At 43.7% G+C, this 144,179-nt stretch overlaps 2 protein-coding genes across 7 annotated transcripts; one reads left to right on the forward strand and one right to left on the reverse strand.

Moving 5' to 3' along the window:
* Positions 1–11,635: 11,635 nt before the first annotated feature.
* Positions 11,636–73,941, reverse strand: APLP2 (amyloid beta precursor like protein 2). Of its 6 annotated transcripts, XM_068977019.1 has the most exons (18): positions 73,780–73,941; positions 40,379–40,552; positions 39,412–39,535; positions 34,478–34,590; positions 33,494–33,690; positions 32,701–32,909; positions 31,516–31,683; positions 28,529–28,659; positions 27,581–27,655; positions 26,101–26,259; positions 25,312–25,440; positions 22,056–22,155; positions 20,536–20,688; positions 19,122–19,157; positions 16,525–16,610; positions 15,542–15,616; positions 14,900–15,055; positions 11,636–13,052 (listed from the first exon to the last, which is right to left on the reverse strand). In XM_068977019.1, exons 1-18 carry the CDS (start codon positions 73,882–73,884, stop codon positions 12,951–12,953), a joined length of 2,292 nt encoding a protein of 763 aa, XP_068833120.1. In that variant the 5' UTR covers positions 73,885–73,941; the 3' UTR covers positions 11,636–12,950. The 6 variants fall into 6 exon arrangements, with proteins under 6 accessions (XP_068833120.1, XP_068833124.1, XP_068833121.1 ...); XM_068977023.1 differs by lacking the exon at positions 31,516–31,683; XM_068977020.1 differs by lacking the exon at positions 19,122–19,157.
* On the forward strand, positions 13,292–13,720 carry LOC138084091 (translation machinery-associated protein 7-like). Its single transcript, XM_068978196.1, has 2 exons — positions 13,292–13,400; positions 13,503–13,720. Exons 1-2 carry the CDS (start codon positions 13,292–13,294, stop codon positions 13,718–13,720), a joined length of 327 nt encoding a protein of 108 aa, XP_068834297.1.
* Positions 73,942–144,179: the final 70,238 nt, after the last annotated feature.

The following is a 144,179-nucleotide window of genomic DNA, read 5'->3' on the forward strand; positions in this document are numbered from 1 at the left end:
TGTTGTCTTTCCATTGAGTTAGACAAGGCTGTGGTCCATGTGATCAGTTTAATTAGTTTTCTGTGGTTGTGGTTTTCATTCTCTCCACCCTCTGAGGAATAAGGATAAGAAGCTTATGGAAGCTTCCTGATAACAGTCTTGTTCTGATGGGCGGGGCCATGCTCAGTAAATCTTTAATCCAGTTTTCTGTTGATGGGCAGGGCTGCGTTCCCTCCCTGTTGTTTGACCTGAGCCCAATTATGGTGGAGGTGATGAAGATAATGGCAACCTCCTTCAAAAGGTCCCCTGCACGAACTGCCACACTCAGTGCCCCCAGCCCTGCAGCAGGCCACCACCAACCCACGCCTCTGCTGGAGACTCCTGGACACACACAGGCAAGTCTGGGTCAGTCTCTTGTGGGATCACTGCTCTTTTCTCCTTTCTCACTATGACCAAAGCTAATGAAGGTGATGGAATTCCAGTTGAGCTATTTCAAATCCTATAAGATGATGCTGTTAGAGTGCCACACTCAATATGCCAGCAAATTTGGAAAACTAAGCAGTGGCCACAGGACCAGAAAAGGTCAGTTTTCATTCTAATCCCAAAGAAAGGCAATGCCAAAGAACGTTCAAACTACCACATAACTGAATTCATCTCATACTCTAGCAAAGAAAGAAAGTGAAGTCGACTCTTTGCGACCCCATAGACTGTAGCCTACCAGGCTCCTCCGTCCATGGGATTTTCCAGGCAAGAGTAATTCTCCAAGCCAGGCTTCAACAGTACCTGAACCATGAACTTCTAGATGTTCAAGCTGGATTTAGAAAAACCAGAGGAACCAGAGATCAAATTGCCAACATCCGCTGGATCATCAAAAAAGCAAGAGAGTTCCAGAAAAACATCTACTTCTGCTTTATTGACTATGCCAAAGCTTTTGACTGTGTGGATCACAATAAACTGTGGAAAATTGTTCAAGAGATGGGAATACCAGACCACCTTACCTGCCTCCTGAGAAACCTGTATGCAGGTCAAGAAGCAACAGTTAGAACCAGACATGGAACAACATACTTGTTCCAGATCAGGAAAGGAGTACGTCAAGGCTATATATGGTCACCCTGCTGCTTATGTAACTTATATGCAGAGTACATCATGCAAAATGCCAGGCTGGAAGAAGCACAAGCTGGAATCAAGATTGCCAGGAGAAATATCAATAACCTCAGAAGTGCAGATGACACCACCCTTATGGCAGAAAGAAAAGAAGAGCTAAAGAGCCTCTTGATGAAAGTGAAACAGGAGAGTGAAAAAGTTGGCTTAAAACTCAATATTCAGAAAACTAAGATCATGGAATCTGGTCCCATCACTTCATGGCAAATAGATGGAGAAACAATGAAAACAGTGAGAGACTATTTTTTGGGCTCCATAATCACTGAAGATGATGACTGCAGCCATGAAATTAAAAGACACTTGCTCCTTGGAAGAAAAGTTATTATCTACCTAGACAGCATATTAAAAGGCAGAGATATTACTTTGCTGACAAAGGTCCATCTAGTCAAAGCTCTGGTTTTTCCAGTAGTCATGTATGGATGTGAGAGTTGGACTATAAAGAAAGCTGAGCACCAAAGAATTGATGCTTTTGAACTATGGTGTTGGAGAAGACTCTTGAGAGTCCCTTGGACTGCAAGGAGATCCAACCAGTCAATCCTAAAGCAAATCAGTCCTGAATATTCATTGGAAGGACTGATGCTGAAGCTGAAACTCCAATACTTTGGTCACCTGATGCGAAGAATTAACTTATTGGAAAAGACAGTGATGCTGGGCAAGATTGAAGGCAGGAGGAGAAGGGGACGACAGAGGATAAGATGGTTGGATGGCATCACCGACTCGATGGACATGAGTTTGAGTAAGCTCCGGGAGTTGGCGATGGACAGGAAAGCCTGGTGTGCTACAGTTCATGGGGTCGCAGAGTCGGACACGACTGAGCGACTCAACTGAACTGTTATCTTTTAGGGAAAAACAGCATTTCAAGACAATCGTCGGGCCACCAGCAATGTTTATCACTACTGAGGTAGTAACTGTTTCTGGGGCTTTTGGAGGACAAAGCTAGGAAATTTTTAAAAGAGATAAAACACCCAACAAATTCACATTGATATTTCTGATTCAAATTTAGGACCAGTGTAGTATTGACTATAGCATCTTATGTCTGTATTTTCCTTTTTCCTACACTCAGAGTCCTTCTCATGTTACTTTTTGCTTTTGTTTTTTGTGATACCTCCTTTATTTTCTTTTTGAAAAAGATTTATTTGTTTATCGATGGCTGTACTGGGTCTTCACTGCTGTGGGCAGGCTTTCTCTAGTTGCAGAGAGCGGGGGCTACTCTCTCATTGTGGTCCAGGGGCTTCTCATTGCAGTGGCTTCTCTTGCCGCAGAGCATGGGCTCTCGATGCTCGGGCTTTGGTAGTCGTGGAGCACAGGCTTAGTCGCTCTGTGGCATGTGGGATTTTCCCAGACCAGGAATCGAACCCCTGTCCCTGCATTAGCAGGCAGATTCTTTACTGCTGGGCCACCAGGGAAGTCCTGCACTATCTGCTTTGTTTAGGGAAGGCAACAAGGTACCATTTTCTCACTAGAGTTCAGTGAGTTTGCCCTTAATGCAGTTTTTGTCAACTTGCCAGCTCACGAACAGAATGCTCTAGCTAATTTGAGCAAAAAAGAAGAGAGAGAGTTATCTGAAAGATTCTTAGGAGGCTCATAGAATCTCTGGGCAGGTAAGAGAGGCAAGAAGGGAGGAGACACAGCCAGAAACGTGGCCGGACACACCACAGGGGAGCCTGGGGAGCCCCACTGCCCCTGACATCGGGAGACGGCTTGCCCCACTAACCATGGAGGCCCATCATGCCGCCCTGCTGCCCGGAAGCTGCGTGTTCTGTGGTCAGTGTAACCAGAGAGTGGTCTCCGGGCTCTCCTTGTTCCCTCTTGAGTAAGCCTCCTGTAAGTGCCTCTCTGGTAAGTGACACCTGTGCCCTCCCCAAGCTAGCTGATAAGTCGAGTTCTGTTCCTGCTTTGGGTAGACAGGATGTGTAATACAGAAATTCTGCCAACATAGAAGAGCTGCTCCAAAAACACCCTGTGGTGTCCCTGGATGGGGCGGATGCAGGCACTCTGAGCTGGCAGTCTCGGAGCCTCCCTAGACGCGTGTTTAATTACCTGCTACTCTGGTGAGCACCACTGTGAATTTCTGCCTTGTCCACATGGTCAACATGTCAAGGTTCATCCTTTACTTCACCTGATATTTGTGGCTGCCCCCTGACCCGTGGTGCTGCATGGGGCCTACATTGGTTTGGTTGTTTTTTTCCTAATCAAAGTACCCAATGCATTTGCTTGCATTCTGAGTCCAGGGCTCATTCACTAGGTTAAAGGAACTCTATGTTTTAAGCAAATAATGTAAATAAATATAAATAAATGTGCACGTGGCTTTACAAGATTCTTGCAGCATATTATCTTCACTGCAAAGAACAAAAAAATGATACGATTGATGTTTCTACTCCTAGTATAAACCCTTCACTGGCCACACTATCAGGTTACAAATATTATCATCTGATAAGAAGTTGGTAAAAATTTTTTTTTTGGTCAGGTGGCATTCAGAATCCTTGTTCCCCGACCAGGGATTGAACCCAGGCCATCAGCAGTGAAAGCGAGGAGTCCTAACCACTGGGAAGTGCCAAAACGTTCTAAATTATCAAGACTGTGGATTTATTTGCACATTAATAATGTCCACTTACAACATACATTTAACAATGACGTTCCTCATTCTAAGTGTATGTTGAGTCAGGTGGCACTGACGAATATTTCAAGACCTGCATGATTAATGTCATTTAAAAATTTAATATCCAGAACATGAAGACAAGCCACTACAATTTTTTCAATGCTTAAAGTCATGCAATATTCAATTACGTAATTTACAAAATTTCATTAAGGAATGATAAATACACACCTTGAGTTCTTAATTAAATGGCAAAGACAGGAAGCCATAAACCAGTATAGAATCATTTTGTCCTGCTGCAGTAATAAAAAGGCTGAAATAAAACACGGAAGTGACATGGTGGCAGTATAATCCACGGTCCTGTCAGCAAGTGCTGTTGGAGGAAGGTGGATTTGAAGAAACAAGCAGAAAGCCATGTTAGACTATGTTTGGAAGAAGTACAACCCAATTTATGGTATGTTGTTGTTTAGGCACTTAAGTCGTGTCCAACTCTTGTGTGACCCCATGGACTATAGGTCACCAGGCTCCTCTGTCCATGGGATTTCTCAGTCCAGAATACTGGAGTTGGTTGTCATTTCCTTCTCCAGGGGCTCTTCCTGACCCAGGGATTGAACCTGTGACTCCTGTATTGCTCAGACGGCAGGAGACCTGGGTTTGATCCCTGGGTTGGGAAGGTTTCCTGGAGGAAGGCACAGCAACCCACTCGAGTGTTCTTGTCTGGAGAATCTCATGGACAAAGGAGGCTGCAGGGCTATAGTCCATGGGGTTGCAAAGAGTCGGACACGGCTGAACGACTAACACTCCTAAGTTGCAGGCAGATTCTTTACCACTAAGCCATATTCAGTTCAGTTCAGTCGCTCAGTCGTGTCTGACTCTTTGAGACCTGAGCCATATAGTATTTGCCAATTGTTTTAATCAGGAAGTACACAACTCCTTTTTTTTTTTCCAATCAATCCCTGTGTTCTGGGAAAAGATGTTTTCAACAAATAACACTAACTCACATTCACTGAGCTCATCTGTACTGGGCATTGGTGTAGCTTTAGCATCTTTCCCTGTGGTCACTCACTCCTAACCCAACAGGCTAGTGCTGCCTCCACCCCATTTCTTCAGATGGAGAAACTAAGACACAGAGCAGTTATGCAGCATCCTGAAGGTCACCAGTCAGTAGGTGGCCAAATTAGAAAAAGCATCAGGAGGTTTGGCTTCAAAATTCCCACTTGTAACATGATAGCTACCTCTTCAATTTTATTTGTATTTTATGGGAAAGAATGTAGTATGCAAAATCTGGGAAATGTAATGCTTTGACTGGGGAAATGAAGTCAGTCCGTTCAGTCGCTCAGTTGTGTCCGACTCCTTGCGACCCCATGGACTGCAGCACGCCAGGCTTCCCTGTCCGTCACCAACTCCCAGAGCTTACTCAAACTCATGTCCATCGAGTCCGTGATGCCATCCAACCCTCTCATCCTCTGTGGTCCCCTTCTCCTCCTGTCTTCAATCTTTCCCATTTATCAGGGTCTTTCTCAGTGAGTCAGTTCCTCGCATCACGTGGCCAAAGTATTGGAATTTCAGCTTCAGTATCAGTCCTTCCAATGAATATTCAGGACTGATTTCCTTTAGGACTGATTTCCTTTAGGGAAATGAAGTATCCCCAGATAAAGTTTGGTGCTAGAAATCATTAAGTGCAATGCTACCAAATGTCTCCAACCAACAGAGTTATTCTGGTTAGAATCAAGAACATTTAAATATAAATCTTCACCATATTTTTTAATAAGGCAGGAAGTACCCAAGAAAACATTCTGTACCTCAGAGATTCATCCTGTGACAAAGTATTTAGAGTTGTATTTAATGATGCTAAACTGTTTTCTGGTTTTCATTTTATTTAATTGATCTGTTTTTGGCTGTGTTGGGTGCTCCTGGCTATGCTGGCTTTCCTCTGGTTGCGGTTAGCGGAGGCTGCTCTCTAGTTGAGGTGTGTGGGCTGCTCACTGCAGCGGCCTCTCTGCACGCATGGGCTTCAGTGGGTGTTGGCTCCCGGGCTCTAGAGCGCAGGCTCGTTGGTTGCGGTGTGTGGGCTCTGCTGCTCGCTGCATGTGAGATCTTCCCAGACCACAGATCAAACTGGCGTCTCCCGCACTGGAAAGCAGATTCTTTACCACTGAGCCACCAGCGAAGCCTTTTTGTTTGCTTTTTAAGCTAAAAAAACGCCTGTTCCAATTTGCTTTCTCTAAAGAGAACTATGCTGTGGAGAAATTTGAAAACCAGCATCTGGAAAGTTTTCCCCTAGTATATAATTCTGCTATCAAAAGTGGTGTCTCACCTGAAAGACCCATTTGTATACTTAAACTCGGGAGTGGAATCAGTAGATAGGATTGGAAATTAAGTATTGTGCTGTTAACAGGCACGGCCAAAGATAATTTCTCCCATCCCAGCCTGTTTCGGCAAGGTCTCTCTTTCAGCTTAAAAAAACCAACAAAACAAAACACTTTATTGAGGTATAATTGACATAATAAACTGAACATATTAGAAATGTACACTCTGATAAGTCTGATACATGTCAGGCTTACACAACCCTGAAACCATCACCACACTCAAGAACTCTTTCAGCTTTGATAGCCATGAGATACAATAATGAAACAAGCAGACTTTAGAACTAGACTTTCTAATTGCTCTGTTGCAAAGTGTTAGGACATGACTTGAAAATAAGAAGGTGTGGCCCAGCATAACGCCCTACTTCTTAAGCACATAACTATGTCCTTGCAGGGAGGGGAGAGGAGAGCGACTCCACGGGACAAACCAACAAATGTACCTACAGGCGAGTTATTAAGGCCAAGACAGACAGTGGCGATCATGGGGATAGCTCATACCCTTGACAAGCATGGCATTTGGCTGTGGTCTTCCTCCCCAGTAACACGCAACCCTAGGGTCTTATCATGATAAAAAAAGGTGTAACCAATCCTGGTAGAAGAGCATCGACAGTATGCTGACCTGTACTCCTCAAAGCCATCCAAAAAGAGGAAAGTGTGAGAAAATTTCTAGAGTCAAGAGGAGCTTAAATAGACATATTTTCCTGAAGGTTTTACTTTTGTTTTAGGTTCGAAGGATTCATTAACAAATCAAACCACTTGTGGCACATATAAACAATTTTTTATGGAAGATTATTGGACCTAATTTCAATATAGTCATTAAAAGAAAAGAAACAATAGAGAAAAGTAACAGCATACACATCACCAAATTGGGCTGACCAAAATCCAGAATTAAGCAGCAATGGGAAGTACCTTGTTAACAGTAATCTGGAGTCCCATTTGGGAAAGCCCCCTGGGCAGTGCATTCACCCTTCGGTGAGACTTCAAATTGCAGTTTGGGGGGCCCCTGTTTATAATCCCAGGCTGAAAACTGATATCAGCATCAGATGGTGTACAAAAAAATGCAGCTTTACAAAGCTGTTTCACAATTTTTGTGAGTCACAAGAATTCTTAGACCTTGGGGGATTGGTGAGAACTCCAGGGGCTCAAGAATCCCAAGACCCACCCCCTTTCTTATCTAAAGGGCTGCCTGATTGCTGCGCTTGCAAGTGAGCAGGTAGGTACAGAATCTGAGCAGAGTCGGAAGCAAAGTTGGAGGCCTGCTCTCCTGCCTCTGAAGCCTGAACAAGACTTCCTCCATTTTGATTTCCCTAACAAGACACATCTAAAAATGTGATATCTTGGGACAGAGAAAGGACATTGGGTAAAAACTAAAGAAATGTGAATCATCTATGGACGTTAGGTGGAAAAAGAATGAAAACAATCACTTTGCTTCCACTGAAACTAGTAACATTTCACTAGACCTGAAAGGCTTTATTCCTTTAGTAAATAAAATTTTGTGGGGAAATTTCATCTTTTTTATGCTTTCCAAATTTCCATTTATAAGTGCATATATATACTTTTTAAATGACTATCTAAGACACAAATTTTAAAGGTTTTGGAGTGCTGGTAAGGAACAAGGAAGCTTTGTGCACTGTTGGTGGGAATGTAAATAGTGGTGGTGCAACTGCTATGGAATACTGTATGGACATTCCTCAAAATAGTAAAAATAGAAATACCATTACAAAAAGGTTTTATTGATGGAGATTGCTGCTGTAAAGAAAGAGCCACTGCCTTCAGTTCAGTCAGACCTGGGTTAAGTCGGCCGAGAACTTCTGGAGATTGATCAAGAAGCCAAGCTTCATCCATTTCAAGGATGCTAGAAAAATGCTTTCTGTTTGGTCAAGTTCTGTCCCCTCCTCCGGATACCTGGACCACGCCCCTCAGGAAGGCACAGCTGTGCTCTTTGTAAAGGTCTGCTGGACCCAGTGCCCAGAGGTCAGGAGAGACACCATTTCCCCTTGTTCACTGCAGCTAAGAGGGCATGGCGCCAGCGGGCCCTGTTTTACAAGGACCACTTCACCCTTTGTCCCAGAAAATTACTGCATACCCCACAGACTTTGGCTCTGTGCAGGAGCGTGTGAGCTGGTGGCCATGTGTTAGCTGTGAAACGAGGGTGGGACGGGGAAGCCACGGGGCCTTCTGGTTCCTTCTCTCAAGTGTCCACTTCTAACAGTCATGTAAGGCCGTATGTTCCTTTGGAGGGTACCCCGGGGCCTCCCCAAATTTGAGCAACTCATCTCGTCCCAACCTCTCTCATGTCAGAGAAATCAGTGTCGCGGCAACTGATACCAGAGTTACTAGGACACCTGGGCTGGCTCAGACCTGACTGCCAGGTTCCGATTGTCACTGAGAGCAGACACAGGAGGTAGGAGGGCCTTGCGCCAAAGCCCGCAGCAGCTTCGGGCACCGGAGGCCACCAGGAGGAGGTGGGGCCCCATTCCCCGGAGGCCAGGCTGAGTCACCTGCAGAAGCCGGGAGGGGAGCGAGTTTCTCCTAGGACAGCGTCGGGGAAGGTGCCGCCAGGGAGCGGAGTGGAGCTGGCTTAGATATGGCTGCCTTACATATGCTTCCTTTTTTTTTTTTTTTAAATTTACTTACTTATTCCACCGTACCAGGTCTTAGTCACACCAGGTGGGATCTGGTTTCCTGACCAGGGATTGAACCCAGGCCCAGCATTGGGAGCACTGGACCACCAGGGACGTCCACATTTCCTTTCAAAATTAAAAAACTTAAATCTCCACAGAGCTTCTACACATCTAGAGTTCTCCATCATTCCAGGGTGAGGGGGACACGGGAGCCTCGTTGCCAGAACATTCAGATCCACCCTCGGCTCCCTCTGCACCGACGCCCTCGGGGGTTCGGAACCCACTGCTGTTTCACCAGCACCCCCCGCCGCGTGTCTCTGGAGTCGCACTGTCAACAGGGGCGTGGGTGATGGACCCTGGGGCTAAGAGCTGGTGAGCTGGACGAGCCCTGGCTGACAAGCGCTGCGTGTGGGATGACTCCGGCCCCTGTTTCCCAGGACCGACATCCCCTGGGCAGGGGGTGTCATTCCTCACCTCTCTGTGTAAGACAATAGCCCCCTGTGAAGTCCAGACAATAAAATGAAGCAACGCATTCAAAGCAGCTGGCAGATGGCAGGCGCTGACCCAAGCAAAGCTGGTCTGTTAGATTTGGGAGGGAATCCTAATGAATGCAGACCCACACATCCCCACTGGTATTGCAGAGGGCCAACTGAAGACACCCTTCAGAACTCGGAGACACTGGCTTCAAAGAAATGAAGTTTCTATTTTCCCAACTTCCTGGCAGCGAGTTGTGAGGTCAGTGCAGGAGGGAGGGGCAGATGGGGAGCTGCTGATGGCAACAAAGAACCAGCCGGTTCAACTGGTTTGCCCCAAGGCATTTCCTGGCCCAAGGCTCATAAAACGCACGCCCCCAATTCCAGTATCTAAAGAACATGCATACACCATGTCTGTGCACACATGGACACGCAGTGGGATCGCGACAGCACCATATATGTAAGCTGCATCACACTCCACTAGGGTGAGGACTGCTGAGATCAGCCCCTTAAGTTACTCACAAGTAGAAAGACTTTCATCACAGTGAAAATCACCCCGGGGCACAACGCACTGAAAGCAGGTGTTGAGTAAACAAATCTCCTTCAATGAGAAAACAGTGCCAGCTAGTGGCAGGTTATTTAAGAAACTCAGAAATGAAGGCTGCAAACCTTTCTTAAAAATTCAGCCCCAAGCTCTACTTACTGTCACCAGGATCGAGAAAAGTCTCATGTTAATGAACAATTGTATTTTGTTGCACCAAACCCTTCACTTTCTTATTTATTTCTTTTAGCTAATCATGTAGTTCTCATGTTTGATCAAATGAATGATCACTACACATTTATGGGAATTCAGATGGTAAAGAATCTACCTGCAATACGGGAGACCTGGGTTCCATGCCAGGATTAGGGAAGATCCCCTGAAGAAAGGAACGGCAACCCACCCCAGTATTCTTGCCTGGAGAATTCCATGGACAGAGAAGTCTGGTGGGCTACAGTCCATGGGGCCACAAAGAGTTGGACATGACTGAGCGACTAACACTTTCACTTTCAAAGGCAGTCAAGAGGAAATAGGCATATGCAGGACAGTATGAGATCCCTTAGAACACTGGGAATAAATCTACCATATGACCCAGAAACCCCACTACTGGGTACATACCCTGAGAACACCACAATTTTAAAAGACACATATCCCCACACTCATTGCAGCACCATTTACAATAGCCAGAGGGAAGCAAGCTAGATGTTCACTGATGAATTGATAAAGAAATTGGGGTACATATATACAACGGAGTATTACTCTGACATAAAAAACAGAATGAATTTGAGTCTTGGTTCTAGTGAGGCGGATGAACCTCGAGCCTGTTACAGAGCGAAGTAAGTCAGATAAATACGGTATATTAACGCATATGTATGGAATCTAGATAAGTGGTACTGATGAACCTTTTGCAGGCAAGGAATGGAGGCACAGATGCAGAGGATGGACTTGCGGACGCAGTGCGGGAGTGAATGAAGAAAGTACCATCAACATACACTATCATGTGTCAGACAGACAGCTGGGGGGAAGTTGCTATGTAACACTGGAGCCCGGCCTGCCGCTCTGTGATGATCTAGAGGGGTGGGATTGGGGGGAAGGCAGGAAGCCTCAAGAGGGAGGGAGTACGTGTGTAATTAACGGCTGATTCGCATCGTAATATGGCCGAAACCAAAACAACATTGTAAAAATTAAAAAACAAACAAAAAATAATAATAAAAAAGGAAACAGGCAAGTTAGAGAAGGAAGAATACTTTAAAAATCCTACTGCACAAACTCAGATGGATTTGTCCTCATAAAAAGAAGATATGTTATAAGAACTATTAAGATAAAGCCAGCAGGGAATTCGCAGGCTGTCTGGTGGTTGAGACACTGCAAGGGGCACAGGTTCTGACCCCTGACAGGGAGACTAAGATCCCACATGCCACCAGGGATCAAACATCCCTCATGTAGCGCAGCAAGGAAGAAAGGGAGACAGAGCAATGACACAAGTTCTTACGAATTTAAAAACATAATTACAAAACTCACTAGAAAGGTGAAGATACGCAAAGGAATCACCCAGATTACAGACTGTAAAGAAAAAGGAGCAATTAGAGGTTTAACCAGTTAACAGTTTTAGAAAACATAAAATACAGTGGAGGAAATCATTACAGAAATGAAAGACTATTTCTCTGAGATCAAAAATGTCGTAAGCTTTGAGGTTGAAGGAACTTTTCCTCTTTTTAAAATGAAAAATGCAATTCAAGCGCAGGAGTCCAGCCTGCTGGACCAATTCCTGCCTCTGCCGAGTGGTCAGTGACCCTCCAGAAAAGGAAGCCACCCACTCTCCGGGATGGAGGGTTGAAGCCGTCACCACGAGTAACGCCAGGCCAATGACACACGGAGTCCTGGTGGAAGTTAAAGTATTTATTGATGTGTTTAAACTCTGTACATTCTCCACAGATCAGATTAAGGAGTTTTTAGGTGAAGCTTATCTGTGCATAGTGGGAGGAGACATGGATGGGTAAAGGGGAGGAAGAAGAAAAAAAACATCACAGGGAAATAGAAAAAAAGATACACCACAGGTTACCAGAACCTTCTGAATTTAAAAAAAAAAAGGAAAAGAATCAGCTGTGAGCAGCAACATCAACTACACAAGCATCACAGAGACTCATGTGAACGAAACAAAACTTTCGGAGCTTCCATGGGGTCTACAGGTCATTTCGTGTACAGCTTGAAACATCCACCTTCCACAGAAAAGCACACCTCCCTGGTTCTCCCCGGGCTGCTGGCTGTCTCCTCCTGCCGTCTTCTCCCAGTGGATGGTGCGGACCAGTGCCTTGGCCAGGGAGGAGGGCCAGGAATTACCCAAAGAGGAAAACTGCACATCTAGACATCACTTGGGAAGGACGTGCGTGGTCAGAAGCTACGGTGAGTCAACAGGAGACAGAGGAAGGTCGCCAGGTACCAACGACAGGCTAATTTCTGTGGAAGAACTGGATTGAGAAGGAGCGCAGCAGTGGGCCTGCTCTGCACACATAGGCTCACTGAGAGATGCTGAAGCGCAAATGCTTGCTCTGAGCACCTCTCTGGTGACAGGACTTGTGTGAAGACACCCTGGTACCCAGCGGTGGGAGCACCAGATCTCCGAGAAAGGGTCCTTCAAAGGCATTTTCAGAGGGGATGGTGATGTACTTTAAGGACCAATAATTACAGCTCCTGATTCGGCTTTCTCAGCAACTTTCTGAAAGCCCATTTAAAGGTAATACTGCCTCCTCTTCTTCCTTTTTTTTTTTTTTTTTTTAAATAAAAACCAGGACAGTGAGCCTTAAAGAGTTGGTTTACACAGTGCAGCTGGAACAAACAGCCCGCATGTAGCATGTTCAGTCTATCGTTGACAATCAACATTTTCCATTTCAATAGAGAACATGTGTGAGACAATACAATAGAAGTGAGATTCCTGATTAATTTAAAAAAGAAAACTACATCCGTCAAATATCTGCAATAGATCATTTGTTCATTTAAGGTTTATATATCATATATTGTTATATTAACATTTTTTTGCCCATTTAAAAGAATGGAAATTGCGACTCTACAGTAGTACTTTATAGTCTTAATGCTCCAGGAGATCTGAGTGTCGAGGAACTCCTCTGGAAGTCACTGTCGGTCCATCGCCCATCCAGACCTCTGGACGTCTGCTGCCCGCCCAACCTCCCTCCACTGGCGCTGCGCTTCCCCCGCTTAAATCTGCATCTGCTCCAGGTATTTGTAGGTTGGGTTTTCGTAGCCATGGTTCTGCATCTTGCTCAGGTGACGCTCTTCTGGGGTGAGCATCGGGTCAACCTGGAGGAACAAAGACAGCGATCACTGTGTGAACGTAGGAGAATATGCCAGAAGACATGAACTGTGCGATCCCCAGGGACCACGGGGGCGGACCAGCCAAGAGCAGGCGGTGAGGACCCAGGAGGAGAAGAAAGAAGAGAAGAGGGTCAGGGGGCCTCCCTGGTGGTCCAGCGGTTAAGAATCCGCCTTGCAACACGGGGATACAGGTTTGATCCCTGGTTGGGGAATTAAGATCCCACATGCCGTGGAGCAATGACGCCCACGGGATGCAACTACTGAGCCCTCGCGCCCCAGTGAGAGCCCTTATGTTGCAACGACAGATCCCGCACGCCCCAGTGAAGACCCCAGGTTTTGCAATTAAGATCTGACGAAGCTAAAGAAATAAAAAAAGAAAACCAGGGGAGGTATCGACGCAGGAGCTGGGACAGAGAATTCCGTTTCCAGTGGTAGGGTCTGGGGAAGGGGCGGCAGGCGCCACATCGGGCTGCAAAGGTGGCAAGAAGCCCCTGAAGCCGCCCACGAAGCAAGCCAAGGAGATGGACGAGAAGGGTAAGGCATTCAAGCATAAACAGAAGGAGGAGCAGAAGACATTCGAAGGGCTAAAAGGGAAGGGCATGGGGAAAGGACCCCTGACCACAGGTGGAATTAAGGAATCTGGCAAACAGTAAGCTGTTCCTTGTGTCCAAGGTGGTGATGACCTTTAGTTCCATTCCTGTGCAGACATCCATGTTCCCTACCGTAGCAGCTGCTACACCTCTAGGTAGGATGAAGTACTGTCCTGGAACTTTTTGTACATTTAAAAGTTTTTTTTTCTATTTATTTATTTATTTGTTTTTTTATATTTTCCTTTACAATACTGTATTGGTTTTGCCAGACATCAGCATGAATCCACCACGGGTGTACGTGAGTTCCCAATCCTGAAACCCCCTTCCACCTCCCTCCCCCAAAACTTTTTATAAAAAATAATAATAATAAAAGAAAAGAGGGTCAGAGAGGCCAGCCTCCTGAAACCTAGAGTCCATGTTGGAGGGAACGGTGAGCTGAATCTATAGCAAGTCTCTGCTCTGTCGTGTCTACGAGGGGCGGCCTGGGCCAGGGTGAGCCAGGGCGAGCCAGGCCAGCAGCAAGACCGGATGGCCTCAGGTCTCCTCCAGCTCCGGAATCCTACCACCTGATCAGTGTCCAAGAGGAGGTGAAACCAGATAACTAAGTGCATTTGGACGAATTTTCCCAAGCACATTCTATTCCTTACCATATTCATTTTCTGGAATCAAGACACCGTGGGCATTCCCACCGCCCACTAAAAACTAGTGCTAAGTAAACATTTCTGAATACAAATGAGCAAAAGATGGGTCAGAAAACAATCTGGTCTGGCTCTTTCTGAATTTTCTGCTACTTCTTTTCCCCTATTGAAAAATAAGAGTGCTATTCCTCTTTCATATTTTTAAGACTCAGTTCACTCACATAGCCATTGTTACCTGATTTGTTGTATACCTACCTGGTTTGCTCCTTAGAAAGCAAGTCAAAAGAACCCAACTACTAATAGATATTAAAAAGTTAAAAAAAACCAAACAGTATTAGCAGTCCTTCATTCTCAAACATCTAACACACCTGAAAAAAAAAAGGGAAACACTAAGGAAACAATTTGAGAAAACCATTTTCTCAGCATAAAATGCTCTTACGACTTCCTCACATTCACAGTCAAAGCCCAAATTAATGTTAAATGTTGGTGGCAGCCCTTGTGACTGGATCAGCTTAATTCAGCGGGGGCTGACTTCCAAGACGGGAGCCAATAACACAGCGATTAAGCTGATGCTCGGGTCCTGTCCAGCTCGTGGACGGCTCACCTCCACGATGCCATGGCTGATGCTGCCGTACTGCCGCCTCCTCAGCATCACTAGGCTGATGACGATGATGGTGGCGATGGCCACCGCGACGACCAGCAGGCCGATGAGGGCACTGCTGCTCAGGCTGAAGTCTTCCCGCAGTGGCCCTACAGACTCCTGAAGCAACAGAACAGACAGGCCACAGGGTGTGAGAGACGACAGGCCCGTGGGGGCGCCAGGACCCTGCTGCCCAAGTGGTTATCCAGGTGGGGAGGGCCCCCATCCTTTCCCTCCAGGGACAAACGCAGGTCTCCCGCTTTGCAGGCTGATTCTTTACCAGCTGAGCAACAAGAGCAGCTCAAGAATATTGGAGTGGGTAGCCTATCCCTTCTCCAGCAGATCTCCCTGACCCAGGAACTGAACCGGGGTCTCCTGCATTGCAGGTGGATTCTTTACCAACTGAGCTATCAGGGAAACCCTTCCTTTCCCTTCATGGGGATGCTAATCTTTCTTATCTGAAAGTACAGGAAAATAGGGGACGAGGGACCTTGCTAACTAGATAGCAGGTGCTGCTCCATCTTCCCCCTGAACTGAGAGGGCGGGAGAGAAAACAGCCAAGGCTGACCTGAGACCTGCCATCAGGCTTTGGAGCAAAACACATACCGGTTCTTCCTCGAGGCCTCCAACTCTCTCAGAGTTGAAAATCATTTCCTTCACGTCCAGGGTCTCATCAATGACCTGGAACAGTGGGAAAATGTCACTAAATGAGTCGGAGGCAAAGTTTAGCACATAGATAACTACTTTGCTGCTCCACATACCATTTGGTGGAGGGAAACAGACACTGGATGGACACCCAGTAACCCATCAGTTCTGCCACGTTCGCCTAGGTCCACTCACCAAACCCCTTAACAAAGGGGCAGGTGTGCGTGCAAAATTCCTGTACAGCCGTTGGCCTTTTAAGGGCTGTCACCTGCCTTCTCCTTTAAGTGACCATCGTGGAGATATTTCAGGACAGATTATCCAGTAGCCATGTTTAAATACCAAACTCAGTTAAGGATAATCTAGAAACATTAAGTGATAAACATGCTAGAAAAATAATTAGCAGGAGGTATAAACCTCAGGCAGCTTAAGAACCAAATGTGACTCTATTCCACTTCAAGTTATTATATCTACGCATTAGAAACAGCCTCTCACATTTGTTCATACCCTTAGTTGCATCCCTGGTGGCTCAGAGGTTAAAGCGTCTGCCTGCAATGCAGGAGACCTGGGTTCGATTCCTGGGTCGGGAAGATCCCCTGGAGAAGGAAATGGCAACCCACTCCAGTATCCTTGCCTGGAGAATCCCATGGACAGAAGAGCCTGGTGGGCTACAGTCCACGGGATCGCAAAGAGTCGGACACGACTGAGTGACTTCACTCACTCACTTAGTTGCAAATATTATTTTCCACTGTATAGCAAGAGATGAGCTACTGCTGAAAGAATTGCTCCGTCTCATACTCAGATGCCGAAGAACAGAGCCCGACTGCGGGGGCAGTGGGAGCCCACCCTGTGCTCCCCTGTGGGCACAGACATGTCGGGGTCCAGTGAGGGAGCGTCCGATCGTTCTCAAAGTTAACTCGGAGACGGAGGAGGGAGAAGCGGCTCACCATGTTTTCATCCACTTTCTTCTTGCTGTTGATCACTTTCTCCTCGGCCCCGATCAGTCCTCCGTCCTGCTCTCCCAATGCAGATCCTGCGTGCAGAGAGCGCAGCTGTCTCCCAAGGTGGGCTGAGCGCATGCCCGCCTCACAGAAGTGGCAGACTCCCTCCTGAGGGTCAGGAGCCCCCAGGGCATGCCCCCACCCCCGGCTCTCGATGTGCTACTTCCTCCCATCCTGGAGGATGCGCCATACTCCACAGGGATGAGGGACACAGGACCGATGGGTGTCATGGGACAGGAAGAGGATGCGGTGCTCACTGTGTAAGCCTTCGGGAGAGAACGCGGCTTGAACTACCAATACAAACTGGGTCTAAAGGCCTTCCAGCACCGAAAAACCGTCGACCCCTCTGTGATATCACCAAGCACCTACTACCCCCACTTGCTCCTTTGTCATCGGGGCTCCGAATGGAAGAACTGTCACCCCTGCACGCCTACCTCGAGCACCATCTTTCTGCTGAAATGCCCTCCCTTCCCTTGTACCTGCCCATCTGTCCTTCAAGCTGCAGATCTTTTGGGGAGACATTCCCAGGTCATGGTACTTAAAAGTCACTGTGTGTGATGACTGGCCTTGTTCTGTCTCTCACTACGCTGTAACCCTCCCAGGCCTGGATCAGACCATCACACCCTGAACAGGAAGGAGGCATTCCCTACACAGGGATAATTCTAACACCAGGCTGGACAGCACCTCTCCAGAAACAGAGCAAGAATGTCAACTGTCCTCTTGTTAAGGTCACGCATCGCCTGAGCCAGCGTCGCCTGTGCGTGGCACTCCGAACGACAGCGAGAGGAAGAGTGAGATGCAATCTTCTAGTTTTCGCTCCGAAGCATGTGACTTCCAGCATTGAGGGTCTTGTTAACAATAACAAACACAGTGCTGTATAGATGCCTGTGACCTGAACCTTTTACAAATAGGTCAACCTGGCAACACACTTGGCATTCTAAGGCCACCATGGCAGGTGAGTCAGATGCCAATATGGGTATCCACAAAGCTCTGCTGTCCATGGGCTGCTAGAGGCCCGGCCGTGGCAAAGCTCTCCAGCTCACAGCCAGACTTGGGCTGGACTCAGAGCCTCCAGTCACTACACTGCAGCTTTTGAACCCCCGGCCAGCTGACACTTCACTCATTCGAGTGCAGCCAGAAACCAGGCAGCTTTCCCCCCAAAGCTTTCATTTTAAAAGAGCCTCACAACATGATTCGAGGGCAAGTTAAAGCAGGGCTGGCTTCTGTAGCCTCAGAACGTCAATGGAATAGTAAGGCTGTATTTCAGCGTACAGATGCTCATGACCAAGCCCAATCAATTCAAACTGCTCCTCCCATCCCTCTCTCTCTCGTCAGAATTTCAAAGGTCCTAAGGGCAGGATCCTATTTGAAAAGCATGGCACTGAACCAATGGACTCAAAGCCCTACTGCCAGTGTGCAGACCGTCCTAACACTTTTTTTGGTGGTACAAGCCATGTGTTTCTTAAATGCCGACCAAAACCACTTTGGTTAGATAGAATGAATAATCAGGAGACGTTAAGAGACCAAAAGTTAACGTTTAAACTATTCCAATGAATAACAGCTGAAGCATAAAGGTGAAAGCCAGTTAGACTTTTAGAAAATTCATCATCTAAACATGCGCTGCTCAGAAGAATGTCCTCCAGTGATGGAGAAGAATATCCAAGGGAATCAAACCAAGCTCACACACCCTTGTATTCTGAAAAACAACACATACACCACACCTCCAATCCTTCAGCCAGGGCACAGCATATAGCAGTCAGTTTGTGTGTCCTTGTTCACAGAGACTCTGGAGGCTGGGCCACCCACCCACCCAGAAATGCCACAGCCACACTGCATTCTAGGAAATAGAAGCACCATGGGCTTGGAAGACTGAGGAAGCCAGGTTCAAATTCTGGCGGCTCTACTTCTTAAGCTCACGACTTAACTCATGGAAGTTGAGGCTTCTTCAACTGCCTTATCTAGAAAAGAAAGTTAAGACCGCTGCCTCCAGGGTGTGCAGTGGGTTACACAGGGTCAAGGTTGCAAGCACGCAACGGGTCAACTTTGAAAACTGGACACTTATTACATCAGGAGTTCACTTGTCTCCACCTGTTCCATCCATCAGCTTCTACTATGTCCTAAGGGACGCTACATCTCAGGGGACATGAGACAGCTGCAAACAGACACACCTGGGCATGGACAAAAAGCAAGGGACAGTTAAGAAGAAAGGGAACAGATGGAAGCGGGAGCGGCAGAGAAAGAGAGGGAAAATAAAATGACTCTCCACCTGGCCACAAGTGTGTTTTTACTTATGCCAGCAACTGGCAACCAACCCGTTTAAACTGGATATACTTTCAAAGTCCACCCAGATTAAGAGGGTTCATGAAGAATCTGCTTTGGTTGCTCAGTACTCAGGTGCCGGAGGTCTGGCGGCACCGGCTCCCCTCACAGCCGCATCTGAAGGGACGAGGTGGGAGAAGCTAATGATGGGATGAAGCAGAGCATGAAACTTCCGGGCAAATGAAGGGAATGCTCCTTCGAGGGAACATCTATGGCAAACCAACCTTTCTTCATTGGGTGGTACAACTCCGGCTGAGAGTCTAGCAGAAAGGAAAGCAACAAAAACAAAACAGCACAAGAGGAGATTAAGGAAAAAAAAATGCCTTCTTTCAAAATTCCTACCTTAGACCTGCTCTGTAACACAAACGAAAATCATGCTTCCTTACAAAAAGGGCCTGCACCTCCCCATAAGCAAGCAGCATCCTGAGAGCTACAGCAGGACTGGAGGGGAGGGGAAAAAGGCAGGCGGTCTTGGGTCTCTCGGGAGGGCTTCTGTGAGATTCCTAAATCATTTAGCTTAGCCCCAAGTTATCTTCCCGAGAAAGTAACAGAAACACAAGTTGTTCCTCGTCATGGTTTTCCAAGGAGACAAGGTCCTAGTTCACAAACATCTAAGATGCCCCCGCCAGTAACAAGCTATGAAGCAGGGACCCTCACAGTCCTGCAAGGGTGCAAGGGTGGGGGTCTGCGAGGGAACGGCTGGGGAGGGCGGTGGCACCTCTTTGTCCAGCTCCTTCCTTGGATTCTCTTGTACTATCAGAGGCTGAGCGGTTCTGAGTCGGCACCTCTGAGACAGTTGGTTTAGAAGGAAGACACCTGTGTTGGGGTCTGGAGGTCGAGCTGGATGCCCTCTTTCTTGGGCCTCTGTGGCGGCATCACGGGATCTGGGCCAAGGACTCAAGGCTGCCTCAACTCAGGCTCCAGTCCTTCCTTCCCACCTATAAGCTATGTGACCCCAGGCAGACACTGACCCTCTTTAAACCCTGGATACCCAGACAGGAACACTCCCAGTCCCTTCCTGAGAGCGTTATGTTGGGGAAGACAAAATATAGGAAAGCATCCACATTCAGAGGCTGGAGTGTGTGGAGGCCTGGACAGCGGTGGCCACTGTTTCTATCATCACCGCCATCAGCCGCGACAGCAGCAGACAAATAAATGGAAGCTGACTGCACACCCTGGCCTCGGGGCCTGGGACCAGCAGCCTGTTTATTTCTGGTACAGACTCATGGCTCTGAGAGCACAGTACAGACCCAGGAAACAGCAGGGAGCCTCCCATCGCCTACTTCCCAAGACCGTGAGGAAAAGGCAAGGACAGCCTAGGACACCAGAGCGCTATTTAAGCTGCAAAGGGGCCTCCACATCTAGGCCTCACACGCTGGACGCAGCTGGTAGCCAAGGATAAACAGAGGGCTTTAGGCTTTGGTCTATACAAGGGAGAAACACCCCAAACTTCCGAGGTTCTGAAGGCGCCCCACTTGGAAGGTGCCTGGCGGACCCCATCCCCTGGCCTGCCCGAGCCGCACAGGGAACACAGCCCCCCGACACCCCCACCCCTCCCTTCATCTAACTTCCATTTGCTAACCGTGTCCCTCCCTGCCCTTGGTCCCGCTGCCGGGCTGGCCTGTTGCGCATACGCACCTTCGTTCTCAGGCACGGATGGGAAGGGATGGAGAGAGTGGAACGGCGGGATCTCGTCGCTCTCTTCCGAGCTCACCCGCACGTCCACGGGGGTTTCTGAGAAGGAGGAGCTGAACTGGTCCATGTCGGCTCGCTGTTCTTGAAGCAGTTCATCTGACAAAGACAGACGCCCAGGAGCCATGTTTTCAGAAGGATACTGTTTCCTGGCACAGGACAGCCCGAAAGGGACTAATCTGGTTGGATAGGAGCTCTGCTTAATGGAGTCTCAGCAGTTCACAATTCAGGCCTCTCACCTGAGGGTACACCTCTGTAGACTGCAGAACCCCAACACGGGGGACCCCAGGGCTCGTTCCTAAGCACCCCTCTCTCCTCTAGCAATTCACTCTGGTTTCCTCCAATAACACAACGTAAATACCATCCATGGATCATGACCCCCGTATCTGTGTCTTGCACCTATAGCCCGGAGACCTGGCTCATCTACCTGATAGCCGACCACTTCCTGTCCAAGGGCAGTTTCCATTCGAACAAGTGAAGACTACGCTGTACCTCGGCACTATTTGGCCCCACCACCCACTTAGCTGCTCACAATGAGAACCAGGGCATATCCAGTGCTTTTCTTCCCCTCACCCCCTGCCCCACCCACCCCATCAGCACATCCTGTTCACCCTTCCTCTGAAAGGCACCCTCCAAGTCCACCCACCCCTCCAGCTCCTCCCATTCCTATCTCAGGGCACTCAGCCAGCCCCTCTCCTTTGGATTTTTACAACTACTTTCTGGTGACTTCCAATTTTCATCAATCCTCGACACAGCAACCTGTAATTTTTTAAAAATTCACATTGTTTTAAAAAAGCATAATCCAGATACAGTCACTCGCTTGTTTAAAACCCTTGAGTGACTTTCTGTTATCCCAGAATAAAATCCAAACTCCTTGATTTTGCTAAAATCTCTCAACTTCAGGCTCTGCGGTCGTCACTTCCTGTGCTTGGTGTGTTCCTGCTGGGGGTCTCTGCAGGGAGGGCTCCTCCTCATCACTTGACCACCCCCTCCTCACTCCACCCACCCCTGCCCCAAGGCAGCCTGACCACCAGGCACCTCCCCAGCCCACTCTTCCACCTCCAGCACAGGACACACCCCCCACGGACACTCATCTTCCCGTCCTCTCCTCCTACAATGTGAGCTCCCGGAGGTCTGTCTCTGTGACACACAGGAGACACGACAAACGTTTGTTGAATAAATGGAGGAAAAGACCCGAGGAGGGAGAGGAAGTGAGAATGGTATGAACAGGTGCCTTGAAATACACCAGCAATTACAGAGGGGAGGGTTAAGAGGGTGCATGTCCAGTCCCTTGCAATTTCACACCCTAGATTTCTCTTCCGGTAACAAGAGTCAAGGTCAGTGAAACTCAAGGCTCTGTGGCTGCCAGCCCAGGACTTGACCATGGGAGCCTGTGCGCACCAACGCCCAGCCTCCTTTCTCTAATCCGGCACGGTCTGACCTTGACGCCCACAGCTGGCACCCACCGATTTCCTCTTGGATCTCCTGGGCCACATACGGGACCTTGTAGAGCAGGGAGAGGCTCTGGTTCCGCCGTTCTTCAATCACGTGGAGATGCGTCATCACCTGGGAGAAAGCACGAGGTTGGGGAGAGGCTTTGTCACCAGAACAGCCGGGCCTGTCGGACACCCACACGCTCTACAAAGGCCTGTGTTCTCCAGCAAAGCAGCTGGTCAGAGGGGCAGTAGGACTTGCTCCCCCCATATTCATTGACCACTGTGGTGCAAGAACGTGTGGTATTGACCCTCAGTGACTTAAGGATTCACCCACACAGAGTGCTCCAAGTTAAGGGAAACTTTTAAAAATGTCATTACCCAACAGTATTGTTTAAAAAAAAAAAGAACCCTAATTTGCACAATATCAGACACTCAGGAAGGTTTTTCTGAGTGAAAGAGGAAACCAGTTGGTCAGTTTTTACCACTGGCCAGACTAAATGAAGTAATGAAAGAATGAAATCACTGCTTAAAAAGTAGATTTGCAGGGTGGGACCATTCATGGATTGTGCTTAGTGAAGCAGCTGCTTGAAATGATTCTCACTGTAAGCAAGAGAACAGGTGATTCCTGTTTAACTAAACAGGGCTTCCCTGGTGGCTCAGATGGTAAAGAATCCGCCTACCATGCAGGAGACAGGCTCGATCCCTGGGTCAGGAAAATCCCCCTGGAGGAGGAAACAGCAACCCACTCCAATATTCTTGCCTGGGAAATCCCATGGATAGAGGAGCCTGGTAGGCTAGAGTCCATGGGGTCACAAAGAGTCAGACATGACTGAGTGACTAAAACTTCACTTTAACTAAACAAGCTATGCCTCCAAACCTTCACACTGAGGTATAAACAAACCTGATTTAATGGGTGATAAGAAAGACATATCTACCATGTCTTCCATGCTCATTTCTTTTCTGAATGCAAAAGTTCCAAAGTAGTTCATCCAAAAAAAAGAGGGGAAAAAGGTCATTAAAGTGGTCCCTGAATTTCAGAGCTTTTTATGGTGGAATTGGAGAAGGAAATGGCAGCCCACTCCAGTACTCTTGCCTGGAAAATCTCATGGACAGAGGAGCCTAGTAGGCTACAGTTCATGGGGTCATGAAGAGTCGGACATGACTGAGCTACTTTACTGTGGTGGAAAAAAGATTTGGGCTACCTCCGCCCCTATGACACAGTGAGTGTGAGGCAGGTGGCCACAGACCACACAAGGTCCTCAAGAAGGCTAATCCCACCAGTTACACCTGCAGCCACCAAGCTGCTCCTCAAGAGGGCGCTCTGGGCCAATGGATTAATTATGTGGGCTTGAAGCCATTAACATGAAGGGTCAAAATGCAAACTGAAGTTAAATGGAAAGAGGCTTTTATTGTAGATTGATGTCTCTCTGACCTTTAAAAGCAAGGATGAAAGCAATTTAATTTTACACTTGCCATTCTTTCAATCAAGTAAATTGATGGGAAAGCACCAGAGTTGAATTGAGTGCCTTAGAGAAAAAAATGCAAACGGAAGGGGAACCGTCAGCTGCCTGGTCTGGTCTCAGCAGTGGTGACACTGTCACAGTCAGAGGATGGTTTCCACGAGGACAAGACCAACCGCAGGCCGGGACACTGGGCGTCAGGGTTTTTGGAGGACCCCCTGGAGCTGCAGAGTGAGGGGGCGGCAGCCCATCAGCTATGCCTCAAACCAACGTGCACATGATCTAAGAGGCTCAGTGTGTTCAGGGTTTTCTAGAGTTTACATAATATGACAGGAACAGGCAAAGGCTGGTGTAATCTGGGGGCTGAGCTGCCCTAGAATTAAGGGCTTTGAGCAGACAGTAAACAGCACGCAGCAGAGATGCTCTAAGAAGATGCTCCGCCTCCCGGGGCCCTCACTCGTGTGGCACCTGCCTCCTGGCTCGAAGGTTTACTGACCACACTGAGCGAGGTCTCATCTGTCCTGCTACTCTAACCACACGAAACAGGCTGTTTCTCTGTAAAATATTTCACAATAGTCTAGTTTTCTTAAAAAAAAAAAAAAGAGAAAAAATGTGATTACACTTAAAAAAAAAACAAAAAAAAAAACGAGTAGACCTGAAAAATTCTAACCTCTTGTCAGGATGCAAGTTCCCCCGCCTGAGCTTTCTGGAAGCCGCCCAAGGTCTGCTGGCCTTCCCTCCTCCCCTTCTACCCCGTCCAGCTTCAAACGCAGCCTCAGCTCCAGGCCCAGCAGAGGCCCCAGGTCCACCAGTCCCTCCCACTCTTTAGGAGCCCCATTTCTTTCACTGGCTGAACACTCAGCTGCCAGGGTGGGCTCGTATGTTAAAGGACAATTCTTCTCCATCTTTACAGCTCACATAACTAACACCACACAACTGTGAGCTGCTCAAGGGCACACAAAGATTCAACTGTGCAGTCAGACACGGGAGCAGAACCAGGCAGCAAATGGGGCTGGGGGGAACCACCCAGGGCCTCTGGGAAGTTCCCCCACAGTTACACCACACAAGCAACAGGAGGCGGGAGGGGACAGGTCCCCAGCCTGTGTACGCCATGTCCCCACAGCCTGCAGAGCACTGGATTTAGAATACGGAAAGTAATAGAGGAAGACCACTTATATCATTTCAAGGCCCTCTAGGAAAACTAACAGGCTAACTGTTTTAAAGGAAGCTAGTGGTCTTGTAGGCAACTTCATTTCTATGAACACAAGAGAGTAAAACTCAAGTTCATATACAGACAAACCCAGAACGAGAAAGCAGGTCCAGAAACAACCTGCTTTCAACCTACAGACAAGTGCACAGACTGGCGGGACACAGCAGGGGACAAGACAAGGGACCTAACGGCATCCAAACAACAGCGAAACTGTACAAGACAGTGTCGTTTTTAAGACGTGCTTGGTATATAAAGTCGGCCAAAATATTCGTTCAGGTTTTTGTACCATCTTATGGAAAAACCCAAATGAACTTTCTGGACAACTCAATATTTGCCTAGAAAGAGATTTTAAATGTTAATTCTGGTGGTACCCTTAACCAGTAATAAACTGAAAGAAATTGACTTATCTTGTCAATAAAATATCCATTTCTAAACTTCCAGAAACAATTTAAATAGAACATACTTAATATTAAAAAGTATGGGATACATATGTTTAAATTTGTACCTTTGCAAAACCCAGCTTTTGTACCTACTGTCTCTGGAAATAAAAGGTCACTCTCCGAGGACTAATTACAACCAGCACTGGCCAGAGCAGTCTCCCCACTGTCTGCTGTACCTGGGACCTCATCTGGGCCGCCTTCTCGGGGTCGACAGCCAGCACGTGCTGGTAGTGACGGAGGGTGTGGAGGCGGTCTTTGTTCTCAGCGCGGACATAGCGCCGCAAGGCCTGCAGGATGCGATGGGGCTGCAAGACAGAACGGGAGTTTTCACATCCAGAGACTATAGAACTAAAAACAGGCAGGAAAATGAAGCTTTAAGAACTCACTGAGAATGTCAACCTCAGCAAGGCACAGGAATGAAACCTGTACTTTTAAAAGCTTTCAGTTACCAAGTAGTAAGAAGCTACCTTTCTAAGTAAGGTACCAAAAGCTAAGTTGCACAGTTACAGAGGCTCCTCTACAGACAGTATTTCCCAGAACCTCTAGCCCACTTCCTCTTCTAGCCCAATCTATGCTGTTTCCTGAGCTCAGCATCTGATGCTGTAAATACTCAGGACAGACCTCACTTGCTTAAGGAGGATACAGACAAACACCCTGTCCTCCCAGAGCAAGGCAAGTCAGAGCTGAGGGATCAAGTCTAACAGCACTGGCAGAGAAGAGCTGTGATATAAACTTGATCATTGTCTGATTTAAAATAGAATTGGTTCAAAAGTCTTCATCCATGGGAGGCATGTTTTTATTCTTTGGAAGTAAGGCTACTATAAAAATGCAAAAGTTGGGGAACTGCTGACTAGCACCCCGAGGTTCTGCTTTGCCAGGGGAAGCTGTATCGGCACCGCCAGCGGCCCCGAGCCCGAAGTGGTCCCACACAGGCCACCCTGGGCTCCAGGGCTGGGCGCACTCACCCGCGGAGGGTCGGACTGCAGGGCTGCCAGGTAGTTCTCCAGCGCCACCCGGCGGCGGTCGTTGAGCATGGCCTCCACACGCGCCAGGTGCGTCTCCACTAGCTGCTGCTTCTCGCTGGCTGCCTCCTTCTCCAGCGCCTTCACCATGGCCTGGAAGTGCTGAAAGAAAGAAGGAACCACATGGGATCCATGCCCCTGCGGGCGTGCATGCACACAGGGGCGGACCCCATTCTGCCTCTCTGTGCCCAGTGCCCCTGCAAGAGGCACAGACTCAGCGGGGAGCAGGGGTCGGGTCTGAGGGTTCTTAAGAGGTGACCTTGAACATCACAGGGGTTGAGGGCACCAATCCTCCTTGGTCAAAGATCCCATGTAACTAACTTACAGTCGGCCCTCCCTATGTGCAGTCCCGCATCCACAGATCAGCCAGTCATGGATGGAGCATTACTGTGATGTCTACCACTGAAAACATCCACGTGTGGGGGGGATCCTCTGTTCAAGGGCTGACTGTACTTCTCCATCTAACCAGAGCACATAAATCTGGGTGTCATGCAGGCTCCTCGGAACCTCTAGGGATGGAAATCCCAGCACGCAGAGCCCAGGCCTGGCCTCTCCATGTGTGCTGTGAGAAACGGAAGGCTGTCTTTCCCACACCATAACAAGGTGCCCCAAACCACAGACCAATGGGGAACAGGCTGCGACACACAGTCCAGCCCCAGGGCAGGCGATGCTGACCATTCATACCATGTGGTGAAGGGCAAGCTCCCTGCAGGTGCCAGGCCTGGTCTGCAGACAGAATTTAAGGCTGGGGAGCTGAGACCCACCCCGCCCCCCCCCCCCCAAGAGTACATTAGCTATGCATAAAGGCATACTCGTGGGTTTTCTAGGTTACTGGTGAAAAAGCAAAGGTGATTCAACATCACGAGCAGAGAGATTTTGGCAAAACATAAACATAAGCTGACTTAAACAGCAACCAGTGTCATGAGTCCCAAATCGGTCCTGTCAATTCCTGTCGACGCCCTCCTCTAGTCAAGGGGAAGGCAGCTGCTGAGGTTCTAAGATTACATTCTTACATCCAAAGTTAGAGATGAACTGGTATCAGAGAGCTCTATTTTCTGCCTTGGACTTTAATTAAGTCTGCCAAAGGAAAAAAAAAAAAAAGCATTCACTACTGCAGAAAATAAGGCGCAGCCTAAGGACGATGCCAGAGGACTTGCCAGGAGAGGAGAGTAAACACAGCTGAGCAGAGGTTACATCTGCGCGTGAAAGGTGTGTGTGCTCTGCCCTGGGTTTGGGTTTCCCTCCACGGCAGGTGAGCAACTCCAGAGAACACCACTGGGAGGGAAAACGAAGCGGCGAAGACCTCCTTGTGACATGAGCTCTCAACGAAGAGGGGGTGTCGACGTCTGCCTTGTGGGGAGTCTGGCTCTGACCGTATCCTGAAGGGTCTGCCTGGGGCCCCTCCCTGGAGGACACATCTCACCTGAATGAGAGTCTGCCTCTCTGCTTTGGGGAGGTTCTTCGCTTGAAGTTCAGCCTCTTCCCATTCCTTCTTCACCTGGAACAAAGGTCAAAGCCACTATGACCAGATAATCTCTGGAACAATGGTCCCATTTTCTAAAAATACTGTGGGGCCCTGAACATGATGTGGGAACGCACACAAGGAGCGCACGGCCCACGTGCCCACGAGCTCAAGGTCTGTCCCAGGGCGGCTGCTTCAGGCTGGCGCCAGTGCCCCCCCACCAGGGGAGCCCCATCTCACAGCTGCCTCGTCCATAACCTCGGGTGCGTTATTTGCCGGACTCTGTGCCTCAGTCTCCTGACAAGAAAGGGGAGGAGGGCTAACGCCTGCTTCTCAGAACAGTCACAGGTTTCTCCCAGCACACAAGCCGGCACAGGAGACGTGAGGCTGCTGCCCAGATCTGGCAAAGAGTCCCTTTTCAGTTTTCTTTCAACCCTTCTGAGTAAGTCTAGGAGAAAGCGGCACTCGCGTGGTGCTCCTGGCGCTCTGACCCTTCCAACGCCTTTAAGGAAAAGAAAGCCAGAGACTCAGACCTTCAGCAGGCAACAGTATCTAGCCGGAATGTTCTAACACTGCTTTCATTCAATGTATGTTAGTATCGTTACCCTCTTCTAATGGTAAAGGATACTAGCTTTCTACTTACAATATTGATATAGAGTTCCCTTCTTCAAAAATAAAAAACTTTAAAAGACAAGCAGAACGTAATGGTGACAGGAAGTGCCCCCTGGCAGAGTGGAACAGTGAAGCCCTGGGAGGGGGGACTCCACCATCATGGGGCTGGGGGAGGGGCGGGCACCGGTCCCATCCAGGGGACAGTCTCACTCACACACGCCTCACCTGAGGAGGTGGTGTCCCTTTGCTTCAACTACGAAGCCCTGATACCAACAAAGATAAGGGGCCGAGGTTTACCCTGTCCATCCGGTTGCGGTGGCGGATTTCCAGCTGCTCCTTGGCCTTCTGGAAGCGCGCGTGCTCATTGTCGTCTGCGGACGTCTCAAAATACACGTCGACGTCATTGGTTGGCAGAGGAGTTGGGGGAACTGAAACAGAAGGACTGGACAGTTCTCTCCGGGGCCCAGCCCAATGATGAAACTGCACGGTGCTTGGGGACGAAGCCCAGCTGGGCCTCCTGGAGGGACCAGTGTGAACGGCACCACCTCGGCAGGGGGTGCGCCCATCTGGCGGGACTCCGCCCTGTCTTCCTTACCCAAAATCCAGCCGCCAGGCCCATCTGCACCCCCTGTACCTTCAGAACCAGCGAGGTACCTACTTGGGACTTCAGGGGCAGAGAAGGGAACACTTCTTACCCTCCCTCAGTTCTTGAAACACTAAAACCTAAAACTAACTACCCAACCGACCCTTCTGGTCCCTGAGTGCATCCAACCAGAGACAGGGCTGACGGCAGGCGCGCAAAGGCACTGCAGGGCTCAGGTGCCTTTTCTCCAGGTATTTTCAGGTCACAACTCACGCTGGGCCACTGATTCGACTGTGTATTCTCTGCACACAGACTAGGCAGAGAAAGTCCAAACGCCCCAGCTGCCTCTGCTTAGGTTTCAGTCCCACTGGAGGACCCTCAGCCCAGGCCCCCAGCAGGGACAACACGTCTCACAAGGACTCGCCGTGGAAGTGAAGCCACTCAGGGCTTTTCCATCCATGATGCTCGAGGGCCTCACCCGGCCACCACCCAGAGAACAGCCCATTAGAACAAACACTCTGCACACCTAATCCAAGTTCCTGGTGGCCCCGGGCAAGCGAGTGTCTGCACGAAGGAGCTTATCTGCATCCAGGAGGTGGAGGCGACAGGTTTACTTAGCCTCTTAAGGAATACCTGTGGAGACCCTGAACACCCCAGTCACTGGGGATTTCCCAGGGCAGGGAGGAATGTCAGGCAGCCTGCTCACACAACTTGTTCTGTCGGTCACACTCGAGAGCCAGGTGGACAGCAAAAGCCAAATTCAATGAATTCTGATTCGGAGACAAACTCACCCGATTTCCAGAACCACGTAACTTTAACACAATGTGAGAGCAACTGGCAAACTGACGAGCGTGAGCACAAGCCAGCCTGCCACTCCACGTCCTTCTGTCTGGGCGTCTCCCATTCACCCTCTTACTGAGTTTTAAACCGAAAAGCTATGGCTCAAAGTCTTGTCAAGAATACCTGGTTCCTACATTAAGTTTAAATAAGGTCTCAACAGCCAATTTGCAGACTGTCACTGAGTCAGAATCTATATAGATTGCTTCAGAAACCACGTTCCCCACGACACTCAGGAGAGTTTCAAAGCGCTGAAGTCCATCTGTGCCAACAAGCATGTCGCTCAGTGATGTAGGCCCGCAGCTTAAAGGCTTACGTGTTGGAGACAGCCTTTGGTTCATATCATTGGGCCGGATAAAGATAATATAAGCACAAGCTGTGTCCGCCCCGGAATGAAAGGGCACAGGAGCAGCACACCTGGAGGTCTGCTTCTGAAGACAATGGACTCGGACCCAGAACCAGATGCCCTCTGCACGCAAGCGAACGGCCCAGGAAGCTGGCACACTCACAGGCGCGGGTCCCTTTCAAGTGACAATGACGCTACCAGGTTCCAAAGCGCTCAAGTCAGGGGCCCTGCAAGTGCACGGACACACTGCTTCTCCTTCCACAGTAACAGGAGACGCCGGTTCTGCAGACTTCAAAACCGTTCGTGCTCTGCCCACCTGCCGTCGCCTGGTGTCTCTTACTGCCCGTCAACACTTGACCCTTTGGGTAAAGACTGCGCCTCACGTTCAACATGATCTTCAATGACCCCGATTCCTCAGGCTTCTGCCACAAACAACGCTTTCTTGCCCCTTAGTTTAAGGAGTTTAACAAAGCAGGAAGAATCACTGTAATTTCTAGCTCTGTCTTTCCACTGATGTTCCCTAAGGGCTCCTTTTTTTTTTTTCATCTTTTCAATGATTTCAAATAAAAACTCCACAGAGCAGCAGCTGCAGTGGACGCACTAACAGTATACCGTATCATATTACGAGGGAACAAAAGGGTCTGAAGGAAACCTTTGAATGAAAAGTCATCAGACGCTAGAGCCAAAAATCTTTAGAGCAAATGACCAGGACCGGCAATGAGTGTCAGAATCAGAAGGCAGAAGGGTCTGTCCAGCCAAAGGGTTTTCCTACACACGGGTCAGAACTGCTCCAGATGAGAATCTTCAACAGGAAAAGGGCTAACTATGAAGAAAAGCAACCTATTGACGTCTGAGTGAACCAGACTCCACTGAACGTGGAATTTCCTTTGTGACCAAAGAAAATAAACCAAAACTTCCTTGCTTCCTAAAGCTCTGTGTGACCCAGGGCCCCCCAGAATACTGGGGAAACAGTCACCACCGCCTGTCTGCAGAGCAGGCTCCCTGGAGTGCATAAGGATGTTCCAGTGCTCTCAGCGTCCCAAAGCGTTCTTACTGTCACCTCCTTGGAGAGCAGACATTGTGGGGGGTGGCGACAGGGCTGCTCAAGACCAGAATGAGGGACAAAGCCTGGACACAAGCATGTGCAGAACTCATGGCCTATCCAAGTGCCCTGAATGCCTTTCAGCGTCTGACAGCAGAGGGCAGGGCCTCCTTCCCAACCAACGCAGGCGCTCCCGATGAGAAAGGGCAGGCCCCAGGCTCTCCCCTCGGGCAGGGAGGGAGCACCACCCCTCCGCCATCACCATCACCTCCTCCTTCACCACCACCACCACCACCTCCACCACCAGGCCCACAGCGAGCACAGGACACAGAAAACTGAGCTGACAACTGCCGACAGGGAAGCACAGCTAGATCTAGAAAGCACAGAGAGGAGGGCAGACGGCCGACAGTGACACCGAGTGGGCGGGGAGCACCACGCAGACGCGGCCACGAGGACGCACGCCGGACGGGACTTACTCATCGCTTTACACACAGCCATACAGTAATCCTCAGACTCAAAATTGTTCCTGTTACCGCCGCAGCCGCCATATATAAAGCGCACGCACTTCCCCTTGGAGAGGTCGAAGTACCAGCGGGGCACCACGGCCCGGCACGGCCCCGTCAGCGCCTCCTGGGAGCAGACAGCTGTGTGGAAACGGTCAGAAGGTCAGCGGGGCAGGGCAGCGGCTTCGGGGGCTCACAAAGCTACAGACCAGCAAGGGAAAAGGGCCGAGTGACACTGGACCTCAGCGAAGGCGAGGATAGGGTGGGACCCGGGGGTCCCGGCCAGCTGTCACCGAGCATGCAGTCCTCTTCCTTCCCGAGGCAAGGGAGAGCTCTGGGGCTGGAACACTGAGTGGTGCTGTCTGCACTGTCTGGAGCTTAGAGTGGGAAGGGGCTGATGTGGAGGAACTCCACAGCGCACAGCTCGGGAGCCTCACATTTCTGGTCTGTGTAGTGGGGACAGCTGCCTGCCGTGGCGTCTCGGGGGCGCCCAGGGCAGAGGGAGGCAGCGCGGGTGCAGAGGCAGTTTCAGTGGCGGTCACCATCGTCAACACTACTCAGGCCCCTTGAAAGGGCCAGTGTACATTTTCTGTTCTCCAAGGTTAATCACAAACTTCTAGACTCGGTAAGTCATCGGCTCCTGGCTGAACCCTAAACAATTCTTCAGCTCCTAAGTGGCTTCAAATACACAGTCAGCAGGGGGCTGCACAGAAGTGGTCTGGAACGTTCACTTTTTATTTAACGGTGAAATTGAAAGGGCCCTGATCCCTTACCAGCAGGCCATCAAATTCCAGATGCCCCGATGGCCAATCAGGGCAGCCTACAGATTGGAACACACTCGGGAAAAGAGCTAAAGAAGTGAGGTCCACTCTGAAACCTGGGACTTCGGCCTCACTGAGGAAGGGGCTCTAGTCGGGAACACCTCCAGCTGGATGTGGGAGAATCCTGCCGGGGGGCAGACCACATGGTCTCTCTGATTCTCTAAGTCCTCACAATGCACATCACAGTTTCCTGACTCCATCTGTCTGCTGCCAGACCCGGGAGCACCCAGAGCTGACCTCACTTTTGGGGCGTGAAGCTGCCCGCCTGGGAGGCAAGCAGCCTGTAAGTGAATGAAAGAATGTTAACATATTGTAAGTAAATGACTGCCAGGTCTACCTCTGACGTCATGAGTGATCTCCTCCTCCGCGGCGGCCCTGTAGCTGCTGGGCTCGGTGGGGCTCTCCTCATTGTAGTCATCTCCCTTGAAGGTGTCGTAGTAGTAGTCGCGGTCTTCCACCACCTCCTCCCCCTCCTCCTCCTCGTCGTCGTCCTCGTCTGCAGTTGCCTCTGTGAAGTCTTCCAGATCTGCTTCGGTAGGAAACTCACTAAAGGTCACAACAAGAAACGAAGGTCACCACCAACTGCTGCACACAGAGAACCACTGACTCCCTTCCCTGCTCTGAGACTCGGAGCCCAGAGGCAGGGAGTAATAAGTTCAGCCCATCCCTGGTGGCTCAGACGGTGGGAAAGAATCCTGCAATGCAGGAGACCCAGGTTCGATCACTGGGTTGGGAAGATCCCCTGGAGGAGGGAATGACAACCCACTCCAGAATTCTTGCCTGGGAAATCCCACGGACAGAGGAGCCAGGTGGGCTACAGTCCAGGGGCTCGCAAGGAGTCAGACACGACTGAGTGACTAACACTTTCACTTTTTCACTTTCACAGTGAGCTATGCTGCTAAAAGCCCTGAGCCCAGCCACCTCATCAGAAGCTGACCGCCAGGGAGCAGGGGCCTCGTGATTGTGCAGGAAGGCGCGTCCCAGGAGGACAGGTGGATGAAGGCCACTGGTGCACCTAGGCTCAGCCACAGTCAAGTGAGATGTGCTGGCCCGTCTCTGGAGGAACAGGCTTCACCCAGAAGCCTGGGTGTAGCAGCCACAGCCGCCCGGAGGCTCAGGACAGAACTCACCTTTTATAAACGTCATAGTCTTCCTCTTCGTCCTCGTCCTCGTCATCATCGTCATCCTCCTCGTCCTCTTTGGACACCGCAGTTTGGACCACCTTTGTCTGCGGGCAGCACACGTACTCGGTGCCGTGGAACTGGTCCACCCCGCAGGGCAGCAGCATGCCGTAGCTGTACAGGGTCATTCCCTGAGTGAGGCAGGCCTGGGGGCCCGGGATCACGGTCAGGAGACAGCAGTGCGCTCAGAGACCCCTACCCCTAGCTCACTCCAGAAGAAGCCCTCACCAAATCATAGTGTTAAGCCTTTCTCACGGACACATTAATTTTTTGCCAAAAAGTTGTGATGCTACTACTTTACAGATTTACAGATTTCACTTAACCTGCAATGGGAAAATGTCATCTGGCCCAAAACAATGAAAGCCCAAAGGTGGAAAAAATTAAGGCTGGGGGGGTGGTGGTGGTGGCTTCTTTGAGTAATTATCAACACTGGTTAACAGTGGTCAGTAATAGCACACATTCTTCAGTGGTGAGGAATTCAAATTACTTCATAATTAGACAAAATAAAGGCAACTGACTGGAAAAACCAACTAAACTTGGAGGACAAGCTAAGGAAGCTCATTCTCCTCAGAGGAAGAATGAAATGACTTCTAGTCTTGTCAGCATGCATGCCCACACAGATTTTCTGTAACTGGATATTTCCACACAGGCCTTGAGGTCTGGGGCAGCCTTACTGGATGCCCTGCCGAGAGCTTCTTAACAATCCTTTTAACGTCTTTGACTCCAGGCGCTGGACTGTTAATACTGTACTTCCTTACCAAAATATCTATTCTTCTTCCAAGTATTTTTAAGTTAGAAGATACAAGTAACTGTAAACTTTGATGAGATAAAGGGGAAAAAACTGAGTTAAGAAGACTATTATTTTTCTGGAGAAACATACTACTCTCTCTCCCGACAGGAGCAGCAGCCCGACTGCTGCCGTCCAGCCTTTACCTCTTTGACCACGGTGTGCCAGCGCTGGTGATTCTCGCACACCTCCATCCGCTCCTTGTGGAAAAACAGGCACTTCTCTGGAACTAGCAGAACATCACTGACAAATTCACCCACTAGAAAAGAGAAGCTTTGTCAGGAGCAAACCTGATCACAATTCAAGGTGAAAACGACCCGACTGCAGGTTACTGGGATGGTCACGCAGCCACGTGCAGACAGGAGCAGTCTCTGACGCGCGTGAGCTGAGCGGCAGCTCATCTGCAGGAGCCAACTGGACGTTTCGGCTCCAGGCAGGAGTCACAGCCGTGACGCCCGGGATTTCCTCCCTCCTCCCCGCTCTCCATCCCTTACTCCCGGCAGGCCTGCGGCATCCAGCAGGCAAAACAGGAAGAGGAGCCCATCAAGACCTCAAACACACATGATGACTCCCCACCACCTCTGACTTCACACCAACAATAGTCCCAGCCTCTCACTTCTCTATTTCTGCCCACATTGGGTTGAGTAACAAAATGTCCAGGACACTGAGACTGCCTGTTCTCCCAAAGTACAGGTGAACTTTACTTTAGCCCTCTGTGTACCTATAGACACCTCGCTCTAAGACAAACCACCACTGTGATGACTGATCCGGGTACAGACCGTCAGTGGAGAGTGAATGACGAAGGGGGAGAGATGTCTTTGCAGAGGGAAGGTCTGGCAGACATGACTTTACCCGGGTGAGTGATAAGCTGACGGAAGTCATGTTCTGAGAACACATCACCTAGGCCGTCTTTCTGCTACAAACAGTCATCTGGCTCTAATTATACACAACAATGAGAGGATGAGATAGTTGGACGGGATCACCAACTCGATGGACGTGAGTTTGAGCAAGCTTCGGGAGTTGGTGATGGACAGGGAAGCCTGGTGTGCTGCAGTCCATGGGGTCGCAAAGAGTTGGACACGACTGAGGGACAGAACTGAACTGATACACAACAATGTGACAGCATCATATTCAGAGATACTGTGTTAAACAAAGGGCTTAGGCTGTCAAAAATATTGTCATAAAAGATTCAGGAACGTCCTTAGCGGTCCAGAGGTTAAGACTCTACTCTTCCACTGCAGGGGGCACAGGTTCGATACCTGATTGGGGAACTAAGACCCCCACATGCAGCCAAAAGAATAAATAAAAGATTCAAAAGAAAAAGCTCAGGAACTGTCTAGATTAAATATAATACATCGCCCTTTTTGCAAGGGAGCTGCAAAGGACATTATTTGAACACTAAGGACAGTTGTCCCAAGTGTGACTGCTATATCACTGTCATAACCCGAGAATGCCCTTGCTCTTAAGAAGCTGAAAGCTACGTGGAGGTGAACTATCATAAAGTCCCAACTCACTTTCAAATGGTTTAACGATGTAAAGTAAGTAAAGGACACAAAATAGACAGAGTAAGATGGATAAGGCAAAACTGGAAGCCCAGGTAAGAGGTATAGAGTTCACAACTGCACTTACTACAGGTCTGAAACTTCTCAAAAATAAAAGCTGGGGGGAAATTACACATAGCTGCTTAGAAAATAGAGCCCTTATCTTTTAGAAATATGTGCTGAAATATTAAAAAAAAAAAAGGTATCTGTGATTTGTTTCCAAATAATGAGGGGTTGGTGGGAGTGGGCCACAGACGGGGTAAGGTGGGTCCATGAACCGATGCCCGTTTGATTGGGCAATGGGCACATGGCGGGTAAGGCGATGATTCTCTCTGTGTCTGGGTATGTTTGTAATGTCTGTAATAAAAGGCTAGACACTCTGGGTCAGTAGATCCAAAGTAGGCCTCAGTGATCCACACTCAACGAACATCCCAGGGGGCCCACAGGGCCCAAGTACAGGACACTGAGGTGGTGCTGGGCTCAGGGGAGACGCGATAAGTAGGGAGGGGAAAGGAGGCGGGCAGGGTCAGCTCTGACATTTTACAACAGCAACAACAACAAAACAGAAAACCTAATCAGGAAATTGTCTGGCAAGAAAGGTATTGGGGGAATTCCCTGGTGGTCCAGAGGTTAGGACTTGGTGTGCTCACTGCCAGGGTCCGGGTTCAAGCCCTAGCAGGGAAACTAAGATCCCAGAAGTCAAGTGGCAAGGTCAGAAAAAAAAAAAAGAAAAGTTATAGGCCTGAACTGGTGTGAAGACTACACATAGACCAGCTTCCCAGCCTCACCACAGCCTCAGGCCTCAGTCTCTGGGAGGCCAGGGGCAGCCCCTGACCTGCTGTGAAGGGGAATACACACTCTTGTCGTCACAAGCGTCACAAGCAGCGTCACAAGCAGCGTCACAAGCAGCTGCCCCGTATCGACAGCCCTCCACAGGGCAGTGAGGTTTCACTCGCTATTAGCACAGGGATTTTGGGGGCCCAATAGCTCAGTCTGACACTAATACAGGAATACAAAGGTGAATTACACACAGTGCTGCTCTCGAGGGCCTCAAAGGCCCCGGGGAGGTAGAAACAAAAGTTTACCATCAACCAGGCTTACAGTTGGAGCTTAGTACAGGCAAAGCCCGGTGGCAAACTAGGATTCAGCTCCACTGGAGAAGCAATCTGAGGCTCAATCTAAGTAGAAATCACTTGAATTCTGACATCCAAGTACCAGCTCTCATTGTTGACACTAAGTGTATTTACTTGGCAATATATTTATTTTTGGTTTTTATTTTGGCCCCGCCTCGAGGCTTCTGAGAACAAGACATCATGGCAACCATCCCCATCCAAAAATCCTTCCAGAAATAAACAAGGACAGAAACAGCCGCAGGCTCACAGAGCTCCCTTCTTTAGGTGCAGGAGTCCGTCTGTATATAAACGTCAGAGATTAGTAACTACCTCCCCAAAATACCAGCACCTTTGCCTCTTCACACTTTACCAACTCTGTCCCGCTCAGACCAACCTATTTAGATAAAACTTTATGGATAACGAGGCAACTAGTAGTAACGTAAGCTATAAGATTCAGTTTGAGGGGGAACATCAAAGTGTAACTTCTCACTGAATACACTAAGTACCAGTGAAAAAGAGCCACACCGGGAAAGATCGAGTTGCACAGGCTTATGGACAAGGATGCAAAAGGAAGAAATGATTGCTAGGTATCATCTATCTATTGAGTATTCAAGAATGCTCTTTCATTTCCTTAAGCTTGAGAGTTTTACAGAGAATGAATGAAACCTCATACCCAGAGATTCCTTACAGCCAAATGCAATGAAAAAACACCTTCCAAACCACGTCACACACAACTTTTCAAAAGCCTCTCACCACTGCAGGGTGCTCAATTTTAAATAAACCCTGTTAAACACACACAGTGTCCTTTCCCCCACTCAACATGTTTAAAACAAAGTAATTACTATGTATTTTAAATACTGTTACTCAGGTGCTGCCTCTGTTAGTTTGCTATATGTGAGAATGAGAAAAGCAATGAATCCCATGTTAGGAAAGGTTTTAATGAAGGGAGGGAGGGGAACAGGTTAAGTTAATGGTTAACAGAAACAGCCACACACAGAGAACAAAGCAATGGATACTGAGAGGGAAGGGGGGGTGGGAGGAATTGGAAGGCTGGGACTGACATACTATTATGTATAAAACAGGTGACCAGTGAGAGTGGACTGTACCGCACAGGGAGCTCTACTCAGTGCTCTACGGGGACCTGAACGGGGAGGAAATTCAAAAAAGATTTGGAAACACGGCTGATTCACTTTGCTGTACAACAGAAACTAACACAATATTATAAAGCAACTATACTCTAATAAATATTAATTTAAAAATAAACACATCCACAGAACTCCAGAGGCTATCTACTTTTTGCTAAACTTTTTGTTTTATATTGGGATATAGCTGATTAACAAAGTAGTGATAGTTTCAGGTGGACAGCAAAAGGGACTCAGCCATACATATACCTGTATCCATTCTCCCCCAACCTCCTCTCCCATCCAGGCTGCCACAGAACACTGCAGGCTATCTACGCTTAATACTCTGTGTTAGTCCTATTATAGATCATCAAAAATTGATCATTTTGCCCCATTAAGCTTTTATGACCAAATCTCCCCAAGTCACCCAGGTTACAGATGTGTGAACATAATTCAGGTGTGTTGATGATGAGTGGTCAGCATGAACACACTCACTACATAAACATTTGGAATAGCCCTACTTCTGGGTGATAAAATGTTACAGCGGTCCCCAAGTTCGCTCTGACTGTTCATACAAATGCATGGAGTCAGGAACACCCTTATCAGCTGAGCCTTCAGACGGGCAGGTGGCACAGGGCCTGGCTGAGGCCGCCCTGATGTCTACAGCAGCTATGACTCACTCCTTCAGCTCCTGAACACTAACACGGAGTCTGATCTGGCCGGCGATACAGGACTTCAGCAAAATGTGTGGGCGAATTAAGGGGACCAGAAGACCACCCCTCTGGCTGCTGCAGTCCTACGCATGCTAGGGCTGTTAACAGTCGTTTCAGACTCTCGACGTGAACAAAGCTGGGCCGCTCTGAGGGCAGCGCGCTCACTCAGGGCTGTAGAGAAGGCTCATTCTGTGAAGTCAGAGGATGCCCACAATGGGAGAGGCAGAGTGAGTGACCAGACGAGTCACCTATCAATGCCAGAAAGCTGCGAGTGTTCAAAGGTCCCCGATGAATTCCTACAGCCCTTGGCTTCTTAGCAGATGAAGCTATTTCACTGTGAGCCGAGAGAAAATGAAATCTAAGGGACTTCCAAGGCGGCCCAGTGGTTAAAACTTCACCTTCCAATGCAGGGGGACACGGGTTCAATCCCTGGTCAGGGAGATAAGGTCCCATTATGCTACCCAACATGGCCAAAAAATAAAAATTAAAAATATTTTTATAGTTTTAAAAAAATTTTTTTCAAAAAGAAAAGAAAATGTGAGACCGGGGACCCTGACTCGCTGAGCGGCACCCAGAGGCCCCAGGAGGCTCACCGAGACACTTGAAGGGGATCACGACGTGGCTCTTGCACTGCTTCTCGCCCCTCCGGCACCAGTTGTCCACACTGACCGGCTGGTTTGCCTCCATCACATTTGTGATCTGTAGTTCTGGATACATCTGCAAGGAACAGGGAACATGCACGGTAAACGGACTTTGTCCATCACAGACGGGCACTGGCCGGGCAAGTGAGGGCGAGGGTCTGTGTGCTCCGCTTCGCCATCGTCCTCTGTAAATGTGAAGACCCCTCGCTGCCCGGTTCCAGCTGAACTCCTCCTCAAGTACAGACATTCTGTGACCATTAGCTTTCTTTCGACAGGCAGACTTCGGAGCATTTCTAACACATCTTCTCTTTAAAAGGACCTACAGAAGCAACAAGCGTTCACCCCAAAACGAGTCTTATTAGGTATTGAGTCCACTTACAGGACATGTGTAAATAGCCAAGTTCATGAACTAAAACATTTGAAAGGCAAGTCTATGGAAGTGTCTGTTAATGAAACTATACAATAATATTCCAGCCCTGACCCCAAAGGCTAGTTTTGGTAAGAAGTTAAAACATCTCATATCCTTTTCTACATCAAGTGTTGACCTGAAAGGTCTGTTCAATCAGACCTGAGAGAATCCCTTACGATACTCGTGGCTCCTGGCTACAGCCTACAAGTGCAAAACACAAGTGCACACCTGACAAGGGGCCTGCTTCACGTCTTCCTGCGACACGTGGGAAGCCAAGGCTGCATCTCTATGGCTCTGGTCAAGCTCCTGCAGTATTCCTTCTGGAAAGGCCAAGAGCTTGCAGCACGCCTGGGCCAGGCACACAAGCAGAACAAAAGCTTACTGCCTGGTCATTACAAGCTTGGTCTTAGGTCAAATGAGGAAAACGATGGAGCACCTGTTGCTAAGGTTAATAGGCTCACACATGACCCAGAAAGAAAAGCATCTTTAAGCTTCAGGCAGCACGCTCACCTCCTGACAGTACTGGAGAACTTCTTCTTTTGTGCCAAAGCAGCTCTGGGTGCCCGCTGGGTCAGGCTCCCACCTCCCAGTCTGGATGTTCACATGCATGTTTAACTTCCCACAGAACATTGCGATCTGAGGCTCAGCGACAGCGAATCCTGTTCCAGCGCTGGCTGCGAGGGCCTACAGAGGGAAAACAATTCCAGGGTCACTCCCAGGAGGCAGGCGCGGAGGCGGCAGAGACAACTGACCTTTAAAAACTCTTCATTAGTTACTATTCCTTCTTCATAAACAAATCTTTTTCCCAGGAACAAAGCCAGAATAAAGACCTTTGGACGTCTACGGTGGAGAGAAAGGTGGGTGAGAAACATAACCCCCTCTCCACATCTGGATAGTTCTGACCTGGGAACAGATCATCCGCCTGCAGTCCCCTCCAACACAAGCAAATCCACTTCCTAGCCCGGAACACACCAAGCCACAGAGTACAGAATGGCAGAAGTTCCAGGGATTCTATTCAATTCACTCACACGACAAAATTTTATTGAGCAGCTACTATCTTTGCACAGCAGCATGCTAAATGCTTAACACACAAAGTGAAGTCGCTCAGCTGTATCCAGCTCTTTGTGACCCCATGGACTGTAGCCTACCATGTTCCTCCATCCATGGGATTTTCCAATGGCAACCCCTGGAGTGGGTTGCCATTGACTTCTCCAGGGGATCCTCCCGACCCAGGGATCGAACCCAGGTCTCCCGCACTGTAGGCAAACGCTTTACCGTCTGAGCCACCAGGGAAGTCAACACACAAGGATGAGCCAAAGATTATGCTCCCTGCCTGCAAGGGCTTACGGTCTAGTCCACAGTCGACTCTCACACAGGAAGTGTGATCCCACCCCAGACATCCTGAGGAGGAAGAGAACGCAGAGCTGGAGGAGCCTATGGTACAAAACAGGGATGTGACGTAGGCCTGGGTAGGAGGTGGACTGGGGAAACGTCCCAAAGAGTGACACTGGAACAGCTCTGGGCATCTGTGTGGGGACTGTCGACTGAGAGTCTGCCGAGGCCCTAAGGGAGGTGGGTAGCACGCAGGGTCCAGACTGGACAATCCTTAGACCAAGGAAGGATGGAGTGCTGAGCATTTTAAGTACAGCCTTAATATTTCCAAATGCAGCTCTGATGCTCTCTGTATGCAAGGGAATGGCTCAGGAGCTGGAGAAATAACAGTAGCTCAGGTAAGACACCCCTGGGAGACAGGAAAGGCCTGGTGACGATGGTGAGGGGTGCGATACGTCGAAAGGGAACAGTAAAAGGGACTTCAAGAACAACTTCATCTCGTGTTAGGAAAAAAACCCCAGCTGTTTGTAGCCGTTAATCGCTCACAAATTACAGGTGACAAAAACATCTAGGTATGATGAAGCTCCTGCAGTCTCGTGCACCAGAAAAAAACACAGGCATCTCTGCGTCTGCAGATATACCAATATTCACAGTGACATCCACAATAAAGTTTTGTTGTCTCTCCTAATATAAAGGTTCTTTAAAACAGAAATTAAACATCTTTTAAAAAACGTGAAAACTTGAGGGTCGGGTTAGATTATATGGTCTATTATGATCTTTTCAAAAAGAGCAAAGAGCATTAATATGAAATGGGTCTTCCTATTAACAGGAGAAAGCAGATTTGGCTTTTAAAATATACAGAAAGTCGTGTTTTCCAGGCAAGTCTCATTGATCTGTGCTGATGGACTGATTACAGACATGAATGGTCCTTCCAATCAGAAGCCTATGTTAGATTCTGAAATACCACATTTTCCAGGACCAACTTACCACCTGTGCAAGTTTTGCTTTGCAGCTTATTAAGATTAGCCTGCTTTCCACTAGCATGAGACAAGGAAGCACGAACACTTGCTCGATAGTGGGGGGAAAGCTAATCTGGATCTAAAATGTTGCCAAGATCAATCAGGGCCAAGAAACACCTCAATGAAATCCAATGAGGAGAACAGTCAGCAACTTTATTAAGTAGAATAGATCGTTGCCCTACTGTGAGGAATAATCATTTATTAAAGTAGAAGACAGATACTACACCTTCAGAATAACTGATTGTGAAGCTACATACTGGAGTTAAGTCTTGTCTACTCAAAAGAAAGAAAAAAAAACTTAAGGTACCTGTGGAAAGAATGCACAGGTAGTACCCTAACGCAGGGGTCCCCAGCCTTAGGGATCTAATGCCTGCTTACCTGAGGTGGAGCTGATGTCATTACAGAAACAAAGTGCACAGTAAATGTGCTCGGATCATCTCAGAAGCAGCCCCTCACCCTGGTTTCTGGTGTCAAAAAGGCTGGGGACCACGGCCCTAGTGGCATTCAATTCAAATAGATCATTAAAAGGTATAAAGAGGCATAAGATAAAGATGCTTAATTCTCACACTGGGCTGGAGATATGCACAAAAAATGCCTCTTGTACTGGTCATTCTTCTTCTGGGAGCCATACTGAGGATCAGGGCTAGTAACCTGGGTTAAGATGCTCAGGGAAATGAGCATACAGCACACAAGGGGGCACACACAGAGACAGAGGGGAGCGAACCCCAGGATGCACTCTGCACTGAAACCAGTATTCTCAGCCAATTCCTTCCTTCCAATTCGTCAAAAGCTTAGACAGATATAAACAATCAACGGGTCAGGAAATACTATTTCCTAGTAGCTTAGATGCTCAGCCGTGTCTAACTCTTTGTGACCGCATGGACAGTAGCCCACTAGGCTCCTCTGTCCATGGAATTCTCCAGGCAAGAATACTATAGTGGGTTGCCCTGGCCTCCTCCAGGGGATCTTTCCAACCCAGTGATCAAACTTGCATCTCTTATGTCTCCTGCACTGTAGGCAGATTCTTTACTACTGTGCCACCTGGGAAGCCCAGTATTTCCTAAACCTGCTACAGATGAACTGAAAGATGCTGAGCCACAGTTTCTAAATTCTGGACTAGACTTATGGATATATACAACAACAGGGCTAAATCTGAAATCAGATTCGTGGTTATCCATAAAAGAGTTAACGACTGGGAAAGAGGACAAGAATATTTTTGAACAATAAAAATTTTTTACAAGTTTTAGTCTGGTAATAATTGCATGCATATAAACATTTTTCACAACTCAAAAAATGGTACATTCTAATATTAAACAAGTGGAATGCCAGGGTGGGATCTCAGGGGTGGGATCTTATCTTTCAGAAGTACAGGGGCAAGGGAGGGAAGCCATTTGCCTCTTATATTCCAAAAATGAATGTAGGTAAGAAGCAGCGTCAGCTACGTGAGCTCGCCCAGGCCACAGAGTGGGCGTGGTCAAGATCATGCAGGCAAATGCCCATCTCACAGCAGATGATGGCCCATGCGTGGCTGTTGGCTGAAAGACCACAAAGGCTCTGACTGTAAGAATGCTCAGTTTACGGGTCAGCCACGGAGGTCAGCACACTGGTGCTAAGTGCACTTGATCTTTGTGTAGAGATAGTCGACATCATCTTCCCCAAAGAGGATCCCAAACACCCAAGGGTAAAGCAGCGGGAAGCAGCAGCCTGCAGCCACAGCTCCTCACATCAGTTACCACGAAGGGAAAGGAGGGCAACTGGAATCGGTCCAGACAGCTCATATGCTGCTGTGATTCACTTCTGAGTTCAGAAAGATTAATCTTTGTGGTCATCAGAGACTCTCAAGAAGGTATCATTTGGAATATAAACAGCCTCTGCGGACCGTGTCCAGGAATCAACTAATCAAACATACCCTAACCTTACCTAGAGTACAATAGGATTTTTTGTTGTTGTTTTTTGTTTTTCCTGTAATGCTTGTGCTTCTTTCCTTTGAAAATGCTCTTATTTAATGTGCTCTCCATTTTCTGAAGCACACACTGTGCTTTGATCCATTACATCAACATATAAATCAATCTGCTTCTTAAATCTAACATGTTACAAATGGGATTTTGCTGCCAAGTCAGCACTTCTGACATCCTGTGAACCTGGAATCCTCCACCAGAGAAAATGAATGCCCCATGCCAGGGCACTGTGGCCAGCCCTCGATCTGTGCGTGCTGCAGCACTTTCCAGGCTTTGAGTACAAATTGCATCAACCGCTTTCCTAGCCCAGCACTTCCACTTTACTTAATAATTCATTCTTAATAAGAAATCCCATTCTATTAATTTGGCTCAGGAAAAGAGTTTAGCTACCTGAGGATGGCAATTCAACTTGGTTAAAAGTGCTTCTAGTCACTTGGTTGAAAACCTGAAATGGCTTAAAGCAACAAATAAATAGGAATAAACAGAAATCTCATCCTAACGCCGATCAAGGGTCTTCAGTCATCACCGCAGGAGAAGCATCTCCTGGGCCCGCCTCAGCCCCATCTCCCTTCACGAAACTGCTCCCCCATCCAAAGCAAACAGGCAACCCATTACTTCCCCACTAAAGCTACTGCCCCAGGATCTGATTTGGCTCCAGGCTCTGTTGAGAGTGCCTGCCATGGAGGGAGCATCCTTCAGAGAGGAGAGCTTTATCTCGTTCCTGAGGGAGTCTGCTTCCTGGCACAGGAAGTGCCCCCGTGGTCTGGTCCAGAGCCTCACAGCTTCAGCTCCCATCATAGCACTGAGCAAGCAGCGCCTACTTACCACGGCACAGGAGTGACATCGAGACGGACTCTTACTCAAAGACGCTTTTAAAAAAACGAAGTCAGTGAATGACAATCTACTCGTGGATGTGAAGATCCTGTATTCATTTCTGTCTGCTCAAGTTCTGAATGGCACCTCCTAAATTAAAATGACTTGTCTGTGTCCACACACCTGCGGCTAAGATTTACTTAATCGAGCAAAGTTTAACAAAATCCATAGTCTCAAGGTTATTGCCCCAATATATTAACTACAAAAAGGAAGACAAATGACTTCACAAGTGGAGACACTGCCGTGTCTCCAGCAATAATTCACGTTAAGAGGACAGATGAGCAAAGACGCACCGATCGCTGTCCCTGACTGGAGGCTACGGACAAAAAAAAAACAGATGCAACGTGGGAGCCCAGACAGCATCCTAGAACAGGAAAAGGACGCTGGAGGAAACCTGGAGCCGGATGTGAGCAAGGCCTGTGAGTCAGTTAACAGCACGGTACCAGTGTCCGCCTCCCATCTTTGATAACCGCACGAGGGCTGTGTCAGATGTTAACATGAAGAGAAACACCGTGTTAATGTATGGGGGAACCCCTCTAGTATTTCTGCAACTTTTAAAATATTCTAAAATTAGTTCAGAATAAAACAGCTTTGGTGTTTTAAATCCTGATCCTCACTTGCCTGAATGTGACTGTGACTGCAAGGTTTCAATCTGTCAAAAGGAAATGAAACATTTCGGCAGGACAACTAGCGAGTGAATCAAGCAGGCCCAATACCTGAAAAACTGTTTATTCCGAACATACCATAATGTAGTAGAACCCCCATGTGTGTATAGATTATATCTGATTTCTCTCCAGTGGGGGGACTACTACAATCCTGCCCAGAACCTACCGTGTAAGAGACCCCACTTCTATTACTGTCCAAAGGGTGACCATAGTCTGATGCCCCAATTACGTCTTCCCAAGCTTTCAATTGAAGCTCCAGGGACTTCCCTGGGGGTCCAATGGTTAAGAACCTGCCTTGCAATGCAGGGGACACAGATTCAATCCCTGGTCTGGGAACTGGGATCCTACATGAAATGGGACAACTAAACCCATCATGGACAACTGTCGAGCCTGCACTCCAGAGCCTGCCAGCTGCAACTGGAGAGTAGCCTCTGCTCGCTGCAGCCAGAGAAAGCCTGAGCACAGCAACCGACAGCCTGTGCGCCGCGACAAAAAGCCAGTGGGGCCAAAACGAAATAAATAAAAACAAAAAAGCTCCGGGCTTCAAACATTGTAACCTACTATTTAATAAGACAGCAGAATTCTTGTTGAGCATTTTCCAGCTTTGGAAGCAAACAGAGAAGCCTGTGCTTAAAAGGGAGTTTACACCACACCAGCTAAAAATCCTCGGCCTCCCTTTTCTTTTTTTCTTAACATTTGGACTTAATTCTAATTAGAAACTGGTGAATTAGGTTAGGCGGAAGAACTCTAAATGTAAAAGGCCATTTTTCTTCCAGCGACATATGCCAGCTGTCAGGTATCATTTTCGTAGGCAGTAATTTATACAAATGATCCTGCTTTTATTAGAGCTTTAAATATTCAAGTATGGATAAGGTATCAATTCCAAGACTGAAAGCAGTTTAGAGTGTCTCCAAGGCTTTTGACAGGAACATGGTGGTCTGTCCATCTGGGCTATACTGGGAAGGCTGCAAGCATTAAGGTTTAAGAGCGGTCTGTCTTTAAGTGTTTCAGAGATGAGAGCTAATAGTCTTTTATAAAGTTACTGAAATACAGAAAACACTTTCATATATCAAAAAAAAAAAAGGAGTAGAACAGTGTTCATGGATCTAGAATTCTCAAATGAACAAATTCTCTACAGGTTCCTGTGTTTCTTTCCAATTGCCCATAATAAAATAGGAATTCTACAAAACTGACGTCCTTGGGTACAGAGATCCTAGGGACGATGGGCTTTTCCAACCATCATCTCCTAACCCCAGAGCAAGTGCATGACATGACGGCTAAGAGCACCGGCTATACGGGGCGGACGAAGCGTGGCTGAGTTCTGGCCCTACCACTGACGAACTGTGCCACATTTGGGAGGTTACCTAAGTAACCTCCTGGACCCCAGTCTCCTGTCTATAAAATGAGGACAATAATAACTAGACACCATAGTGATGTTTTGAGGTTTAATGAGTTTCACACACATGAAGTGCTTGAAATAGTGCTTGTTACATAGGAGTTCTTCAAGTGTTGGTGGCTAATATCATCAGGCTTTAAACTTTATCTGTAAAATAGGGCTACTGACACACTACTCCTCTCAGGCCTGTTGTGGGATTAAATTAAGAGAATGCAAGTAAGCACTAAGCAAAACTCCTGACTCAAACATCAGCATTGTTATCATCGGCTGGCTCTTGAAGGCATCATTCTCTCAGGCTGCCAGAACAGGGGCTTAAGTCATGGGTGTACCACATGAGCAGTCACGTCCCCACAAATCCATGAAACAGAGTGAAGATGGCACCTTCCTTCTCTAGATTTGAAATCTGGATGCACCAGAGTGGGCTGCATCCACACTCCATGCTTTACTTTGAGGGAATTCAGTCATCAAAGGTTCACACGACGATTCAGTACCAGGTTCTGGTTTGGCTTCCTGCTGAAAGTGAGGTCAAGATTAATCTGTGTTTCCTATCAAAAGGACACTATGTTATTTCCCTAAATCTTGAGGGCTGTTCTCTTTGACCTAACTGGGTAAGTAGTCTTGTGGAGGTTATTCTCTCTTGACCCCAGTTATCCCTTTCAGGGGATGTAAATATAGCGTTACCCAAATGTTAGGTGTTTCAATAAATGACACCCATGGTATCAGCTCTGGCTCCCATTACAGCAGACAGAAGCCCACGCTCCTGTAACTCTTGACACATGAGACACACAGCTTGCAAAAGACAGCCTCCTTACTACATAAAAATCTGCCCGATTCCCAAGCAAAGCAGTGACCTGTCATTTTTGAAGGCTGTGACCTGCAGAGGTCAGAAAGCTGGGACAGTGGAGTGTGAATAGTAACATTAGACAATCTCCATGGTGTGAACTTGGCCTTCCCCTTGGCAATCACTGGCCAGTATTACCCAGGCAGCAACCAAGGGCCTGAGAAACAAACAGCTCAGGCAGGCTTGGCGGAGGTGGGGGAATAGGCATGTTTCCTAAACCTTAAAAGACTGAAATGATTTCAAGTTACTAACACCAAGAAGTACAAAGATTAAATATTATTCATTAAATATGTTCACTCCAAACCATTCTTATGGACTCACAGATGACAGAAACAACACAAACAATGGAGCACTTTCTGCGGCATAGGCGAGCACAAACCTGGCAATATTCTCAGAAGTTAGAAGCATACTTCTAACTGATCTGATGCTCTCTAGTATTTTGTGTATTTCAAATGCATTAGGTCAATCATTAAAAATTAGGTAATTTGGAGGCATATTTCGAGTATTTTATATACTTGAAACACAATAAATCATACCTCTTTTAGTAAATTCTATTCTTTAGATAGACTTAATTCACTAAAATAAGTACTTAGTGATTTTACCAAGGTTAAAATGGGTAACTATCCAACATGTCAGCTCTGGCTGCGATGCTCTGACTTCAAGATGTTCTAACCACAAACGGGATTGGTCAGTGTCAGATACTGGAATTGATTTCACTGGATCTTTTTTCCTTTAAGTATTTGGGAAAAGATAACAAACAAATCCATGCAGCAGCAAACATCCCCACGTAAATATTCAGGACAGTTTTTCCTGGTGTTTGAAAGCAGGGGGTTCAAAAACACGTGCTGGGGTCTGCTGCAGTCTGTAACACAGGCCTCATGGAAGTAAGAGACGCCTGGCGAGCAGGTGCACAGTGGATGCGGACGGTGCTAGCTACTCACTGCCCTACTTGAGAAGTGACTGTCCTGAGTTCTACGGCGCTCTTCTTTCTACCTTCTGTTTTAAAACATTTTTCATAGGATGACAGCAGTAGGAAATGGGTAGTCTGTTTTTAAAAGCATATTCCTTCTTTAATATTAAGAACTGATAACCTTACCAAAATTTTTTTTTCTTAGCTTTACTATCCCATGAAAAACAAAGCATTAGCTCTTTATTTCTAAGGTTCTGTGATGCTGAATGGGAAGGGCAGAAATTCTTTACAAATAGAAAATAAGACAATTTGCCAGGATGACTTGCACAAGGCAGGGAGAGGAAACACACATTTGAAAATACAAAAAATGCCAATTTCCACGTGCGATTCTGTGAAACATGTTAGTGTTTACAGGTCAAGCAACAACCACACACTAATCTTCATGTAATAAATCACTGTAACTTCTAAAGTCCATTAAAACAGCTGAGAAAATAACACAAATATGAGAGTGATCCGTCCTCTCCAAGTTCAAAGCAAGTCAGAAAACCATCTCCTCCCATGATTTATGTAGCATTATCAGCTCACACCAGGTCTGCCTGCAGACAGTAATTCTTCCTGTCTGGGACCCATGCCCATGAGCACTATTGTAATTATCAGCAATTTTAAAAAATAAAGTAATAAAGCGAGTATGAGCGGCTAGTCAGTATGTTCACTGCTTGCTGTCTCTGCCCATTAATTAGCCTTCCTGGGTGCCAGCCACCTAACCACTAAATAAACGCAGGAAGGAGAGCAGGAAAAGCTACACATGAGTAAAAAGAATAAATAAAAAGGGCATCAACATCTGTGTGAATGCTCCCCACCAGGAAAAGCACAAAAGCACTCGTGTTCCAGTGGTCAGGTGGGCCCTGGGGACACTGTGTCCATGCTGCCCTCTGCAATCCACTCCACCCACAGCATCTGAACCAGCTCCAGGCAGAACACAGCACACACTCTCACATTCCCAGAGATTCCATCTCTTGATGACCCCAGCTATCTGCCCCCTCCTCCCTCCATCACCCCACCAGGCACGGGGTGCCACCCTCCTGGGCACAGGCCAGGGTCTCTCCTGCCTCAAGGCACCTAGAACTCACATCTCACCTCTCAGGACCCAGTTCAAATGTGCCTCCTTCTGGGGACCCTTCCCAAGGACAGGCCCCAACCTGTTGGTTGTTTTATTTTCCCATCAAGCAATCCAAAACCACCCTCCAATAGAATGCAGGTTTCTGGGGGCAAGAAGCGGGGCTCTCCGGGTGCTCTAACTGCATCTGCAAACAGCACCTAGAACCTAGTAGGTAATCATTGACACCCAAGGAGGTGACTGACTGATTCTAAAACCTGTGCTCTTGTTTTTTTTCCCATTTAGTTAAACTAATAAGAATTAGCAGATACCGCTCAGTGGCGATTTCTAAATGATGAACACTGTGCTGGTCTTCACATCAGTACATATATAATCAATGAACAAGTAAAATGAAAAACAAAAAACCCAGGCAGTGTAACAAGGCTTCATTTTCAAAATTTTATTGTCACGTGAGTCCAGCTGCCTGGCCCAAAAGCCACCACCACCCAGCTCCTAGTGGAGTCCTCCACCCCAAGGCGGGTCCTCCTCGGGGGCGCCCCTCACAGCCCTTTCTCTCACTATTTGCCGCCTTGATCCTAAATGACAAGTGTCCCTCTGCACCTTTTCAGTCCAGACATTCTCCATCAACTATTAAAAAGGACTGAATTCAAACAACCAGACTCTCTGTTCAGCCACCCTCTTCCCTGTGCCCTGTTGGTTAAATCACTCTCCTGTTTATACGATTATAACATAAGCAGGTACTATGGTTATAGCTCCCTCCATAGGCATCTACCCTCCTCAGTCTCAGCAAGGCCACCTCTTCCTTTACTTCCCTGTACCAACGGTTGGTGGGCTTCCCCGGTGACTCAGCAATAAAGAACCCGCCTGCCAATACAGGAGGCACAAGTTCAACGCCTGGGTCAGGAAGATCCCCTGGAGGAGGGCATGACTACCCACTCCAGTCTTCCTGCCTGGAGAATCCCATAGATAGAGGAGCCTGATGGGCTACAGTCCACAGGGTCGCAAAGAGTCAAACATGACAGTGTGTACACAGTGATGGCTGGCACTCCGTCTGTCAGGAAGATCGGAGGAAGACAGCACACCATCCTCCCGCGTCACCCGTGCAGATGACTCTCCAGGAGAGACCCAGCACAGCCACCGCTCCTGGGGCTCCGATCAAAACCGTCCTGAAGACTCCTCCCTTCTCTCCTGTTCCCCACTCAGTCCTCTCTCCTTCCTGACTAACCCACTGTGTAAGTGGCTCACAGCTTCCCCCGGGCTCCTGGGAAAAGGTGTGTGGTTGCTGAGTTTCAAACGTGATGGGTCTCAAAAGAAGCTTTTATTTTACGCACACACTTTGTTGGCCATTTGGACAAGCTCTAAATTGTAATGACACAACTTTCCCTCAGAATTTAACGGGTAGGACTACTTTCTTCTAGATTCCAGCATTGCTGCTCGTACATCTAGCCAGTTTGATCCCTAGTTTGCTGTGCAGGTTTGGTTTTTCCTACATGGAAGTAAAATTTTACCAATCTCTGGTGTCCTGAAATTTGACTATAAGGAGCTTTGGTCTGGTTTTTGTCACTCACTTGCCTGACCTTTCACTGGGGTCACATCAGTGTGAAACACTCAATCCTGGGTTTCTTCTCTCTTTCTGAAATTCTCATCAGGTGTATCTTACCTTTATCTTTTCTAGTTTTTGTTCTTTCTTTCATAAAGATTTCTAACCAGATTTTTAAATGTCTGATATCACATTTCTAATAACCAACAACTCTTCCTTTTTCTCTGAAAGTCTTTTTTTTGTTGCAAAACTATTTCACAGAGCCAATACCCTCTCCTTTCTGAGATAAGCATCAAGAGCCTACTAAAGTGATCTGTCTGCTCCCTGCACAGTCTTCAAGTTGCTTTCTCCCCATCATTTTGGCTCTGGTTCATGGTGTCCCTGAAGTAGCTGTGACCCTAAGTCATCTAACTCAGTATTAAAGAAGGGGACGCTGCAAAGCTGGCTGGATGTCTTCAGCACACGGAAAGAACTTGTCCAGAGAGGAATTCTACAGCTCCCCAACTTGGGCCCTGAGCCTGGCTGTCGTGGGTCTGGGGGGCTTGACTTTCCCCTCTCAGTGCCTCGTGCTCTGCTGGGCCTGGGGTCCCAGAGTAACCTGTGGTCTTCTCCTGGGGTGCAGAGTGGGGTGGTATTCAGGGACTAATTACTCATAATGGCAACCCACTCCACTATTCTTGCCTGGAGAATCCCATGGACAGAGGAGCCTGTTGGGCTACAGTCCACGGGGTTGCAAAGAGTCGGACACAACTGAGTAAGTGAGCACACACACACACACAGATATACTGAATTAAACAAAATGTATTGTCAAAGCTCTTTTCGTCTATTTTTGCTTTTTAAAAAATGTCAACTGGAAAAAGTTACATTTCATATGAGGCTTGCCTTTCTTTCTAGCGACAGGGCTGTGTTAAGTGTTCAGCTAACACTGTGCTAGGAATGACTTTTTTTCATTCACCTGTAGACTCTGTTTAACTTTATTTTCCTTTCTTTCATTATGAAGGAAGTTTCTGGCCATTACAAGAATGGGGTGCTTGGACAACTAAGTAGGTGAGAGCCGCAAAGCTTCTCTGAAGAGGCCAGGCTAGACAAGTGGTTACAAGTAAAATAACGAACAGGAATTAAGACAGGAAAAAGGACCTTGAGACATTTCTTCCTAAAAGGGGAATTTGGTGTAAGTTATATAAGTGGGTGAAGTAGGGCCAGGAGCCAGTGCTCTTATTTTATCCAACTGCTGGAGGGTGGGGGAGAGGAGGATGATTCGCCTTCATCTCCCAGCTCTTTAGATCTACAAACGGTAAAAGAAGCCTGATTGAGACATTAACAAAACTAGAGTAGACAAAACAGAAACAAACAAAAACCCCACTCTCCTAGGCTTTGGACAACCACAGAATCAAATGCACGGTGCTGACATCACCCAGGAGTTGATTCAATTATTTCTGTTTTGAGTCAACACACATTTCCAACAACCTTAGAAGAGCAGGCTCCAGAGGAATCAAAATGAAAGAGTCACAAGTTCTCACCCACAAGGACACCTGGCTGGTAAGGAAGACATCATGCAAATAGAATAATCCTAATAGAAAAGGAAAGAGTCGCAAACTCCATCACATAGGAGATGCCCAGGTTACTGTCCAACTGGTTCCTAAGTGGCAGTTAAAAGTGAAGCCACAGTAAAAGGTACATGACAGGACCCCTATTTAATGTAGGTATAATACTATAAATTGGGAGTCTATTCCTGACCAAATAGGAAAAGAAAGAGAAATAAGGACAGACGCAAGTGTTGTTATAAACCTAAGTATCTTGATCGTAAAAGTTCTTTTGGAGTTCTTTATCTTTTATGGGATGGAGTGGCTGAGGCTTCTTAAAATATTTAAACCTAGGGAAGAACAGAGAAGATGGCATCTCTTTCCCTTCAAAACATCCCTAGGGCAGGCAAGGGCATCCTCTGTTGCTCTGACAACCATACTACCTCCTTCCAGTGTATATGCCTGGATGGTGCTCACTGCTGGTTCACTGCACGTGAATGCCTCAACCACGTCCAGCAGGGATGCGGGCATCTTCCTCAAGATGCGTTCAGTGATCTTTTACTCCCAATCTCAACTAACTTTTTTAGAAACCTCTGTGATGTCTCCATGTCAGTGTTTATAACCTTCCCCTGAGCATTAACTTTCTTAAAAATCCACCCAATCATTTTTTTTTCTGGAGCAATTAAATCATCCTTTCCTTGTGCTAAAAGCTCCATTCGCTGATGATTTACAGACACTGCCCAATCAAGCTTAATCAATTACTCTGTACAATAACACGCCTTTTTAATTTAAATTCAGACACTCTACAAAAGTAATTCAATAAAAGGCAGATGAGAGCATGGCAACTATCAGCAAACTCCAACTACACTTTGAATGAAAAAAATGACAACCACCTTGCTAAATCATCTTATGCATTCCCAAACAATTAAAAAGTACCAAATAGGAAGCAACAGTCAGAACTGGACATGGAACAACAGACTGGTTCCAAAAAGGAAAAGGAGTACGTCAGGGCTGTATACTGTTACCCTGCTTATTTAACTTATATGCAGAGTACATCATGAGAAACGCTGGGCTGGAGGAAGCACAAGCTGGAATCAAAATTGCAGGGAGAAATATCAATAATCTCAGATATGCAGATGACACCACTCTTATGGCAGAAAGTGAAGAGGAACTAAAAAGCCTCTTGATGAAAGTGAAAGTGGAGAGTAAAAAAGTTGGCTTAAAGCTCAACATTCAGAAAACGAAGATCATGGCATCTGGTCCCATCACTTCATGGCAAATAGATGGGGAAACAGTGGAAACAGTGGCTGACTTTATTTTGGGGGGCCCCAAAATCACTGCAGATGATGACCACAGCCATGAAATTAAAAGATGCTTACTCCTTGGAAGGAAAGTTATGACCAATCTAGACAGCATATTAAAAAGCAGAGACATTACTTTGTCAACAAAGGTCCATCTAGTCAAGGCTATGGTTTTTCCAGTAGTCATGTATGGATGTGAGAGCTGGACTATAAAGAAAGCTGAGTGCCGAAGAATTGATGCTTTTGAACTGTGGTGTTGGAGAAGACTCTTGAGAGTCCCTTGAACTGCAAGGAGATCCAACCAGTCTATTCCAAAGAAGATCAGTCCTGGGTGTTCATTGGAAGGATTGATGTTAAAGCTGAAGCTCCAACACTTTGGCCACCTGATGCAAAGGGCTGACTCATTTGAAAAGACCCTGATGCTGGGAAAGATTGAGGGCAGGAGGAGAAGGGGATGACAGAGGATGAGATGGTTGGATGGCATCACCAACTCAATGGACATGGGTTTGGGTAGACTCTGGGAGTTGGTGGTGGACAGGTAGGCCTGGCATGCTGCGGTTCATGGGGTCGCAAAGAGTCGGACACGAACAACTGAGCGGCTGAACTGAACTGAAATAGTCTTTATTTTTTTATTTTAATATATCTTTAAAAGCCACAACCATATCTATATGTATCTATATGCCTATATACACATATGTGTATTTACACACATACAAATTCAACAATTCTTAAAAATTCACCCAATAAGAATTGATATAGCTTGGGTGCATCAACAACCAAACCACTTTATAAAAAACTAACTCTACTAAAAGTAAAGAGTATACATGTCCTTAGTTAGACCAGCCTCCAAATGACAGCAACTCAAGCAATGAAGGAAGAAAATTATTTCTTCCAACAAACATAGTGTCCTTAACTAAAGAAAACGTCTCTGACGTATTCAAGCACTGGGAGAAAATAAAGTATTTAAGAACTGAAGTAATTTTCAACAGATAGGAAAACATGTACAGAACACACACTGTCTAAAAAAGTCCCTTATTTTTTCCTTCTAAATAGTCCTACAGTCATCAGAACTAGTTCATCTTGAAACCTTCAAAAACTGGCAGGCCAGCAGCTATTTGATAACTTAATGCGTGAGTGACCCAATGAGTGCCCGACTCTTTGCAACCCTAAGAACCGTGGCCTGCCATGCTCCTCTGTCCATGGGATGCTCTAGGCAAGAATACTGGAGTGGGCTGCCATGCCCTCCTCCTTGGGATCTTCCTGAGCCAGGGTTTGAACCGGTGTCTTTTATGTTTCCTGCATTGGCTGGTGGTTCTTTACTACTAGCACCACCTGGGAAGCCTCTTGGCAACTTAGTACCCAAGTCCAATCTGGGCAATCCATGTTGGCTACTAGAATAGTAGCCTTCCTTGGGAACAGCTACTAAGTAGTTCAATGGAAGAATTTTCACAATGCATTTCTAACGCTTTATGCTAGGATGAAAACAAGTGTTCCTGTTAGGTTAAAGTGAATTCTTTGGCCTTAGGAAAAAAAACTGGTTTCAAATGTTTCCAAACATACGTAAGACTAATAGTAACCCACATAACATCACAAAGCCACACCTTAGTCTCAGTAATATTTAACATGATAATATTTTACTTGGCCAACAGCGAACTTTACCTACGCTGGTACAAAATGATGTAATCGAGGTCCTGTATTTCTTCCAAACATTTTGTCCCATAAAACTCTAAAATGTTCCAAACAGTGATGTGATATCCAAAAGAAATTTATCTTCACAAATTACCAAGGAAAAAGGATGCTAGAAGTGGTATAGCTATAACATTATCTTAATATTTACTGCAACAAACATTGCTACCATGAATCAACTGAAGAGTCTCAGAGTCTAGAGCTTTTCAGAGACAAACACAGAAGCTGCTCGCCTGATATCAGATCTCTGTGGGGATGTTTCAGTGAGGATCCATTTGTCCAGCAGGAACTGGCACTGGGCTTACAATTTGCCTGAACCCCCACCAGCCAGTGACAAGTTTGCTTCTTCACCAACACACACAAACACAGACACAAAACCACATGTAATGGCTCAGCCTGGTTGGGAGTTTATCAGCTTTGAGTCCGTGCTTTGCATTTAATCCTTTAAAATCAATACTTAAAACATTTCAATCCAATATTAATCTGTCCTGACTACTATTTCCACTGTTTAAAAACAACACTAACAACACTTAGTCTCAATGACTTGCATCAATTCACAAGATTAATCTTTCAAAATACTAGCCCAGTAGTATATTTTATTAATGTAGTCCCAAGAATCTAATCAAGCCTCAAATAATCATTTTTCTTAAAGAGCTGCTATGAGAGAGAGAGGGAAAAAAGAGTTGCTGAAAAGAAAAACATTCATAGAGCATTAAGTGGAAGTCCTCTTCAAAGGGGCGTGGGGCAGGGCATTGGCGAATTGGCTGGTTTGCCAGCCAATCAGGGGAGATTCTGCTATGAAATGTGGTTTGCAATTCACTTGAAAATGAGTAATACATAGTTATTGCAAGGGGCAGTTTCAAGCCAACTTTCTCTACTTTACAACAAGGGTTGAAAACTCTGTGCCTCTGAATGACAGAGAGCAGATGGGGGTATAAGACAAAATGATAACCCACACCCAGCCTATGGTGGGGAGACCAGAGGCTCTTACAAATAAAGGGGGCCTGCTCCTGCCAGATTTCCAATTTCTTCAAACACCGGAAAGGAATGTTTAAGACAAAAGTCCACAGTATTTGGAAATGGTGATGTTTAATTTGAACATAAAATACAATGATGCCCAAGACAGTGAGAGCCAAATAAAACTTGGGAGTTTGAGTAGGTCCTATTTTGTCTTCAAGCATCAAGTGTTCGGTCCCTATGGGAAGGAATGTACTGGGAGGCTTCCTAAGAGGGGCCGCAGTTAATCTGTAAAGCATACAATTTATTAAACAGCTAACACCCAGAAGTCATAGTATAAACTAAAATTAATTATATTCTGTCGATTATAATAAATTTGAGGGTAATCATCTACCTTAAAGACCCTTGGCACCTAAGGATTGGAAGACCTAATATTATTAACATGACAGTACTACTCAAAGCAATCTATTAAGCAATGCAATCCCCATAAACGTCTCAACAGCATATTTTGCAGAGGAAAAAAACTTCTAAAATTCATATGGAACCGCACAATCTTGAAAAAGACTCTCACGTCCTGACTTCAGAACCAAGCAACAGTAAACAAAACTATGCGGTACTGGCATAAAACAACAGACGTACAGAATGGAGAGCTCAGAAATAAACTCTTGAATATACACTCAAATGACTTTTTACAAGGGCGCCAAGACCATTCAACCGAGAAAGTCTTTTCAACAAACACTGCTGGGAAAACTGGATAGTCACCTGCAAAAGAATGAAGCTGGACTCTTATCTTAAGTCATATATAAAAATTAACTCAAAATGGATAAACGATCTAAACATAAGGGCAAAAAAGATAAAACTCTCAGAAGAAAATATAAGGAAAAGCTTTCACAACATTGATTTGGCAATGATTTCAATTACATATGATAACAAAAGTACAGTCAATACAAGAAAAAATAGCTAAACCACACTTCAAGGAAAAAAAACCAAACCTTTAGTTTTAAAATCACAGATCTGGTAAGGGATTGAGAGCCAGAAAATACTGCGAGCTCCTACAACTCAACAACCACCATCACAAAAACCCAATTCAAAAATGAGTAAAAGAGTTGAATAGAAATTTTTCCAAAGAAGATGCAAACAGCCAACAAGAAAAGGCTTTCAACATCACTAATCATTAGGGAAATACAAATTAAAACCACAGTAATATACCACTTCACACCCACATTAAGATGGCTTAATATTAAAAAAAAAAAAAAAGGCATCAAGTGTTGGCCAAGATATAGAGAAATTGGAACCCTTGGCACTGATGGTGGGAAAGCAAAATGGAGCAGCGTTTCTCAAGAAGTTAAAAAACACAGAAATTACTGTATGATCTAGCAAGTCTATCTTCCAGTACATATCCAAAAGAACTGAAAGCAGGAACTTACTGGAGGATAATGTAAAAATACCTGGAAGTAAACCCTATAAATATTTCTTTAAAAAAGATAAGCTAAATTAAAATAATCTATTTTTTAAAGACTGGAGAAGTGCTATCATTTTTTTAACCACTTAAAAGGCTTCTTTCATTCATCATCACAGCAACTGTATGTGGCCCTTAGCTGTGTGTTATACGCTTGCACAGTGCTCTGCATACAGCATTTTAATAAATGTCTCCCAACAACAAGGACCATGAGGAACTTCCAATGAACCAGTTACCAGGCAAAGTCTTCAATTTTTTAACAAGTTACATACAATAGTTCTTTTAAGTGTCAATTTGAGATACAGCTAAAAGGATTTTTTTAAGTTATTTATTGCATACTGTTTACATTAGCAAAAAATTAGAAATGTAAATTATAAAAAAATTACAGAGAAGACTCTTGCTTTTACATATAATCCTGAAAAGACAGGCAAAGTTCAAAGACATATATGTGATTTGGGGGGATTCAACCACTAGAAAGCTAATGATTTATACAAATCCCAATTACTTCCATTGTTTTAGGAAAAAAAAATATTCTCAAAAACTTAATTCTAGCATTTTATAAACATTCCTTAGCTCTTTCTACATAATTGAGCCCACTGTTTGTTCATCTCAATTCAAAGACTCTCAGCCTAAAAAGCACCAAATAAGCACCAACTGCATCAAACCGTACGCTATGCATCAATAAAATACGGGCAAAAATGCAGGAAAATACTCAAATTATAGTTCCAATAGTGCTACAAACATCCAACCACTGGCTGGTAAGTAGTATTCTCATGTAGTAACTTATCTGTGCATCAACTTTTACAGCCCAAATTCAGAATATGGAAGGCAACTAAAAGTAGTGGATAGTGCACATTTTCTTTTTTTGGAAGGAGTTCAAATGTCCCAAACCATGAAAGATGATTCAATTTAAAGCAATCCTATAAATATTTAATGGGTTGGAAAGTTATTCAATAAGTCAAAAGGAAGGAAAACAGACTATAAACATATTAAGAGGGAATCCATTCTTTCAAAAAAACACAGACTGGGAAAATTTTAAAGTTTTTTAATCTGGCAAATTACAATTAATTTGTTTCTGTTTTTGTTTTAGCTTTACCTATATTTTCTAGAGTTTTCACAATGACCATGTATTTTTTCTTTAACATGGGATACACAGTCACTATTACAAACAATCATTTGTAAAGAATCAATTTATAATCTGTCATTTTTAATGAAAGATATTAAGATGTAGCAAATAGGTTCCTGAGATGATACATACCCAAGTCATAATGCACAATGACTGTAAGCCTAAATTCTATGATCTGATAGTGACTTGGTGGTAGAGAGAAAGTTCAAGAAATAACCTCAAAATGGTTTTCTTTACATTCTGATTACTAAGAATCACGTACTGCAAATTTCTGCCTGAATGGGACTGTTGTTAGGTAACCTCCACAAACCCCTGGTGGTCCCATGCTGACCTGAGATATCCCTTTCCTGGGCCTCTACCCAGGCTACCTTTCTACCACTAAGCAAAAACTTGAGAGCCAGTTCATCACTTACGGATTATAACCAAGATCAAGTCACTTTATCTGTGTGTGCTTTAGTTCCTGTATCTGTAAAACAGGAATAACCATAGTAAGGGTAGTTCAAAGGTTTCAATCAGTTCAGTTCAGTCGCTCAGTCGTGTCTGACTCTTTGCGACCCATGAATTGCAGCACGCCAGGTCTCCCTGTCGATCACCAACTCCCAGAGTTCACTCAGACCCACGTCCATCGAGTCGGTGATGCCATCTAGCCATCTCATCCTCTGTCGTCCCCTTTTCCTCCTGCCCCCAATGCCTCCCAGCATCAGAGTCTTTTCCAATGAGTCAGCTCTTCGCATGAGGTGGCCAAAGTACTGGAGCTTCAGCTTTAGCATCACTCCCTCCAAAGAACACCCAGGGCTGAGCTCCTTCAGTGTGTGTAAAACACTATACACAGTGACTGCACCATAAATGCAACTGTCACTATTCTGACCACTTCAACCACCACCAGAATCTGCCGCTCTACTCTCGCTTCTCTACTCTTTTCCCCTAACTACTTAAAATAACATAGGTTCTCTCTATAAACTCCCAGCAGACATCTAATTTCAAGGGAATTAATTTCCAGTCATGGTCAACCAAGTAATTCAGACCAATTCTCCTGAGAAGGACAGGTAGAAAAGCAACATATTTTTTTTAAAAAAGCATTTAGTTAAAGGCAGTAGGAACCTGAAAAGACTGAAGATTTCCCAAGTCAGTAACCAGGGGAGGATGAAAGCCCAAGGAAATGAATAAAGCACAGAGGGCTTTGTTCCTCTGGGGATGCTGAAAAATCCTGAAAGATGCAGCTAAGCAGTACTTTTAACAGCCTGAAGGATCAAATAGAGAGGGTTGGAGTCCAGGGCAGGAGGCAGAGGGGAAACAACGCTAGTGGTTTGGATTGAGACCCCAACACATGCTTAATCTAGAAGGGTAATCCAGAAATCGACAGGACTTCATAGAGACTGCAGCTCAGCTTCTATTCCTCTCAATTTGTGAAACAAAAGTGAGAGCCTAGATTGCCAGTTCATCACACCCCAGGTAGAAACAAATCACTCACTGGAGTATAACAGCCCCAAGCCTCAAACTCATCTATAAGCATTTGTATCAATAAAATATATGGCACATTATCAAAAATAATCTGACAAATGAGGTAAAGGAACATGAATAAATAACCAGCAGAAACAGATAACAGAAAAGACACACAGGGATCCCAGACACAAGAATTACCAGACACAGACTTTAAGTATACTTTTCATTTTCAAAGACACAAATTAAGAATTTCAGCTGTGGTTAGGAAACAATTGAAAAAAAAAAAAAAAACAACCAACCAAGTTTGAATTATAAAACTGAAAACTACAATAATTAAATTTAATTCAATGGATGGGACTTCATGGTAGCTTAGCTACAGCTGAAGAAATCCTTAGTAAACAGAAAGATGGGTCAAAAGAAAAGCTATCAGATGAGGCATGAAAAAACACATAGGCTAGGGCAACAGTGTCTGCGATGTCTGTTTCTGGAGTCCCAAAGAAAAGGAGAGAAGTAGGCAGAAGCAGTATTTACAGACTTAAATACTTAGATGGTGGTTGAGGATTTTCTAAAACTGATAAAAGACATCAAACCACAGATTTGAAGAGCTCTACAAGCAAAAGATAGTTAGCCTCTTATAACTTCAGATTCTGTATCCATGGATTGAAGATACACAGGGAAAAAAAATTCCATAGGCCAATAACTATCTACAGAGACTTACACTGTATTTACAACTATCTACATAGTATTCAAAAAACAAAGGTCATGACACTCGGTCCCATCACTTCACGGCAAATAGACAGGGGAACAATGATAGATTTTATTTTCTTGAACTCCAAAATCACTGCAGACGGTGACTGCAGTCATGAAATTAAAAGACCCTTGCTCCTTGGAAGAAAATTTGTGACAAACCAAAACAGGATATTAAAAGTGAAAGTCACTCAGTCATGTTAGACTCTTTGCAACCCCACCATTGCATATAGTCCATGGAATTCTCCGGGCCAGAATACTGGAGTGGGTAGTCTATCCTTTCTCCGTGGATGTTCCCCATCCCAGGAATCAAAACAGGGTCTCCTGCATTGCAGGCAAATTCTTTACCAACCGAGCTATCAGGGAAGCATATTAAAAAGCAGAGACATTACTTTGCCAACAAAGTCCATAAAGTCAAAGCTAGTCATGTATGGATGTGAGAGTTGGGCCATAAAGAAAGCTGAACACCAAAGAATTGATGCTTTTGAACTGTGGTGTTGAAGACTCTTGACAGTCCCTTGGACAACAAGCAGATCAAACCAGTCAATCCTAAAGGAAATCAGTTCTGAATATTCACTGGAAGGACTGATGCTGAAGCTGACGCTCCAGTACTTTGGCCACCTCTTGCGAAGAGCCAACTCATTGGAAAAGACCCTGATGTGGGGAAAGATTGAAGGCAGGAGGAGAAGGGGACGCCAGAGGATGAGATGGTTGGATGGCATCACTGACTCGATGGACAAGAGTTTAAGCAAGCTCCAGGAGATAGCGAAGGACAGGGAAGCCTGGCATGCTACAGTCCATGGAGTCACAAAAAGTAGGACGTGGGTGAGTGACTGAACAACAACAACGTTTACAACTATCTACATAGCATACACACTGCATTAGGTATTATAAGCAATCTAGAGGTTACTGCAGCTATACAGGAGAATATTCACAGGTTACACGCAAGTACGACATCACTTTATACAACAGTCGTGAGCATCACAGATTTTGGTACCGGCGGAAGGGGAATCCTGGAACCAATTCTCCAAAGATACCAAGGGGCTACACATTTTTAAAAAATCCACACCTAGATACATAGTAAAATTGCTGAAAATCAGATTCAAAGAGAAGGTCTAGAAAGTAGTCAGAGACAAGGGACACATTACCTTCAAAGGAACACCAATCTGACAATTAATTCCAGGAAGCTACTGATAATATTCAACCTCAGGATAGACATTAAATATCAAGGAACAGAATAAAGAATAAGATCTTCAAAATGATGAAAGAAATTCTATCCCCAATGAACCTGTCTTGCAAGGAAGACACTAAAAACAGATATCTGGTGAAAGAATATATGTCACTAGCCAACCTTAAGAAAATTCTAAAGTGTGTCTTGGAAGACAAAAAATTACCTGATAAAAAGAAGCTTAGAGATAAAAAAATGCATGAAGAATAACAAAGAGAATATATAAATCTAAATCAGGGGCTCTCAATCTCACTGTAAATTTGAATCACTGGGAAGAGTTTTTAAGAAATACTAATGGCTCACACCTTCTCTCAAGAGACCGTGATGTAATTTGTCTGAATTGGAGTGTAGGCAATGTGTGCTTTGTAAACATTTCCCCAGATGATACCAGTGTGCCCCCAGAGTTGATAACCACTGATGCTAAGTTCATTTGACTGTGTAAAACGTGGCTTGTATGAGGTCTTCCAGGGTTTACATGAAATTAACAACAATGGCAAAAATGTTGAGGGGAGGTTAAAGTGTTCTGATCTTCTATTCCTGGAAGAGGGTAAAAGTACCAATTAATATAAAACATTGATAAGTGAAAGATATTTAAATGTCTAAAGCAACCACTAAAGGGAGAACAAAAGATTATGAAATACGTTCCAAAGTAATATGAGAAAGAAGTAAAATAATAACCACTTTCAAAGGAGTTGAGTAAGGGGATAAACATAGCAACCTGAACGTCCATTGAGAGGTGAAGGGATAAAGGAAATACGGTGAACACACACACAGTGGAAAGCTATTCGGCCATAAAGAGGATATCCTACCATTTGCAACAACATGGACGGACCTTGAGAGCATTATATAAAGTGAAGTAAGTCAGACAGAGAAACATAAACACTGCATAGTCTCCCTTACATGTGGACTCTAAAAACACTAGTTTCATAAATATAGAGAAAAGATCACTTGTCAGACATGTGCAGTGAAGGTTGAGGGGTGGAGAGTGAGCAAAATGTGTGAAAGCAGTCAAAAGGTACAAATTTTTATAAGGTATAAGGTACTAGTTATAATAGAAGTAAGTCTGGGGAAGCAACATACCGCACGGTGATATATTTGAGAGTTGCTAAAAGCGTAAATCTTAAATGTTCTTGTCTCTCTCTCTCTCACAAACACACACACACACACACACACACACACAAGGCAAGTCACCATGAGGTGGTGGGTGACAACTAGACTTAGTGTGGTGATCATCTCACAAAACGTGAGCGTGCGTGTTCGTTGCTCAGTTGTGTCCAACTCTGTGCGACCCCATGGACCACAGGCTCCTGTATACCCACAAATATTAAATCATTATGTTGTGCACCTGAAACTAATATAAAGTTATATACCACTTATACTTCAGTTAAAAAAACAAAAAAACATAGAATTAGCAGAACAAAACAAAAAGCACTAAATAAGACAGTAGATGAAACCCCAAATACCTCAGCAATTATGTTAAACGTAAAAGACACTGTTTCCTACGTCTGCAAAAGAAGAAACAACCATAAACACATCTAAAACATAAAGATGGAAATACTAGATAAAGTACTGATAAAGGCAAAAATTTTACTAGCGATAACACGGGAGAATACAGCTATGAGAGGTTCAATTCCTTAGGAAGAGATAGCAATTTTAAACCTATATACTCCTAATGACAGCCTCTAACTAACCAAAGCAAACAGAATGACAAGTAGAAACACTTTTCCAAAATCACCGTGGCAGATATATTTTTTTGGCCAATCCACACAGCACATGGGATCTCTGACTAGAGATTACGTCCAAGCCCCCTGCATTGGAAGCGCAGTCTTAACCCCTGGACTGCCACGGAAGTCCATAGTGGGAGATTTCTAAGATACCTTTCTCAGTAAAAGAAAAAAGATTTAAAAAATAATTAGGGATAAATACCTGAACAACAATGAAAACAGTATGATCAGAAGACATATAAAATACTGTCAGTAATAACTTACAGAATAAACATTTTCTTTATGCACACAACAAAATTTTATCATAAACTGGGTCATGAAGCAAGTCTCACCAAGTTTCAAAAAACTGAAATCATACAGACTAATTCTCTGACAACAAAGTAGTTAACTCAGAAATGGACAGCCTGAAAGACAGCCAGATAACCTCCACATCTCTGGAAATTAAGAAACGTACTTCTAAATTACCTGTAAAAAAAAAAAAGTCACAATGGAAAAATCTATTGTTTTACTTGAATGATAATGAAAATATTATATATCCAAACTTGTATCTTATTTAAGGGTACAAATTTGTAAACAACAGTTAAAGACCAGAGGCCTAACTCTCAGCACAGTGATTATAGTCCATAATACTGTTTTGTAAACAGCAAAGTTGTTAAAAGACTAGATCATAATTGCTCTCACTACCAAAAAGAAATTTTAATTATGGATGAGAGGTGGTAGCAGCAGCAGTGATACAGTGGTAAACATACTACAATATATAAATGTATCAAATCAGAACACCATACAGCTTAATCTTACACAATGTTATACACAATGGGCTTCCTTGGTGGCTCTGATGGTAAAGTGTCCACCTGCAATGTAGGAGAGAGTCTGCCTGCAATGCAGGAGACCAGGGTGCAATCCCTGGCTCGGGAAGATTCCCCGGAGATGGTAACCCACTCCAGCAGTACTCCTGCCTGGAGAATTCCACGAACAGAGGAACCTGGCAGGCTACAGTACACGGGGCTGCAAACAATCAGACGTGACTGAGCAACTAACACACACATATCTCCTTTGTTCAAAATATTAAATAGAAAGCTAAAAAGAGTTATGAATTGCAGCTAAAGCCCTGTTCAGAGGAAAATATATAGCTTTAAACAAATCAGAAGAGAAGAAAAAGCTGAAAAAAATAAAGCAGTCATCTCAAAGTGCTAGGGGGAAAAAAATTAAACCTGTGAAAAGTAGGAAAGAATTCTAATGGACATAAAGTAATAAAATAGAAAATAAACCTACAGAAAATAGGGAAGAGGCAATGAAAGTATCAACTTTACTTCTACAACCACAACAAATGATAACCAAAATTTTAAGATGCCATTATAATAGCACTCAAAAAAAGAAGATATCTATAAATAAATCTAACATACTATATATAAGATTTCTATGCAAAAAGCTTTAAAACACTGAGGTTGATTAGTGAGGACCTAAACAAAGGCATATATCATGTTTCTGGGTTGGAAGACTCAATATTAGAAAAAAGTCCAGTTTTCCTAATTGAACTATAGACTCAATGCAACCTGAATCTAAATTCCAACAACGCTGTTTTTGGTTAAATGTAGCCAATGTATATGCAATCAAGACACTATTGAAGACAATCCAAGTAGAAGGGCTTGCTCCAGTAGGTATAAAACCTCATTACTAAGCAGAGTCATTAAGACAGCGTGGGCTTGGTACACGGATACAGTAGATTAGGAGAGCCCAGAAAGAGTCTCACACATACAGAGAGATAAATTAACAGAGCTGGCAGGGGAGAGCAGGAGGGAAAGGAGACCTTGACATTAAATGGTACAAGCTGGGTAACTATGTGAAAAACAATAAATAAGGAAAAAGACCAATACTTCGTACCTACACAACAAGGAGTTTCAGGGAAACTGTGGCTCCAAATGTGACAGGCAAACAGAAGGCCCTTGGTAGGCAACACAGGAGATTAACTATGTCCTCTGGGGGGCAAATTTCTCACACGTGACACAAAAAGTACCTATCATAATTTTTAAAAAAGTAAAACTGATAAATTAGACAGTAAAATGAAGGACTTCTAAAGGTATCATGAAGAAGAGGATAAAAAGGCAAGTAGCAGAAGGGGTAGTGTTATCTCAATAACCTCAAACTGGAGACATTCCAAATGTCCGTCAACAGCAAAACAAATTGTGCTTTCTTCAGATATGGGAGTACTATACAGCTGTGGAAACAGGTGAACCACAGCTACAATCAGTAATCCAAGTGATCCTCAAAAACACGTCCAATGAAAGAAGCCAGAAACTCAAGAAAACAAACTGAGAGATTATTTACTTAAAGACTAGAAAACAAGAAAAGTTAAATTACAGTGTTTAGGGATGAATGCCTGGATAGTAAAACTATAAAGAAAAGCAAGACATAAAGTCAGGCTGACAGTTACCAGGTGCAGTGGGGAATGGGAAGGCTCTATTTCTGGACCTTGGCAGTGGTTACACAAGAGAAGTGGTTACACTTCTCTATCCACAGTGTTTAGTTCTTTCAAAAAAAAATAAAAAAATTTAAAGCAAAGATGGGAAGTGCTAAAATTTAACAAAACTGGATGGTGGATAAGTGGATATGAATACCTTTTATATACTTACCATGCTATTCCTAATAAAAGGGAATAAAAGGTCCTATTTTATGAAAATACACTGTTATACTTTTTTTACCCTTTGTGAATTTAAGTTGTAAAAAGCTCAAAAAGACTCCAGGCTTTACATGTCAGTGTGCAGGGCTGCGATGGGGCCGTAGCACCTTTCACAGGCACCAGTTTGTCCTTACTTCCATTTCGAATATCCTAGCATTCTTACCTTCTAAAATTATCTAAAACACTCCACCAATTTGCACTCTGCACTGATCTATGAAAGCCTGGGATCCAAAGAGATGAAAGGGTTTTCTCTCAGCACGGGAACATGAATGGGAATGCTGAATTCCCAACTCAAGATAAGAGTTACTTCCAGAAAGGAAGATTAATGGGATGGGGGTTCAGAGGAGGCCTATGATAATGCTTTACTTCTCTATCGAGAGTGTTTTAGTTCTTAAAAAAAAAAAAAAAAAAAGTTAAAGCGAAGATGGGAAGTGCTAAAATTTAACAAAACTGGATGGTGGATAAGTGGATATGAGTACCTTTTACATATTTACCATGCTATGCTGGTAATATTCCTAGTGAAAGGGAATAAAAGGTCCTACACTCTTTACACTTACTGGCTCATTTCTTTCTCCATGTAAAAATTCTGCTTGAGCCTAGGTTAAGTCATACTTAGCCTTCCAGAGACAATATATAAAAATTTGAAAATGTTTATGTTCTTTATTACCCACATTAAAATCCATGTTTTCATCTTCTCTAGGCTAAATATCTCCCTTATAAATTTTCAGGTACTTCTCCATTCAGCCATTCCGTTCTGGATGGCAACATCCCTCAAAACGAAGTGTAAGACCCTAATAAACCATGGGAGAGCCTTCTTTGTTGTCTCAATTCCGCTGGCAAACTTTTAACTCACAGGTAACTTAGGTAAGAACAAATGCACTCTTTTCCTTTCCAGCCAGACCAGCCATATGTAGATGTTGGCCTGTTATCAATCCAACATGCACAGCCCTCTTTCCCATCAGAACCCAGTGTGCAGTCTAAGCCTGTCACCGTACCACCACCACCACTCACCCATGACTGCTTCGGCTGGAAGCACTGGATATCATTCAGCCCAGTTGATGAGCTCTGAGAAAAACCCAATGATGCCCTCGATGTTATCACAACAGAGCCTGTGCTCTGAAACTGCAACACCCTTCTCCAACCACAAGAAGCGCCAGGCTGAGGAAGGCAGAGCAGAAAGGCTGTGGCGGGGCTGTTCAATTAACCAAACCTACACCACAGGTGCCCACTCCAAATGATGACTAACTTTTTTTCTGGACCACAATCTTATTTCAGTCATATGTGTTAGCCTCTTCCTAATAGTTTGTCTACCAACCAGGCCAGTGATTTGAAGTCTGGTGCCAATAACATTTTCCCTTCCAAATAATGCCATACACTGATTTTGATAAGATTCCCCACAGGTGGTCAGAGTTTCTTTCCTTAAATTTTTTTATCAGAATGCAAAGACAAAACAAGCTTACTATTGTAAAAAAGAGAGAACTTGCACGTTATACAAAAAAGCATTCTTTTTTTTTTAATCCATGGAAAATGTAAAACGGCAAGGTCTCCTTTAATTACAACCTTCAAAGAAAACCACTGTTAGCAGTTTGGCAATACGTGGATTCATGATACAGTATCTGTGAAATTAGTTTCTTTTAAAGAAAATATTCATATCAGATTTCCTGATGGTAGAGAAAATAGGTAAACAAGAGTGAAAAAAAAAAAAAAGAAAGAAATCTGCAACCCAAATAGAAATGTCATGAAACACCCTGATATAGAAGGAGTAACAACTCAGTAAGACAGTTCTCAGCCTGGCCTTGCTGCCCTCTCCTGACTCCCTTTTTCAGGTATGGATGAGAAGACCTACTTTACCAGACTTTTGGGGACTTATGTAAGATGCTGTACCCACATGAGTTCTGTTGGCTTTTTGTTTGCTGCAGTTTGTTTTTTTCTACCTGCACAGGAGAAACCCCTGGGGAGCCTGTGACAGTGAGATTCCCAAACGTCCTCAAGGAGAAATCTCTGGGGGGTGGGGCCTGAAAGTCACAGGCAAGTGTGCTTTGCAGAGGAAAAGGCATGAGGCATATCTGGTTTTATTACTGCACTGTTTAGCCTCTAACACGGAACCTGGTAACAGTGTTCAGCAAACATTAGTGGGATGGTTAACAAATGAAGAGTTGTATTTTAAAAACAGATTAGTTACGTTGCAAAAGATTCCATGAAAAAAAGCTTCCGTGATGCTTATGTAAGAAAACGTCTCTCGGCAAAAAGCAGTTATTAGCTGTACTTGATACAGAGATCTGGAACTGATTTCTATTTTGTTCACTTTCCATCTTACACCATAAATCAAGGTGCACTATACTAAATTTAATTAAGAGTCAAGGTAATCTAGTTTACCTCACTAAAAAAACAACTCATGAGAATTGGATTATGGGCGATTTCCAACTCTCAAATGGCCTCCCTCCACAGACTCTACAATCACTGTTCAAAAATTTATCCCTTTTTAATCACACAGAAAACTATTTTCTTTCAGTAGTTCTTTAGGAAAATTCAAAATACTAATTGTTAGGTACCAGCTTCAGTAAGCAATCTGTCTGTCACTTTGATAAAATGTATGTACCTGGTAGCCATAGGAGGCTAGACACCACCAACACATTCACCGTGAAATTTCCACGGACAACACGAGGATCTCAGGTTATTTTTCATTTCTTAGTCTTCAAATGGATTTAAAATTTCTACAATAAATATGCACTCCCTATGTAATTTTTCTTGTAATTTTAAACAGAAAATGCAAAAGCCCAAGAATTTAGTAAGAGTGATATAACTGAGGAATCCTGAAAGGTTCTTAAGTTTTTATTTTCCAGAGTCAAAACAATATCAGGTAAGTTTAAGATATTATTTTCTATTTGGAAAAATAATTAACCCTTCACGTACTACCAAGAATTCTAAAGCTCTTTAACTTAAAAAAAAAAAAGTTTTCAAATTCTATGAAGGCCATTATTGGTTCTACTGGCAAAACGGAATACAGAGAGTAGATCTGATCAAAGTATTGTATCAAAGTTAAATTTCTTTAAGCTGATAACCAAATGGGTTATGCAGGACACAGTCTTTGGTTCTCAGGTTCTTAGGAAATACACTTGCAAGTTTTCAGGGGTAGAGGAGTAAGATGTATGCAATTTGCTCCCTTTGCTTGTTTGCAAAAAATACATAATTACACAATCAGTGACAAAACAAATGCTGAATAGGGGGAAATGTTAAACTGATGAATCTGGGTAGAGGGTATAAGAGTTGTTCATACAATTTTTGCCATTTTTTGTAAGCCTGAAATTATTTCTAAATAAAAATTGTAATTGAAAAAAGTTAACAGAAAAAAATACTCAAAACTGTTAAGATCATACTGGACCAACTTTAACCAAGGCTTTATTGTGGGAAAAAATAACTGTGCTAATAAAAACACTCAGACAGCACCAACTTTAAAAAATAAATTAGCACCACCCAGGAGAAATACAAGTCATATATGTTATATTTGAAACAGGTGAGACTAATTTTAATATAATTTACTTAGCCAGTGTGGAAAATATCACTTCAATGCAATCAATATGAAAATTACAAATCAGTTATTTTACAAGGTTGTTCATAGTAAGTCTTCAAAATATGGAGTGCATTTAGCACCTACAGATAATTCACATGCTAAATTTCTCAGGAAATATCTGACTTGCATTTACATTCAGAAAATGTAGTTTAAAAAGTAGACTCATATAAAAAGTTGATTCCAAACACTGAACTGAGTATTGTTTTTAAATGTAAATTAGCTAAAATTAAATAAAATGGAAAATTCATTCCTCAATCATTATAGCCACCACTGCAAGTGGCTACCCTGTGGGACAGCCCAGCTTTCGATGATGAAAACAAACTTTATCAAAGGAGGATTTGCCAAAACTTAGTACATCACATTTATCAAAGGATTTTAACACAGTTATGATAAAATAAAAGCTGATGCTTCTATCAGAGGCATTGGTATTTGTCCAGGTCATAATCAGACATTGCCTCTACCATCACTTAAATACCAGCATTGATCTTCTGCCTCAGATGTCATACTATGAGTTTCCTGAATATTGGCTACCAGAGGGCCCAGTCATTTTAAAATGTGGTGGAACGAACTAGAGCTCTGGCTCTCAGAAGCCTCAGTGTCCAAACTGTACAGAGTGCAGGATTTCAGCACGAATACCACAAGGGAGCAGGCCCTCAAATGAACTTGTCTCGGATTTAACAGAGGAAGTGACCCTGAATACAGAGATTCTTTTTCTTTCCTTTTAAACAGGTGTATGAGATTAATTCAGTCAACACCAAGCAACACTCAAGATTTGCCAATCAATAATTCTGTGCCAAGCAATCTGATCAGGGATTTGGCTAGAATCCCTTTGGCTAATCTCAGTAAGGACCATCTCAAAGAGAATCCTGATTTAGGCCATTCTCATCTAAACCAAGGCTCAGGCGGCCCTTTGCCTGGAAGTAAATAAACAAAATCAAATTATATATGTATGAAGGAAATTCTGCCTTTTGGACAAAAGAAAAAACCATCTGAAAGATAATGTAGTAAGGGTGGGCAAAAATACAGCTCCAAAGATGAGAAGTTTTCCTAAAACCGCATTCAAACACCATTTTAGGGAAATGTCTATTTCCACTTTCTGTCTAGTCGGACTTTCCAACTGAACAATGATGTGGATAATAACCAAACTTAATCCACAACAGCTAATTCTGGTGTTGTTCACTGCTCTTTCTCTGCAGGCATTCAAGTGCCTGTTTAGACCTGGAAGGAAGATATTCTTTAAAACTGATGAACCCTTGATTGTAAATTCACTAGTGCCTGAAGTTACTCATACCTCTGGGAAGTGAGGTAAAAGAATGTGAACAATGGTTTGTGACATCCTGCCCTAAGAGTTAAATTCTACGTTCCAAACAAAAGCTTTTTCCTTTCCCTCCCACCCCACTCATCTAGCGTGCTTCCCTGCGACACCATATCGTGGATCACAGACGCAACTCTAACCACTGCGTGGAAACGAAAAGAATCCTAATCTAGAAGTATGCTTACATAAGCATTAACTATTTCTACTTGAAACTTCCTCCACCACCACCCTGCTCCCCGCCCCTGAAGAATCAAAGCTTTAAGCAGGATGAACAGGACGTTTTAAGCTGTTTCACTGGAGGTTTGCTCTAGAGTCGACTATTTCTAATCGTGGAAATATTTCCACTTTCTGCAGAAAAACACGTTCTGTGGGTTTTTATTAGAAACTCTTCAGTCAATGCCTGTGTAATCAAATCCAGTCTCACTTCTCTCTGAAATTAGCTAACTCCGCAAAAAGCCATTGTAATTTGCAAAAGAGCGAAGAGGGGAAATAAACTACACCAGAAACGCACATTCCAGTCCGACAGTTCAAGCACTATTTCGAGATACCAAGTAAAAATAAAGTCCCATGTCTCCCTCGTGGACAGAAAGGTTTCTACAAGCGGCCAGGTCCAGGCCACAAGGCAGGACCCGCTGACCCCAGCGAACCTTCCGGGCACGCAAGCACTGGACCATCGCCCGGCACAGACGTGTGCGTTCGCGAGGTCGCCAGGTGTGGGGAAACTACGCCGAAAAAGTACGCTTCAACCAGAGTTTTTTACAACGTATTCACGGGTACTGTCCCTGCTCGCTGAAACCCACCATAAAAGGGAGCTACGCCGACAGCGGAGAAGGGTTTCCCCTGGTTCATCAGAGTCAGGCAACCGGATTGTATTTAACAATCCCTCCCGAAGGTCCGACGCCAGAGCCGGGATCCGGAGCGGGAGGCGCACAGGAAGCAGAGGGCGCACCCGCTGCGGGGAGCGGAGCCGCTCCGGTGCCGGGCGCTCTCCGGGCGCCCGCATCCCCGCGGCCCGGCCCACTCGCCAACAAAGGCCGCATCCACCGCTCCCGGTGGGAAGCCCGGGCGCCGCACGGGGACCGGGTTGGCACGGCCGCTCCCGGAGCGAGCCCAGCCGCACCGGGTCCCGGGCTGCAGGGCGCATGGCAGAGGCTCGCGCGGTCCCGGGGGACGGCGGAGTAGGCGTCTGGGCTTCGCAGGGTCCGCAGAGGATGTGGCGGCGCCGCGGGCGGGATGGGGGCTGGGGCGGCCGAGGCGGCCCGCTGCCCCCCGCAACCCCGATGCCTTTCATTTGGCCTCTGCGGCGGCGGAGACAGCCCGACCTCCAGCGCCAAGCACTGCGCCAAGCCGGGGCGGGCGGGGGAGGCGCTCCAGACCCGCCGCAGCGCCGGACCACCCCCACCGCCCCGCGCGCCGCGACCCCCTCCCGGCCCGGACTCCTCGGCAGGCCGCGCTCCCCCCCGGGCGCATAAGAAAGGGCTCGGGCGCTCGCCCGGTCCCCACCTCAATGTAGCCGGCCAGCGCCGCGGCGGGAGCTGTGAGCCCGAGCAGCAGCACGACCAGGAGTTTGCCAGTGGCCGCTGTGGCCGCGGTCCCGGTGGCCGCCATCCCTCGCCGGGTCGCTCTAGCGCTCGGCTCTCAAGCTCACACAGACGGACCCCCAAGCGTCCCCACCGCGACCCAGAAGCATCTGAAGCTTGTTCGCCGCCGCCCCTAGGGTTTTACACCGACCGGAACTGACTTCACAAAACCACACCCTCCATCTTTGGCACCCAATGCCGACCCGCAGAACTACCGCAACACACCGCCCCTCGTTCAGCCCAGACCCAATCAGGGGGCGGAAGAGCCCGCCCCTCCCTCCGCTCCAGCCGCGCACCCCGCCCGGTCCCGCCCCCAGGTGCTGATGCCCCGCCCCGCCGGACCCCGGCTGCTCTGGGACGCGGGGGTGTGCGCGAGGTTGGGGGGGCCCGGGCAGGGTGCGCTTGGGCCGCCAGCACCCCCCTGGTTATCTGCCTGCACTGCGCCCTTCTGTTCTGCAGCCGCCCGACACCAGACACGCCCCGCTGCCCGCCCCTGCGGGCTATTTTCCAGATTCCTTCGGGTACCGCCCTCTTCGGGGTTCTGACAATGATTTTATGAAAAACAGGATTTTTATTTTTTTATTTTTTTAAAGGAGAAACAGGATGAATTGTTCCGAGTCCAGGCAGGTTTGCAGAAGGCCGTCCTCCCGGCCAGAGAAAGGGCTGCAAGAGGCTGCGTTCCTCCGCCCCAACCCCCGCAGGGCGCGCCCCGTCCCAGCCTGCCGCCCGCCCCGAGCCGCTGTTTGCAAGCTCTCGACCGCTGGTCCTTAGGCCTCAGCCTTCCTCCTCCTTGCCGGCGGCCACTAGAGCCCGGGATAGCTTCCTCCCACCGGAGACCAGCGGTGCAAGGACCACGTTGACCTCAGAGCCCAGGTCCAGGCCTTCCTCGTATGTTTCAGGAAAAGATCGTTTTTCTTTCTTGTTCGGTTGACGATCGCTAGCAAGAGACCTGCTTCTCTCTGCCTGCGTGCCCCGCTGAGCTTCCACTCCAGCTGGGAGACGCCGTACTACTCGGTTCACAGCGGGCACGGCCTCGCGGTGCTGGGGCGCCGCCGGCTTTGTTTCCTCTCTGCAGCCGTGAGCTTTATGGACCACCCTCTGCAGCGTCCTTGCTCGTTTCCAAATACATAGAGAGCGGGGTCTCTACCCCCAGGAAACAGACGGTAAAAGCGAAGAGACAGTGTCCAACCAGAACGCCGGACTTTGCAGCCCCGCAGCAGGACGCGCCCGGTCCTGGACTTGAACAGGCTCTGCCCCATTCCCCAAAGACAGTCTGCACCTTTCCGTTACAGAGTCCTCTCCATGCCTGCACTGTCCTCGCTCCCGTTACGTGTTGTAAACATCTTTCTCTTCCTCTGCTCACCTCTGCTTCCGAATCCCCAGAGCCCTGTTCCCTACTATGACACTTGCTACCCTTTGTTGCTGTTTAGTCCCTCATTTGTGTCTCTTTGCCGCCCATGGACTGTAGCCCACCAGGCTTCTCTGTCCGTGGGATTCTCCAGGCAAGAAGACTGGACTGGGTAGCCATTTCCTCCCCCAGGGCATCTTCGCAACCCGGGGATGGACCCTGGCAGGCGGGTTCTTTACCGTCTGAGCCACCAGGAAAGCCCATTTGCTCCCCTGGTTCTTTCCAAAGCTCTCCTGCCACTGACAAGAGAGAGGTAGGTCACAGTGCAGGTCCCCTCATCCTGGACACGCGGGCTCATGTTTGTGCAGCATCATGGAAATCCGTTCTGCGGGATTCTCGCCCTAGTTCAGCCTTCAGCTATTGTTATGGACCAAAGTGTATCCTCTCCAACTTTCATGCCTGCTGAGGCCTTGACCACCAAAATGATGGTGTTTGGAGATGGAGCCTTTGGGAGGTAATTAGGGTTAGATGAGGTCATGAGCGGCCCTCAAGAGGGGATTGAAAGTGGAAGTGTTTGTCACTCAGTCCTATCTGACTCTTTGTGACCCCATGGACTGTAACTCTGCAGAATTCTTGTCCATGGGATTCTCCAGGCAAGAATAATGGAGTGTGTTGCCATTCCTTTCTCCAGGGCATCTTCCCCACCCAGAGAGCAAACCCGGGTCTTCTGTATTGCAGACGGATTCTTTACCATCTGAGCTGCCGGGCAACCCCTGAAGAGGGGATTAGTGCCCTTCTAAGAAGAGAACACGGAGAAGGCAATGGCACCCCACTCCAGTACTCTTGCCTGGAAAATCCCATGAACAGGGGAGCCTGGTAGGCTGCAGTCCATGGGGTCGCAAACAGTTGGACACAACTGAGCAACTTCACTTTCAGTTTTCACTTTTCACTTTTATGCATTGGGGAAGGAAATGGCAACCTGCTCCAGTGTTCTTGCCTGGAGAATCTCAGGGACGGGGGAGCCTGGTGGGCTGCCATCTCTGGGGTCGCACAGAGTCGGACACGACTGAAGTGACTTAGCAGCAGCAAGAAGAGAACAGAGAGCTTGTTCCATGCTCACCCACCTACCCCCACCCCCCACCCCCACCCCCAACATGTGAGAGCACAGTGAGAAGGCTAGGAGGAGAGCCCTCATCATCAGAAAGCCAAGCTGGCCAGCATCATGCTCTTGGACTTCACAGCCTCCACGACTGTGAGAAACAAATTCCTACTGTTTAGCCACCCAGTCTGTGATATTTTCTGGCAGCCAGAGTTGACTGGTGCAGCCCTATAACTATGGACATACCCTTCATCATGTGACTGTCTTTCCTCCCCTGTCAAGTGGGAATATTAAGAACCTGTCTTAATTCACCAATTTGTGTGATTCAATGAAAAATGAAAGTACAGTAGTGAAAAGCATGAAGTACAAATTTCTGTGAAAATATGCACGGAAACAGTATCAAGTGACTGTGAAAGACCTAATTCCACTTTGGAGCCTTAGGTGAGTTCTACAGACCCTCTGAGAAAATTAGGAACACAAAATTAGGAACTCATCTCAGAGATGTCTAAATTTCTATGACTCTAAATGCTAGGGGAAAAGCAAGTGAAATTCCCTGAGTTCAAAGTAGTGGCCCCAGTATTCATGCTTTTGGGACTGTGTATTCAAGGATAAGCTTTAATATCATGGGATAGAAGGATTTGTAGAAAAATGACCTGGGGGGGGGGGGTTCTATCTAAAATTAGTTAGATCCTGGGGACTTCCTGGTGTTCTAGTGGTTAAGATTCCATGCTTTCAATGCAGGGGATGTGGGTTCCATCCCTGGTCAGGAAATTGGTATCCCACATGAAAAAAATAAATAAACCCTTTAATTTATTTTAATAAATAAATAAAATAAAATTAGGTCCTGAAAGAAGTTTATTTGCATTTTCAGGTCACAGAAGGATCATTAATAAAACTTTGTTTCCCTGTTCATCAGTGTTCTTGACTTCAGAATGTTACTCTCCCTTAACTAAGTGATACTCATGGAAGCATACCTAGTCTTGCAATTTTCAAATGATAATTTTTCACCCTAAATATGCTCATGTCAGTGACCAAGTCATTTGAAGAGCACTCTGTTGTCACTTCATTACCCTTTGTTAACAAAAAGAAAAGGCCTAACATAACCTTCTATTTCTTCTCTCTTCTTAAGAATCAGACTTCCTTCTAAAAGAGTTATCTTTTATGAACACTTAAGTTGTGTGTATTTCATTTTGGGGGGGGGGGGGCGGAATGGTTTATTTCCCTAAATGTATCCTTATATGAGCAGTGCCCACTCATCCGTTTGACATGTTTTCAGGTGAGGTAAATCCAGCTAGAGCAGTTGCTCCCAGATTAGGATGCTTTTCAAAAAATCAACGAAGAAGTTTTATAAAAAGACAACTTCCTGAGCTCCTACCTCAGAAATTTTAAATCACTAAGGCTAAAGTGACATAAGGGATTCAAGATATTTTTTAAAGCTCTCCAGGGAATTCTAACCCACTAATATGTTTGAGAGCTTGATTCTTGAACATCATGGATCAGTAAAACAAAATCTTTAAAATTGGAGTAGCATTTAAACTTACCCGTGTTTTCAGATATAGAGAACAGATTTGTGGTTGCCAAGGGCTGGGGAAGGGTGGGTTAGGAGTTTGGGATTAGCGGATGCAAACTATTATATATAGAATGGATAAACAAGGTCCTACTGTATAGCACAGGGAACTATATTCAATACCCTATGATAAACCAGAATGGAAAAGAGTGTAAAAAATATATATATACATACATATAATGGAATCACTTTGCTGTGCAGCAGAAAGTAGCACAACATTGCAAATCAACTATTTACAATTGCCAGTGTTTTAGTTTTCTAAATAAAACATTAAGACATGACCGAAGAATTGATGCTTTTGAACTGTGGTGTTGGAGAAGACTGTTAAGAGTCCCTTGGACTGCGAGGAGATCCAACCAGTCCTTCCTAAAAGAGATCAGTCTTGGGTGTTCATTGGAAGGACTGATGTTGAAGCTGAAACTCCAATACTTTGGCCACCTCATGCGAAGAGCTGACTCATTTGAAAAGACCCTGATGCTGGGAAGGATTGAGGGCAGGAGGTGAAGGGGATGACAGAGGATGAGATGGCTGGATGGCATCACCGACTCAATGGACGTGGGTTTGGGTGGACTCCAGGAGTTGGTGATGGACAGGGAGGCCTGGCGTGCTGCAGTTCATGAGGTCGCAAAGATTCGGACACGACTGAGCAACTGAACTGAACTGATATGTTATCACCACTGTTTCATTAAAGAACATTGAACAACAATAAAAACAGAATGGTCATAATTTTACAAATTTCAAAGACAGGTACAATGTAAATTTTTAACAACTCACTACATTACTTTTTCTCATCACAAAATAGAATGGTGAATACTTTATAGTCGAATGGCCTTGGTTTAACTCAGGTGTTTGAACATTGCAGTGTGGGCCATAAATATGAACTGGTTCTAAGCTTGGCCTTGGCCTATAACTGGTAGCCTTTAAATATATAATAACTAGGAATTTCCCTGGTGGTCCAGTGGCTAAGACTCCTTGTTCCCAGTGCAGAGGGCTCCAGGTTTGATACTTGGTCAGGCAACTAGATCCCACATGCTGCAGCTAAATAGTTTGCATGCTGCAACTAAATATTCCACGTGCCACAACTAGAAAATCCTGCAAGCTGAAACTAAGACCTGGCACAGCCAAATAAAAATAAATATAAAGAAAAATGTTGTTCCTTTTAAAAATTTTATAAATAAATAAATAAGCCATACTCAGAATGCATCCTCTGACCCCCAAACCCACCCCACCATCCATGGCTAACTCGCTTCCACTAGCACCCGCTCACGGACATTTCCTGCTCTCTCCCTTCTACCCCAAGGCTGAGCTGACACACCTCCTCTGTGTTCCCCAAAACATTCTGCACATACCTCTGACACACTGTTTGTAAACTAAACATCAATCATTTATTTTTCTTTGTTGTCTCTTTTATTACATCATGAAGGGAGGAGTCAGGTTTGGTTCATTTCTGTACCCCCACGTAGTGCTTGTACTTAATAGACATTCAAAAAATATTTGTGGAGGGAACACAAAACTAAATGAGCTTTACAATCTAGCAGAGAGGACGAAACCTGTGCATGCATAAGGATAGCACTAAGTGCAAAGCTGTAAATGGCCCAAGAGAACTGTCTGTGTTCTTTAAGGAATAAACTGGAGGAAGAAGCTGGTTACATCTGGCTGAAGACATCAGGCAAAGATCATAGACGAGCTTATATCTGAGACTTCCTGTTATACACAAAGGCTGTGCAGGAGAGCACAAAAAACATGGAAGGAACAATGCAAGCAAAGACATGGCTTTGAAAAACACAAGTCATGTAAGAATATGTGAGTGGGACTTCCCTGGTGGTCCTTAGCCCTAGCACAGTGGCTAGGACTCTGTGCCTCCAATGCAGGTTCAATCCCTGGTTAGCGGACTAGATCCCACATGCAGCAACTGAAATATCTTGTGTGCTGAAACTAAGACCTGCTGAGTAAATGAGTAAATAAAAATAAAAATTTTTTAAAAGACTATGTGAGTATTTCACTTCGTTGAAGTATGTTAGGGCATTTGTAATAAATAGGAAGTATAAGATGGTTGGTCAGGTTACCTAAAAGATCCCGAGGAGCCATAGAAATCTCTTTTATTTACAGAGAAGCCACTCTACAAAAATGTAACTCAAGAAAAATTAGAGGGACTTCCCTGTGGTTGAGTGACTAAGACTCTGCATTTCCAATGCAGGAAGCCTGGGTTCGATCCCTGGTCAGGGAACGAGATCCTACATGCTGCAACTAAGACCTGGCAGTCAAATAAATCAGTAAATACTTCTTTACACACACACACACACACACACACACACACAAAGAGAAATTAGAAAGTTCCCTAGGTCTCTCATATCTCTCTCCTGCTTGAAAAGCTTCCATGTTCCCTTTGCCACTGATGTTGAACAGCTTGGATCACTTCTCACAGGGACCCTCTGTAAAAAGCAGAAAGGTTTAATTTTATGCGAGTTTCAGCTTCAGGCTTCCCAGATGGCTCATTGGTAAAGAATCCGCCTGCCAATGCAAGAGGCATGGGCTCGACTCCTGGGTCAGAAAGATCCCCTGGAGAAGGAAATGACAACCCATTCCAATATTCTTGCCTGGAGAATCCCATGGACAGAGAGAGGAGCCTGGAGGGCTACAGTCCAGGAGTCACAAAGAGTCAGACATAACTGAGCAACTGAGCGTGCAAGAGTTTCAGCTTCAGGCTTCATATGTGAAAATATCTATATTTTAATATTTTCATGCATAAAGCCTCTCTTACACTTCCTGCTGGTCTAAATTAAAGTAGGATTTGATTTTCAATCACGTCAAATCAACAAAAATATCAAGTACTTAAAAATCAGTACAGGATACCCAAATTCGATCACGCCAGAGCAAGGTCTAGACAGAAGAAAGAATCTGGCACTGGAGTTTTCATGCAAATATCTTTTGTTTTCAATGACAATATTGATTTAACTGATTACCATCTGGATGTGTAGGTGTGGCTGAAATATAGTGCTTGAAAAATAACTTTAAACATATGACATGTATAGCCTACATTGTGTTTTGCTGGTAAACTGGTTAACAGGCTTGAAGCAAACAAGTTGTGAATCTTGGGTGTCCTTGTACAGACAAACGTGAGATCTTGACAGTCCCTACTGAGGTCTTGGAGGAGACGAGGGCGAGAGAGTGGTCCTGGAGTTTAGTTAGCTCTGCAGAAAATCTGCCTCTGGCTGCAAATCACTTTTGGAGGAGTTGTTATTGCATGTGGCTCTGTCTGTTTATCTTCCTTTATTTGTTGTCCCTGATTCTTCATTTGAAAGGACACATCCCATTCCCTCCTTGTACCTGGGCTGTTCTGCCTCTGTGCAGCGGCTATTTTCTCAGCTGTCCATAATGACACCACATTTTCTAGTGTTCTTGTTCGGTGCTTTTTAAAATGACTTCGCCTGCTTTCAGTGTGGAAAATATAAAATGATGATAAAAACTTCAGTGCTGAGAACTGCTTACACTAAAATTTCTTATTGTTGGTGATTTCTACATGGGACTTGCTTTTCAGAAAAGTGGGTGTGAAATTACTCAGCTTAAGAAGTCCCAAGTCATAGTTTGAATGTGTTGATATTTGGGGCATCTTTCTACCCTGTGCAGAGATCCTTTTTATAATAGCCATCATGGTAGTATGGAGAAGCTCAGAGTTCTATGATTAGAAATTTTGTCTTTATCGAGGTCATTTTCATCATATATGTGAAGATGACTGTTATATCCCATCTTGCCCTCCCCTTTCTTGAAGTCTTTTTCTTCATGTACACAGATTCATTTCTGTAACCATTTTACATGCAACATTGTTAATCAGACCTTCTTTCCTTCTTTATATCTGTTTATAAATTTCAATTTACTAATCAGCCTCTAAAAACCTAGACTCCAGGGACTTCTCCAGTGGTCCAGTGGCTAAGACTCCAAGCTCCCAGTGCAGGGGGCCTGGGTTCCATCCCTGGTCAGGGAACTAGATCCCCACAACCCAGCACAGTCTAAATAAATAAATAATAAAAATGTAAACTTCAAAACCAAGCACAATACTTCACATGCTACATAGAGCGTAATGTTTTTGTGGACAGTGTACATTTCATTAATAAGCAAGCCCTGACATTTCCTGATGAGGAAAGTCACATAAAAATTCATTTGGAAGATATTTATTTAGCACCTGCAGCACACCATATATTTTAGTTGGGATATAAAGTGAAATAAGATATACATCTTGTTCTCAATTTGCTTAATAAATAAAGGTTGTTGGTTCAATGTGGAAAAGTGTGATGACAACAGAGAAAACATCCCAAATAAGAAGAGTTTTTACCGAGTTTGAAGAGATGGGCGTCGCCTGGACAAAGAAGGCAGCTACGGCTAGCCAAGGCGTTGGTCTGGGTATGGACAGGGAAACGTGAAAACGCATGACCTACATGGGAGCAACAGGAGAAGTGGGATCATGAGAAATAAGGATCCTCACTAAAGATGTTGAACCTCATCTTGACAGATCTGGGGAACCATTAAATAATGGTCAGATTTGCAGTTTAGAAAAATCTCTCTGTCAGCAGGAGGACAGATGAGGGATTCATCAGACCAGGAGGCTGTTGAAATCATCCAGGGAAGACAAATGAGAGGCTGAACTAGGGCAGAAGATGTAGAACTGCAGAGAAGAGGGATTTCCCTTGTGGTCCAGTGGTTCAGATTTTGCCTTCCAATGCAAGGGGTGTGGGTTTGATACCTGGCCAGGGATCTAAGATCCCACATGCCTTGTGGCAAAAACATTGAAATATAAAACAGAACCAATATTATAACGAATTCAACAAAGACTTTACAAAGAAAAAGAAAGAAGTGAGAGTGAGACGGGTCAGAAAGTGCCCCACTCAATGACTGGGGAATACAAAAGAAATGCCAACTGGGGGAAAGGCAGGACCTCATAGCAGAGAACAAGCGGTTAAAGCAGGGTCTTGACTCAGATGAACTTTAAGGTTCGAATACCTGCTCTATAATTTCTGGTTGTGTGGGCTTACATGATTTAATTCCATCAAAGATGAGAATTTTCTTGGCAAAATAGGATACTTTCACCTTTTCAGCAGGAATCTTCCAAAGACTAAATAGAATAATGGATAAAGTATTTATGTGTTTAGCTCAGTGCATAGTACATGATAAGTTCTTGATACAACACAGTAGGTAAATATGGCTGGCTGTTTATGGTGGTAGTTACCATTCTCCTGAAATTCAGCAAAACAGAATTCAGGAGGAGGAGGAGCAAGCTTAGGGGAAGAGATAATGATATTACCATAGTAGCTCGTAGCTGTATAGTGCTTTTCAATCTTCAAATGTCTCTCGTATCCATTATCTCACTTCAAGTTCAAAGGAGTCCCACTGCAAGTCCCACTTATTTCATTTCTAGGACTCCATCCTAGGGAAATAATACAAAATGAGAAGAAAGGATGGGAAAATGCTTATGAAATAAGCTAAATATTTTAAAGGTAGAGAATACAAAAGCTGTGTACATAGAATGATTTCAATTTTATATTTAAAAGACTGGAAGAAAATAAACCAAAATATTTTTTTCTAGGGAGTGAGATTATAAATGATTTTAAAATCTTCTCAACATATTTCTGTGTTTTTGAATGTTCTATATGGAATAACACTCTATAATTACGTTTACAATGGTGAAAGGAATGATGCCCTTCTCTCGTTTTCCATTGTCTTATTGATAATGCTTTGTTAAGTAGATAGATTCAGTTCAGTTCAGTTCAGTTGCTCAGTCGTGTCCGACTCTTTGCGACCTCATGAATAGCAGCACACCAGGCCTCCCTGTCCATCACCAACTCCCGGAGTTCACTCAGACTCACGTCCATCGAGTCAGGGATGCCATCCAGCCATCTCATCCTCTGTCGTCCCCTTCTGCCCCCATTCCTCCCAGCATCAAAGTCTTCTCCAATGAGTCAACTCTGCATGAGGTGGTCAAAGTATTGGAGTTTCAGCTTTAGCATCATTCCTTCCAAAGAAATCCCAGGGCTGATCTCCTTCAGAATGGACTGGTTGGATCTCCTTGCAGTCCAAGGGACTCTCAAGAGTCTTCTCCAACACCACAGTTCAAAAGCATCAATTCTTCGGCATTCAGCCTTCTTCACAGTCCAACTCTCACATCCATACATGACTACTGGAAAAACCATAGCCTTGACTAGACGGACCTTAGTCGGCAAAGTAATGTCTCTGCTTTTGAACATGCTATCTAGGTTGGTTACAACTTTTCTTCCAAGGAGTAGGCGTCTTTTAATTTCATGGCTGCAGTCACCATCTGCAGTGATTTTGGAGCCCCAAAAAATAAAGTCTGACACCGTTTCCACTCTTTCCCCATCTATTTGCCATGAAGTGATGGGACCGGATGCCATGATCTTCGTTTTCTGAATGTTGAGCTTTAAGCCAACTTTTTCACTCTCCTCTTTCACTTTCATCAAGAGGCCTTTTAGCTCCTCTTCACTTTCTGCCATAAGGGTGGTGTCATCTGCATATCTGAGGTTATTGATATTTCTCCTGGCAATCTTGATTCCAACTTGTGTTTCTTCCAGTCCAGCGTTTCTCATGATGTACTCTGCATGTAAGTTAAATAAGCAGGGTGACAGTATACAGCCTTGATGTACTCCTTTTCCTATTTGGAACCAGTTCAATAATAATAACTATAACACATAGCACTTACTACCTGCCAGTCATTGTTCTATAAGTCTTAAAAAATATCGTTTAGATGTTAGTTAAGAATTTATTAGAATTATCATTCCAATTTTGTGTTTCCGGCTGTAAATAACAGAAATGTCTACTCAACATGGTTTAAACAAAAATTGTAAATTAAGGCTTATGTAACTGGAAAAAATCTAGAGGTGGAAATGTGGAGAGGGGGCATGGTTCCAGTCAGAACTGAGGCTCACATCTCTGATTCTCCTGGTCCTCCTTATCTGGCAACTTCGTCCGCAGGCTAACAGTGAGGCGTCCACGACCATTTTGGATCCTGTCCTACACACTCTCAGGAAATTGTCCAGGAGAAAAGACAGCCTCTGACCCAGGCTTCCAAATGAGAGTCCTGAGATTCTCTGGTTGGACAACTTAGGTCACATACCCACTCCTGACTCAAAAACTGGAAGTGTAAGGTGGGAAGAAGGGCAACATAAAATGTGCTCAGTATCTTGGTGCTAGTGATAAAGAATCCACCTGGCAATGCAGGCGATGCAAAAGACGTGGGTTCAGTCCCTAGGTTGGTAAGATCCCTTGGAGTAGGAAATGGTAACCCACTCCAGTATTCTTCCCTGAAAAATTCCATGGCTAGAGAAGCCTGGCAGGCTATATAGAGTTCATGGGGCCACAGAGTCAGACATGAGGAAGCACACACATGCAGACTTTTTTTCTGAAGTCTTTATCGAATTTGTTACAATGTTGCTTCTGTTTTTTATGTTTTAAGGGTTCTTTTTTTTTGGCTGTGAAAAATGTGGGATCCTAGTTCCCTGACCAGGGACCGAACTGGCACCCCCTGCACTAGAAGGTGAAGTCCCAACCGCTGGACCAGCACACAAGTCCTATGCTGGACGTCTTAAATCAACGGGCACCTTCAAGGAACTGGAGGCAGAGGGAGATGGGGGAGGGGTGATAATGGAATGAAAATCAAATATGAAGGGAGAATTGGCAGAAGTATACTGGGTAGGATATAGACAATGTCAATTACTTCATTTCTCAACATTGAGTTTAGGTTGGATCTTTCTGCCAAGTCAGCTACAAATTTGACCTTTCTTTCTTCCCAACTGTCCTTCCAGGATCATTTTTTCTGATTCTCTATGGGTTATTCTGTGCATCATTAAATACATGTTGAAGCAGTCTATGAAACCCCTCAGCTTTAAATCACCTGGAAACCTTTGAGTTGAAGGTAACATGTGGAACAAGCTATGTACAGCGTTCTTTTCTGCCTCTGGCAGAGGCTCACGGGGTAAGAGGGAGTTTATGCGACCCCACTGTCTATTTCCGGTTTTTTGTTTATTGTTGTTTTGTCCTGTTTTTTATATAAAAACTTTGAGATGTAGTTCACACGTCATAGAATTCACCCTTTTAAGGTGCACAATTGAATGGTTCTTAGAATATTCACAGAATTGTGTAACTCTTACCATAAGCAATTTTAGAGCATTTTCATTACACCCAAAAGAATCCCTTACTGTACTTATCAGTAATCATTCCGTGTTTCCTGTCCTCCACCTCCTCCCAGCCTTAGGCAACCATTGCTTCACTTGGTATCTGTAGATTTGTCTTTTCTAGATATTTCCTGTATTATAATAAATGGAATCATAGAATATGTGGTCTTTTACAAATACTAGATGATATCACTTACATGTGGAATCTAAAATATGACACAGACGAACCCGTCTTTGAAACAGAAACAGACTCGCAGACATAGAGAGCAGATATGTGGCTGTCAAGGGGGAGGGGAGGAGGGAGAGGGAAGGACCAGGAATTTGGGATTAGCAGATTCAAACTATGATATACAGGATGGATAAATGACAAGGTTCTACTGTAAAGGACGGGGAACTACATTCAAGATAAGCCATAATGGAAAAGAATATGAAAAAGAATATACATATATATATATATATGTATGTACATTCAGTTCAGTTCAGTCACTCAGTCATGTCCAACTCTTTGTGATCCCATGCACTGCAGCATGCCAGGCTTCCCTGTCTATCCCCAAATCCCAGAGCTTACTCAAACTCATGTCCATCAAGTCGATGATGCCATCTACCCATCTCATCCTCTGGTGTCCCCTTCTCCTCCTGCCTTCAATCTTGCCCAGCACCAGGGTCTTTTCCAATAAGTCAGTTCTTCGCATCAGGTGGCCAAAGTACTGGAGTTTCAGCTTCTGCATCAGTTCTTCCAATGAACACTCAGGACTGATCTCCTTTACGATTGACTGGTTTGATCTCCTTGCAGTCCAAGGGACTCTCAAGAGTCTTCTTCAACACCACAGTTCCAAAGCATCAATTCTTCAGTGCTCAGCTTTCTTTATGGTCCAACTCACATCCATACATGACTACTGAAAAAACCATAGCTTTGACTATATGGACCTTTGTCAGCAAAGTAATGTCTCTGCTTTTTAATATGCTATTTAGGTTGGTCATAGCTTGTTTTCCAAGGAGCAAGCGTCTTTTAATTTCATGGCTGTGGTCACCATCTGCAATGATATGGGGGGCCCCCCAAAATAAAGTCTGTCACTGTTTTCACTGTTTCCCCATCTATTTGCCATGAAGTGATGGGACCGGATGCCATCACCTTAGTTTTCTGAATATTGAGTTTTAAGCCAACTTTTTCACTCTCCTCTTTCACTTTGATCAAGATGTTCTTTAGTTCTTTGCTTTCTGCCGTAAGGGTGGTGTTATCTCCATATCTGAGGTTATTGATGTTTCTCCCAGCAGTCTTGATTCCAGCTTGTGTTTCATCCAGCCTGGCATTTCACATGATGTACTCTGCATATAAGTTAAAAAAGCAGGATGATGATATACAGCCCTGACATACTCCTTTTCCAATTTGGTACCAGTCTGTTGTTCCATGTCCAGTTCTAGCTGTTGCTTCTTGACCTGCATACAGATTTCTCAGGTAGCATGTACGGTGATATGGTATTCCCATCTCTTTAACAATTTTCCACAGTTTGTTGTGATCCACACACATACCCTGAAATGCCACCAAATATTTCATTTATTGGAAATGAGTTGACTCCAGTGTTTTCACCTACAGCACTATTCCTTCTGCAAATGGCTACTTGAAATAAGTATGTAACTCTCAGTAGTTTTATTGTCAAAAGGGGACCTGATATCTAAATTCCAGAGATGCCTTTATGTGGCTCTGTCTCTACTGACTTGTTATGAGAAGCGTTACTGATCACATTTTCTGGCACACCTCCTTAAAAGCACAGTCAGCAGCATTCAAAACAGTTTCTGGAGGCCTGCCCTACAGAGACTTTTGATGATGTCTGTACTATTTTGAGATAAAAAGAATTTTGCGTACAGCAGTCGAGAAACATAGTTGAAATCAGCTTTCAAATCACTTGTTACATCTTGGATATACATGATGTACATGTACTTGATGGAGGCTACTAAAGACTTGAGTTGTTTCCAGCAGGTCGCTCTAGATCTTGCTCCTTTTTGGGGGATGGGTTGCAGACCAGACAAGGCACCATGGGGTGAGTAACCAATCATCGTGGCCTTAGCTGTTGCTCACCTTGGAAGGACCAGCTTTACAGATCTTTTGAGACAACCAAGGTTGTATCGCCTGTTGCTGGCTGGTATGCACACATTAAATTAGAAGTCCATAGTAAAATATTATGAAATCAAGACTCACCTATACAATGATGGACTGTTACTCAGCCATTAAAAAGGATGAAATAATGCCATTTGCAGTGACATGGATGGACCTAGAGAGTATCACACTGAGTGAAGTAAGTCAGAGGAGCGATATCATATAACATCCCTTATAGGTAGAATCTAAAAAGAAATTATCGGAGAAGGCAATGGCACCCCACTCCAGTACTCTTGTCTGGAAAATCCCATGGACGGAGGAGCCCGGAAGGCTGCAGGCCATGGGGTCGCTGAGGGTTGGACACGACTGAGTGATTTCACTTTTACTTTTCACTTTCATGCATTGGAGAAGGAAATGGCAACCCACTCCAGTGTTCTTGCCTGGAGAATGCCATGGATGGGGGAGCCTGGTGGGCTGCTCTCTATGGGGTCGCACAGAGTCGGACATGGCTGAAGTGACTTAGCAGCAAAAAGAAATTATACAAATGTACTTACTTCCAAAACAAAGAGATTCACAGACTTAGAGAACAAACTTATGGTTGCCTTGAGGGAGGGATAGTTAGGGAGTTTGGGATGGTATATTCAAAATGATTAACCAACAAGGACCTACTGTCTAGCACATGGAACTGTGCTCAATGCTTTGTGGCAGCTTGGATGGCAGGGGATCTTGGGGGAGAATGGACACATATATATGTATGGTTGAGTCCCTTCACTGTTCACCTGAAACTATCACAACATTGTTAATCGGCCATACCCTAATACAAAGTAAAAAGTTCAGAAAAAAAGACTCACCTTGTAAAGTTTTGTTAAATTTGTTAGATGTGACAATGGTATTGTAGTTATGTGAGAAAAAGTTTTTTCCTTTGAGATGCATACCAAAAAAAAAAAAAAAATCTAAGAATGAAACTGAAGAATAAGATGTTGCCCTTAAAGGAAGAGCCTGTGAGAGGCAGATAGATTTGAATATTTAACACAAGGAATTTTAAAAATGCCTAATTGTCACTTGAGTGATTGAGTTTTTATTATGAATGCAACCTTTTAGATCTGATAGAAATTATTTACATGGAAGTGCTAAGAGAGCAGTAAGATAAGCAGATATGGCAAAGATATCAACTGACATACCTGGTAAGGGTATGTGATGCTTAAACATCGCAAGGGTGAGTGAACACCAAACAAAAGCTTCGTAACAGTTTCAAGTAGGCTGATGTATGGGCCAATAACCTATCTTTGCAAGAGAAGTTATTCTTGCAATGTTTTTTTTTTTTTTTTTTTTTTTTTTACCTTTCGCTCTTGGCTGCTGCCCTAGAAAGATTAAAGTTGGAGCTTTCAGGATCTATGAGGTTGGATTTACAGTGACAAAGCGTGCAGATTGATCTCAGTATTCTTACCTTGAGAAAAGGTGAAGAATGGCTTTCTCATTCTTCATCATGAAAAGAAATTTGGGGTTTTCAAATCCTGCATTCCACTGTTTTTTATCACTCACCTGTAAGTCAATTCTAATTTGAGTTCAGAGGTGATTGATGAAAATCAAAGTCAACTCTCAACCATTATCTACTTTACTTGTTATCTGTGACCTCTTAGTTCTTCAACCTACTAACCCCCTTTATTTTATTTTTAAAAATTTTATTATTGTTAACTTTTGGCTGCACTGGGTGTTCGTTTTGTCATGACACATGTTTTGTTTCCCTCTAGTTACACTGTAGCGGCTTAGTTGCCCCTAAGCATGTAGGATCTTGGCTTCCCAAGTGGTACAGTAGTTAAGAACCCGCCTGCCAATTCAGAAGATGCAAGAGACTCAGGTTTGATCCCTGGGTGGGGAAGATCCCCTGGGGAAGGAAATGGCAACCCACTCTGGCATCCGTGCCTGGAAAATTCCACGGACAGAGAAGCTTGTAGGGCTACAGTCCATGGGGTCGCAAAGAGTCAGACACGACAGAGTGACTGAACACATTCACACGTGTGGGATCTTAGTTCTTAAACCAGGGATCGAATGCACATTCCCTGCATGGGAAGGCAGATTCTTAACCACTGGACAGCTTTCAATTATTTAAGTTCCACTTCTTATCAAAAAGGAATGTGGTGCCATTTGCCTTGGGTTTGTTTAGTAATACCTCAAAACTTCTTTAAAGGGACTTCCCCGGTGGTTCAGTGGTAAAGAATCCACCTGCCAATGCGGATGACACGTGTTCGATCCCTGCTCTGGGAAGATCCCACATGCCAGGGAGCGTCTTAGCCCCTGCGCCACGGCTACTGAAGCCCCTAGAACCTGCGCTCCACAATAGGGGGGACCACTGCGACGAGAAACCCGTGCGCAGCAACAAAGGGAAGCCTCTGCTCACCTCACCTTGAGAAAGCCCGCACAACACAACGGAGACCGAGGGCAGCCAAAAATAAATAAAATTTGAAAAACAAACCACAAGCTTCTTTAGAGTTAGTGGCTATTTCTGCCTGCTACATTACTTTGAACCATTGAGCAGTGAGCAACATTAAAGGAAACTGGAAATTCTTAAGCAAATTGCTGACACCTGAAGCACCAACAGTGATAGCTACCAAATTCCTGGTCCAAAGATGTTCTATATTTGTGTGGTGATTATAGTTTCTAAAGCTAAGGCATGTGATCAGATGAAATAAAATATTTCATTTTATTTTTAACCACATGGCACAGTATGTGGCATCTTCTTTCCCTGATCAGGGATCGAACCTATGCCCCCTACATTGGAAGCTCGGAGTCTTAATCAGCGAAGTCCCAGAGATGAAATATTTTAAATCAGAACAGTTAGCCACCATACATACTTGACAGTTAAAACAGTACTTTTCCATTCTACCCCTTGCTCGTTAACTACTTTCATTTTTGTGTATTGGGCAGCCTTGACCTTAACAAACACTTTCATTAAGTTAGAAACCAAAACAAAGAACATGTGCTAAAGAGGAAGAAAATGTGTAAAGACAAATGGTCAAATAACTGGAAATTACACTGCTTAGATATTTAATATTCTTCAGCAATGTTAGGTCATTCTTTTTAATAAACCTTATTTTTTTGAAGAGTTGTTAGGACATTTTTAAATGGCTAACAATTTTGGCAGATCTGATTTGCAAGAACAAAAGAGAAAAAAAGCAGTCTGCTATATTCAGCACCAGGGAGATTATTCTTGGAGTATTGTGTACGATTTTGGTTTCCCTAATTGAAGAAAGATGTGTACAACTTGGGAACGTTTCCAAAAACTCAACCAAAACATTCAGAGGCTAGAAAAGAAGCCATATGGAATTTATCTTCCAGATATACTCACACAAATGAAAAATAATGTACATTCAACTGTATTCTCTATAGCATTATTTATAATAACAAAAGATTGGAATCCCCCTAAAAGTTTATCATTATGAGACTGGTTATAGATGAATTACAGCTTAGCTATACAATGATATTTACTGTAGCTGTAAAAAAGATTGAGGAAACTCTTTATTCTGTGTTAGGGAAAGCTCTCCAAGATGTATTGTGAAGTGAAACAAGCAAAGCATGAGCAGTCTGTGGAGTATGCTGCTATCATGTTAAGAAGTAAAAGGAGGGATGATATATATTTATATCTGTGTTTGTATGCATAAAAATAATCTTTGGAAGTGTACACGAGAATTCAGGGACACAGAGTTCGGGGATTAGCAAATGCAAACTATTATATACAGGATAGATAAAAAGCAAAAACCTAGTCCTAGTTCCTTATAGCACGAGGAACGAGATTCAATATCCTGTGATAAAATACAACAGAAAAGAATAGGAAAAAAGAATATATATCTGAGTCAATTTGCTGTACAGTGGAAATTAACACAATATTGTAAATCAACTGTACTTCAATAAAATTGAAACGTAAACAATGATAGTAATTGCTTTATAAGGATAGGCAGGAATTAGATGGATGGGGAATGTAGATTTATGCCTTTTGATTTTTGATTCTTACATATGCATTACTTATTTAAAAACTAATTAAATAACTTTAAGTGAATGGCAAAGAAGAAAAGAAACAAAATGAAGAATGGTGAGAGCACTGAGAATTTAAACTGTGTCTACATTTGCGAAGAGCCCTGAGTAAGGCTTCTTATCTGTAGCTCCATAATCAGTGTAAATTACCACATGTTAACTCAGTTGCAAAGACAAACAATGAATGAGCTGATTGTTTCATAATAGAGTTCACTCATGATGCAAAGACACGGCCCTAATTCACAGAAGAGAAGATTGAATTAGTAACTGATTTTCCCCCCCAAAATGACAAAGAATTAGTTAATGAAAGAATAATACGATTCACTATTCCCTGGACCTCATACTGTTTGTAAAGCATTTTCTAGTTCTCAAATTGTGTTCACATATGTAATCTCATTGGATCCATCTTTACAAAAACATTAAGTGGTGTACAAGACTGACATTTCTATTTCTCATTTTACAAATGAGAAATGGAAACAAAGAGAAGCGAACACTGGCCAGTGGGCTCCACCAACATGACAGGTTATCTGAAACTGACCTGGCTTGAAAAATTAGGGATAGAGGAAGATCAAAGACTTCTCAATCCAGTCACTGGACTCCTTAGAAGTATCTATAGCTTTAAAAACTCTGTTTTTTACCCAGAGTTATTTCTCAATTACTAATTTTTCTTTGTTCTTATTCAGAGATTCAGCTGAGTTTCTGACTCATCTTGTTTCTTCATAAAAAAAAAAAAAAAAAGACATAGAACCCCTTCTCATCTTCCATCCATTGAATCTCACATTTTCACTAAAGAAGCACAGAGGAGAGTTGATTATAATATGTATTGCTGATACCTCTCTCCCAAGCTTCTGAGTCACTGGGTCTCAGGTGGAGCCAGAGAACATGCTTTTTCGTAAGCATGTGACTCTGCTTACACAGGAGGTCTGAGCATCACCCTGGAAAATACACTCAATGCACAGTGAGGTTGTTTGTAATGAGTTACTCTCTGTGGTTGATTAAAATCAAGGCGGCCTCTCAGAGTCTCCTTCCAGCTCATTATTGTTACAGCAGAGAGCCAAAGCAGGGAGCTGGGAGTGATGATTAACCTCTAGTGAACTGAAGATTAGCCAGCGGTGGCAGCATACAGGGCTAATATTTGCCTAGCAGTTCAGAGAGAGATTCACAGACTTAAAAGTCATCATATGTATCTTCTTTCCCTCTGAAATCCTCCAATTAGGAGACCAAAATCATCTCAGGGTCTGAACAAGTTGCCTATTTCCTTCCAAGGAGAATTTTAAAGGTTGACCATGTCTGTAAAGACCTAAGTGGTTTGAGATTTGGTTACCCTAGTGACTGCCTCTCTCCCTCTGCAGCGCTGTGGCAATTTGTGATCTGGTGGGGCACACCTACTCACAGGTCCCAAATTCCATCTAGAGAACACGGACCAGGAGACCACAGAGGCCGCACCGTGGAGGACACTCATTTACCTAAGCTCTTCTCTACTCCAACCCTGAAGAAGCCTCTTGTGTGGCTTCCTGCAGAGTTTGTACCAACATTTATCTTTCTTTAGCTGGTCTCTTCAGAAGAAGGAATTTTGTGAAAGCTGTTTTAAAATTATTTAAAATGGCTTAATGCCTAAAGAGTACATTTGTCATTGGCTGAAGGTTTTTATAGTTTTGCATAACTTTCTGAGGGTTCTTAATTTTGTACTCATGCCTCAAGGCAATTATTGAAAAGGACATACATTTATTAATTGAAATAATAAATATTTTATAGGTGTCCTAATAAAATGTGATGATTTAAGGTTTAAGTGGTACGTAGAGTCATTCTCGAAGAGCCATAGAGCACGCTTCTGTAAAAGCCAAATGAAAAAGTACAGAGGGAGGAAAAATGTAATGAAAAGTTAAATTACAGTGCACCAGGTACAAAGAAACAGTGGAGAGAATTTTAAGAGAAAAATCTTAGGACTTTCCTGGTGAGCCAGTGGCTAAGACTCTGCTCTCTCAATGCAGGGGGCCCGGGTTCAATCCCTGTTTAGGGAAGTAGATCCCACGTGCCACGCCTAAGAGATCCTGAGTGCTGCAGCTGAGACCCAGCAGAGCCAAATAAATACATTAAAAAAAATTAAAAGCAAAAATCTTCTCATGAGTTTTGGAAAGATGTAGTCACGAGAAACTTCACTTGCTAACTATTTCTCCTGTCTTCTACAAAAAGAAGAGTCATCCTGAGCTGTGACCACTTGTTGACCTGATGGGGTCACTAAACACAAATTGCCCATTTTCCTGCTCTCCACATTATGTTAGTTGAGTGTTAGTCTACCTTTCAGGAAGGAAGAAGTGACTAGAAGTTTGTCTAAGAATGAAATTAGATTACTGTTTACATTTGCCTCAAATGCTGAAACTTTCTCTCAGAAACAAACATAGTAAGGAGCCTTGGGTGTACAGACTTACTCCTGTCTCTTGGTAAAATCTTTTTTACAAAATATTTATTTATTTGATTTTTGGCTGCACTGGGGTTTCACTGCTGCCTGCAAGCTTTCTCTACTTGCGGCAAGCAGCCCTGCTTGTGGTGCAAGAGTTTCTCCTCTTGCAGAGCACAGGCTCTAGGGCGCAAGGGGTTCAGTAGTTGTGGCGTACAGGCTTAGTTGCCCCTTTACTGGGGATCTTTACTCACAGACCAGGTAATGAACTGGTGCCTACTGCATTGACAGGTGGATTTTTATCCACTCGACTATCAGGAAAGTCTCCTCTTGGTAAGATCTTTATCTGAAAATCTTAGAACAATTCAAAGATGGAGACCAGGACAGAAGCCTGAATAGCTCATGAGAAATAGCATTCCCTAGGGAAGAGTGAAGAGGGCTCAAATTAGCTAGTTTTGCGCACATCATTCATGTCTTACCCACAGTTTCCTCATCCAGAGTTGTACCTGCAGAAGCTCTTCTTCAGTTAGGAAGGTGGGGAGTGTGGAAAGTGCAGGAGCTGCTGGCACGTAACTCTAGACCAGGACCGTCCTACAGTTCTTTCCGAGACACAGTTGTGTTTGAGACCTGGGCTGTCCAGCATGGAAACCACCAGCCACACATGACAACTGAGAACTTGGACACGTGTCTCATGTGTCTGAGGAACTGAGCTTTAAATGTTATTCAGTTTTAATGAATTTAAACTTAAAGAACCACCTATGTCTGTGGCTACTTACACTGGTGCAGTTTTAGACTTTCAGATGACTTATCCAGCTATTAGAGCCCAAATTCAGATTTCCTGGCCAATTGAGTATTCAAACCTTAACCAACTCCTCAGTTTGGTTCAAACTCAAAGAAGTAGGTGGTTGAGAAGTGAAAAGGCGAAAATTAAAAAAAAAAAAAACCCTCATATATTATTAGAGTAGAAGGAAGATACATCAACAATTCTAAATTAAGTAGACTAAAAAAAATTTAGCTTATCACCTGAACACTTGGTATCTATACAATGTCAAAAAACTATTGCTTTTTTTTAAAGAAGAAAAAAACTGAATGGAGTGAACTGGCAGTTGAATTTGGCATTATGTAACACAGTAAAATATAAATGAATAACAAACACCAGGCGAGCCTAAGTGGATGTGGATTAAATTAAATATTTATGCTCTACACAGCAGATCTTTTGTAAAGAGCAATTTTATAAACCATGCAGCTTCAATAATAAAAGGATGGAGGGAATGTTTCATTTTCTTAAGGCCTGTTGTTTGACACCTGGGCCATCCAACCCAGATGCTAGCAGATGACTTAGGTACCACAAACAAAATGATCCAATTGTATTTAAGTGTATTTGTGTGTATAAGTGAATGAAATCAATGAGTGGTACATATACCCATGAATGTTGATAGCAATTATTCTAGTTGGGTTTTTATTATTGTTATTGTCTTTATCCTTTTCTGTTGCCTCCAGATTTTCAATATTGAGCAGAAATGTTTTTTAAGAAAAATTTTTCCAAAAGATAAAAGCACAGAGAAAAATATTATAAACATTCATATGTCTACCACTCAGATTGAACAGTTGCCCCAAATTCATTATATTTGCTTTGACTATTTCTTTCTTTTTCTTTTTTGAAGCAATAAAACATGATACCTATGGCTGAATCCCCCCCAGGCCCATGGCCCCTTTTTCCCATTAGCTTGAGTTTACTCATTTGAAAGTTACACATTTGAAGTTCTTTCCCTTCATATGCATATGTTCATGAACAACACATAGCACTATTTTTACACTGTAAAAAATTTAAATGTTTTGCAAAGAAGATATACAATGGCCAACAGATACATGGAAATACGCTCAACAGCCCTTATCAGGGAAACACAAATCAAAACCATGGTGAAATACTGCCTCACACCTGTCAGCATGGTAATCAAAAAGGCAGGAAATAACCAGAAATCTTTTCTCCAGGATGTGGAGGAAAAAAAGACCCTTGTGTACAAATGGTGGGAATGTAAACAAATACAGACACTATGGAAAGCATATCCTCATAAAACTAAAAATAGAACTACCAAATGATTCAGTAATTCTACTCCTGGATACATACCTGAAGAAAAAGGAAGCACTAATTCAAAAAAGTACATACACTCCAATATTCATACAAGCATTATGTATAGTAGCCAGGATACGGAATCAACTTAAGTGTCCATCAACAGGTGAATGGATAAAGACGCTATGAAAGCGAAAGTCGCCCAGTGTGTCTCACTCTTTGCAACCCCATGGACTATACGGTACATGGAATTCTCCAGGCCAGAATACTGGAGTGGGTAGCCTTTCCCTTTTCCAGGACATCTTCCCAACCCAGGGATAGAACCCAGGTCTCCTGCATTGCAGGCAGATTCTTTACCAGCTGAGCCATGAGGGAAGACACTATATATATACACACATGCTGCTGCTGCTAAGTCGCTTCAGTCGTGTCCGACTCTGTGCGACCCCATAGACGGCAGCCCACCAGGCTCCCCGGTCCCTGGGAATATCTAGGTAAGAATACTGGAGTTGGTTGCCATTTCCTTCTCCAATGCATGAAAGTGAAAAGGGAAAGTGAAGTCGCTCAGTGGTGTCCGACTCTTAGCGACCCCATGGACTGCAGCCTACCAGGTTCCTCGTCCATGGGATTTTCCAGGCAAGAGCACTGGAGTGGGGTGCCATTGCCTTCTCCAAATGCTATATACACACATATATATGTATGTATATAGCATTCCATTGTATACAGCAGTATGCTATTCAGCCACAAAAAAGAATGAAATGTTGCCATTTGCAAACACAGATGGACTTGGAGGGTATTGTGCTTGGTGAAATAAGTCAGAAGAGAAAGATAAATGCTATGTGATACCATTTATATGTGAAATCTAAAAGACAAAACAAGGTAGTGAAAATGACAAAAAAGATACAGACTTACAGATGAATGAGTGGTTACCAGCGGGGAGAGGGAAGGAGGAGGGGCAAGACAGTGGCAGGGGATTAAGAGATACAAACTACTATGCATAAAACAAATACATGACAAGGATATATGCTGCAACACAGGAAATAGAGCCAATGTTTTATAATAACTACACATGGGACCATAGCCTTTAAAAACTGTGAATCACGATATTGTACACCTGGCTCATATATTGCATATTGACTACACTTGAATTAAAAAAAAATTAAAAATAGAACTACCATATGATCCAGCAATTCCCTTCCTGGGTACTTATGTAAAGAAAATGAAATAACTATCTTAATGAAATAGTCACAGCCCCATGTCCATCACAGCATTATTCACGATAGCCAAGACACAGAAACCATCCAAGTGGCCATCCACAGATGAGGGGATCAAGAAAATGTGACATATTTACAAAGGAATATTATGTAGCTATAGAAAAGGAGAAAACCCTGCCTTTTGTGATGACAGGGATGGACATTACGAGTATTATGCTAAATGAAATAAGACAGAGAAAGACAAATACCATGCATACCACATGTACCACTTATCTATGGAATCTTAAGAAGTTATACTCAGAAACAGAGATGGAAAGGTGATTTTCAGGGGCTAGGGGGTGGGGAAATGGGATGTCAGTCAAAGAGTACAGACTTTTCAGTTATGAGTAAGCTCTTGGGCTCTAATGGACAGCACGGTGATCACAGTTAGTGATACTGTCTTATATACTTGAAAGACGCTAGGAGAGGAGATCTTAAATATTTTTACCGCAAAAAAAAAAGGGTGATAGAGGTATTAATTAGTAATTATTTTGTCATATACAAATGCATCAAATCATCACACTGTTCACCTTAAACTTACAGAATATTGTGTGTCAACTAGATTCCAATAAAGCTTGAAAAATAAAATTTGCAACAAATTACATTATGTTTCTACAAATTACTCTTCATTTAATTTTAAAAATTATTATTTTTTAACTGGAGGGTAGTTGCTTTACAATGTTGTGTTGGTTTCTGCCATACAACAATGTAAATCAGCTGTAACTACACATATATATATATATAATTCCCTCCTGCTGGAGCCTCCCTCCCACCTCTCTAGGTGGTCACAGAGTGCCAGGCTGGGCTCCCTGAGCTAAATAGCAACATCCCCCTAGTTATCTGTTTTACCCATGGTAACGTATATGTTTCCATAATCCTTTCTAAAATCATCCCATGCTCTTCCTGTGTCCACAAGTCGGTTCCCTACGTCTGCGTCTCTATTCCTGCCTTGCAAACAGGTTCATTCTTTTCATTCAATTTGATGTTTTGAGAGATGTTGAAGTGTACCTACAGATCTTAATTAGACAAATCATTTTTTTAGGTGGTCCTTTAAAAACCATCAGCACAAAAATTAAAAGGAAGATTTTTGTGGAATTACATGGTATGTATTTTCACATTACCTTATTTGAGCTTCACAACCTCACAGGAAACAGATATTATTAATCCCATTTAATAGATAAACCTAATTCAAGTAGTTCAGGAACTTGCCTGGGGCTACAGGCAGAACCTGAATTCAGACCCCTACCAGTGCAGGCAGAAGGTTTTGTTCCTCAACCTTTTGCCTCCTGTGGTGCCCTGGATTCTCTTTTGATCCTTTGAGCCACCAGTGAGAAAAACGGAAAGGGGGAGAAGAGGAAGAACGAGGTTTATAAAGATTGGGAGGAGAAGCCATTTAGCTGTCATTCTATCACATTTTCATCATCCTGGTTGGCAACGCTAGGGATGTAGGTGGGGCTGAAGGCAACTCTCCACTTTCCCTAGAGCTGCTTTTCCTAAACTGTAGGAGGAACCAGAGATAATTTTAGATGTCACAGTCTAGGCAGCAGTTGAACGGCAGAGTGTGAAAGTGGAATCTTTTCAAGTTGGTTTAATCGGTATCTACCCAGTTTGTTGAACAACCTGAATCAAGTTGGGTATAAACCCAAAAGAGGAAGCTCATGACTCAGTGGAAAACAATCTGCCTGCCAGTCCTGGGACACCAGTTCAATCCCTGGATCAGGAAGACTCCCCTGGAAAAGGAAATGGCAACCCACTCCAGTATTCTTGCCTGGGAAATCCCATGGACAGAGAAGCCTGGTGGGCTACAGTCCATTATGTCACAGAGTCGGACATGACTTAGCGACTCAACAACAACATAAACCCTAAATGTTTTCTTTTTTTCCCTTCTGCCATGCTCAGTGGAATCTCTTTCTCCCATAATTTTGGGAAAGAAGGAAGACAGAACTCACGTCTCCACTCTAAATGAGGTCTGATCCTCTTAGGCTTAGTTGCCTCACTGGCTGACACGTCTTGACTACTGAGGTCCCCTTGTTCTGGGTGTCTTACTAAATTCTGATTCTCTCATTAGTTTGAGTAGTTCCCTGACACCAGAGGATAACTCTGACTTTTAGGTGTCATTCCACATGCTTTCCACGCTGCGGGGGTGGGGTGGGGGGAGCACCCACTGTCTCCAAGGCCTGTGTCTCTGTTGAGGTCACAGCTCCAGGCTGAGGAGGCTTCCAACCTCCAGTGGATGGATGCCATCTCCTCCCTTACGATTCTGTGTCCGCACGAGTGACTCTCTCAGGCCACGTCCTGCCTGAGAGGAGGCAGAATTCCTGCCCAAGTCAGGAGTCAGCATGGCAGTCCCCACTCCTCCCCAGCCCCTCTTTCCGGCTGCTCTTCTGGATTCTCAGCCACCTTCCACCTCTGATCACCTAAGAAGGTATCTGGCTTCCATTGTCTTCAAGTCTATTGATCGTGGAGGCACAAAAAACCTGCTTTGTTCTCAGTCTGGGATACCTGTCTTGGGTTCTGATTACATCAGAGACAAATTCCCCTCTGGTGCTGGTATAAACCACCTCACTAGCATTGTCAGTCTCTTCTCTCAAGCAGAGAGAGCCCGGCTTCCTTAGGTAACAGCACTTGTCTGCAAACCAAGATTGTTCGGCTTTCCTTGTGCTTATTTTCACAGTACATTTTATTTGTGACAGATGATACTGATTTTGCATTTCAGTTCAGTTCAGTTCATTTCAGTCGCTCAGTCGTGTCCGACTCTTTGCGACCCCGTGAATCACAGCACGCCAGGCCTCCCTGTCCATCACCATCTCCCAGAGTTCACTCAGACTCATGTCCATCGAGTCAGGGATGCCATCCAGCCATCTCATCCTCTGTTGTCCCCTTCTTCTCTTGCCCCCCATCCCTCCCAGCATCAGTCTTTTCCAATGAGTCAACTCTTCACATGAGGTGGCCAAAGTACTGGAGTTTCAGCTTTAGCATCATACCTTCCACAGTAATCCCAGGGTTGATCTCCTTCAGAGTGGACTGGTTGGATCTCATTGCAGTCCAAGGGACGCTCAAGAGTCTTCTCCAACACCACAGTTCAAAAGCATCAATTCTTCGGCGCTCAGCCTTCTTCACAGTCCAAACCTCACATCCATACATGACCACAGGAAAAACCATGGCCTTGACTAGATGGACCTTAGTCGGCAAAGTAATGTCTCTGCTTTTGAATATGCTATCTAGGTTGGTCATAACTTTTCTTCTAAGGAGTAAGCGTCTTTTAATTTCATGGCTGCAATCACCATCTGCAGTGACTTTGGAGCCCCCCAAAATAAAGTCTGACACTGTTTCCACTGTTTCTCCATCTATTTCCCATGGAGTGATGGGACCAGATGCGAGTGATATTTCTTAAGTGAATTTATCTAAGTTTTATTTAAGTAATTTTGTTTAAAAAACAACATTTGGTTGATAACTGGTGTTGACAGTAAGTGAATAAGGAAAGGATAGTAAAAGTGGTGTTTGAAAGACTTAAACTAAGAAGTAGGCCTTAGAAATAAATGAGTTGAATTGAGTTACAGGATGTAATGTGTTTAAAGCAGCTTACCACTAAATGCTTATTATTAATATTACTATGTATTTATTATTAATTAATATGTATTATTTATTATATTAATAAATATGTATTATTGATACTTATTTTCTATTATTATTATTTAGTGATTTGTTATAGTATTGAGAATCTATACATGTCTGGTGGGTTTCTAAAAACAACTTTATTGAGTTCTGATTCAAATTTCATAAAATCCACCATTTTAAGTGTATGTTCAGTGGCTTTTAGTAAATTTTACAGAGTTCTGCATCCCCGCCACCACAGTCCAATTTCAGAGCATTTCCATCACCCCAGACAAACCCCTCCCGCCCATTTGCAGTCTCTTCCCTTCCCCCCTCCCTAGCCCCAGGCAACTCTAACCTACTCTAAGTTTCTGTAGATTTGTCCTTTCTGGATTTGCCTTTCCTGGCGTAAATGGGCTCAGGCAATATGTGATTTTTTTTCATGTGGCTTCTTTCGCTTAGCATAATGTTTTTGTGGTTCACTCATGAATAAAGCAGCTATGAACATTCACACATCAGTCTTTGCGGTGACATATGTTTTCATTTCTCTTGGACCAATGCCTAGGAATAGAATTGCTGAGTTGTATGGCAAACTGACGTTTAACTTTTTAAGAAACTGCCAAACTGTTTTCCAAAGAGGCGGCACCATTTTACATTCCTCCCAGCAAAGCACGAGGGTGCCAGGTGTTGCTGATATACTATTTTGCAGATATGCTCTGTGTGTGCTTGGTCACTAAGTCATGTCCGATTGTTTGTGACCCCACGGACTGTAGCCTGCCAGACTCCTCTGTCCATGGGGTTCTCCAGGCAAGAATCCTGGAGTGGGATGCCATTTCCGATTCCAGTGGATCTTCCTGACTGGGGATGGAACTTACATCTTTTGCATTCCCTGCATTGGCAGGCACGCTCTTCACCACTGAGCCACCTGGAAAGCCCCCATACCACACTTGATCTTAGCCAAAAGCTTTGCAGAGATATATGAGGTCATTTCATGACCACTATTTTAAAGGTGGAAAATCTGAGTCTGAAAGAGCTTAACTGACTTGCAGGAAGTCACCCAGCCTTGACGAAGCCAGTATTCAGCCATATCTGATCCCACATTCCCATCGTTCTTCCCTATGTGACTAGGCTCTGTGCTGGGTGTCTGCTTTTTCCAGAGAGGTAGGGGGAGTGCCGCGGTAGCTTTGTTCTCAGCTCCCTCTGTGGAACCACTGGAGATATCAAGTGAGTAATGGGACCTTGGGCCAGGGAAGGTGTCTCCTTTTCCCACCTGGTCCTGGGCACCAAGCCCCGGAAATGATTTACATGACTCACTTATTTCTTTCAACGTACAATGAAACTTTGGTCCTGCTTAACGGATGACATAGCAAATGAGCCAGCTGGGTCTCCCATCCCCGTGAACTCTGGCAGTCTTGTAATCGCTTGGCTAGCCGCAGAACTGAGAGAGGAGATTTTGTGCTTTCCTATCGCCTCTGAGTCAGCAAGTAGTTAGTTATTGAAATCACATCCGATAACAAGTCCAGGCAACTGCTGACTGGATTGTTCCCGTTGTCTTGTTCTGTATGGCCAGTCAAAACACAAACAGCAGGCTGTAGAAACTGACTCCATAAGGACAAGGGAGACAGCCTAGTTCAACTGAACACATCGAGGAAGAATTACTGCTCTTTATAACCTCCACCTTCAGCAGGATTTTAATACAAATCCCTCTTCTCTTATTCCAAGCTTTCTACATCACTGGCTCCAAGGGTAAGAGCATGGAGTTTGGCATTTTTCTTCAATCATCCTTCCCGGCAGGAGCATGTTTTGCTCAGCTTCTCTTCCCTGCGGTGCTTAGCAGGATGTCTGGTAACATCGGACCTTCACCTTATCTCACCTGGACTACTGAGTCCATCTCACAATGGTCACCCTCCATCTGTATCTCCTCTCTGCAGCCAATTTTTCACACCGATTCCCGAATTATCTTTCTAAAACACATCTTTTTATTCAAAGAGAAACTATGAGGGTTTTTTTTTTTTATTTGATTAGATTCATGGTATTGCAAATATGGCAAATGTAGCACCATGCATGTCTGTGCATTTAAAGATAGCCACTGATTTATGGTACAGCCAAAAGAAAGAAAAAAAATATATTTTAAAGCTGTCAATGACAATGGGAAAGAAATCCATATTCTTTCAAGTTATCAAAGATAATTTGTATCCTGTCTATGGAACCTGCAGGTAGATTTCTCACTATTCTCTTTTCTTCTCTGCTTTACCTGAAAGGATCTCTTGGTCATTCTCTTTATATCTCCTAGCACAGGTGGCAGGTCTGGACATAAAGCAGTGATCAATAAATACTTCAAGGTAGATGATAGTTGTTCTGACCTGTGAAGAGCTCTATTAATTCCATGAGGCTTCAAAGGAGACTTCTACTAATTCCTAGAACTTTCTTCAAAACAGAGGAGGTATTAAGAATGGTAAGCAAATGTCACTGTTTGCTTTTCCCTTCTTAGTGAAACCACTGATTCCTTCAACCTCTGTCTTAAATTATTTTTAACTGAAGTTTAGCTGATTTACAATATTGTGCTAGTTTCAGGCTCACAGCAAAGTGATTCAGTTATTTATCTACATATATTTTCTAATTCCTTTCCATTACAGGTTATTACAAGATACTGGATATAGTTCCCTGTGCTATACAATCATTTTTAAAGTCACTCTGTCTTGTCTGATTCTTTGCAACCCCACTGGACTATATAATCCATGGAATTCTCCAGGCCAGAATACTGGAGCGAGTAGCCTTTCCCTTCTCCAGGGGATCTTCCTAACCCAGGGATCAAACCCAGGTCTCCCGCATTACAGACAGGATTTTTACCAGGTGAGCCACCAGGGAAGCCCAAGAATACTGGAGTGGATAGCCTATCCCTTCTCCAGTGGATCTTCTCAACCCAGGAATCAAACCGGGGTCTCCTTCATTGCAGGAAGAGTCTTTACCAGCTGAGCTACCTTGTTATACTTTATGTATAGTGTGTGTGCATGCTAAGTCATGTCAGTGATGTCCAGCTCTTTGTGACCCCGTGGGCTGTAGCCCATCAGGCTTCTCTGTCCACAGGATTCTCCAGGCAAGAAGACTGGAGTGGGTTGCCATGCCCTCCTCCAGGGTGTCTTCCCGCCCCAGGGGTTGAACCCGAGTCTCCTGCATTACAGGCACATTCTTTACTATCTGAGCCACCAGGAAAGCCTTTACGTATATAAGTAGTATCTGTTAATCCTATACTCCTAATTTATCCCTCCCCACTCCTTCCCCCTTTGGCAACCTAAAGTTCGTCTTTTATGTTTATGAGTCTGTTTCTGTTTTGTACTATTTTTTAGATTCCACACAGAAGTGAAACCCTGTATTTGTCTTTCTCTGTGTCTTAAATCATTTTTAAAGCCAAATCTTTATTTTAAAATTATGGAAGTGCTCACCCTTCCAAGTGAAAGAAATTTGTGCAGAAATAGCAAGGCTGCTTAGTTTGCTCACATTACACAGTTTAGTGAAATGTAATTTGAAGGGATATAGTGGTCATGGGAAGGCTTCCCCAGGGGTGAGATGGTAAAGAACCTGCCTGCAATGCAGGAGATGCAGGAGACAGGGGTTTGATCCTGAGTTGGGCAGATCCCCTGGAGAAGGAAATGGCAACCTCCTCCAGTAGTCTTTTCTGGAGAATCCCAGGGAGAGGAACCTGGTGCGCCGCAGCCCACAGGGTTGCAAAGGGTGGGACACAACTGAGCAACGGAGCACACACAATGGTTATTTAAATGTGAACTGCTAAATATTTTCCCAGGAAAACAAAAATAAATAAAGTAAAGAAAACATAAATGAAAGGTTTCCATAAGACTGAAAATTGCTCACACTTTAAAACTACTCTGGGTTTAGCATTCAACAGTTCCTTCCATGCTGTTCTAGGAAATGGATGAGTTATGACCACTAAGAGAATCTTAAAGTTTCATTCAGTCATGTTCGACTCTTTGAGACCACATGGACTATATAGCCTGCCAGGCTCCTCTGTTCCTGAAATTCTCCAGGCCAGAATACTGGAGTGGGTAGCCATTCCTTGCTCCAGGGGATCTTCCCAACCCTGGGACAGAACCCAGGTCTTCTGCAATGCAGGCAGATTCTTTACCATCTGAGCCACCAGGGAAGATTAGCACATTTGTAAATTGAATGATTATATTAATGATTTGACCATCAGAATGTCTTATCTATTGTGTGTATGACCACCCACATTAGAGTTGGACATGACTGAGCAACTTTCACTTTCACCCACATTAGCAAAGTGACATTATAATAGAATCAAGTTATTAAAACTTTTAATTCTATCAGGTCAGTTCAGTCACTCAGTAGTTCTTGGCGACCCCAAAAACTGCAGCACACCAGGCTTCCCTTGTCTATCACCAACTCCTGGAGCTTGCTCAAACTCATGTCCACTGAGTCAGTGATGCCATCCAACCATCTCATCCTCTGTCAATCCCTTCTCCTCCTGCCTTCAATCTTTCCCAGAATCGGGGTGTTTTCCAACGAGTCAGTTCTTTGCATCAGGTGGCCAAAGTATTGGAACTTCAGCTTCAGCATCAGTCCTTCCAATGAACATTCAGGACTGATTTCCTTTAGGATTGACTGGTTTGATCTCCTTGCAGTCCAAGGGACTCTCAAGAGTCTTCTCCAACACCACAGTTCAAAAGCATCAGTTCTCCAGCACTCACGTTTCTTTATAGCCCAGCTCTCACATCCATATGCGACTACTGGGAAAAACCATAGCCCTGACTAGATGGGCCTCTGTTGGCAAAGTAACGTCTCTGCTTTTTAATATGCTGTCTAGGTTGGTCATAGCTTTTCTTCCAAGGAGCAAGTGTCTTTTAATTTCAAGGCTGTAGTCACCATCTGCAGTAATTTTGGAACCCAAGAAAACAAAGTCTGTCACTGTTTCCATTGTTTCCCCATCTATTTTGCCATGAGACCAGATGCTATGATCTTAGTTTTTGAATGTTGAGCTTTAAGCCAACTTTTCCACTCTCCTCTTTCACTTTCATCAAGAGGTTCTTTAGTTCCTCTTCACTTTCTGCCATAAGGGTGGTGTCATCTGCATATCTGAGGTGATTGATATTTCTCCCAACAATCTTGATTCCAGCTTGTGCTTCATCCAGCCCAGCATTTCACATGATATACTCTGCATGTAAGTTAAATAAGCAGGGTGACAATATACAGCCTCCACGTACTCCTTTCCCAGTTTGGAACCAGTCCACTGTTCCACGTCTGGTTCTAACTGTTGCTTCTTGACCTGCATACAGGTTTCTCAGGAGGCAGGTCAGGTGGTCTGGCATTCCCATCTCTTGAACAATTTTCTACAGCTTGTGGTGATCCACACAGTCAAAGGGTTTGGCATAGTCAATAAAGCAAAAGTAGATCTTTTTCTGGAACTCTCTTGTTTTTTCAATGATCCAATGGATGTTGGCAATTATATCTCTGGTGTATCTGCGTTTTCTAAATCCATCTTGAACATCTGAAAGTTCATGTTTCACATACTGTTGAAGCCTGGCTTGGAGAATTTTGAGCATTACTTTGCTAACGTGTGAGATGAGTGCAATTGTGTGGTAGTTTGAACATTCTTTGGCATTGCCTTTCTTTGGAATTGGGATGAAAACTGACCTTTTGCAGTCCTGTGGCCACTGCTGAGTTTTCCAAATTTGCTGGCATGTGGAGTGCAGCACTTTCACAGCATCCTCTTTTAGGATTTGAAATAGCTCAGCTGGAATTTCATCACCTTTACTAGCTTTGTTTGTGGTGCTATTTCCTAAGGCCCACTTGACTTCACATTCCAGCCAGGATGTCTGGCTCTAGGTGAGTGATCACATCACCGTCTATTGTATACTAATAGCCATCATTTAAAAACTAAACCATGGACACAACAAACCTAGGAAAAATGTACAGCAAATTTGAGAACAGATTAATATATTATATAAAAAACTATTAAGTTGAGGGAAAATCCTCTCTTAACAGCTTTGATGGGCAAAAGCCATGAAAGACATATCACAGAGGACGTGATATGATAACAGAAAAGTTTCAGCTTCTCCAGAAATCAATATATTCTCTTTTGCTGAGCAAACTAGTTGAAATTAAAGAAAAAATTTGCAATATCCATGGCTAAGAAGTGTGTGATAAAACAAGGTACTATATTTCCGGTGAGAGTATAAAGCTGGTATAATCCTTTTGGAAAGCATTTTGACAATATGTGTCAAGGATCTAAAATATCTTCATGCTTTTTGATAATTTCACTTTGAGGATCTACACTTGGGGAATAATCCTACATGAAAAAATATAATATGCCAAATGATATTTGTCAAAATATTGTCTGTATAGTTGCAAACCACCTAAATATTCAACAGAAGAGAAATTATAGTATATTTATTTGACGAAATATGATATAGCAAATATGACTTGAGGACGCCCATAAACACAGCATGGAGGAAAAAATATAAGCATGTTGTAGAATACAAACTGTATGATATTAATTAGGTAGAGTCTGAAACATGCAAATGTTACTACATACTACTTGAGGATTCAAACATATGTGGTAAAAGTATAGAGAACTGTAAGAACTGAATAGTCCAGAATTTAAGAAAGTAGTTATGCTACAGAGAGAATGATCACACAGAGGTATGAATTGTATTGTAAAGATTTATTTATTTTAATTTTTACCTTTTAAATAGCTTTATTGGAATATAATTCATATAGAATTCCACTTTTAATTTTTACTTTATTTATTTATTTATGGCTGCAACATGAGGCCTGCAGTATCTTAGTTCCCTGACCAGGGATTGCCCCAGTGGCCCCTGCAGTGGAACCCCAGAGTCCTAACCACTGGACAACCAGGGAAGTCCCTCCACTTTTAATTTTCTTTTCTTGAAACACTTTGTGTGTATTTACATTTGAGAAAAGTCCTGGGGAGTCTATATATGGCACTGTGTGGCGAGGGAGCTTCCTTTTTCCAGGGCTGCAGATAGAAGCCATTCTAAAAATAAAATACTTTTGTACATTATTCCAATAGCTTACACTTATCAAGTTTAATCAAGTACAAATGAATAATAAAAGGCAGTGAAGATACTTTACACAGAGACAAATTCGTTTTTAAGCAACAAAGGTTATATTAACATGGTTAATACTTAATTTAAATGCTATGTAACATTTGTAAACACATATAAACATTTACTGACTGCTTATTGTGTATCATATTCCCTCAGACAGTAAAGAATCTGCCTGCAATGCAGGAGACCTGGGTTTGATTCCTGGTTTGGGAAGATCCCCTGGAGAAGAAAATGGCAACCACTCCAGTATTCTTGCCTGAAAAATCCCATGGACAGAGATACTTGGCAGTCTAGAGTCCATGGGGTCACAAAGAGTCAGACACGACTGAGCAACTTAGCACTGGTGCATTCGTGGACTGTCCTAGGCGATCTAGTCCTGTGCTACCTCATTTGATTTTTACAAGAACCACATTAGACAGGTACCATTATTATTCCCATTTTCTGGATGAGGACATTGAGGCAATGGTCCAAATTTGTATAGCTAATAAGTGACGGAACTATGATTGGAAGTGATTTAGGCCAGCTCAAAATTGTGCTGTCAACCATTATGCTAAGCTGCTTTTCCCTAAAGTAGTGCAGGGAATTAAACTGTGGCTTAAAATATGAAATTGCATTTTTTTTCTGAGTCAGTTATATACCCTGTACATGGAAGTTAGTGTGAAAATTAAATGCAGGTTGAGCTTTCAATTTCCGGACCACCTCTCACTATCTTGAAGCTTAGCCTGGTTTTTACTTGTATTTTACAACCACCCCCGCCCCCCCAGTTCTGATGACTCAGCTTATCTGTGTTGTGCTTCTTTTCATTACTTCTAGATCTAATAAGGGTTTCCCTGCTGGCTAAGCTGCTAAAGAATCTGCCTGCAATGCGGGAGACTTGGGTTCAATCCCTGGGTTGGGAAGATCTCCTGGAGAAGGGAACTGGAGAATACCCCCTCCAGTATTCTGGCCTAAAGAATTCCATGGACTATTCCATAGGGTGGCAAAGAGCAACTTTCAGTATGAAACACTGCCATTGTTTTGGGGAAGTATGTTTTAATTTGGGGCCGTTTCATTAGACTGAAAAAGCAATTTCATAAGGAACAGAGTTTTTATATAACAGAGGTAAGCATTTCCCTGTTTTGAAGCTCAGCCTAGTTTTTTCTCAAGAAGAAGAGAGAAATGACTTTGCTGTTCATTTTCACTTCTTCTAGATTTGTGAATGTATATTTTAATAACTCTTGACCATATTGTTAGGCATGAAACAACAAATTAAAAGAAACATAGGTTTTATAACAGGAAGATATACTTTTTTATTATTTAGGCTTTCAAAGTATTTCGAGTTTTTGAACACTAAATAGTATTCAGAAGTCAGTATGAAAGATGCAGAAGGGCCTTCAGTGAAAAATGAGTCCCCTTGCTTTTTTATTCTGCCCTTGACAGAAGTGACTGCTGTTACCATGTTATTACTGTGCTGTGGGAGGGGTTTTACCTTCATAAAAGCACCTTGTTCTTTTCAGCTTCTTAGACTACTTTTATTTATTTATTTAATTTTTATTGCTGAATAGTTGATTTGCATAGACTTATTTTTTTTTATTTACAAATATCTATTGGGCAATGATGACATATTAGGTCCTGTGATTTTTTTTCATTAATTTTAATTAGTTGCTTTAAAATTACAATGTTGTTAGTTTCTACTGTACATCAAAATGAATCAGCCATACATATACATATATCCTCTACACAGACTTACTTTTAAACGACTACCCCTACTTGTTTTGTTTCAGCATTTTAATGGTAATAGTCCACTGCTTTATGTTGTCCTTTCCTCTCAATTACAGGCCATCGGATATTGTATTGTCATTCTATGGTTTATTTCTTAAGCTCTGTGAGGATACATGCATTTCATCCCATTTATTCCTTATGTCTTTTGGTATGAAATATTTCATGATAAATTTAAAATGTTATGTAGCTATCAAAAAGTTACATATAAAGCAAATGTGATAACATGGAAAACATTTGTGCTATAACATTAAACTAAAATTCAGAATGATCACAACTATGTAAAAGGCATCAAAACAACTGACAGAGGAAGACCTCTCCAAATTAACACATTCCCCTTTGAATGGCGGTATTATTACTTCCTTATTTTTTAAAAGTATTTCATTTGCTTTTCTTTATGATCGGCATTATACTATAACTTAAATAGGTTAGGTATTTATTTATTAGGTATTAGGTATTTAAGCCATTTATTAGGTATTAAGCCATTTCCAACCAGTCCATTCTAAAGGAGACCAGTCCTGGGTATTCATTGGAAGGATTGATGCTGAGGCTGAAACTTCAATACTTTGGCCACCACATGCGAAGAGTTGACTCATTGGAAAAGACCCTGATGCTGGGAGGGACTGGGGGCAGGAGGAGAAGGGGATGACAGAGGATGAGATGGCTGGATGGCATCACCGACTTGATGGACATGAGTTTGAGTGAACTCCGGGAGTTGGTGATGGACAGGGAGGCCTGGCGTGCTGCAATTCATGGGGTTGCAAAGAGTCAGACATGACTGAGCAACTGAACTGAACTGAAGCCATTTGTACTATTACTACATTTGATTTTTTAAAGGTTTTTTTTAATGTAGAACATTTAAAAAATCTTTATTGAATTTGTTATAATATTTCTTCTGTTTTCTGCAAGTTCAAACCAGTCAATCCTAAAGGAAATCAGTCCTGAATTTTCATTGAAAGGACTGATGCTGAAGCTGAGACTCCAATACTTTGGCCACCTGATGCGAAGAACTGACTCACTGGAAAAGACCCTGATGCTGGGAAAAAGTGAAGGCAGGAGGAGAAGGGGTCGACAGAGGATGAGATGGTCGGATGGCATCATCAACTCAATGGACATGAGTTTGAGCAAACTCTGGGAGTTGGTGATGGACAGGGAAAGCCTGGGAGCCCATGGGGTCGCAGATAGTCAGACACGACTGAACACCTGAAATGAACTGAACTTCTGTTTTATGTTTTAGTTTTTTAGCCATGAGGCATGTGGGATCTCAGCTCCCTGATCATAAAACTGGAATCACTTGCATTGGAAGGTGGAGTACTAACTACCAGACCACTAGGGAAGTCCCATCACGTTTGATTTGTAAGTTAATGTTCTGCTTACCTTGGAATTCAGCATCCTTCATGAGCTGTAGGAGGATGGGGAGGACAAAGATGGATTTCACTGGTACCCAAGCTGGTTGACAGAGGAGTGTGAAAGCTGGGTGAACAAGGGTTGCTGCTACAGATTCTTGAAGTTTATAAGATGATGGAAATTTGCTTCCAGTGAGACTTGAGGTAGCAGCAACTTTCCTTAGACCCAAAATATGAAATGTGAAAAAGTCAAGACTAATATTGAAATTGAGGCTCTGAACTCAAGTTTAGATATTAGAATATTTTCATAATTCCCAGTGACTCTTAGACTTCTAGAATGGTCCAGGTCTTTGAGAACATCTGCTTTAACTTCCTCATGCGATAACTGGGCAAATGAAATGCCAGCCAAGTAAGCAAAAGAATCAAGTATTTCCACTTCTTTAATTTTATTAGTTCCTGTGTCAAACCCAAAACAAACAGTGTCCTAAGATTTTCACAGGAAAATAGACTAAAAATTCCTTGACCTGCTCTTTGCTAGTCACAGAAAACCCTTGACAATATGGCTCCAAATTCTCTAACTTATCCCACACGGATCCTCCAGAAATGTGTGGAATTTCTGCTACACTCTGCTTCCCAACCTCCCTACCTGTGTTGACACCTCTGTTTCCCTCACCAATAAGGCCCTGGTCCTTCTCTCTGCCTACTTAAGATAACTCATCTTTCAAGCCACAACTAAAACACTTGGTGAGTTGGTTACTGTCCAGATGCAACATAGTAAGTGGCTTGATTTGCTTGATGGATGTGGAAATAAAGTAGAATGCAAAATAACGTGTGTTACAGGGTTAGAGGTGGGAAGAATGATGAAGCCATAGGGAATAATAATAATATAATGGCAATGATAACTACTAACATTTATTGCATGCTTACTATGTGCTACGCCCTGTGTTAACCATTTTTATATTCACTGTCATACTAATTCCAACTTGTTATAAAAGACTCTGATGCTGGGAAAGACTGAGGGCAGAAGGAGAAGGGGATGACAGGGATAAGATGGCTGGAGGGCATCATTGACTCAATGGACATGAGTTTGAGCAAACTTCAGGAGATAATGAAGGACAGGGAAGCCTGATGTGCTGCAGACTATGGGGTCACAAAGAATCGGACATGAATGAGCGACTGAAAAACATCACACAATAATATTCTCAAAGACAGTGAAATAGCCTATCAGGTTTGTGTTATATGTAATAGAGAACCCTACAAAAGTTTAAAGAAGTCCAGTGTTTTTTTTTTTCTCTTCTTTCATTTAATAAGGACTCCTCCAGTCCAGTTTTTGTGTGATTCAATGACATCACCAAGAATCCTATCTTCTTTCTTCACTCTTCCCAGCATATGTCTTTCATTTTCACAGTTATAATAGCACTGACACTTCTCCAAACATTGCATCTGCCTCCTGGAAAGAAAGGACGTGAACATCTCTTTTCAAGAACCTCCATCAGCATCTTTTTGGTCAGAATTATGTCTCGTGGGCTCCTCTAGTTGCAAAGGAGGCTATGAGATCACTAAATAAAAATGTGTTAGAGGAAAGAATGAATATTTTGGAAGACAAACCAAAATATTATCCTCATTTTACAGTTGAGACAGATGAGGCATAAGAATGCTTAGAAATATTGTTGGAAGTAGGTCAGCAGAGACCAAGTTATTAAGCATTTACATTGCATGGCACTATTATTTAATGGCTTTGGTCCTGCTCTCAGTTAAGATGGGGTGCAAATGATTGGAACACACTTTGTGCCACCTTTTCCTTCTTTGACATCTTCTCTTTCTCTTTGCTGTTGTCTTTCCCCCTCAGATCTCAGAGAGGAGGCTACAGTTTTTAGTTAGGGGTGGAGGGAGGAAACTCAGTGTAGTTCATCATCTTCTTTCCCACTTAAAATCCTCAATATTGTTTTTGAAAACAAGAGGATGATTTGATGAATCTGGTAAATGATTAAGTGTGAAGCTTGACACAGAGTCCCACAAAATCTTAAGGTTTGATCACAAGGTGTTTGGGTCATAGAAGATACATATGAATGAGAAAGAGGAATTGCTAAATTTCTTGTGTTAAGTTTCAGATGTTGGCAAAACTTCCAGATAAGACTTATGGACATGGGGAGAGGAGGGGAGGGTGAGATGTATGGAAAGAGTAACATGGAAACTTACATTGCCATCTGTAAAATAGATAGCCAATGTGAATTTGCTGTATGTCTCAGGGAACTCAAACAGGGGCTCTGTGACAACCTAGAGGGGTGAGATGGGGAGGGAGATGGGAGGGAGTTTCAAAAGGGAGGGAATATATGTATACCTATGGCTGATTCATGTTGAGGTTTGACATAAAACAGCAAAATTCCGTAAAGCAATTATCCTTCAATAAAAAAAAAACTTCCAGATAGATATTGATCATCATGAGTGAGTCAGTCATAAGAAGCAGAAGATATTGTGAATATTTGACCATACTTTAATTTTTTAAATATATTAAAAAGGAAAGCAGAGGAGAAGAAAAGTAAGGTGAATGTATGAAAAAGCAATATTACCCCATTGGAATAATAAAATAAATTTGTTTTGCTTATTTCTAAACTTGTTTGTAACAAGGCTTTATATGCCTGAGGATGAACAAAGAAGGTAATATTTCAATCTTGAAGATAATGAAACAATGACTTTTTTTTTTAAAGGAGCATCATTAATTTATATCTATTCTGCACTTGGGGAATACACAGCATCTTATGAAACTCTGTGAACAATTCTATGGACTGGGGCAGGGGATGGAAGCAATAGACAAATAAGGAATTCAATCAGAGAGCTCCCATGATGTATGATATTTATAAAATCAACTTCAGACCTCCCAACAGTGGGAGAGTGTTTCCTTTTATCTCATGAATATATTCTTTATTCTGAGTGTGGCAAAAGTCAATGCTGTGAGTGTTTACTTTCCTGTCTTCATCAGACAGTGGGATATATTGACAAACACAGTATTAGAATCATCTTAACAGGTGAAATTTTCCAAGCTCTGCATAGGATCCTCTTTGGATGTGTCATTTTTTTTTTTTGCTATTATTTAAAGTGGGGTCCATGGGCCAGCAGTAACAACATCATCTTAAATTTTGCTAGGAATGCAGACTCTCAGAGTTGACCTAGATCTTCTGAATTATAACCTGCATTTTAAACAGGATCCCCACATGATCTGTGAATTAAACTTTGGTAAGCACTGAGGGAGCCAATTAAGAAAGCACATTGAATGCAACAGAAAAGCTTCTTGGTTTTTAGTCATTGTTATAAGGCAGTGATTACTGGTCTTCATGGGACCTTGGACTTCAGGAGATCTCCCTTCACAACAAATGTACCTGAGCACTTGAACATGGTACTTTGCCTAAAAGTTTTTAGAGGAATCCACAGTCTCAAGGCTAAAAGCCAGGATCTTATTTTCCTTTTCTAACCTGGGGAAACGCTTTCCAACCACTGACATGCAAGCAGGCTGATTAACTATGGCATGAACACCAGCTGAATGTGTGCATGACGTCTGCGTGAGCAAACAAAACTAAAAAGTACTTTTTCTAGAAACTTAGTCACCAGCCATGCCTGCGTTTGTAGGTATTGGTGATTAATGTTTTTTCCTGGTGAGGAAATAAAAAAATCTAAACAGAAAAAGCGTTTAATTTTTGTCTTACTGAAATGAAATCTGATGCCAGACTAGAGTTTGAAAGCAGCCTTGAGAAGAAAGAATCCTGCTTAAATCCCAAGCCCTTGGTTGGTGATTTTAATACGATAAGAGAGAGAAGTTAAGAGAATATTTACATTCCGTGACTACAGAAGTAGAGTTAAAAAAAAAAAAAAAAAACTGGGAAGGAGCAGGAAAGGTCTTACATTTAATCTATACAGGAGCTGTCTTTTGTCAATATTTACTGAGAAGGAACAAAAGGCTTAAACAACTTAAAATCCACACTCATTTTTCTAGCCAATGGGACTGAGCTTCCTCTCAGTCTTTAAAATTAGGCATCCATGGTCCTGGTAACAGTAACGCTGTTTTATTCTTCTTTATCATCATATGTGCTGGAAAAATTCCACCCCAATTTTTTTTATCTGATTTGCATCAGCGATATCTATTTCTGAGGATTATTCATGGATTACCCATCAATATTCAGAACAACGTTTCTATGGATCTTAATCTTTACTATATTTGGCTTAATGTTTTGTTTTCTAAAAAAAAATTTCCATTTCCTTACTGCCACTCAGCATAAGACTAACCCCAGTTTACTGTTTGGTTGGCCAACGTATTTGCAATCTCACTTAGATGAAAAGGGGCCATCCACATGAAAGGCTCAGCAAGCTGAAGCTATACAGAGAGAAGGGCTTAACTCAAAATAGAAATTGTCCTGCGCTTTTTTTTTTTTAAATAAGCTTTAAGCAACCCAAAAAGGGTGCTCTGAATGTTTCATTGTGGAAATTCTTAGAAAGTATTTTTCTTTAATGTTTTCTGGGAGTTTTTTGAAAACTGGTCATTCACAGCAAAGCTTATTTGAGTAAAGTTGTTGTTGGTGGTGGTGGTGGTGATTTTGTTGTTTCTTTTTTCATTTTGCTCCCCATTCCTACTTTTCCCATCAAATTCTGCAGTTGTCGTTCTTGCTATCTGTGGTCTTGTCTTTCTGCCATTTTCTCCCATGATCGTTCAGCGAGAGGGGAAGCCAAATCATAAACAGGAGGAGAAAGTTGGCTAACAGCCACAGTTTGTTTAAAACAGTCTACATGTAATACAGCTCTTGGCTTCTGCTTAGAAAGTGACCTTCTCTTATAAGCAACCAGCAAGGCAGCGACTCCAGTGGCTTAGCCACAAGTAAAGGCACACAGGGTCTTCCCCGATGGCTTAGCGGGTAAAGAAACTGCCTGCAATGCAGGAGACAGAGGAGACGCAGGTTCCATCCCTGGGTTGGCAAGATCCCCTGGAGAAGGAGATGACAACTCACCCCAGTATTCTTGCCTGGGAAATCCCATGGACAGAGGAGCCTGGTGGGCTACAGCCTGTGGGGTCACAGAGCTGGACATGACTTAGCAAGTGAACAACAACATCAAAATCACACAGGGGGCTTGGGCGCTGCTACCTACAGATGGCTTTGGATCCAAACGACAGTGATCGGAGAACAGAGAGTTGTAGACTGCCCAGCTGTATTTCCTGCTGTCAGAGAGGAATGCCGAGAGGATGAAAAGTAACCATGGTAAGTGTGCAGACCACAGGCAACATGGTAAAGCAGGCTGGGGTGCCTGGAGCAGAAACCTTGCTGCTGAGATTCAGAAAGTCCTCTGAATGATTGAGCCATCTCATGTCTTTTTTGTTTGTTTGTTTTCTGTTTTCTGGTCACATATGCAGGATCTTAACTCCCCAACTAGGGACTGAATCCACTGCCCCTGCAGTGGAAGCATGGTGTCTTAACCACTGACTGCCAGGGAAGTCCCTCAGACGTGTCTCACTTCTTGAAGGACAGAGCCAAGTGTGTAGCAGGCTCTCCATATCTACATATTTTTCCATGATACTTCGTAACGATTTTTGTTACTGTTAAGGAAAACTATTAATTTGCATTTAATTCTTGTGAGCCCACCTGCCAACGCAGGAGATGTGGGTTTGATCGCTGGGTTGGGAAGTTTCCCTGGAGAAAGGAAATTGCAACCCACTTCAATATTCTTGCCTGGGAAATTCCATGGATAAAGGAACCTGGCGGGATACAGTTCATGGACTCACAGAGAGTCCATCATGACTGAGCGACTAAACAACAACAACATTGTGTGTGTGGTCACCATTTCAAACTCTCTTATAGACCCAATCGTGTATCAATGGATAGCTTCTGGATTTCTGCACATAACCCTGGCCTCTTCCCTTCTTTCCAGCAATTACCTTGGTTTTGTCTTCTATTTTATTGCACTGATTTGAGCTACCAGGGCAGTGCTAAATAATTGCAATTCATGTGACATAGTTGTTCTCTCCTTTTTAACAAAAATGCTTTGGTCAATTATCATAAGTAATATACTATAGCGGGTTGAATTGTATCCTCCATGGTAAAGAATACACCTGCAATGCAGGAGACGGGGGTTTGATCCCTGGGTCAGGAAGATCCCCTGGAGAAGAAATGGCAACCTACTCCAGTATTCTTGCCTGGGAAATTCCATGGATAAAGGAACCTGGCGGGATATAGTCCATGGGGTCGCAGAGTCAGACACGGCTTAGCGACTAAAGAACAACAAAAAGATATGTTAAAGTCCTAAGCTTTGTTACCTGTGAATATTGACCTTACTTGTTGCTGTGATCAGATGAAGATGAGCCCTAAATCCAGTGATGGTTGTCCTCTTAGGAGGAGATTTGGAGATACACATGTACTCACAGGGAGAAGACAATCATGAGACTGCAGAGGCAGAGATTGGGGAGATGATCCTACAGGCCAAGGAAGCTGAGATGAACCAAGGAAGGATCCTTTCCCAGAGCCTTCAGAGTGAAACTGACCTTGCCAGTACCTTGTCTTCAACCTTCTAGCCTCCAGGACTGTGACAGAACAGGTGTCTGTTGCATCAAGACATTCAGTTCATGGTAATTTTCTGTTTTAAAACAGATATTTAAGAGTAGTTCTCTTTGATTATGATATTTTAGAATATTAACAATGAGTACTCTTTTTATCTATTGAATACTTGCTAAATATGTACTTTAAAGTGTCTTTATATATTTTTATGCACATAGATTACCTTATATAAATTCACAAATATGGAAATATAATGACACGATAGCCTGGATTTTATGTTTTTAAATTTTTTCAGCCTCTTCCTCAGTTTTTTTTTTTTTTTTAAATTTTTGGCCACACCCCATGGCAGATGGGACCTTAGTTCCCTGACCAGGGATGGAACCCATGCCCCCTGAAGTGGAAGGTAGAGTCTTAACCATTGGACTGCCAGGGAAGTCCTGTGCTTTTAATATTGTAGTCTTTATCTTGCTTGGCAGCGTCCTCCTCTTCTCCACCTCCTACTCCCATCCCCCATCCACTGTACATTACCCTAACCCATATATACAGGTAACTGTTCAGTATTTTTTTCTCCATGCTCAACCATGTATATACAACTTCAACATATATTCACAAATGTACAGATATTTGCATACATATATATGTACATAAATACATTAACACACAGGCATTTTTCTCATTATTTGTTTTTCAAAAATGAAATATTACCCATGGGATGTCAGATATCTGTGTCCTGGATTATTCCACCAAACACTGATTTAAGTGTTGCTGTGTATTTTGTAGATGAGATTACAACCCATGACCAGTGAGTGACTCAGTTTTGCAGGCAGGTCTTATCTAACCAGCTGAAAGCCTGGAAGAGCAGAGCTGGAACCACCAGCTTTAACCCTTCCAGCTGCCCTCCTGGGCATCCCTGTGGATTTTGGACTAGACCAGCTAGTTCCTATAGGTGTGAAAGCAAATCCCACATTAAATCCCTGAATATATGTCCCTACTGGTTCTGTTTCTCTACATGAGTCCTGACTGATACAACACACTCTTCTTACTTTGCATTCTAATTCAACAATATTTCTTGGAAATCGCTCCAAGCCCACTGACAGAGCTATAGTTCATTCTATTTAATGCCTGCATGCTGTTCTATGGCATGAATGTACCATTAAGGTTTGACTATTTCCAGCTTTTTTGCCATTACAGAAGATGCTACATTAAACGCCTTATACTGATGACTTTTTCCTTCTAGATAGAATCCCAGAAAGGGGAGTGCTGAGTTAAATGATTATGTAGGTATCTTCTGTAATGTGTATACACATATATACATAATATTAATTGATGTTAATACTTTACTTTCCAAAACGAGTGGAACAACTCCAGTGCTATTCCTTGCATGAAAACATTCTAATAATAGGTGCCACTGTTCTATTTTTTTCTGATGACTATAGAGTGATATAGAATAATCACTTTAATTTTCATTCCCTGATGTGTAAACTGAGTATATTTTATATAGTTTTGAGCATTTAGATTTGCTCATCTTCCTTGAAATTTTCTTAATGTACCTTGTCTATTTTACTTTTGGGCTGTTTGCCCTTTCTTACAAATTTATAAGATATTACTCTGTTCTCTGTATAGCAAAAATTTTAACATATTGTTTATTGACTTCGTTTATGGTATATTAGCCAACATTTTCTTTACATGCAATTAAAATATGCCTATTGTATCCCTTATATATACATACATACATCCATATTTGGCTGTACTGGGTCTTAGCTTTGGCACACAGGATCTTCAACCTTCCTTGCAGCATGTGGGATCCTTAGCTGTGGCATGTGAACTCTCAGCTGGGATGTGGGATCTAGTTCCCTGACCAGGGGCTGAACCCCAGCCCCCTGCATTGGGAGCCTGGAGTCTCAGCCACTGGGCCACCAGGGAAGTCCCTCCATTATAGATTTTATCCCCCATTACAGCTCTCTGGTTTCAAATCTCGGAGAAGGCAGTGGCACCCCACTCCAGTACTCTTGCCTGGAAAACCCCATAGGTGGAGGAGCCTGGTAGGCTGCAGTACATGGGGTCATGAAGAGTCGGACACGACTGAGCAGCTGTTTCAAATCTTGGTGAAGAAGGTTGCCGATGTCCCTAGAAGAGATGGCGTTTGTAGGCTGTCTTAGAAGATTTGTATTGCTTTATTATTATATTTAAGCCTTTTAGTATTTTTGTGTATATTATGTTTACCTGAAAAACCTAAGCAGCTCTGGTAAATCTTAATCATATTTATAAACAAATGGAGATTGAATTCTCCTTTTCAAATTCATAACCAATTTAAAACATTTGACTTACTGTAACAGTCAGAAATCCCCCACAACCTGAACAGCTTTACTGAAGTATAATTGACATCCATTAAACTGCACGTTTAAAGCGGGCGCCTTAATCAGCTTTGAAAGATGTACACATCCATGACTCTATCACGACCATTGGGAAAGTGAACATACCCATCTCAGAAGCTTCCTTCGTAACCCCGCCCCCTCCTGCCTACACACAGGTAGGCAGATCTGCTTCCTATCGCTACAGTGAGCTTGACTTGTCTAGAATTTTATATAAACGGAATCATGAAGTATGTACTTTTTTTTTTTCTTGATCTGCCCTTCACTCAGCATTTTAAGATTAATTTACATGATGGAATGTATCAACGGGCTCCCCTGGTGGCTCAGATGATAAAGAACCCGCTTGCAAAGGGGAGAACTGAGTTCAATCCCTGGGTCAGGAAGATCCCCTGGAGAAAGGAATGGCTACCCACTCCAGTATTCTTGCCTGGAGGATCCCATGGACAGAGGAGCCTGGGGGGCTACGGTCATGGGGCTGCAAAGAGTTGGACAGGACTGAGTGACTAACACTTTCACACTTTCATGTATCAATAGGTTTTCTTAGCTAACTTCTTTTTCAAATTTATTTATTGATGTGGAGTCTTTTTAAAGTCTTTATTGAATTTGTTACAATATTGCTTCTTCTTCTTTTTTTTTTTAATGTTTTGATGTTTGGCCAGGAGATATGTGGGACCTTAGCTCCCCAATCAGGGATTGAACTCCCACCCAGCTGTGTTGGAAGACAGAGTCTTCACCATTGGACCACCAGGGAAGTCCCAAGTTTATCTCTTTTTATTGCTGGATAGCACTCCAGCATGAAGCTACACCACAGTATATTTACCATTCACATGTTTTTGGACGTCGCCTTCAGCATCAGTTCTCATGTGTGGAGAGCAGGCTTCTCCACACACTTTACATTCGTGTTCATTACCTGTGTGAGTTCCTCACATACAATAAGCAGTGTGATTTCACAGGATTTCCACCCTTAGTACATTTACAGGGTGCATCGCCTATATGAATGCTGTAATATTTAATGTGGCAAAGTTTCTGCCTGAAAGTTTTTGCACATTCACTGTATTTTCAGGGCATCTCTCAAATGAGATTTTTCACTTGCCATTGAATAAATTCTCATCTTCCTTCCTTACATGCATAGGGTTTATCTCTAGGAAGACCTCTCAAGCACCTACTAAGGCTTGACTTTGGAATAAAAGCTTTCTCATAGCTACCACATTCATAAAATTTCTCTCTTGCATGCATTTGATGAATAATGAGGTTTTCCCTTGTGTCTGCAGATTTTTCACATTCATTACATTCACCGAGTTCCTTTCCAGCCTGAATGTTTTGGTCTGTAATGAGGCACTGCTTCTAGGTAAAGACACTTCCACATTGATTTACACTCAGGGCAGTCTTTCTAGCGTGGACTGTCTCACACTCTGTGAGATGAGATTTGCTATGGACGTGGGGATTGCCCACTCTCTATATACTCATTGGCTCTCTCCACATGCCCTCTTTGATTTCGAAGGAGAAATGACATTCGAATACAAGTTTTCCCACACATTGACAAGGTTTCTCCTTAGAAAGATGAGCGTGAGCTTTTTCTATGACAGCTGAAGGCTTTCCCACCTTCATCACTTTTATATGATTTCCTCCTTATGTGGATTCTGAAATGTAGAATGAGATTCAACAGAACACTTGAAAGGGTGAGAGACGCTTGACTCCACTCAGCGCATGCCTGAATGCAGTCTCCAGGATGCATTTCCTCCTGAAGTATTTCTTCTGGCTCATTATATTCGTGAGCGTTCCCTCTAGTATAAATTTCCAACATTCCTTACATTGGAATGTTTCCCTTTGGCGTTCATTCTCAGGTATCTATCGGCATTGTATTTCTGAGAAGAGTCCTCCCACAATGCGGTTTCTACACGTGGACTCAGCAGTTGTGACTCCCGGGCTCTAGAGCACAGGCTCAGTAGTTGTGGCGTATGGGCATCAGGCTCTTCCTGGATCAAGGCCTGAAACCCTCAGTGAGATCACTACACGTAGGAGGAACCATATCAAGATCATTATATTCATAATCATTCTTGCTCACACTGGCTCCCTCATACTGAAATCCAAGTTATGGTCCAAAGTCTTCAAACTGAGCTACATTCATAAAATGTTTTCTTGAAGGAACAACGTTGGATGGGAAGTACTTTTCCATTTGTCATTTGTGCTTGAAAAACATTAAAGAATTGTTACGCTTGCTGCCAAATGGTTGCTCTTCTAGCGTTCCTTTCCCTCTGATCAGTTTGCTTTCTTCTGAAATGATGAGCTTTCCCTTTTTTGCTCATGGATTTTGTTTCTAACCTTTGTAGGGTTCTCACTCTGTTTTTTTAATGCAGCTCTGTGATGCTTTTAAAGAAAAAAAGTCTTTTACAAACAGCATGTACAGCATTTCAGTTGTTTTCCTTTTTTTAACTTTATTTACTGAATTTTACTTTTGGCATACTGGCTCTGTCATTGTGACGGCTTTTCTCTAGTTGCGGAAGCAGGGGCTACTGTCTAGTTGCGATGCCCAGGCATCACAGTGGCTTCTCTCATTTCAGATTGCAGGCTCTAGGGAGCGCAGGATTAAGAAGCTGAGGCATGTGGGCTTAGTAGTTTCAGCTCCTAGGCTCTAGAACAATGACTCTGTAGTTGTGCCACAGGGTCAGGTGGGATTATCCTGGAGCAGGGATCAAACCCTTGTCTCCTGCATTGGCAGGCAGATTCTTTACCACTGAGCCACCAGGGAAACCCTTTGATTAACAGTTGTTTACATGGACCTATCTTATCTGCTATACTATTGGTGGCAGATGTCACTCTTCACCTCCCACTCTTTCTTCAGAAGATTCCTACTACAGTTTCTAACCCTTCCCGGAAGCTGCTATTGACAAATGACCAGCTGCTTCCTCTCCATCTTGCTGGTTATCTGCGTCTTTCTTTACCTCGCAGCATCATGAGCTGCATCTGACGACTATACCCTTTTTCAAGTACTCTCTTCCCTTGGCTTCTCAGACTTCACCCTCACCTGTTCTCCTGTCTTATAGGCCTTCATGATCTCTTTGGTTGGTTCCCCTCTCACCTCTTTGGTTGGTTCCTCTCACCTCTGAATTCAGCAGCTCCCCGAAGTTTAATCCTGGACCCTTTTGTTTCCTCTATAAATACCCTCTCCCTTGTCTAATCCTCATTAGATGACCTCATCTTATTAGACTTCATGGAATCCAGTGTATTGAACAATGATTTATGGCAGGGGGAGGGATAAATTAGAAACTGGGATTAGTAGATACAAACTACTGTATATAAAATAGATGATTAATAAGGACCTACTGTATAGCATAGGGAATTCTAAATACTCTGTAATTAATGGCCTATATGGGAAAACAGATATCCTTTTCATTATAGGGGACTGGAATGCAAAAGTAGGAAGTCAAGAAACATCTGGAATAACAGGCAAATTAGGCCTTTGAATACAGAATGAACCAGGGCAAAGGCTAATAGTGTTTTGCCAAGAAAACAAACTGGTCACAGCAAACACCCTCTTCCAACAACATAAGAGAAGACTCTACACATGGACATCACCAGATGGTCAACAGCGAAATCAGATTGATTATATTCTTTGCAGCCAAAGATGGAGAAGCTATATACAGTCAGCAAAAATAAGACCAGGAGCTGACTGTGGCTCAGATCATGAACTCCTTATTGCAAAATTCAGACTTAAATTGAAGAAAGTAGGAAAAACCACTAGACCACTCAGGTATGACCTAAATCAAATCCCTTATGATTATACAGTGGAAGTGAGAAATAGATTCAAGGGATTAGATCTGATAGAGTGCCTGATGAACTATGGACAGAGGTTCGTGACATTGTACAGGAGACAGGGATCAAGACCATCCCTAAGAAAAAGAAATGCAAAAAAGCAAAATGGCTGTCGGAGGAGGACTTACAAATAGCTGTGAAAAGAAGAAAATCGAAAAGAAAAGGAGAAAAGGAAAGATGCCCCTTTGAATGCAGAGTTCCAAAGAATAGCAAGGAGAGATAAGAAAGCCTTCCTCAGTGATCAGTGCAAAGAAATAGAGGAAAACAATAGAATGGGAAAGACTAGAGATCTCTTTTAAAAAATTAGAGATACCAAAGGAATATTTCATGCAAATATGGGCACACAAAAGGACAGAAATGGTATGGACCTAACAGAAGAAGAAGACATTAAGAAGAGGTGGCAAGAATACACAGAAGAACTACAAAAAAGATCTTCATGACCCAGATAATCATGATGGTATGATCACACACCTAGAGCCAGACATCATAGAATGTGAAGTAAAGTGGGCCTTAGGAAGCATAACCATGAACAAAGTCAGTGGAGGCGAAGGAATTCCAGTTGAACTATTTCAAATCCTAAAAGATGATGCTGTGAAAGCGCTGCACTCAATATGCCAGCAAATTTGGAAAACTCAGGAGTGGCCACAGGACTGCAAAAGGTCAGTTTTCATTCCAATCCCAAAGAAAGGCAATGCCAAACAATGCTCAAACTACTGCACAACTGAACTCATCTCACATGCTAGCAAAATAATGCTCAAAATTCTTCAAGCCAGGCTTCAACAGTATGTGAAACATGAACTTTCAGATGTTCAAGATGGATTTAGAAAACGCAGATACACCAGAGATATAATTGCCAACATCCATTGGATCATTGAAAAAACAAGAGAGTTCCAGAAAAAGATCTACTTTTGCTTTATTGACTATGCCAAACCCTTTGACTGTGTGGATCACCACAAGCTGTGGAAAATTGTTCAAGAGATGGGAATACCAGACCACCTGACCTGCGTCCTGAGAAACCTGTATGCAGGTCAAGAAGCAACAGTTAGAACCAGACGTGGAAGAATGGACTGGTTCCAAATTGGGAAAGGAGTACGTAGAGGCTATGTATTGTCACCCTGCTTATTTAACTTACATGCAGAGTACATCATGCAAAATGCCAGGCTGTATGAAGCACAAGCTGGAATCAAGATTGCCAGGAGAAATACCAACAACCTCAGATACACAGATGACTTCATTGGGAGGACTGATGCTGAAGCTGAAATTCCAATACTTTGGCCACCTGATGCAAAGAACTGACTCATTTGAAAAGACCCCGATCCTGGGAAAGATTGAAGGTGGGAGGAGAAGGGGACGACAGAGGATGAGATGGTTGGAAGGCATCACTGACTCAATGAACATGAGTTTCAGTAGGCTCTAGGAGTTGGTGATGGACAGGGAAGCCTGGTGTACTGTAGTTCATGGGGTCAGAAAGAGTCGGACAGGACTGAGCAACTGAACTAAACTGACTGGTACTTTTCCTCTCACTTACACTACTGTTTCAGTCCAGATCACCGTCATTTCCTGTGTAGATCATATTGCAACAAACACTTACTATCCTTTTCTCCTGATTCATTCCCTTCCCCACCATGATAAGCTTCCTTGAGCAGTCTGAGTTATCATTAAAACAAACGAAATAATGTATCACATCTTTGCTTATCCCTAACTACTTTAAATTGTACTTCAAATACAATCTTCCATATAGCCTTCAAAACCACATATGATCTGGCCTTTGCCTGTTTTCCCAGGTTTTTTTTTTTTTTTAAGATATATTTATTTGTTTTTGCTGTGCTGGATGTTTGTTGCTGATTGTGGTCTTTCTCTAGTTACGGAGAGCAGGGGCTACTCTCTAGTTGTGGTGTGTAGGCTTCTCACTGCAGCGGTTTCCCTTGGTGTGGAGCATGGGCTCTAGGCCCATGGGCTCAGCTGTTCCTTGGCATGTGGGATCTTCCTGATCCAGGGATTGCATCCTTGCTCCCTGCATTGTCAGGCATTCTTTACCACTGAACCACCAGGGAAGGACCCCCAGCCCCCAAGGTTTTTTGAATCACTATATTCCTTGCCCTGTGTTCCAGCAACTCAGGCCTTATTGTATTTTTCAGTGTGTTAGGATAAAAGCTCCATAAAGGCAGGGATTTTTATGGGTTGTTTTTCCTTTTGTTCATAATGTTGACAAATCTGTCCTAGGTGTCCTAAGCACCTAGGACAGTGCCTGACATATCAGAAGCACCTGGTGAATATTCATTCAGTGGAAGAATGAGTATGTGCAAACTTTTCTTTCACTATCATGCCCTTAAATTTGCTGCTCTCAGACTGGAATGTTCTCCAGGATCTTAGTGTGGCAGGCTTTTTTTGTTTTTCATCAATCAAGTCCCAGCTCAAATGTTAACATCTTAGAAAGGATACCTTTGACACCTCTATTTAAATTGCCAGCGTTTTCCTCCCCTTTGCATTTTCCTGCTTTTATTTTCTTCAAAGCACTTATCGTTACCTGAAATTATCTCATTTATCAACTTTCTTCTGTTGCCTCCACCAGAATGTAAGCTCCATGAGAGCAGGGGCTTCATTTTGTTTTTGGTTCCCCATTCCATCTTCCTTATTTACAGTGGTGATTGGTACACAGTACATATGGACATGACTTACTGACTCAACAACAACAACATATTCAATACCGAAAGGAGAGAATTCTACTGTATGCAAATTTAACTTAAACATTTATATAAAAAGCAGATTCCTGAGGCTCGTTCCAAACCTTCTGAATAAAAAATCATTGGGGCTGATCTACTCAGCGATTTTTTTGTGCAATCTAAGTTTTAGACAATTTCTCCAAGTCCACAAGGCTAAGTTGGGCTCTCTAGTCCAGACAGCCCCATTTCTCATAGTAATCTCCCTTTTTTCGGTTCCTTGGCAACATTTAGGATCGCCAGGCCTCAGCTGTGATGATCCCAACCCATCAGAGAGGATGCAATCATATTAAATCTGAGAACAGGGTAAGTTCTCTCCAGGGGCAGTGGATCTGGCCCCTTCTGCCACTGTCTACTCACCGCACCTAAAGGGAACATTCAAGTGGGTCTCTTAACCAACAGCATCGTTCCTAAGGCACCTACTATATAGCACAGGGAACTCTGCTCAACGTTGTGTGGTAGCCTAGATGGGAGCGGAGTTTGGGGACGAATGGATACATGGCATATGATGACTGAGTCTCTTCGCTGAAACTATCACAACATTGTTCATCGGCTCTACCCCAATGTAAAATAAAAAGCTGTGGAACTTTTCCTGGTGGTCCAGAGGTTAAGAATCTGCCTGCCAATGCAGTGGACATGGGTTCAATCCCTGGTCCAGGAAGATACCCACATTCCTCGAGGCAGCAAGAGAGCCACCACAGTGAGAAGCCTGTACACTGCAACTAGAGAGTAGCCCCTACTCTCTGCAGCTAGAGAAAATTTGTGCACAGCAGCGAAGACCCCGCACAGTCAAAAATAAAATAAAAATTTAAAAAGTCAATAAAAAGTTAAAAAACAATTTCCTAAGGCCACTGACTTCCGCATGTCTATATCCAGTGATGAGTCAACAGCATCTCTCTCTATAAATGTTAAGGTCTGCCTCATCCAGCCCAAAATATGCTTTTCAGTTAAATTCAACAAATGTTTAACGACAGCTTGCACAGGAGTCTATGGAGGAACAAGCCATTGGCTAGTCATCGAGTTGCTTACAGAGTAGTCAACTGTCTTGAAATTCTAAAAACATAACGTTTTCTCAAGATTTCCCAAACTTTGTTTCCAGTTTTTAAAATACATGAAACAGTGACGAGGATATCGTTTAATGAATTTTACCTCCTCCTCACCTTCTCCCATCACTGTTTTCTATTCTCGGGTCTTTTACTTAGCTGTACTTTTTTCTTGGTTAGCTAGTGAAGTGAAGTTGCTCAGTCGTGTCCGACTCTCTGCGACCCCATGGACTGTAGCCTGCCAGGCTCCTCCGTCCACGGGATTTTCAGGCAAGAACACTGGAGTGGGTTGCCGTTTCCTTCTCCAGGGGAATCTTTCCAACCCAGGGATCGAAACCGGGTCTCCCACATTGTAGGCAGATGCTTTTACTGTCTGAGCCACCAGGGAAGTCCCATAGTATAGCAATTTTGCCTGTTTCTTCGTCGTTAATTCTTCATCCGTTTAAATTCTAGTGTGCTATTTTACATGTAAATTCCCCTTAATCTTCAAAACAACGTAGCAAGGTAGATGTCACGTACAGGGTAACTGCCCCATGAAGGTCCAAAGGTTCAAGATCTGTTCAAGAGCTAGTTGTCATTCATATTAGGGCCAGGGGGATTAGGGGTGATGTCTTGCTGCTAAGCCTGAGCTCATTTCTCTGCCCCGGGCTGTTATGCGAAGGCAATTTTATGGGATGGTACGATGTGGAAACCTGAGGTTAAAAGAAGAGTGAGTGAAGCCCTGGGTTAACCAGGGTTGAATAAGATCATGTTTGTGAAAATCACTTCCTCTGAGCACAGTAAAGGGGAGAGGAGAGAGCCGGCGTGGCGCTCTAGGGTTCTGCCGGGCTAAGCCCAGACTTCGTGGCCCGGCTCCAAGGCGCAGGGGCGCGCGAGTCCCGGCCGCCCTGCGCTCGGCTGCGCGCACGGCGTGGGCTCGGCGGGGCCTCCGCAGATCGGCCCGTCAGGTGCCCAGCGCGGCTCCCGGGACGTGGGTCCGAGGGGACCTGCAGGGAAGGCTGGGCACCCGACGAGCGGCCCCTCCTCCCGACCTGGGGTACAAGTCTTCCCACCTGGGCAGCCGGGGGTCCCCGCAAGCTGTTCTGGCCCTGAATCCGGAGAGTCGGCTTCTCTGATTGGCTTAGAGCACAAACGCAGGCGAGCGCTGCCTGAGACGCGCTCTTTGATTGGATTTGAAACGAACAGCAGAACACGAAATAAAGAGGCCTTCCGTCATTGGGCCATCGTGTGAATCTCCTTTTGGCTTCTCCGCCGACTGAATTAGCGTCTCAGGATCTCGGTCATGAGTCTTAAATCTGGGCCTGTCAATTCGCCCTGGCGTTACTCGTCTCTAGACGAGGCACGGAGTTTACAGAGTTCAACCAATCACATAAGGCCGAGATCAGGTTGCCAGGCAGGTTATGCTAATGAGGCCCCGCCTTTTATGCTGCTCCCACTCTGCGGCGGGAAGAACCACCTGGAGGTGGCGGGGGGGGTTTGATTTCCATCACCCCTAGGGAGAGAGGATCGGGGACCCGCTGATCTCCCAGCTCCCCTCACCCAACGTCGTGTAAGTACCTAAAGGATTAGGGGAACCGGATAAGCCAGCGTCCAGAGTACCCCATCGACTGGGAGGGTGTTTCGTCTTTGCTTAGTCCCACCCAAAATGGCGCCAAGCTCTTTCCGCGTCTCAGAGCCCGGTCGGGGCCAACCGACCGCGGACCCGGGTGGGGGGGGACTTGATGGTGGTGGTGGGGGGGAGAAATCCCGGCGGCACCGCCCGATGGTACAGTCCAGCCGGGGCTGGGACGAGGCACCTCACTCGGGGTGGGGGGTCAAACCATCTGCACCTTCCAAGGGGAAAGGGGCGAGATCTGCTCTCGGAGCCCTCCTGGCGCTGCGATCGGCCATGGCTCCGGCGCCTCTTCGCCCTGCCTTCCCCGCGCGCGGCCTCCCCCCTGCGACCCCCGAGCGGCTCGCACGCTCAGCCGGCCGCGCGCACCTCTCCTCCCCTGCCCGCGTTGGTTGGGCCGGGACGGCAGTTGGGCGCCCTGCGCGCTCCTGCGGCGGCGGTTGGCCGGGCGCTCGGGGTGCGGCGGGCCGTCTCGACCGGCGGGCGCGGGGGCGGCGGGCTCCGTGGATCGGGCACCCTGCTTTGTCTCGGGAGGCTGCGCCGCCGTCCTGCCGTGGATCGCTGGTGTCCCCGGGACCCAGCGAGGCCCCGCTCGGACGGCGTAGGGGTGGCCGGCGTGGGTCGGTCGTGGAGGACGGTGTCCGCGGTGGGCAGGGCGCGGGCCGAGGTCCACGTGCGCTCGGGGTCGAGCCCGAGGCTTCTGGGGAGCCGGTTGGTGATTCCAGCTGACCGTCTGCTTTCCTTAAGCACTTCTGAACCTGCGGCCTCGTATCAGGCCCTCCACCAAATAGAGCGAATGCAGCGCTCTGGAATCGCGGGCGTGCGTGCCTGGCCTGCCTAGCCTTTCCTGGCGGATTGGTGGGTTTCGGTCCATTTTGAGTCAGTGTCTGCCTACGTCTAAGCATGAGCCAGTTCTGGGTCTGAACCCTAGGGTTCGGCGCCTGAGCCGTCCCACCCACCCCGGCCCTGTGCCGTCTGCGCCTGTTCAAATCTGGCCTGGCTCATCGTCTCCAAACGGTCTTGAAACTCAAAAGCAATCTTCGTTAAAAACAGCATTGCTCGTGACGGTTTGCGGCCTGTGGGTCAGACCCACTCCTTCGTTTCTTTTTCCACCTTTTGCTGGAAGCTCTTTGAGGGCAGGAAGATACGCGGCGTGCCCCGGGTACCCTCCCACACACTCCTCCCACGGCACTGCAGCAGCTTCCACGTTGAGGAGCCGTGCTTACATGATGCTGTAGAATTGAAAAAGCAAAATTAAGAAAAAAGCTGGGCTGGGGCAAAGCTATCCTTAAAGCAGCTTTGATTCAATCTGATATGTTTACAAAGTAACCTCTGTGTTTTTAAATGAAGTGAAATTGACATAAAGTGAACAGTTTCGTAGTAGATGCACATTTAAAAATTTTGAACCAAGACTTTTTTTTTTCCACTTTGTAACTCATATTTATTTCTTGAGCACCCATTCTTGGCTCTGTTCTTTGTTTTGCAAGGGCGGTAAACTGCTGTTTGCTTTTCTGCATAAGCCACGTTTTCTTAATGTTTTGCAGTATGCCCCATCTCGCGATAATGTGTCCATCGAGTGTGTATTGTAGATAAGGCTGCAAATAAGGCGAAGCTCAGGTCTTCAAGGCCCTCAGTACTTTTTAAGATATTACAGTGGTACAAGGGATAGTGTAGCAATCTAGTGTAATCCTAAATTGGTTGGCACTGCCTCAACCTCCACGTGTCTGAATTTTTTTTTTCTAGTTTTAACAGTAAGACATGATCATTGTAGAAAATAGAGAAATAGTATATAAAAAGTAAAAATTAACCTGAAGTTCAATTACTGGAGATAGTTTCTACTAGTATTTTGGTTACTTCAAATCTTTTGTGTGTGCATAGAAAATGTTTTTACAAACTTGTCATCATGATATGTGGTTTTCATATCTAGTTTTTTTCAGGGGTTTACTTATTATTTTTCTCTTTTAAAAATGTAGATAGTTACCTAATGATTTCACTGATGATTTGCCATTTTCAGTAGTTTTTCCCCATTATTTGAAGGGGGCATCATGAAATCCTCTGAACTAAAGGAATTAGGAAATTTGGATCATTCTGTTTTTCACAGGTAGAATTTATTGATTGCTGTTTAAATTTATCATAGGTAACCTAATGAAATAGGTTTCTGAGTAATAAGTGGAATTGTTTCAGGAGTTGAGAAATACTGTACTGTAATTTTGGTTTCCTTAATAAGCTTACATGTTAAGCTGGTGAACACATGGTAACTGCATAATTTCGTTTGGTACAAATGATAAACACCCTGTCATTCCAATGTTGGATTTGTTTAGCCAAAGTTTGTTCTAAAATAGGATACTGATGTACTTTGACCTATGCCCAGCAAAATACAGTCTTTCCCCACTGACTTCAGCCCCGGAGAGTGGCAGACACACCCTGTCCAGCCATTTGTATGATTTTCACAAGCACAATTTATTGGTTACTGTTTAAATTTTTCACAGGTGCTCTAGTAGATTAGCAGTATTGGTCTGGTGACTAAAAAGAGCTGTGAGTTAAGGAAGTGCTATGGCCACCTCTTTGTAGAATGGTCCTGCTGGAGTTCTGGGGATTGGGTAGGGACAGGAAGGTGAAAGGGGAGCTTTTCTGACTTTATTATGTTGGTCATTCTCGACCTCTTCCTCTCCCTCTGTGGCCTTATGCTGTTTACATGAATTACTGCTTAAGGGGTGTCTGGCCTGGCTCATTTTTATTCTCTAAATTGTAAGCCTAGTTCAGGACTTAAGTGGGGCATCCTGAGCAGTAGTCTTTCCGGTTTTATCTGCAACCGCAAAGCAGTTTATTTGCCCTTTCTGTGACACTTGATACATTACTGAAACATTCTTCCCACTCCCTTTCCAAAGTCCTTTGGTGGCTTCAGGCTTCCCCTTGCCCAGACCTGAGTAGATTTTAAATGTTCAGGTTGTAGACAGCAGCTGCAAGTAGGTTCTTTTTGGAGAACTTTGAAATATTCGAAAGAATTGGGGTTGAAGAAATGGAGGGGGAGGAGACTGTATAGATCCTCCCAAGTTACAGTCATAGCAAGACCAGTTAAAAATGTGGTGAAAACACATTATAAAATTATAAAACACTCATTATTGCACATTATAAAACAATAATGTGCAGTGCTTTAATAGCTCCAAACAGAGATTGCTGGAAGGTGAACCTGCCAACAGCCTCTCATTTATCTCAGCATTGGAGCACTGGAGCCGAATCCCCACTTTTCTACCCACATGCTGCACTCTGGCTCTCTGATTGCAGCCACAGTCTCTTCCTAACGGTCTCTCAGACCTGTGCTGTCTGGTCCGGTGGCTAGTGCCGTGTGTGTGACTTATAGGCCAGGTTTTGAGATTTAGTGTAAAAAAAAATGAAATATTTCAGTTTCTAAAATACTGATTGCATGTCGAAATGATAATATGTTGCCAATCCCATGTTAATAAATAAAATACATTATTGCAATTAATTTGGCCTGTTTGTACTTTAAACAAATGTGGCCACTGTAAGATTTAAAATTATGTTTATGGCTTGCATGTGTGGCTTTGCCTGATAACAACAGCCACTTTAGGCTTAGTCCCATGGGGCTGGGTGCTCCCAGGTGGCAGTAAATTATCATACAATGTATTATCTCTTTGTTTCTATAGTTTCAGCCAAAAGATACTGCTTATGGTAGCTGTATCTGATTTCTTTTAGTGCTTTTATGATAGCTCTCACAGAAGCACTATTCTTCTGAAGAATACCTTAATCTTAAAACCACTTCCAGGTAAATGAGTTAACTGTTACTGAATTAATATATTCAATTAATCATTGAACTTAAAATAATGAAATGACATCTGTTAAGCACGTAATCCATTAAAGAAAATGTTGAGCAAAGCATAATCAGCTGAATTTTCCCCAGCTTGGCCTGCTACTTACTCACTGATTTTTATAACAGACTATTTTTCAAAGATTTAAGAAATATTTTTGAGAGAAACTTGAAATTGAGAAAGTCAAGCTCATGATTTATTTTTTTCTCCTGTGATTAAAGAAAAGGCTACAATAGTTTGCTTTTAAGTGTGGAACACTTTGGACCAGCTCGTGGGACAGGTATCCTTTTAACACAGTTGAAAGAATGGTATTCTTTTGGGACTTCCCTGGCAGTCCAGTGGTTAAAACTCTGCTCTTCCATTGCAAGGGGCGTGCGTTCCATCCTTGGTCAGGAAAGGAGGATCCTGCAGGCTAAGTGGCCTGGCAAAAAAAAAAAAAAAATGTAGATGAGACACTATACTTAAAAAAAAAATCATATTTTTATTTGATTTTACTACCCTGTGTGAGGGTTTGATGCAGTGTCCAATTTAACAGCATAGGCCCTGTGGGGCAAAGGAACCTATATTCAGAGCTCAGCTCAATTGACTGGGTGTGATCTTCTGCCCATTAGTTAAATTCTGTAAGCCTTAGTTTCTTTATGAAATTATTAAACTAGTTTCTTAATTATTAATGGGGTGTAGTAGTATCAGACTTCCCAGGTGGCACAGTGGTAAAGAATCTGGCTGCCAATGCAGAGATGCAGGAGACTCGAGTTTGATTCCCTGGGTCGGGACAATCCCCTGGAGGAAAAAATGGCAATGCGCTCCAGTATTCTTGCCTAGGAAATCCTATGAACAGAGGAGCCTGGTGGGCTACAGTTCATGGCGTCACAGAGAGTCAGACACGACTGAGCACACACAATATCGTGGAGCAACTATTTGTGTTTATTTCTTGCTTCCTAAATGTGTTGTAAATTCCTAGAAGCTTTGAATATTTTTTTAGCCCCCTCGTATAGAATGCGGAGAAGGCAATGGCAACCCACTCCAGTACTCTTACCTGGAGAATCCCATGGAAGGAGGAGCCTGGTAGGCTGCAGTCCATGGGGTCGCTAGGAGTCAGACATGACTGAGCGACTTCACTTTCACTTTTCACTTTCATGCATTGGAGAAGGAAATGGCAACCCACTCCAGTGTTTTTGCCTGGAGAATCCCAGGGACGGGGGAGCCCGGTGGGCTGCCGTCTATGGGGTTGCAGAGAGTCGGACACGACTGAAGCTACTTAGCAGCAGCAGCATATAGAATGCAGTTCAAAAGTGTCTTTTATTTGTGTTGTGTTTAGTCCCTGTGGGAATAAAGGAGTGAATGCAGGTAACATAAGACATTAAAGTGAGAACTGGAATTTTCCTCCCTCTCCTTCACAATTCTTACTTTTGTATGCACGTCTCACCATATTGTTGGCATTGCTTGAAGGTTTTGCTTGGAGGTTATTTTCTTGGGGGTTATTTTCAGTCTCGCCACAAGCCATCATTATAGGCAAACTTGTTATAATGTTTTTCTGATAGGGGAATAGCTATAATCCTTTGACTAATTACTGCTTTGTGTTTGACTGACTTTTCAAGTGTCCTTTCTGAGGCATCTGTTTACATTTAATTCTTACTGTGCAGTAGTGACAACAGGGGTTTACAGGTGAAAAAAAAGGAGACATGAGTTTTGTGAATGATATAAGAGTGGTGGGAGCAAGGTGTCTAGGTTCTCAGTCCCAGGCAGTGGTATGTAAAATATTCAACCTCTTACTCATCATTTATTCATCTTCTCTTTCATCCTTTTTCTCTTGAAGCTGGTGAATTGAAAGTTTTCTGGATTTCAAGTGCTTCATAACTTGATAAGCACCAGCGGCCAATCGCCATTTAGGACACTTGTTTATGTAACACTTAAGTTTTCTCAAGTATGTTTAACCCACTGAAGTAAGGTGTGAAATAACCACAAAGCAATAGTTCTAGAATTAAAACTAAATTATGGAGCAGTAATTGTACTTTGATTAACTTTGTTTCATTTAAAAATGTTAAGAAAGTTGAAAAGAATTAAAAAAACAAAAGAAAAAATACAAAATAAAAAACAAAAAATATGAAATAAAAAAAAAACAATTTAAGGAAGTTGATCCTTATATATATACATAGTTTTCCCAAACCTTAGAAATCTCATTGAACAATTGTATCTTTTTATACACCATTTAAAAAGTCATCTCTTTTTCAGGTTTGTGGTTTTTCAACAGTTATAAACTATAGGAGGCATATTTTAATTCTAACAAAATCTTTACACGACTGCTACATAAAAAAATCCAAAACTTTACTTAGTGACTAAGTAAACTCTAAATAAATGGAGAGATTGGTTTGAGGACTGGAAGATTTAATATTGTAAAGAATCAATTTTTTGGAAACTGACTTATGGATTTAATGTAATCCTAGCAAACTGAAAAGCAAAAACTAAACAAGCTAATAAATTTTTTGCCAAGACCTGGAATAAAGCAAGATACCCTCAAAAAAGAAAAAGAAGTTGGAAAAACTTACATTCCAGAGATCAAGAAGAGTTAAATAATTAAGACAGTGTGATCCTGGCACCAGGGTAGAGCGACTGGACACCCCAAGGAGTCCAGAAACAGTCTCTCACACAGTCAAACATTTGATTTATGACCCAGGAGGCATGGCAGACAAAAGGCCAAACAACACAACTTTTAGAAGTTGACATTGAGAACTAAATTCATGACCTCAGTCTAAAGAGGGTTTTTTTTTTTTTTTTAAAGATGTTACCTGCACTAACAGAATACGGGTAAAAGTCTTGAGCAGGCACTTCTGAAAAGAAATCCAGATGTCTAATAAACATATGAGAAGGTGCTCAACCGAACAAGGAATATAATCAAGGAAAATATAATCAAGAAAAATAATCAAGGAAATGCAAATTATGGCCAGAGTGCTATGTCACTGTGAACTTAAAGTTGGCAACCACGTACTTAACTGGAAGTTGGCAATACCAAGTCCCGCAGCTATTGGGCAATAGAACAGTCACACCTGGCTGGTAGAAATAGAAACTGGTATGAGCACTTAGGAAAACCTTTTGGCATTGCCTGGAAAGTCAAAGACATGCAGACATCAAAACCCAGCTATTCAACTATTAGAGAAATTCGTATACGTCAGAGAACCCAGACTATTTGGGGTAATTTTCCTGATGTGAGTTGACTGAATTCATATTTGGGGGCTGCTGTGTTCTCTAAACAGGTTAGCTGTATTTTGGCACAATGGTAAATAAATGTTACTTATATTTTTTCCTTCTCTGCTGGATCTTTTAATAATATCCAGTCTGGTCTTCATTTCCTAAAACAGTTGTGTCTGACTCTTTGCAACCCCATGGACTGTAGCCCACCAGGCTCCTCTGTCCATGGAATTCTCTAGGCAGGAATACTAGAGTGGGTAGCCATTCCCTTCTCCAGGAGATCTTCCCGACCTAGGGGTTGAACCTGGGTCTCTTGCATTGCAGGCAGGTTCTTTACCGTCTGAGCCACTGCTGCTGATGCTAAGTCACTTCAGTCGTGTCCAACTGTGCGACCCCATAGACGGCAGCCCACCAGGCTCCCCCGTCCCTGGGATTCTCCAGGCAAGAACACTGGAGCCACTAGGGAAGCAATAATATCCAGTCTGGTCTTCATTTCCTAAAACAATGCTGGCACAGAATAGGCCTTTAATAAATTTTTTTATGTTTAAAAATTATTATTTGAATTTTTATAGTGAGTACCCTTCACTATAGCTTTGTAGTTGCTTATCCCTGGCTGTTGATTAATTTGTTCAATTAAATCTGTCTGTGGGTTCCAGTTGTCAAGATCAAGATAAAGAACTTGCCTCACATCCAGTATTTTCCCACTACTTTGTACTGAAAAAACACTTAAAGAAATGTCCTGACTTGTACAAGCTATCTCTGAATACCAGGCCAGTGGTGAATGCTGGCTTCCTATGGAGTGAAGTGAAGTGAAAGTCACTCGGTCGTGTCCGACTCTTTGCGACCCCATGGGCTATATACCCATGGGATTCTCCAGGCCAGAATACTGGAGTGGGTAGCCTTTCCCTTCTCCCGGGGACCTTCCCAACCCAGGGATCAAACCCAGGTCTCTTGCATTGCAGGCAGATTCTGTACTGTCTGAGCCACGAGGGAAGTCCAAGAGTACTGGAGTGGGTAACCTATCCCTTCTGCATCGGATCTTCCCAACCCAGGAATCAAACTGGGGTCTCCTGTATTGCATGTGGATTCTTTACCAACTGAATCAGCGAAGTCCCACTGGCTTCCTATAATAGTTTTATTAAGATGGAGGAGGTTGAAATTAGAACAGCATATTAATTATATGCCATTAATACAGAGTTTTTATGAAGGCAATAACTGCCTCATCGTGTCATCTGTCTGGGCATACTGTTTTGTTAATCAGATGCTTATTTTTGACCATTCCATGTTTCATATTTAACTGTGAACAACGGAGCAAGGCTGAGGAATGAGAATTTGAACACGAACAGTAGGTGAGACCCATATTACGTGTTCACAGGGGGACTGAACTGGATACAGAGGGAATTTGGAGCCAGTGTCATCTGGCTTCTTAGCCCTGGGACAGGGCCATGGTCCAGTCTGTTGGAACAAAAGGCTGTGCTTATCTCAGGAGTAGAGCGTTTCATGCAGAGTGAATGGGTAGTCACACTGTCTTCTCTTGTGTTATACACATCATGTTAAATTATGAAACCTGTGCTCTGGAATGATTTCCTCTATGCAATTTATATACTTTCTTTTTCTAGTTAAAACATTTTAAAGCACTTGAATTTATTGAGGCAACAGCTTAGTACTTAAGATTATGCCTGTTAACATTACCTAATATTTTACCCTAACCTGGATTTGTGATCATCGAGTCAGTTACCACCTGGAGCCCTCTGTTAAGAGCCGCTTCCAGGGCCCCAGAAGACCCGTCTGCGAGTCTCCTATTTAGTTACTGCGATTGTTGTTTCAGTGAGGAGCTTGCGATATATGGGCCAGATAGCTTTCTGTCTATAGGTGTGCCCGGGCCACAGGCTGTACTTGTACTCTTGCCAGTTCTCTTGAGAACAGATGCTTCTGTTGAGAAAGCGGGCTGGAGGGATTGTGCTCAGAGCTATGTTATCCACAGTCAGAAAACGTGGATGCTGCATATTATTTGATGAGTCATTCGTATCAATCGTTCAGTCTTTAGATGTTCCTCATAGGAACATACAAAGCTTGTTTCAAATATTTGCATACAAAGGTTGTTTCAAATATTCCTGGTAAGTGCATGGAATGGATTTGCTTGTTATCATGTGGCTGAGGGAAGCTGGAAAATCAAGTGTACATGAGAGTAATCTGATTGGCAAAGAAGACCACCTGAAGTAACCACCACCAGCCTTTTCAGAATTCTAAGACATTCATACCACAAACGTATTAGAGAAGCTGGTAAGATGCATATTTTGAAGAAGGGTATAAAGATTCTTGCTAAGTTTTTGTTTGTTAATAAAAGATGTCTCTTTTTAAAAGGTGACTTTGGGCACTAATGGTCTATTCTTCTTTCTTTTTGGCCACAGTGCACAGCTTTCTGCATCTTAGTTCCCTGACCAGGGATACTGAACCAACTGCCCTTGATGGTGAAAGTTCAGAGTCCTGCCACTAGATTGCCAAGAAATTCCCATGAATAATAATAATCACTATTATTTTGGAGGAAATTGATGCAATTACTTAATTTTTAAAGATTAAAAATTATAAATTTAAATTTAAAACAATTTAAAAATTTTAAATTGAATTATTTAACAGATTTAGTAGATGTAATTCATATGCCATAAAATATACCCATTATAGTTAATTTCTTAGCATATATGCAAAGGTTTGCAGCCATCAACACAATTTAAATTGAAAACATTTTCAGCATTGCAGAAAGAAGCCCTATATCTATCGGCAGTCACTCCTGTTCACCTGACAACCCCATCTCCAGGGGATATTTCTAACTCTATAGAGTTGCCTATTCTGGACATTTCATATTACTGGAATTTACAAGTAGTCTTCAGTGTGCATCAGCCATGAACAGTTATTAATATCATGGAGTTGGAATACGAGTTAAGTGCTCTAATCATTGCCTGTGCTTAGTTGCTCAGTTGTGTCCAATTCTTTGCAACCTCATGGACTGTAGCCTGCCATGCTCCTCTGTCCATGAGATTCTCCAGGAAAGAATACTGGAGTGGGTTGTCATTCTCTTCTCCAGGGGATCTTCCCGACCCAGGGATCAAACTCAGGTTTCCCTCATTGCAGGTGAATTCTTTACCATCTGAGCCACCAGGAAAGCCCAGTCTTTGCCCAGTGCTTCCGAAAGGCAGTTCCTGGCTTCAGTGTAATCAGTCCTTCATATTGCTTCTAGAATGATTCTCCAAAAGAGTGTAATTACCATGATAAAATATGTTCCGTTGGCCACGCCTAGCTGACTTCAGCATCCTCTGGAGAGGTTCATAAACAAAGACTCCTACTCTTCCCCTTTACCTTTGCAGTGGAGAGAATCTGGAATTTCAAGAGTGAGACTCTGGAATGTGTCTTTTTGCCTAGGTCCTTAGGTCAATCTGATAAAACCAGTTCACGGATGTTGGGAATTGTAATTTTTCACCTTGAAGTCTTAGAGCCCTTCCTTAACTGTGTTTGAGGGTTTTCTCTCTTGTACACACACCAGTTCCTGAGCATAGCCTCAATTTCTGTTGCCTTTGAAACTTTCTCAAGCTCTGTTCATCAGAAATGCCCTTATATTTACTCTAGAAGCAAATATTTTCTTTCTCTATGTCTCTGTCTCCCTATATATAAAGATTCTTGATGTCTATTACCAAATGGCTTCCTTGAAGGTTAGCATTGATTTAAATGCCCATCTTTTTACTTTCTAAAAAAAACCTTGAACATATTCTGTTGTTCATTCTGTTAATTGATGTGCCAACTTAATTCCTATCCTTTCTTATTTTCTGCTGTAAAATAAAAAGTTATTCTTTATTAAAAAGAAAAACAGCTTGAGGTACAATTCACATAACATACAATTCACTCAGTTAAAGCATACAGTTCCGTGGCTTTAGTGTATTCACAGTTATACAACTGTCAGCACCATCAATTTTAAAATATTTTCACAATTTCAGAAGAAACTCTACATCTCTTAGCCATTACCCCCTAACTCCTCATTACACCCCAATCCCTGGCAACCACTTATCCATTTTCTACCTCTATTGATTTGTCTTTTCTGCATATTTCATATGAGTTCAATGTGTGGTTCTTTGTGACCAGCTTCTTCCACTTAGCAAAGTTTTAAAGGTTCATTCTTATCATAGCATGTGTCAGTATTTCTCTCCTTTTGCTGAGTAATATTCCATTATATGGATAGACCGTATTTTATTCTGTTCAGGTTGTTTCCACATTATAGCTATCATGAATAATGCTGCTAAGAATGTTCATGTACAAGTTTTTCTGTGGACCTATGTTTTTATTTCCCTTGGGTTTTTTTTTATACCTTGGTGGCAAAGCTCTGGGTCATTTGGTAACTATGTTTAGCCTTAAGAAATCGCCAGACTATTTTCCAGTGATTGCAGCATTTCACATTCTCCCCAGTGGTGTATGAGGGTTCCAGTTTTCCTACTTACTCACCAACACTTGCTATTAGCTGTTTCTGTTTCAGAATTTTGAATGAAATTGAGAAGATTAAAGTACACTGCCAAAATGAGCATAATAGAAGCTAGAAGATCATTAACAAAGGCAACTTTGTGTAGTTAGTTATCATAAAAGATGTTGCCAGTGTTAAGGATATAGATGAATATTTTGCTGAAGTTGAGGGTACATAAACTATGTTCAGCGGGCTTCCCTGGTAGCTCAACTGGTAAAGAATCTGCCTGCAGTGCAGGAGACCCAGGTTCAATTCCTGGGTTGGGAAGATTCCCTGGAGAAGGGACAGGCCACCCACTCCAGTATTCGTGGGCTTCCTTGATGGCTCAGATGGTAAAGAATCTGCCTGCAATGAGGGAGACCTGGGTTTAATCCCTGGGTTGGGAAGATCCCCTGAAGGAGAGCTTGGCAACCCACTCCAGTATTTTTGCCTGGAGAATCCCCATGGACAGAGGAGTCCGGCAAGCTACAGTCCATGGGGTTGCAAAGAGTTGAACATGACTGAGAGACTAAGCACAAGCTATGTTCAACTAGAATTCTGAAGCTGCAATTTGCTGTGTATTTTCTTAGCTGGGAAAACCTTTACTGTTAGTGGAGAGTTTACGAGTGTATGAATTGAATTTCGAGACTGTTCTGCTTACACAATAGCAGGTGAAAACCAGGGGTGCTCTTTCCTCTTAACCTTAGGAGTCAACTTGAATTGTTAAGGTGTATTAATAATTAGTATCAGTAATGGGAAAAGACCCTGAGGGTAGGAGGTGAAGGGAGTGACAGAGGATGAGATGGTTGGATGGCATCACTGATACAGTGGACGTGGGTTTGAGCGAACTCTGGGACATAGTGAAGGACAGGAAAGCCTGGCATGCTGCAGTCCATGGGGTGGCAAAGAGTCACAGACGACTTAGTGACTGAACAACAATGAGTAACAAGAACAACTGCAGCCAAGAACATTTGCCAGTGTTTCCTAAGTGTCCACTGGAGAAGGCAATGGCAAACCGCTTCAGTATTCCTGGCTTGAGACCCCATTAACAGCACGAAAAGGCAAAATGATAGGATCCTGAAACAGGAACTCCCCAGGTCAGTCGGTGCCCAATATGCTACTGGAGAAGAGTGGAGAAATAACTCCAGAAAGAATGAAGAGGTGGAGCCAAAGCAAAAACAATGTCCAGGAGTAGATGTGACTGATGATGGAAGTTAAGTCCGATGCTGTAAAGAACAATATTGCATAGGAACCTGGAATGTTAGGTCTATGAATCAAGGTAAATTGGAAGTGGTCAAATAGGGATGGCAAGAGTGACCATTGACATTTAGAAATCAGTGAACTAAAATGTAACAGAATGGGTGAATTTATTTCAGATGACCAGTATATCTACTAATGTGGGCAAGAATCCCTTAGAAGAATTGGAGTAGCCCTCATAGTCAACAAAAGAGTCTGAAATGCAGGGCTTGGGTGCAATCTCAAAAATGACAGAATGATCTCTGTTCATTTCCAAGGCAAACCATTCAATATCACTGTAATCCAAGTCTATGACCCAACCAGTAATGCTGGAAAAGCTGAAGTTGAACCATTCTGTGATGACCTATAAGACCTTCTAGAACCAACACCAAAAAAAGATGTCCTTTTCATCATAAGGGACTGGAATGCAAAAGTAGGAAGTCAAGAGATACCTGGAGTAACAGGCAGGCTTGGCCTTGGAGAACAAAATGACGTAAGGCAAAGGCTAGCAGTTTTTCCAAGAGAATGGACTCGTCATAGTAAACACCCTCTGTCTACAGCACAGGAGATGACTCCACATGAACGTCACCAGATAGTTAATACCAAAATCAGATTGATTATATTCTTTGCAGCCAAAGATGGAGAAGCTCTATACAGTCAGCGAAAACAAGACCAGGAGCTGACTGTGACTCAGCTCATGAACTCCTTACTGCCAAATTCAGACTTAAATTGAAGAAAAATCAAATTCCTTACATTGTATACAGTGGAAGTGACAAATAGATTCAAAGGATTAGATCTGATAGACAGAGTACCAGAAGAATTATGGACAGAGGCTCATGACATTGTACAGGAGGCAGTGGTTGAGACCATCCCCAAGAAAAAGAAATGCAAAAAGGCAAAATGGTTGTCTGAGGAGGCCTTACAAATAGCTGAGAAAAGAAGAGAAGCTAAAGGCAAAGGAGAAAAGCAAAGGTATACCTATCTGAATGCAGGGTTCCAAAGAATAGCAAGGAGAGATAAAGCCTTCCTCAGTGATCAATGCAAAGCAATAGAGGAAAACAATAGAATGAGAAAGACTAGAGATCTCTTCAATAAAATGAGATACCAAGGGAACATTTCATGCAAAGATGGGTACAGTAAAGGGCAGAAATGGTATGGACCTAACAGAAGCAGAAGATATTATGAAAAGGTGGCAAGAATACATAGAAGAACTGTACAAAAAAGATTTTAATGACCCAGATAACAATGATGGTATGATCACTTACCTGCGGTCTGAAGTCAAGTGGGCCTAGGAAACATCACAATGAACAAAGCTAGTGGAGGTGATGGAATTCCAGTTGAGCTATTTCAAATCCTAAAAGATGATGCTGTGAAAGTGCTGCACTCAGTATGCCAGCAAATTTGGAAAACTCAACAATGGCCACAGAACTGGAAAAGATCAGTTTTCATTCCAGTCCCAAAGAAAGGCAATGCCAAAGAATGCTCAAACTACCATACAATTGGACTCATCTCACACGCTAGTAAATGCTCAAAATTCTCCAAACCAGGCTTCAAAAAGTATGTGAACCAAGAACTTCCAGATGTTCAAGCTGGATTTAGAAAAGGCTGAGGAACCAGAGATCAAATTGACAACATCTGTTGGATCATCGAAAAAGCAAGAGTTAAC

Source organism: Capricornis sumatraensis, chromosome 8 (assembly GCF_032405125.1).
Source record: "Capricornis sumatraensis isolate serow.1 chromosome 8, serow.2, whole genome shotgun sequence".
Classification (NCBI taxonomy): Eukaryota; Metazoa; Chordata; class Mammalia; order Artiodactyla; family Bovidae; genus Capricornis; species Capricornis sumatraensis.

Bases quoted from the DNA above. Each gene is read 5' to 3' on its own strand.
- LOC138084091 (XM_068978196.1), top strand. From the start codon at position 13,292: ATGCCGTGGAGCAATGACGCCCACGGGATGCAACTACTGAGCCCTCGC. The intron at 13,401-13,502 runs GTTTTGCAATTA...TTCCAGTGGTAG, and splicing joins CGCCCCAGTGAAGACCCCAG to GGTCTGGGGAAGGGGCGGCA.
- APLP2 (XM_068977019.1), bottom strand. From the start codon at position 73,884: ATGGCGGCCACCGGGACCGCGGCCACAGCGGCCACTGGCAAACTCCTG. The intron at 26,260-27,580 runs GTGAGATGTGTC...TCTTTCTTTCAG, and splicing joins AGAGGCAGACTCTCATTCAG to CACTTCCAGGCCATGGTGAA. The intron at 15,617-16,524 runs GTGAGCCGCTTC...CCACTGTTCCAG, and splicing joins AGAAAGTGGATGAAAACATG to GTCATTGATGAGACCCTGGA.